Here is a 140,334-nt window from a genome sequence, read left to right as displayed (position 1 = left end):
CTACCTTTAATTATCTGATATATATCTTTCGAAGACGCCGTAGAGGAGGAGACCTTTAAACCATTACTGAAAGATTCGGACGCGGTTTATGCTGCAGCTAGGTAGCTTGAGGATGTTTATGTAGCCATATCGAGGCCTAAACCTATGCTGAAGTACCATCACAACTCCAGAGTCGATCCGATCTGGCTGAAGTTATTGAACTCAAGTTTTTATGATTGTCTGCTCTTGAATTAGTCTACTGCTTTCCCTTGTAAATATTCAAATTTCGCGAGGGATTTCTCGGAGAATGAGACGTACGGAAATATTCAAGTTCATATAAATCGAACAGTCGAAAGCTGCTGATAACCTAGAGAGTGTATGTCTGGTCTATGCGGCTATCAGTAAAGATGCCTTGAAATAATATATCTCAAGAATGCCCAACTTTGATTCTCGAATGCTTCAAAGCTCTTATAAAATGGATATAATTCCCTCCTACAGAAAACTCATCACGGACAACTACCAGCAGAGTATCACACAGATTACCATTACCAAAACAAAAAAAACTTACCAGTATCACTCAAAATGTCGAACAATAACGCCAACACCGGTAATACCAGCAATACCAGCAATACCAATAATTACAACAACCCAGCGGAAGAAGCAGGGCCACCCACCGGCTTCGTCTCATTCCGAATACCCACAACACACCCACTTAACGAGAGCGCAATGGCACTATTTCTCATCGGGGAAATCGCTGACGCCATGAACACACAGCCAGTACCCGAATTCGAGAGCTTCGACTTCGACGAGCCACACTCGGACCACGGCTCAGCCTCCAGCAAGTCCGACACCGACACCGACACCCCCGCCGAGCTCCTCTGCACCATCTGTGGCCGCCGGCGGGAGTGGATCCGTTACATCGTGTGCGGACACCATGCGTGCGCCAGCTGCACGAAGAAGCTGTGGTGGTCGAGGATCAACAGGCCGGATAGGGCGAGGGATCCGTGGCCGACTTCGATTCCGTGTCCGTTCTGCAGGGCAGAGGTGACGGCGGTGGTTGATGGGAGAGAGGATGCGGTGGGGGATGTGTATTCGGCGGTAAGTGTTCCGGGGGCGCCTGTTGTTAGTGGAGGTGCTACTGGAGCTGTTGCGGGTGATGGTGGTGCTGGGGTTGCGGCGGGTGGGGGTGGGCGGGGGATGCTTATTGTGGACTGGATGTTGATGAGGTCGAAGGATGCGTTGCGGAGGTTGCAGCTTGAGACTACGGAGCGTGTGGCGGCGGCCAGCGGCGATGGAGATGCAGATAATGGTGAGCGGGGATGGCATGATGTTGGGGATTTGGACTGGAATGAATTCTTCTTTGAATAGCTTAGGTGGCTAAGGTAAGTTTAGATTTGGGGTCATAGATGATAGATGATAGATGAGAGCATAGATGATAGATGAGAGCTAGAGAGATGTTGGTAGGAACAGACGTACGTTTAGGTATCGATGCGATGATTTGGTGCTATTTGGCTGGTTAGCGAGCTCGAGAGAAAATCCAGATGATAAAAAAGGGGGAGGGGGAGAGGGAAGAAGACTCATACTTGACTGCGGCCATTTCTCCGTTGAACATGCTGCCGCGTCCAACAGCTGGGAAACAGTCATTGTGGGCCTGTTCAGTAAGGGAAATGAACGATAGACAAGAGAAACAGAACACTGGGATGAACATGAGAAATCACTGCGAGCAACGTACACCAGTTAAAGCCACGGTACCCCCCGTTCCCGTTAGCTCAGCTATCAAGCGACACTAGCACCTAATGCTTAATGTGAAAAGTCTACTATTTTCTCCATCCGGCTAGTGCCACCGCGACCGGTCTCACTGCGTGTACATGTATCCAGCCGCACTAGTACTTTACACAACCCCACGCCGCCAATGCATGTACCGCCATAACTCGAAAAATTGGCCAGCTTCCAGAGATCAAAATTACTTGTATGGGAAACTTCTGATGCAGATCGATGCCATTCAACCAATCACTCGACTGATAATCCCTGGCCGGAGATAGCCAACTTTTCGAGTTTTGGCGGTATCTACATCTACCGTACAAGCTTTTTTATTTTTTTAAGGCCCTGCAGATCAGATCGCTCGGTCGGTATGACACGCATCTCTTTAGATACGTGTCGACGTTGACATTCTCAACGGTCGCGTTTTTTACCCCGGCCCCAGTTAACGCAAGGGTAAGGAGCTAAATATACACACACCGAGTACTGCGCTGCGGCGTTAATACAAAAGATCGCCCCGGTGAGCAAGACGTCGACGTCGCACACACACACACACGACAAAACAAGATTCTCGACAACTGCAAGCACGATTTCGAATTCTCGAAAGCCGATGGCACAACGTGGGGGGGACCAGGGTGAGATGTGTGCAAGGGGACGAAACAACCCCTGTACATACGTAGAAATATGGGGCATATAGGCGGACACGTGATCGGGGTTGTTCTGGAGCGTTGTGGTGTTACGGGTTGAGATTAAAGGACATCCCCGATTCTGGCAGGGAGGGAGGGAGGGAAGGCGGTCTCGCGACATCTGCAGATGGGAATAGAATAGGGGTGAGTGATGGGGTGTTCTTCATGGTATGTCACTCGTGGTTCGTCTGGCTAGCTCATGCAGGTACATACGAGGATCGGAATCATGCATGACCAGCATCGACGATACCATGCACGAAATAGACATCCAGATATCTTGCAGCAGTATACCCACCGGAGATCGCTGCTATAACTCCAGTGCTCTTCACCTACCTATCTAGCTCTGATCATGATATATAAGGCAACTCGCCCACTCGCAGCCAGGCTGAGCTGACCCACGCCGCACACCCACCCACCCACCCTCCCTCCCCTGTCAATCCTCTACGAGGGAGGGAGGGAGGAAGGGAAGAGGACCGGGCTACATACAGGGGTCCACAAGTCGTCACTCGGCCCCCCGCGACGACAGCTTGTTTCCAAGAAATTGACGAGGGAAAGTCCTGCTGGGATGGCCAATAAACGCGCCGTCTTCTTCTCCTGAGGCTTCTCTCTTTTGCTTTTGCAGCGGGAGACATCAACACCATCATCATTATCACGATTATCACCAACCACAACGATTCGCCTCAAATATCGTGTACCTGCCATACATTGCACTCGAGCTGGTGTCGTCAGGGCTTGATCAATCTCTACAAGGTCCACACAGACCACACAGACCACACAGACCACACAGACCACACAGACCATTGGCAAATCAGCAATCCTCCACCTAACGCCTCTACGAATCACACTCTCCACAAACTACAATCTCCACGAATCACAATCACAATCACAATCACAATCTCTACGAATAAAAACTACAATCCTCACAAAACCAAACCACCCCCACCTCAAACCACCATGCCACCCCCCCTCTCTCCCCGCCCCCCTCCTACCGCCCCATCCCCCCACCCCGCGACCACAATCCCAACATCGACAACGACAACGACAGCGACGACGCAAACCCCCCCGCCTACCCCACCCGCCTCTCCATCCTCCCCCCACCCTACGTCCGCGGCCCACAGCCACCCCTCCCACCCACCCCACCCCCCGCAGCAGACAAAGACCTGCCCTCCCTCCCCACGCAATGGGGCGCCCCGCTCGTCCCCGGCCCCAACGGCGCTCTTCCACCATCACCCGAAGACCCGCCCTCCCCGCTCTCAGCCGCATTCCCAACCACCGAGCGCCCGCTGCCGCCGCTGCCGTCTGGATCAGTCCTGGCGCGGGCCATCACGGATATGCGCCCGCTGCCGCCGCTGCCAGGGGGTGAGCGCATGCTTCCGGGAGGTGGGGGTGTGGATAGGACGCCGCTGCTGCCGCCGCTGCCGGGCGCGAGGGAGAGGGTGCCGGGGATGGTGGGGCAGGTGCGGGGGGGGCCGGCGGGGAGGAAGAGGTCGTGGCAGGGGGAGTTGGGGAGGGTGGGGGTGGGGTTGGGGTTGGGGTGTGGGTTTGGGACGGGGGGGAGGGGGAAGGGGAGGAGGGCTCTGAGTGGTGGGTGTTAGGGTGTGGAGGGTGGAAGGGGGGAGGAGGAAGAGGGGGTAATGAGGCTACAGTGCTGGCTGATATGGTTTAGTGCGTTGTGAGTGGGTTGATATATCTTTTTGTTTCTTTTTTTTTATCTCATTTACCATCGTTTTCTTATCCCCCCGCTATTAGGCTTTTTGACTGGTGTTTTGGCCGTGATATTTTGGTCTGCTTGGTCTGAGATGGGGTGTATCTACATCATTATGCGCGCGGGGGATTTTGTTTTCCACGTGCCACCAATACCACAGCCCAAGAGCTGTGATTCGCCCTACCTGTTACCCATTTTCATTTTTTACATCTTGTTTGTCTATCACCCCCTCCCCGCTTCTCTATCTTTTCTTCCCCTTGCGTTACGGCGTTTGATATGCATGGGCCAGCTGTATATAACTATCCACATCGAAATACCAACTCCAGCTAGCTAGCTAGCTGCACATACATACACACCTGATATCTATATATATACAGCGTTGTAGGAAACGAAGGGCTTGAGTGTGTGTTTTGATGGTTATATATGGATAGGCGGGCTAATTAATCCTCAATGTGCTTGTGCTGTGTTGTGGGTATTGTGGTTCGATTCTGATGTGGGTAGCGGGGCGCAGCCGAAATGGAATTTAGAATATCTACATGTAGGTATCTGCGGTATATATGGTCTGATCAAGTGGGTGATCTTTGTGAAGAGCTATTCTTGTGGCCATTGTGCATTCCGGCGCTTTGGTACATGAAAATCTACTGCAGTCAGGGATGGTGCAGACTCAATATAACAGATATTGATCTAGATCTGCGGACAGGCCGTTCGAAAGTAGAATCGGGGAAGGATCGACAGGGCCTCTAATATGCATTACTCTGACGATGAATTGAGTTTTTCTGAGCGACGGATATATATGTGGGGGGATATTTATATGGGTATTAAAGCTTGTAGCTTGCGTTTTTGGGTCGGGCTCTTATCGTGAACCTGAGGATCCTGGGAGTGAGTGGCGTTTCTTGCTTCCGGATTGCATGCGCATATGCACATAGTGAATTAATATAGCAATTGATCAATACAGTTAACGGGAAAGGTCTGGGGTGACACAGTTTTTTCGGTAGACGTGCTCTACAATAACACATGATGCAAGATGACACAACTCGATATGATCCGATTAAGCAGCTACAGACCGAACACATGTCCTTCATAGTACTTTTATGGAGGGTTAGGGGTCCTGTTTCATCTTGGCACACCGCCAAGCTAGCTCAAGTATCACGTACCCGCAGCGCAGCATCCACCATTAGCGAGTGGTCTGATGGTTATGTGGCTAGACTGCTCGTCGGGTTAGACACCGTGTGTTTGGACAACAAGGCCTTGAGTTCAAACCGGGGGTGGGGGTAGTATCGAACACTTATCACAAATAAGTCGATGCAGTATCTTTTGTTCTTTTTTTTTTTTTTTTTTTTTTTTTTTTTTTGCAGCGATATAAAAATTATGATTTTTTTTTAATTTCTCTGGGCTGCGAGGAAGGGGTAATCGGTGAGGTCGAGTATACATCCCATTTTGGATCATAGCGAACTGTGTGGCATTTTTGCAATCATGTGTTATTACAGATCAGCACTGAAATCTGTGTCATTTTAGACCTTTCCCTTACAATTAATGAATACACATACAAGTATTGTAGACTTATAAATTAAATTAACCGATCACTAGCACCCTCGTAAGACTCATGGCAATCACAACTGTCCTGCGAAGAAATATCACATCGAGACCGGACCTTCAAGGTCAAAAAGATAAGCCTATTCCTGGCAAGCATCTAACTCCATTTATGAGGGCAAGAATTACTCAATTGCTCTCCTAGTTGAATTATTCACCCGAGGTTGGGTTTGATGTAGTCGTGAGTGATCGGTTAATTTTATAACCCTACAATACATTATCAAACAACAATTGATCAATAATAATACTCATGAATTATCACTCGAACTGGCCTGTGGCTTGGCAAGCGGGAGCCATCCGTAACAACCAGCAATGTCTTCGCTGAACTATACAGGCTCGGCCATGTGCACACTTCCAAGCCACGTATAAGGACACCGGATAGCTCCGTCCTTTTCAACCTAGTCACAGTACAAGTGGTCAAGTTGACAATTGGGGGTTTTTAAAAGTTTTATTGATCAACAAAGGGAAAGAAGAAGAAGGAGCGACTTGAACAAAGAAAAACAGTACTCGTACAGTCATGGAGTCGTCAGATACCAACGCGACCAAACTTCCACAGGCATACCTAAAACAAAGATGTACGTGACCCTGATGAATGAACGAGTAGAGAGAGCGTGATAAGGAAAGAAAGAAAACCGACACAAGAACAACGTAAGGCATGGGGGACGAGTGCTATATCGAAACATGTCTCTGCCTACCGAAATCCTACTCTGCCTGACCATGTTCATAGTCTTCTTGAACCTTCTTGAACCTTCTTGAACATAAAAGAACTCTCCCCGCCGGAATACATGTGTTCGCCTTCCTCGGCAGATGTAACGTCGCTACCAACAGCTTCAGAGGGAGCTTCCGCCAGTTCGAATGTTCCTAGGCGTGGATCTTGTGGGAGCTTGTCGATGACGGTACGGGAAACCCCTCCTCCTTTGGCGAACCGGGTTGCAACGCGGGGGATGAATCTTTTGTGAACTTTCCGGATATGCTGGGTGAGGTTGTCTTTGCGGGGGAAGCCTTTCTCCTCCCCAAATCGTTTACAGCCTAGTACCGGACAACAATATCTATAGGTTTTGAAGTGGTCCTCGAGTTCTTCTCGAGTAGAGCATGTAAAGTTACACGCTAAGTGTTTTTTACATGTGACTTTACCAGTCTCATCGCAGCAGTGGGGCATGCTGTTAGGAGTTAATTAGATTTTGTGGGATGACCAGTTCGGGGAGAAGTACAGGAACTTACTTTTTAGAAGACGATCCGAGAGTGCACTTACCAACACCACCATATCCAGGATCGGGGAATCTAATTTTAGCACCCTTTGTACACAATGGGTTCCGCTTGATAGGAGGATATCTCCATGTGTAGCGGTCGCCATATATATCCAGGGCCGAGTCGGTCATAAGAATCGGTGTCTCTTCCATACTATTGGCTTTATCCAGATTCAGGGAGGCCGCATCGCGGTTGGCGTAATATCGGCGAATTTCACCAGTAGAAACAAAGGGCCATCCCTCGATCTTTTGGTGTTCACCATCAATATCCCAGAGGCGGTCATAGCAACCGCGTGTGCACGTATTATAAATTGCCGCGGTGTGGTGGTAGTTACTGACCCTGAAGGTATGCATTAGCGTCAAAAAAAATTACTCACCCGTCCTGCAGCTGTATGTCTCTGCAGATGCATGGGTCGGATTGGTTTTGAGACATGTCGGGCAAATTGCAAAGTCAGTGACGTATCAGATATAATTCAAAGATTGGATTGGTTGTTGGAGTAGGGCGTCAAGTAAAGGAGCAGAGGTTCGGTGTAGAAGATGGGGAAAAAGCTGTGAAGTGGGACGGGGGGTAGCTGGCTCTTTATATTTTCTCATCCGGGGCTCTCCTTCGATGTAGAGATGTCTATCTAGACTACATGTACTTACCCCTGCGAGGCGGACATCGCTGTCGCATCATTCATGATCAGGAACGCGCACGCAGAGTATTAATGCAGACATAGTCCTCCTCCTAATATCAATATATAGATACCATTCTCTGTATCTTTTCACCATCACCCCTTCATACCTGCAAGTACCCATAGTACAAAAAAAAGGGAGTGAAATCGCTACCTCAACAATTACAAGAACACCGCGTACCGTACAAATTCTGTATTGCCAGCGAAAATATCGTAGTGAACTTGCAGTATATAGTACTGTCTGTTAATTGGTGCTTTTCGTCTCTTCTCGTCTCTTGTCAAATCTGTACCTGATTCGTGAGAAGAAATGTTTCTTTTTCTACAGAGAGTACCCACATGCAGTGATCAAGGCTCGTACTCTACATAGAGTCCCTATGTAGAGTACCCACGCGAGACATGTGACACTTTACGCTAGAAGCACAGTGTACTTACTCGCGACCAGCAACAAGAACCCGAATATGCAGCTGCAAGTCTTTGGTGTATTTTTGACCTCTACTCCAATGGAAATTGCAGATTAGGACGTGCATTTTCGGGTTCTTGTTGCTGGTCGCGAGTACTGGTGGCCCTCGGCCAGCAATCACAGATCGTTATTTCACAATAACTACACTTTACTGACATACATGAACTGAAACCAAGCCACGGTCATTCTGGAGCCTGAGGGCATGCATGGAGTTTGATCATGGCATGCAGAGTGTCAGGATCGAGATTCCTTGGCATGAGGTTCTACAAAAATCTTGGCAAGATACAGTGGACTCAGCACTTCATGAACTATCACTCGTCACTGATTGGATAGCACACCTATATTGCGGGGATGTGTCGATCCAGAGCTATGTATTACGCAGTTTCTTTCAAACAGCTGCGAGAACAGCCCTTGGCACTCCATACATCTACGTAAACACAAAATCCCGTTAAGCAAAAAATCACAGCTGCAGGGGAAAAAAAAGCCCATATCGCAATTGCAATAAAACTGGTGCAGGTCTTGATTTCTTTGGTGAGCCATCTCGAAGGAGCCAATCCCAGGCTCAGAGGGCCAAAGTTAAGGAATAATCACTACCGAGTAGTATACCTACGCAGGCCCTTTCTGTATTGCTGGAGTATCGATAAACTTTCCTAAATGATTAAATTCAGGCGTACTGGCATGCTTGTGCATGTTGTAATGGATGATCGCATGAACGCTGCCGGAGAGCGAATCGAAAATCAAGTCCTGACATCACGTGGAAAATGATACCGGTATCAAAATTGTTGTCCGAGGGTATAGTTCGGAAACAATATATTCGGGCATTCAAATGCTCCTAAGATAGAGGGGAGAAGTCACGTATGTTCGCTACATGTAGACTTGACCGCATGTTCGTACGACTGTCCAGCCCTTCACGACATTTACCAACCTTCTACAAACTCACCACCAAAGCCCTATTGCAAGAAGGATATATAGACAACGTAGGACCAATCCCGAAACCAAAGCACGCAGATCGGAACAGATGCCACAAAAAATTTCAAATTCAATATTACATAGGAACAACACCTGCCAAGGTGGCCAAAAACAAAAACAAAAGAAAGAGAAACGAATGAGAAAGACATTCCAATGCAACCCCATACCCAATCCCCCACTTCAATACAAAAAGAAAAAACGAAAGTGCCACTCATATCCTCCTAGCTCGCCTCCTCAAAACAACGCGCTACTCCTGGGCAGGAATGTCTCGACCTCCAATGCTGTCTAACTACTCAGCAACGGCAACGTCCATGTTCCCATTCTGGGCGCCGTCTCTATTATTTTCCGCAGCCCGAGCGCGGGCTCTGACTCTGCTGCCAGGCGGTGCTGCCTTTCTGACTTCAATGATCTCTCCGTGAGCGCTCCTGCGGTGAGGTATAATGTTGTCGCGGCGAGCGAAGACGCTGCTGCAGCCCGGGAACGGACAGTGGTACAAGGTCTTATCATGGAGGTTTTTGTAGTGACGGTTGAAGTCACTCTTGCGTGGGAAAACTTTACCGCACGTGGTGCATAATATGGTGAGCTTTCTGCCGCTCCAAATACATTCGTGAGGGCCGCTGAGCGGGAGCATTAGATGTTTATCTCGATAGTAATAGGAAGAGTCTGTAAGGACATACTTAAAATTTCCGGCACAGCGGCCTGGAGGTGGACAACAGCGGTTGGGTTCTTCGGCTGGATGGGTGGCTACAGGAACAGCCGCAGGCACGTCCAGAGCTAGGACTGCTGTAGGATCTGCGGCAGGGGATGGTGGTCCAAGTGTGATGGGAGATAGAGGAAGGGGAAATTCTTGACCATGTGCACGAATAATATCATTAGTTGCTTGTCGGATCAGATGATCTTCCGGAGGTCCAAGGAGGCATATCATGAAGCGATCAAGGTCTATTCTTCAATGATTGGTCGCCCTTTGTTAGCGTCAAAAAAAAAAGTAATCACCTTGCATGATGCAGGTGATCATCAAAACTACAATCATTCGGCTGCTGAGACATGACTGCTAGGGTTTTCTGAATAATGCGTATATTATAGGTTAGATGCTTTTTTGGTTTGTTAGTAGAGCGATATAGGGGAGCAAAATATCGAAAAGGCTCTCAAAATTGATGGGGGGGGCGACTTTGAATATATACTCCTCCGTAGTATACGCCAAGACCTAAGCAGTACCTTCAAGTATTTACTACGTAGTATATATATGGATACATTCATCTGAGCTTATAATTAAGTACTTAACAGGCACATCTAGTGATCTCTACTCTAGCTATATGTGTGAAGCCTACAGGCAAGCTGTACGTATACATGCAGTAGTGATAACATCCACAGCAGTAGCTTTTAGTTGAGAACACATATTCACTACATGTACTTACCTTCAAGCTTACTTTTACCTGCTCCCCATAAATATTTACTAAGCTACATCTTACGTCAATGATTATTGAATCAGTGAAGCAGTCCAAAACGTTAACTATGTGAAAATAATGTTAATTGCATATATTAGTTAATTACATGTACATGTACATGTAGTTATCCCCGTCGGGCTAACGACATAATTGGACTAGTCTAAGAACCCATGAGTGCTGTTTCCTTATAGAAACCTACACGAGATATCGATATTGTTGTTGCTGTTACTTGTTCTACATACGTATACGTACTAGAGCCATGCCAAGACACACCAATCTCTTGTGATTGGCCAGCCAGTGTCGCAGGCTCGACCTTTGAAGACATCATCTTGGCACTACAGGCTCGACCTTTGTGATTACATGTGGAGTACGTGTCATACAAAACTGGACTAGCCTTCTCTAATGACAAGGCTGCAAACTTAAACCTCGAGCCTACAAGTACCGAGGGGGCCTACCAAACGAAGGTATGTGTTTCTGGAGGGAGGTGGTGGAAGCGACTTAACCATCATCGATGGTGTGCGTGTGCATGCGCACTCAGTTAACGTTATAACGCAAACTCCGCCTATCAACAGATCATTCTCGGGGGGCGATTATCTCGTTAGCCCAGATCTTTATTGGGATCGGGGTGCTGTGTTGGCTGACAGGGAGCCTAAGCCTGAGAAAAAGCCTGGCTGTTCTGCTTTTCTCTTTGTGGGGTCGGGTGGCGCGGCCCAGTGTCCACTAGCATCTAGAGTCCGTCAGTACCGGCTAATGAACGACTGTGCCCTACCTAACTCTCTACGAAAGAAAACGCGTCGGTAAATATGTGATCTCTACAGTACTTTGATATGTATGGAAAAGGCATCAATTAAAGCCTAGTCATTCCAGTGTGTGTCTATCACCACAGAGGGCTTTCGGGTCTGGAGTTTGATAAGTGAATTGATCAGTACTTGGTATTAAGCAGGAAACAACCAACCCCCAATAAAATATTAGCTTACTTAACTAACCAAGTACATATAAGTGGAGTTTACCGTACCATATGCCAAGGTCAGCTCACCCCAATTATAATATTGATATCCCACCTTCTATATCTACTAACAGCACCCGTTACAAAGTGTAATATTGTAATTCCGGAGTCCGGAAGAGCCGGATAGCATGTACCTATGTTTAAGCTTTCCCGGATACCGTCCCCACAGCGAGAAATTGATGCGTTTCATTCCCCCCAAAATCCGAACATGAGACTTTGTCTGCCGTGTGTAAACTCGAAAAGGATTTCAAAGTAGTTCAGTATGAGCTAATGTCAGCCTTAAGCTGCCCAAAGTTCGAGAGTTGATCTTAATATTTCGCTCCCTAGATAGACCTGGTGATAGACCTTGCCAAAAAGAATTCAGGACTTATCATTGTGCGAGTGAGCATTGGCTCTGTCGTCGGTGCTATTTGTGGCTGGGTATTTACCCCCGTCTTTCCCCATGAAAGTGGCTTTTTAAATTGTAAGGTCTCGTGAATGTTGGTGTGCGTGCGGCAGGTTGAGGGTTGAGGATCCGTCATCCAGGTCGTGGGAAAGAAGTAGAGAACCCAGAAACGTCTCCGTCTAGCTAGTACAGAGTCGGGTACTTGAAAGTGTCATCAACCACCGATATACGTATATCCACACTCCATCACTACAACAACATTCAACATCAAACCTTCAACCCTCCCTTTTCAACCCACCAAGACCATCACATCTCAACGTCATCTACACCTCATCTATATAACGCCCCCCTCTCGATATACCTCCGAACTCCGAATTCCCAAATCACCACTACAATCAACAACTACAATGCCATCAGCAACCACAATGAGAACCAGATATGCAACCTGGATCAACGGCGACACTACAGGCGCACGCTGGATGAGAGCTCCCGAGAGGTGGGCCGTACTTGGGTACCGCCGCGTTCGGAGGGCAATGCCGAGGCTGCTGGGCCCATGACTTGCAGTAGGAGGGTTTCCAGAGATCGTACTGTGGCTTGTGATTAGGGATGTGCTATTCAGGTCGGTAGTGATGCTAGTGATTGCGCTGGTGATGATGGCTTTTCTGCGCGCGTAAGGGCAGGTTGTGGCGGTATAGAGCGCTTTATGGGGGATTAAAAGGATGGCGGCTTCTTTTTTCAAATGGAAGAAAAGAAAAATAACGGTGGTATGGGGGTGCTAGAGCTTACGCTAGGTTTACACGGCTTGTCGGTTTGGCTTTTGTGCTGCATGGAGGTTGGTAAAGCGAGTGATTTGGTGTGATTTCGCTTTTTGTTTGTGTATTCAGAATACACTGACTGCTTTCTTACACCCCAATGGGGTTTTGCACGACTTGTTGATTCAGATTTCGTGATTGGTAAGCGAGTGATTCTCCGTGATTTGGGTGTTTGCTTGTGCAATCAGAAGATCTTTTCTCTTTTGCTGCACGTACACGAATGTGCCATTATATTTTTCTAAATCTTGAATCACTATCCTCGGCCTGGGTGATTCACATTATCGACTCTAGTTTATAAGATCAGTTGCGAGCTGGAACAGAATCGGGAAAGCGCTATATAGCTAGATATCCCCTGGAAGATGCCAGAGTTCTGATACTATATATATCTCACTAATCTCATTCTTGCAAGATATTCTTCAACACACGAACGTCATAAAGGAACACACACACCCTCTCGCTTCCACTACCCTCCCCAAACCTCTTTACCTTCCTCTCCACCAAAAAACAAACAACCAACAACCAACGTAACCAAAAAATCAAAAACCAATTCCTACAAACCCTCCATAATATAATGTGCTACTACCGCCTCGTCCAATTCTCCTGCCGCTGCCTCTGGGGCGCCGAATACGTCGTCCGCTGCGCAAAGCCAATGGAGGCGGAGGTGACCGCGCGGGGCTACACCGCCTGCCAGCTGCGGGGAATATACCCCGACATGCAGCGCATGTGGTTCGGGTGCTGGCACTGCCTGACAAAGGGCTACGAGCGGGAGGGGAAGGAAACGCCCATGAGCTTTTCGAGCTGGGGAGAGACGATCACGTATCTGCTGCTGTGCGAGACGGGGATGGTGTGGTCGTATCGGATGCATGTAATGAATAGGTGGTGGAGGGTGAGACATGTGAGGAGTGAGAGGATGGGGGTGTCGGTGGAGGAGGCGGAGGAGGTGAAGAGACGGACAGGGTATAGGGAGGTTGTGAAGGTCAACTGGTAGTGGCGGATTTGGGCTGGATAGCTGGGCTGTACGGGGTGTGTGTGGTTCTAACTGGGGTAGTGGAGTGCGGAGCTATGAATGCTTGTAAGTTGTCTGTATTCGGGGGCCGTATTTTCCTGGCTGACTTTGAGAGTAATGAGTCAAAGATTGCTCTAAATTATAAAGTCGTACGCTAGTCAGAGGGTTGTTTGTACCTGGTACGCAGTAGAATTCAATAGTTATATCCTGCTCGTAAGCTATATTGCCAAAGTAGTGTATACTGCGAGCCAGCCCATACGAACTAAACCAAACGTGCTAGCTGTAACAATGCTAGCTCCCAGGTGGAGACTCGTTCGCGAACCTTTTCGTTTTTTCGAGAAGACTAAAAATCTTAAGACCTAGTAAAGGAATAGCAAACATTGCATTCTGGGGATAACATTGCATGTTGCGTGCCGTCGTACTCATGCGAGTCTGATTCGTGCCTTAATTAGCGGGAATAGAGTGCATAGTTATACGTTACCTGAGGTAAAGGTGGACTCGCGGAGTGGTGGTAGTGATGGTGGTATATGCATAATTCAGCAGAGAGTGGTCTAGTATTGTCCTCGCCCTCTTTGACTGCTTGTAGTTCAAACCCCTGAGCGGCACTAAAAGATCAAGCTTTTAAGCGATATTTTTGTTGCCCAATAAGATTGGTGGCCGGGATCCGTACATGCAGGCGTGGTATAGGCTGGTGAGATAATAGGTCAGGTATGTGTGGTATAATGTCGTTCATTGTATCAGGTGCGAGGGGTTGTTTAATTCTCTCTTACCATCTTTTTCAGTAGTGGATGGCTAATAATGTTTATTATGTGATTTCAAAAGATCCTACCTACATGTAGTACATAGACTCTAGATCTGCACTCGATCGATAGTGCTTGCAGATGGAGATAAACCTAACACGCACAATAAATATGCTGCCTACCTCTTCTCATTATCTTTTCAATATCGCACATCCTGTAGCAGAAACCCCCCAGAAACCCCTACCTCTATCATATTGTCTGATTGAAATAAGTGAGTCAATATATTGCTGGTTTTATTGAATTTGATGCTCGAGTACCATCATAGATCTAGAGTGGAGATGGTTTTGCTCAATATAGACTTTTAGAAAATTCTCAATCTAGCAACATTTTGCCGGCCTAAAGAAGGTTCCCCTTGAGATTTTTTTTTTCATGATATATCACCAAAGTCGATTTTCGTTCTTTGCTCTGCTTTTGATATTTTGAAATCTCTGGCGCGAGATTTTCTCGATTTGGGGAGTGGTTGTGTTTTTATAAGAACGTCCATCAGGCCGGTAAGGAGTCTTCTTTGACTCAAAGGAGGGTCGAAGGGTGGATATAATGGTGATCCTTCGAGCCCCAAAGCATGCCCCCCCCCCCCCCCCCTGCGGATCCAATATATCCACGAACCCAGGCCCACGGCCCATAATGGAGCCTGATTGGCACCACAATCCAAAGTGTATGAAACCGATATCTCCCACAGCCAAAACGAGCAAAACCCATAAATAAAAAAATTGTAACACAGGATCAGGCAGTGAGCCCCCCCAAAGAAGCACAGTTTTATTATTAAAATTACCAGTTAACAGCTCTCTCTTCCCCTCCCTATCCTTCTTCCCTCCCTTCGGTTTTCGATGCCGATATATCCACCACTATGGAAAGCTCTCGGTCGTAGTTATGGTCCCCGCTTGTACTATAGCAGAGAACCAACCAACCGACTACTTCATTGGCGCAGCCATCGCGTCTTTATCGGCGTCTGGTAGCCTAGGGCATCGGGGCCTCATGAACAGCGGCAGCGCAGACCAGTAAGGAGCTGGCTTCCCAGGCATTGGTCTTGGGCCGAGAAGCTTTCTTCTGGGTGGTCGTATGAGGGCGGTCATTTCTGTGGTCCCCCTTTGTTCAACGGTTGGCTGGAGGTTTGAAGATTGATGTGGAGCCTTGAGATGTAGGCTTGAGTCGGGAAGTTTGGGTCTGTGGTTTCCAATGACAGACGGGCGTTATGAAGCCTTTGTAGTATACGTTGCGTTTGGTGGTGTTGAGAGGATGAGGCCGATGGTGGTCGTACTGGTGTTAATGAGATAAGGGAAAGCGGGGGAGACAGAACATAGGGAGAAGATAAGGTTCAATGGCTGTCTGAGTGTTGGGAGAGGTTGGAGTGGGTGGTATGGCGGGATGAGGAATGTAAACAAAAACGGAAAGGAATGGGTGTGTACTCTGCCCCGAAGAATAGTATGGAATGTGTGTATTTTCAATGTTAGAAAAGCGATACACCTACGGTTTATTTCCAGTCCAATCTAAGATACATAGCTGGTCTGACCAAACACCACACGCCAAAACACCTGATTTTTCGACCAGATGGACACATGTACTTTGTATCCAGCTAAGCATGGCCCATGGTCTCGTGCCCAGACCCGTGTTTAACCTTTTTGTATCTCCACAAGCGCGACAAGTCTGGGAACGAGACCACAACATGGCCCAATATCTTGGACAGACTTAAAACACCTCATGATTCAAGGTGCCCGCACGTTCCATAAATTTGAACCTCTGACTGACTCTTAGCAAAAGCTTAGCTTTTGGCCAAGCCCCGTACCAGACACGAGTGTGCCACGGCCTCGGGACCCCTTGATCTAAGTCAGTCAGAGGTTTTGGACCTTACAAGATCAGTAAAACACTCCAGAGATGATCTTACCTAGCTGTCACTTTTCTACGCGAGGTTGTCTTTGGGGGAGGGGGGGGGGTTCGCACTTACTCTACGATGGGCATGCGGTCGACGTCGTCACTGTCGAGGCACTTGACCCGGGCTGGTCCGGGCTACAGTCGGTTTACCACGGGAGAAGAGCGGGTAAGACAAGCTGCGGTCCCCGTCTCATAACTGTTGTCACTTGAGACAGTCTTGTTAAGAGCGAGAAGACAATTCCTGTGCTGATGGAAGCAAAGCCCAGGAATATTCTTTTGCAGCATGCGCAGTATGTGAGTAACCACCATGTACTGAGCGCGCGCCAAGATCCAGCCCCCCACTGAGTAAATAATTTCGAAGGAGAGAATTTGTTTGAATGTTTAGTCGGATTTAGTATCTTGCATCATTTTTTGTGATGCATACGGCAACAGCCGGTGTGTGGTACCATGATGAATGATTTGCAATTTTGTGTAAATTTTTAATTTAGCTTTTTTGTAAATATGTATCCCCAGAAACCAAATTAGCAGACATGAGAGAAAAAAACGATGAATGGGAATACGAAAAAGACAAAACGTAGAAAGAAAGGCACAATAATTAAGAAACCCTCCCAAGAGACTCCTAGGACGCTAATTCGGCGATACTCATTACTTTTCTTGGAGATGGTGACTGATCCGGCGACTCTTGTAATTGTGAATCATTCGCTAAAGAATGAATATTAGCCTCAAGTTCAAGGTTCATTATTGAGCGGGATGATATACTATGAGGAGGCGCTGCCATTATCTTTTGAGGTGATTTTGGTGTATCTGCAGAATAAGATTAGTTGATTGCTATGCCGACCTTAAGTGACTGTAGCCAAACTTACATGTTTGTTTGCCTTTCCCTGCCCAGTTAAGATTCCCGCGACTAGCCGCGAGCCAGTAATCATATATCCACTTAGAAAAAACCCAGTGATCCACAAAGTCGCTGGGGTGCAACTGCATAGACAGTGTAGGGTCACTTCTAATATCCGCAATCATCGCGTCAATCAGCGTAGCCCCGCACCTGATCCTAAACTCTGTCCATCTTCTATCTCGACTTTCCCCCTTATCAAGCGGGTCACAGGTCTTGACAGCCGCAGTCCATTCCTGATGGAATCGGGATGAAGGATTATTAAAAACTATCTATCTAGAGGTAAGATTCTAATTCTGATAAAGGGAGAGAGGGTCGACATTTGATAACAAATAAGTACTTACTTTGGCCAAATCAGCAACATCAGCGCCGACACAAGTTTCAATGTATTTAGCGGTGATTTTACTCGCTGCTATTTTACTACCACGCTCGCCCTTTGGCCACTCGTAAATCAGACGATCAGACATTTTCATGATAGAGCCCGGGAATACCGGGATACTTAACATCGAGTTCATGGTCGAGGAGGCAGTACTTATATCTAAGAATGCAATACCGCATTATATAAGCTGATCTCCTGCGAGTGTAGACCTTAAAATAGCCGTCCAATCAGTGTCTTTTAAAGGATTCTAAAACGGACTACATGTAAACAATGAACTAGCAGTATTTCGAATATTTACATGTAACAAATCTAGCGTCCAGCCTAAGGTCTGTTGAATAGTATACGTATACATACCGGCGCAGCTTCTCATGATTAGGCTTCTCCATCCGCAGTGGCTGGCTGTGGGATTTTATTCTGCTTAGATAAGATTGAGGAACCGGACTTATTGCCTTTGTAAAGGTGGATTCGAATGATTCACGATGTGGTGTGAAATCCATCCATCGCACATTAATATTGTGCCCAGATCCGAAGCCGTCTTATGCTAGACCTTCCCTACAAGGAACATATATCCGACCTTAGTTCTTTCGAGCAATCCATTCCTAGCACCGAACTGGTCTGCGACTAGGTTGATCTTCAGCTATCTCCAGATTTTGTGAAGAACTTTAAACAGGTATGTGCTCTCCTTATCCTTTTAATTTAACACATAGACCTCGATGTGGACGTATGGATAAATTAAAACGTTCCGGAGTTACTCTAGCGATGTCAATCCTTGCAGACTATCATCTACATGTATGTAGACTAAGTGACAGTGCCAGTGGCGTCCTCAGCTGTTGTCGCTTAGGCCTTGCCTTGAAGGATCAGACCAAAAGAAATAACTGATCACTTGCATTGTGATTCGCACAGGATACAGCATGTGCTGCTGGTTGAGTTGAGAGTGCTGAGTTGGCTGAGAACTAAATAGAGTAATGTACCTACATACATGTACTCATGTAGGTACTCTAGGGTACCTGCTCAGAGTCCTAGAATAGAGTGGTATTTACATGTAGCGTACCAGCTACATGTACATGTAGCTGATAACACCCATTTTGCTTACAGTACCTACTTTTTAAATACCTCAAATTAACATGAGCATGGCCAATAATCACCCAGGACCTAATATTTGCACTGCGTAAACCTGAGAAATTTGATGTATCACACTGCAAGCTGCAAGGGTTAGGTATCCTTATGCAGTCACGTCCCGATCAATCCCCCTCGATTGCGTGCTACTCTATTGCGCTTAGACAAATAAACAAAGTTGGATACCGCAGAATCTCAGGAATAACGAATCGAACTGGGCTGGAATACCACTTACCCATTGGTCAAGACGACCAAAAATTACTCTTTAGGTCTGTCGGATTGAGGCTCAACAAGCATTTGACCAATCCGAAGCACAATATTCCAGTCCAGTTCGATTCGTTATTCCTGAGATTTTGCGGTATGTACTAATTAACGTTACGGGAAAGGTCTATAAATAAAGATATCAATACCTACTAATATCATGGCAGTCCCTTTTATCACCGTGCGAGCCTTATTGTATCTTCCCCAAACGGGCAATCATAATTGTTTCTCTAAATCGGTAAACGTGCTTGTTCCCGCATTGATGATTGGGCCTCTGAAATTCGGTGAGTATACCGGGCGGTATTTCTTGAATCGCTCGGCCATTCATGGTTAATCACTCGCGCGATCGCATCAGTCGGCGCTGTGTTGTTTTCAATTAATACTAGAGCCTCAAAATTGATCGCCGCCTGGCGTGGAACCCGCGTGGGCTTGGCGGTGTAGGCAGACATCTTTCCCCGCTTTCCTGGATAATCCTTGTAGAGTACGCCTTCATTTAGTCAATCTCATGGCCAGATGATAGTGCACACGCAGATAGCCCCTTTGGGTATTGGCCACACACTAGTGGCATGTATTTCGTGCTGTCCGTGATGATCTGCGTACACATCCCGCTGTTATTCGCATCCTCAGCATCTTACCTACCCTCAGACCACAAGATGTCCCCTGCTGAACATCACGAGGTGCGCCTAGACTCTCGAGTCAGCTGCAGTAAAGTAGCTAGTAAAGTAGATACTTCACATGTAATCAAGGCCGCAAATGTCAACCTTAGATGGTCCATGAAGAAAACCGCGACCGAACATGCAGGGTGAATACCTACCTCTTGTTATCGGGCCAGTGAGTTATGTTCTCAATACTCTAGTCCGCGATCAAAGCCGTCGGAGATAAAGCTACTAGCATAGAGTATGTTCGTCCAGTCCGGAGTCAAGTGAAGCTACATGATGTGTGTATGTAGTATGTTGTTGACACGTTAATGTTTTGAGGCAAACTTGAAAGCTTTGGTCTAATTGGTTGGCCAACGTGCAACACCATGGCACTAGTCGAGTAATACCTCGTGGGCACATACCTACACAATTAATTAAGCCCAATCTAGAATATCTGAAGCCTCACGTGCACATTCCCCGAGATGATTTACCGCTTATAATCGGTCTGAAGTCGCTGATAGCGTGGACATTGTAGACTAAGGATCTCCGTATGCGGTTGTTCCCGCTGCGCGTGTGATTGAACTCGAGATCTCTGACAATTATTACAAGTTTTTTGTCGTCGTGGATATGAAGTTAGGATCGATACATTGTTTCATCGGATCAATATTAGAGTTGCGCCTCTATGACTAGAGGAGCGCCGCTAATTGCAACTCGACATGATATCGAATTATCTAAATAGGCCGCTGGGCCGCGGTTAGCACTAGGAAGGGAAACCCAAGTAGACCTATCAGCCGTATTCTTCACTACTTGCCTAAACATATCTGATCAATTCTATGATACATAACATGTAATTGGCTCTTATTATTCGATCTCCACAGCCAACCCACATGAGCTAGAGCTGAATCATGCAACATCAATTATCCAGGCAGCCGCATGAGCTAGTTTCATTACGTTCTTGGATCTCTGCAAAGGCCGACTCGTACGCTCGTGCTCATGATTTGCGTAGGCTGTCTGCACATCGTCCAACATGGACATGACATACTCCAGGTAGCACACTCCTATTTGATACCTTTAACATTTTAGGGCGAACATATTAGGTCTGGACCGTTTGAGCTCACTTGTTTCCTTTATGAAGAATATTTAAGTGAATATATATATGATAGAACCGGTTGCTAAGTAAGTTATGATCAGACATAAGATCAACAGGATATATCCGGGTTTCAAATCCTAGTTTCGTTAGCTAATCTGCTTATATTCTTTTCTTAACCAAAGGTCGTTCGACTGAGCTTAAACGCTCTATTGTGGAGTCATTTTAGCGACAGTTTTAACTTTATTGGCCGAGAGTTGCAGGGCCCTAGTAGAGGATCGATGGCGTCTTTCTCATCGAATTTAATTACGCAATCCCGTCGATAGCCCTCCGCACATGTCTGTGGTACATTGCCCTCGGAACTTGGCTCATGGCTTTCAGCCTTACGTCTCGTACACCCTGATGGGTACAGGTATGTACCATGTATGTATGAAACCAAGGCTTGAGTGGCAAAGGGGTTTTTTATTATTAGCAAAGCCAAAAACGTACGTATATTATCTGGCTTTGCATTTTTCGCTTCGAAATTAACGCTTGAGACGCTTGAGACGCTTGAGACGCTTTTTCTCTAATTATTAGGCCATTTGCGCAAACAGAGCTGGCTCCAAATTCTACTTGTATAATTGGTTGATGGGAGGGTCGACGCCAATCCGCAAAGGGCCTAATATTTCATTGCACCTACCCATTTGAACAAATAACTGCGTGGGGTATATAATATACATGCATAAGGAAACAGCTGCACAGTGTTTCTGATTAGATTCGAAACTTATTAATTGATTGGTGGTTTAGGTAAACCTCTAGACTTAGCGGGGCCTCTAGGAACAGCCTCGACTAGGCCGACCCCCAGGGTTGTCTCCACAAAATATCGTATGATAGATTCAAAAACTGCGATCTAGTGAAGAGATGTATGATTTTCTATTAGAGTTTAGAAGCCACGCAATGTAATCAAGAGCCAATCACAAACGGGCTGGGCACGAGACAGGGGGTTTAGGTCTCCAACGACACCTCTCACGGTTTCGTTGATATGGTCCCTTCCCGGCCTTATAGCGTTCAGCCACCGTGACACATCATCAGCCCAGTGACATATGTGTTTATATATTCCAATAAGTTCCATATCCAATATTCCTCCGCGATTGATATCGATCACTCAGAGTCATAGGATATCACTCGCACATACCAGATCTAGTGCTACACTGATTGAATGGTTTATCGATCGATTCATTAATGTGGTGCTATATTTCTGGGGTCTCCGCGTTGAAAAGGTTATCCTTTATTTCTTCGTCGGCGAAGGCAGCTGTATGACGCTTAGCGGAGCATATATATAAATGTACATGTACTTAGCTTCATCCACGTACACGTACACCTCAAATATACATACATACATCGTGTACTACCCGCCTCGCTTCGTCGCCTACTAATATTCACGAAATTAATGGCAACTTAGATTTCCAATAAAACGTACTTCCATGTTAAATGAATGACGGACGTCCGTGGCGATATCGACGGGGACTGATATGAATATGAGAGAGCCGGAAATCTTAGGAGGTAGGAAACATACTGAGCATAGGTGAGTTGGCAAATTGAGCTCATAAAGGCGGTAACCTCGCAATGAATATTTCATCAAACGAACCGGAAGGCTAATGCTGTCTGGCGAAGCAAATATTTGACGATAGCTGAGAAAAATAGATATCTAAAGATATCTGATGAGTTGCAAATATGACGAAATTGAGTTAACGCGAGTAACAGATATATGCTGGTATCCGACGTAATAAACGATACTCTACGAAACCTCAGGAGAAACGAAGCAAGAATAAAAAGCCTTAAACCATCATCTTCAATACCTTTGACCAAACCTTTCCCTTCGAAGGACTATCCTTCGGGATGATAACCTCCGAGACCACCCTTCTCTCATCCTTCTCCACCAGCCCGATAGGCGCCGAAATTATACTCTTAGAAATCACCTTCTTCCTCGCCTTCACCTCTTCCTGCTTTTCCTTCCAGACTGGATCCATATCTCCCGGTCTCATACCCCTAGCTACATCATGAAAGTACGGGCCCCTATCCATGCGGCCCTCGCCATCACGGGTATTGTTGGTTGCATAGGTGACTATGTCACTCCCTGGCGTAGAGCTCTCAAAGTGCCTGGTCTGAAGATTGAATCCTGGGTATGTCGAACCAGCGAAACCATCGGCGAGGTAGTTAAAGTTTTTTCTGTAAGGGTACTGGGGGTAGTTGCCGAGAGTCTCCGAAGAAGGAAAGGGCTGTGATATTCCCCGGATAAGGTGAGCCGGGGTTGAGAACTCTAGGTCGTGGGATGCAGCAAAGGAAGCCATAAAGAGACCTACGGGTGAGCTAGTAGACGATCTTCTGATTTCGGGGGATCCACGGTCGGCATTCATGGATGATGTAACTGTAGGTGTGTTCTGATCAGGGGACCTGATGATTGACTGGGCAGTAATCGAGATTAGATGAGGAGGTTTGGTCCTTGGTCGAGCAGACGCAGTCTCAATTTTTGCTAACTCAAGAGCTTGTGCAGTCCCGAGGTACGTACCATGATTCGTCGGGGTTGTATCCGCAAACGGTCCAACGATTCCAAACGGCATTGCTGTGGTTTGTGTAGCGGGAAGTCTGCTTTTTGTGCCACCAATATTAACAGTTGACTGATATTCCCCGCGGGCTTCTGGGCAGACTTATTGGAGTTCATGGGGCGGGGGGTCGTCTTTAACTCTTTGTAAATGGAACTTTCTTTGCCAGATACAGGGCTCCCCAGGTCCATTTCCGCCCCAAGCTTTGAGAGTTCAAGCTTCGGCCTCAGCTTCTTTTGATAGGCAACACTGTCAGCTTCCGATTCTTTGGTAACTCTTTCAGTTACTCTCTTCTCAGCGCGGGCACGTCTCGGAGGGTACCGCTCCGCCTTTTGCATTGAGGTGATTCTTTTTATTTCAGGCGGGACGTCATTTTCATCATAAAGGGAATATAGAGAACTGCACGACACTTGTCGGTAGCGTGCTAATGACTCTTTCTCGGAATCATCTATACACGCAGACTTCTTATGGTATGCCTGGCCTGGCATGATAACTATCGATTGTAGTGATGTTTGGCGATGTTGATTGCACTGGTGATAGAGGTGCGCATGCGGTAATTAGAGATTTTTTATTGGTATATGGTATGCTGGAAGAGATAGATGATCAATTAGATCGATTTGAGAAGTCATGATGGTTTTGTTCAACCTGAGATATATGCAATCGAGTATTCTTGATCAATTGAAACTGTCTACTAACAACGCTTGTTTGTTTCGGAAGAACCCCGTACTGATGAAACTTGAAATATTTGACTGAATAGGATCTGATATGTAGCGGAACGGCAACACTCGTGACCTTGAAAGATGGAGACGATACAACGAGAGAACGCTGGAAGATGAAAGGAGGGGACTAGCAGGGTAGACTGAGATATTATCTGCTCTTACGCAATTTTAGCCTCTACGAATTTAATTTTACACTAACATCCCGTTTCTAGTGTCCACTTTACTTGAGCCGCCTTGTCTTGATAAACTGACCAACCTCACCTGGCCGCTTCTGATTTTTGGGAATCCTTTGACTTTGAGCTAGGTAGCTTTTAGAAATACTTGATCTTACGCTAGAATATATGGTGAGTATCATTTTGAGAGATGAATAGAAAGCATCCCCTGTAATTTAGATCAACAAGGCGGGGCACTTAACACTTGATATCTATTGAACTTGCCCATTTTATCCCTGTTCAAAATATAGTCAACTACACTCAAGTTATCTATTCATGTTGGAATGTACTAGCTCCACATATAGTTTCCCTAAATTCTCAAACTATACTAGTACTTCAGTGTCAGCCATAACTACGATAAGTCAGTAGAAACCTCAAACTTCTTTACAACCTCGCCTCAACATCAAGATCCATCATAAATCATCAGAAACAAATCCTTTCTTTAGAATAAATCATACTTTACTCATATTCGAGATGATTGATAGGGCTCAAACTCCGAGCTATTCTACCCCGCCGTCAACTCCTGAGCCAACCAGCATTATAGATTCCTACTCAGTCGGCAGGAACAGACTCCGGTCTCAAACTACAAAGGGTATTAAAGCTGTTGTACAACACAACAACACTACAGCCTATTATCAGCCTTCTTACGGTCGAAATAGACCGCAAAGAACTATCCCCCCTCCGGGGTATATTACTGTCTGTTTGGAACCCAATGCCCACCATGTTAACGCAACCCCAAATCCATCGGAAAACCGAAAAGTTAGAAAGGCTCAAACTCAAACGCAAAGCACTGTCACTACGGCCTATTATCAGCCTTCTTACGGCCGTAATAGGCCGGAAAGAATAATTCCTCCACCGGTGTATACCGATACCGCTGGCCCGACGTCCACCAGACAGCTACAAAAGCCAAAACTTGCTATATCAAATGCTTCAAACACCTTCATTGCTGGCGCCGATATGAGGCCACAAGTTAGAAATGCATATTATCAGCCCTCATACGGCCGCAATAGGCCAGAGAGAACTGTAATGCCGCTCACACAGGGGAACAACACTGGTAACATCGGTCTATTTTCCAATACGCTTCGTACAGGGACGCGACCGCCATCCAGAGATGGCCCGTTGTCCGTACATAGTTCATCATCCAAAGATTTGTTGTCACCAGTTGGGTTCGGCCCATCACCATATTCAACAGATGGTCCAATGCATTCAAAGGACATCACACCACCACCAGGAGATGAGGAATCTCTAGAAAGTCAAATTGGTATGTCTCTCCCAGTCCTTCAGCGGGAGTGGACTTCGTTTCCACTTTCAAGAGAAGCCGATACAAAACGCCGGAGAGAAATCAGAGAGGCTCGCAAAATGGAAAATATCAGACGAGAGCAATTATTAGCGGAGAATTTGGAACCGACAGCTAATACCGCGACCCATGTGACTCCAGCTCCAACTTCATCTTTGATTCCCATCTCAGCCCAAGAATCGGTTACCGCACTGAGCCCAACTCCAATGTGGGCTCTAAATCAGATGCCAACTCGAGGCCGAGCTCAGGCCCTAGCTCCTGGCCTGGCTATAACTGCAGATCCGCCAACAAAGCTGCGTGCATATAAACGTGCTTTGGCTGGAGTTGTGGGCAGGTTTGAATCAAAAAATACTACAGAAAATTGATTGGCGAATCGAAATATTATGTCCAGATCCAGTGGTGGGTTGATTAATCGTGGTGTTCAGGCATTGGGGCGAAAGCTACTGATTCTGGTTAGTTGTTAAGTGCTAAGCTGTTATGTTTGGATTTAGCGGTGTATTATGGGTGTAGGGATTGGTTCATGAAGTGTGGTGAGAACAGTATTGATATGTGGCTGTTGCGGTAATTGGTGGAGAGTTATGACACATGATTTATAGATTACATATAGATATCCTCAAGCAGGTGCACAGAGTATTAATAAACAGATTTTCCATATTCTTAAATCACGACCGGGAGACTGTGGTTTATTAAGTTTCGAATTGTGCACCTTGAAGTGACTACGTCGAGCGTCCTAGTTGCATTCGAATTTCAGCTACCTATTGCGTATATTGATGGAAGAAAAGGGCTTTATTTTTCCAGAGCTTGGAACTGGTGGTACGTGGGCGCAAATTCTTAAAGTCCTATATATCATACAGCTATTAAACCATTCGAATTCAAGGCTTTTACACCCCCGGGCTCCAATTCCAGGAGCCGTGGCCTGGTGGTAATATGGAAGGTTTTTCGTGGTTAAACGAACCTGGTATGGATGCGAGACTAGGTTCCCGTGATTCAGCCACACGGTCGAATTCTCAGTATAACTCTGGTTTTTTTCCACCCTCCAGCCATAAACCAACGATTATATGCTGAACGAAAGATATTGCACCAGTCTGGGCAGAGTGGGACGATAAGAAGAATGCCTATATGGTCGACAAAGGGCAGAGCTCATATAAAACCTCAGACGGTACTAAAAAGAATTTACTCAGTACAACGTCGACTTATAGGCCTGGTATGACTATGGCTGGAGATGACAGGGAGGCAGCTGAAAAGACAGGTTCGTTTGTTTAAAATATATCTCATGTGTGCCATTAATCTCATGATTAACTGCTGACATGGTATTATGACTTCACATTAGAGTCAAAGACTGAGGTACCTTATAACTGCTTAATGTTTAAAGATGCCGGAGATCTCCAGCCAGCGTTTCCTAAAAATACAGGCACTGTTATCTCCGAGCTAGAAATAGAGGAACAGATCGTCAATCTAAAGCTAATGGTGTTATTTCCTCTGCGTCCGGAATACAAACCCGGGCTTGGTGACAATCTTCCCCCCTTGCCGGTTTCTCCGATAGAGCCCTTGCCAAGAGCTACAGTCGGCCGGAGGGAGCCCGCCGAAGATGAGGAGAGAAACATGATTGAAGCAAACACTATGAATAAGTATATATACTTGTCAAGGGCTTATGTATTTGAATATCAGAAGATATTTCCGCTAATGCATCAGAAAAACCTGGAGGACCTTGGTGAAAACTATGGCTGGATGGATTGTATGGAGCTGTATAGATATGCAGTAAAGAAGCGTGTGGCAAATATACCGGGGTTTATACCGGGATTAATGAGCCCCGAGTAGATGGGTAGTACATACAGACATCGTAGTGATATCTGTGGCTGTGGAAATTGGGATCAAGTTTGAGCTTCTTGGCCATGGCCGGCGCGGCTCAAGTACTGATTGATAATTGTACGGCTTCTCTTTTATAGTGACGGATAGAAGAGACCTTTTTCTTAAAAAAATTGGAGCTTAAATTGTAATTTAGTTTATCAGAGAAATTAATTAAGATTCTCCACACGTGCACGCGTTAACTTAGGCTCGGGACGTTAATTTAAGACGAATACCTCATGGGCTGGAATTAAACGGGTTGATATTTATTGGGTATATACACTCTAATAACACTCAAAGGGTCATCCGCTCGGGATCAGAGGAGGGATACATCATTAAAATTGCAATTAAAAGTATATTCGCTTCAGCTGATCAACCAACCCACACTATCAAAGAGATGATGATATTAATGAATTAAACAAAAAACAAAAAAAACAAAAGAGATGATGATTCTTGAGATACATGATCGAGTGATACCATATGATCTGCATATAAGAGAAACATTTAATTCTCTGCAGCTAGATCAACTATAGCTACATGTATGTATGCAATCATGAGTATAACTCCTTCCGTTCAAGCATATTTTACAATATACAGGCGAGGGATGTGATCTTAGAGGCTACACTAGTTGAAGAGCATCATACGTAATATGTGATGTCTACTATAGGGCTGGCGTGCGACGACTTGGGGATTAGATGACGTACAGCCAAAAACGTTCATACCTTCAGAGACCGGTGTAAACCCATGAGTCGAGGCTCATATAGATAGGCATACTTATATTTGCCCAAACCTTATTTTTAAGATTTTTATAAATACATCTAGGGCACAAAATTTCAAAACCCCTTACTCCACTGCACTAACTACGTGTTGATATGTACCTAAAACCCTGATTAGAGCAGCGTTAGCAAGATTAATTGGCCTTGATTGGTTTGTGGCTCTTTCTTATCACCCAGTATCGTCCAATTAAAGCTTAATCCACGCGCAAGAAAGAAAAAAGACTTTCAAAAAAAGACTTTCCAAGCGTGCGTGAAGTCGATCATTTCAAATATTGTAGGTGCCTGTGGCCAGCCGGGACGATTTTAAGATCTTAAAGGTCCAGGGGTCACATCAAAAAAGTCGAGCGGAAGTCCTGGCTCTAGAAATTAACTACACGTATGTATGTACATACTTACTTATGCACATTTATGTACGCTTATATATGAAGTACTCTACCTCTGTACTTCTGTATGTATTGTACATAGTTAAATAATTCATCCAACCAACTTAATCGATCAGTTTGTGTGGCAACTTGATCTTCAGCCCTCTAATCGGTGCCATACAGATATAAGATTATTATAGAACCAGGGGTCTAAAAACAGGGTTTGATTGGCGGGTTAGGCCAATAGGACTTTTCCCAGATTTCTACCTCTCATTGTATCAAGTGCATCTAGCTCCATGTAGTAGTAAATTATGTATGTGTGTAGGTACAGCGACCGGAATGATCTATGGAAAAACAGGGGGGTGGAATTGTATGGCGAAATATCTGTGCACCATATAACTGTTTTTTCCATAGATCATTCCTATCGCTGTACATGCGTGATGCATGATAATTGAATTTGGGGCCGGCTCATTATGGCCGCTTACGTGTAGTTAAGCACGTAGATACACGGACTCTCGAATATGGAGAACACAGCTGCAGAGAAAACAGTCAAATGTATAACCAGACGTGTACGTATATACTGGTGTAGAGGATATGTGTACAGTACTTATAACGCCTGTATTGTGGCCTTCGCTGTATCTACTATCTAGAAATACATGTATGTGAAATTTAAAAGTGGAGCTCATGAGCCGCATTAATTATGAGGCGGACGGTGATTTGGCCATTGGAGAACCGAAAACTCTGGTAGCAAAGTTAGTAAGTTCGCTTATGCAAGGCAGTCCCACCTGCTGAGCGCATGCGCGCAGAGACCCCTAATTCCATAATACTCGCCAATTACAGTAGCTCTTTAAATCATCCCACAACCCAAAGTTACACTGCGTTTGAACAGTCTGTCAAAATGCGCAGTCGGCAGGCTATATGTGAGATTACAGGATCACGAAATAGAATAACTCCGTTTCTTACCACCCTGATCCAGTCCAGAAGGCGATATCGATGATATCTATCAATATATACCGCAAACCCTGTAACCTTCTTTTTCACCCGCATCATTGGAACTCTGCTAGGAAATGCGAAGAGTCTGTACTTTCGGCCCCCTTGCGCACCGATCAAAAAGCTCTACCCAGGTACACACCCCAAAGGTAAGTAAAGCACCTAAAGCCCTAAATTAGCATCGGGGAACATAGGATGAGCTCTAATATTCTAACAGTAGAAGACTATTATTCATATATATCGTACAAAGCAATATTTGGCCGCAATGGTTCTTGATCTTTCAAACCTCTCCACCAACATAATTTCGGGTTTAGGCCCCCTGCTCGCCCTTTTTGGCGAACAAGTGGCCAAACAATTCATGTCTGAGTCCACAGGATTTTCCGACAACATCTTATTTGCCATGGCCCCTATCGGAATTATAACAGCATCTGTCGGCGCAATTCGGATTGGAGGACCGAACTGGATGAAGGCAGTCATCGGTCGTGCGAGAGAGAATAGGGCGATTGCCGAGATCGAATTAATGAGTAGCACGAGTCATGAGGTATGCGAGTTGTGGAACGGCCAGCAAATCGTCAGGATCATGGGGGCCCCGCCGATACGAGAACTCATATGTATTACACATAATGGGGGAATAGAAAAGTTATATACCCTTAAAGAGGCGAGGACTGAGGGGGATAATGCTGTGTTAAGGAAAAAAAGTGAGTTTTAAGATTGGGATATATATACATACAAGTACCTATATTCACCCACATATGTGCATATGCTAATTATATAACAAAAAATTAGCGGGCGACAAATTTCAACGTCTCAATGGAAGGATCGGTCATTGTGAGAACCTTTATAGATACTGTTAATGCGTGGCATCACTAACCCCCACTGTTTAGCCATATCCTCATTTCTGTTACTACTAGTTGGGCACCACGAGAAGGCCGCCCTTGCTAACCTCGAAGACGGACGGAAGCCTATTTCCCCACTCAATTCTCGCAATAAACGATTGACGAAGCCCCAAATATATCACTAAATGTTAATGCTCATGTCTCCCGCTGGGAGCTCTGATTTTTTGCTCTCGTAGCAACGGTATTTCAAGCATCGGTTTTAATTTACGCCCATTTCGCAGCCAATAATCAATCATTACGACTGGTCTTTGGAAGACTCGGAGAATATGATGAGAGTTCATGGGCTGTACATCTTATAATGATCGGTACCGTTGGAGTAGTGATAGGTATGCTCATCTGTGCATTTATCATTGAGCATTCCACCAAGGAAGAACAATATCATGCTTGTAAACCCGGAGATCGTGTTCATGTTATGTGGCTACAAAGGTCAGCTGCCATCTCCGATCAAGCCTTTGACTCTTATGCGATCCTCGGCGAAGAATCACGGCAAGTGATTACAACAAGTAGGAGGAATCAAAAGTTTAATAGCCCAGGTCATGATATCATGTTCAGTGTATTGACTATATTTGGGGTAGTTGCGGGTCTATTGGGATTTCTTATCCAAATGATTGGCTACCGGGGGATGCACTGGACCGTCTCTATTGCGCAACTTCTAGCAATAATATTTACTACAATAATACGTGCCTGGGTCCGGGGAGGGCTTTCGGTACCCACGCACGCAATCCCATTACGAGATCGACTGGTTAGCAACGAGGATAGCCCAAGATCTTTCTAAACTTCGGGGTCGGCAATTGTGGCGAAGTCACGACATGGGAGATAATCCGCAAGATTCAGAGTTTGAAGGACAGGGCTGCTACCAATGGGACATCATCACCGGCGCAAACTCGTCGGGATACGAAGAATTGAGTGTCCCTGAGGAACTTCGTTCTTCAACGCACAAAACAGCTCACGGGTTTGAGGCAGCTCGAACTAAAAACTCAACCGACGCCGGGGCGCCAACCCCATTGGACCAAAACATACAGCCCCAACCTACCCCAGAAAAATTCCCTTGGAAGCGAATGAGAATAACCGGGCCCAAATGGTGATAAATAGCCGCAAGGATTTAGGAAGGTTGACAAGGTGGTCTGGACCAGCGGCCGACAAAGCGACCTCTGTTGCAAAGGCCATAGAAATTGTTCTAAAAAATACCGAGTTTATATTCGTCACTGAAAAGATGGACATGACTGGCAAAGTTTTGAAGTGGAGGCTACATGCCCTCACGCGTAAAATAGAACCGATAAATCTGGAGATTAGACATGATGGCAAACAGTGGAAGGTCAACGTTGCAGACATCGAAGCTGTTTTATCACTCTGGTTATTTGCAGCGGCCGAGAAAGAAAGAACAGTAGCCATGGATGATAAGAGGGACGTCGATGCCTGGCTGCGGAGCGGGGAAGCCTCACGAGGGGATAGCATACGACTGTTGGGCAAGAGCAACGCCATTAGTCGAAGAGATATGAGATGGTGGGCTGGAAGTGGAAATAACAGGATCATTGAAGTATCTTCCCCTTCTGACGACAGGGAAATTATTGAATTGAGCTCCCATCGTGTTGTGGGGTATAGTGGCTACAAGAAGGGGGAAGACAAGAAAGACGAGCGCAAGAAAGACTGCAAATGTCAATATCAAATCCATACGGTCTCGGATGATAACAATAATATGCCCGAAAACGAGGTACTACCTGCAAATCATTATTGATATAAATTGGTTATAAGATTTAATGAGAAAAAGTTGTTTACTAGGCTCAAGATTTCAATTAATTCTATGAACGAAGCCGCGAAAAGACGCAACGGAATCAGCGAGGTATAAACTCACATTCATATATCTCACCTATATATAATCACAAATAACTACATATATCTAACCGTATGCATACATACACAGGGTACAAGTAGGCAACATGACTCTATGAAATCAGGCATTCGACCGGAATATCTTGGAGGAACCAACCAGGCTTCTACGACTAAGCCCAAGGTGATTCCCTCATGCACTCAACACCACTTAATACCTGAGCTGACCTAATAAAGCCAGATTAACGCAGTCTCGCCACAATGACCAATATACCACTCGAAGGACTTTTTGCCCTTGACATATTCTCTGCGTTCATGTGGGCGTACGCTCAAACTCCAGAATTCAAGCGGATCGCTAGGGATACCACAATTCAGCAATCGGAGCGCGTTATTTCCAGGGGGGGGTGATATATCATGGCAATCATTCACCCTCAAGAATTCAATACTCAGCAAAATTGCCGAAAATGTGAGCAGAACCGGACTGGCAAGTGTGGAGGAAGTGTATTTGACAATCATTCCACCACTTTCAAAATTCCGTCGTCTGCCAGATACAGGTGTGGCAATTGAATACGCAAGTCAGCAGGCAAAAATGTATGAGCTAAGCGCAGAATGGGATCGGGCTTCGCAGTCCCATCTTTAGGCATTGTCAATTTGTGAGTCATTTGATCGGAATGAAGAAGCCGCAATCTACGCCATTGCATCATTAACGGGATATCTCAAGTCACTCAAGGAAGTAGCCGACATAATGGCCGAGCATAAATACAGCTAGAAGGATATTCAGTGGTTCCGCAAGGGAAGAGAATCACTCGCCAAAACACTACGAAGTTTCAGCGATAGTTACACACGCCAAAAAATCCATGAGATCTATATTATACAAAATCGAATAGAAGGGAACGAAATTTGGAATTATCAAGAAAACACGGAGATGGAGGAGACCAACGAACCTAGCACCCCATTAAAGTTCAACAAAATCCACTTAGCCATTATATCTGATCCTAAAAGTTCGTCCTAGGCGGATATCGATAAGGACTTTCGAGAAAATCCGGAGGAGATTCGAAAACTGGCCAAAGAGAAGGATGTGTTAGGCTGGACGCCACTTCACTACGCGGTGATGAAAGAGAACTATCGGGCTATCACTAGTTTACTTAAATGGGTGCGGAATGGGGCGTACTCAATCTAGCAGAGTGGTCACCCTTACACCTTGCTGCCGGATCGAAACCGTCACGAAACATTTTAAAAACAGTCCGGACAATCAAGCTAGACGTGAACATACAGGGCCGAGGAGGACTTACACCGCTACATTTTGCGGTGCGAAGTAATAATGTTCCTATGGCAGAAGCGTTGATTGATAATGGAGCGAACATTCAAACCATCGATAATTTTCGCAGAACCTTATTGCATTGGGCGGCACACCGCGGATCTATTGATGTTGCCCACGTTCTACTTCAGAAAGGCACAAACATAGACTCAGTCGATGACCTTGGAAGAACTGCTCTCCACATAGCCGCTCTTCGTGGTCATAAAGAAATTTTAGAGGCCCTTTTGAATTTGGGCGCTGATATTGAGGCTTTGGATCGTGATGGAAAAACTCCTATTCGAGTAACGAATGACACTGCTATTCGCAACTTGCTAAAGGTTAAGGGAGCGAATATGAGCAAGAATCCCAACGAATACCGTAGCGCTCTACAAGAAGCTACAAGAGATATTGCCGGTGTCAAACTGCTTCTTGATGCGGGAGCTGATCCCAATTCGAGGTTTAGCTCTGCACTACATACAGCCATCAAGGTTGGCGAAAGAAGAATTATCGAAATGTTTATAGAGAATAAAGCAAATATGGATTTCACCAACAAGAAGGGCGAAACCGTCACTGCGCTTAAGGTGGCTATCGACGCGGGAAACCTGGAGGTCTTTGGCTTGTTGGTCTCCAAGGGCGCAAATAAAAAGGATTCAAATGCTCCCAGATCGGCAGCGAAAGCAGGGTACGAAGATATCGTCAAGCTTCTCATCAAGGAAGGAGCAGACCCAAATCTTGAGGATAAGAATGGCAGCACAACTCTTCACGCAGCGGCAGAAGCAGGACAATATGATATTATCAAATTTCTATTGTCCAAAGATATAAAATTGACAGCAAAAACCAAACACGGCGGCACCGCGCTCGAGATAGCAGCTAAGTTAGGACATTTCAAGATAATCGATCTACTAGTTTCTCGGATGCCGGGTTTGGTGAATATCCAAAAACAACTCCGGCGACACTGCTCTGCATGTTGGAGTTCGAGCGAGTAAAGAGATAGCAGTGCAACATCTTCTCAGGCAAGGAGCGAATGTTCACATTCAGAATAAATACGGACAGACAGCACTACATCTTTCCGCCCTGGTATCCAAAGAAAAAATAGTACAATTATTGCTCGATCATGGAGCGGATCCGACAATTAAGGACAAAAACGGCGAATTTGCCGCGCAGATAGCAAGGAAATCCGGCGTTAAAGCGATTGAAAACACCCTGATACTTCACGAAATTAACTCCAACAAAAATCACGAGGATCTCCATATTGCAGCAAGGGCCGGGAATAAGGCTGTAGTAAAGAATCTTTTAGACAAAGGAAGGCTTGTCGACTCCCTCGATACGAATGGCGGAACTGCATTACAGACCGCATCGAGTAAAGGACATCATGAGGTTGTGAAGCAATTACTAGAAGCCAATGCGAGCGTCGATCTCCAAGATCATGATGGTCGAACGGCACTACATGCGGCTTCAGAAGCCGGTCATCAGCCGGCCCTAGATCTCCTTCTCAAGCGCAATTTTCACATCGACATCAAATACAAGGGAGATAGAAACGCATTATTTCTAGCGGCTGCTGCTGGTGAGGATATAATTGTCCGGATGTTGGTACAGAAAGGGGCAGATATCATCACTCAAGATAAAAGTGAGCGTACACCGCTCTCCATGGCAATTAGAAAAGGTCATGAAGAAGTGCTAGGTGTTCTTTTAGAACGTAAACTTATAGATAAAAAGGACAGAGTTCATAGCACCAAACACAAACACCCCAAGATTACAGCTCTATCAGATGCGAATGGTGGAAAGCTTCTAGAAAAGGCGATCCTGGCTGGGAATGAAAAGATTGTTCAAATACTCCTGGACAACGGTGTCGACGCAAATGCCCCCGGGGAGAAACACGGCAGTTCTCTTCAAGCTGCTCTGTTTTCTGAAGACGTTGAATGGTTGCCTTCACTAGGATTATTAGAGCTTCTCTTCGAGCACGGGGCCGACATCAACGCTTACAGCGATGATCATTGCAGTGCGCGCTAAGTCAAGCCGCTGGTAACGGATCTGAAGGAGTTGTAAGCCTACTGTTAGAATGGGGTGCTGATGCGAATGCGGATGATGGGAAGGACGGATGTGCGTTGGTACAAGCAGTGAAGAATGGGTTTCTAGATGTTGTCAAGTTATTACTAGAGGGAGGAGCGGACGTAAATACTACTCTGGTCGAAGCTGTGAGGAATGGGTCACTTACTAATGCCCTAGATGAAAAGGGACACAAAGATTTGTTGGAACTATTGGAGAATAAATACCGGGAAAATGAGGATATAAACATGTAATAGCATATACATATAGTACTGGGAAAAAAGGGTTTTGGGAGATTACACCTTTTACAGCCAAGACACTCGTGTTTATTTTTGCAACTTAAACCAACCGCCCAGCATTGGAAAAAACGTCCTAGCTCTTCGGTTACAATTAGAAATTATTGCGGGACGAATCTCAAAGAACTCTAGAATTTCAGGTCCATTATTCAGGCTTATGTGATCCAACTTTAAGGTCGTGATTTAAATTTTGTGTTGCAGCGGCAGCCAAAAATTACCGAAACTTCTGTGCTTCGATTGTAGTTACTCTTTTATATATATGTACATTCAATGGATACATCGGTTTTCAACTGTTAATGGTAGAAGCGGTCTTCAATGCCAGCTGCACTCGATGGAATGGAAGGGAAAGTATCCAATTCCGTCGGAATATTCGATATCCGGCGGCATTCCCACTCACGGGGGGAGATATCCGGCCTACACATTATAAAGTACATGTAACTTGCATACATATATATCCGTCTACCACTAAGTACACCTAAGCTAACCCTCTCTCTCTCCCATCCTCACTTCTAATGGGATCGATCAAGCTTTGCCAATGGTACATATATATACCGAATTCGCCAGACCAATGTCCGATTAATCCCACCGCGGTACTACATTCTACATCAATAGACATATATATATGTATATATATACTTATTTAGTATGACATGTATAATACATGTATGTATTTATACATATACTTGTATGTATAATAGAAGCTACATGTATGTATATGTAGTAAATCACCGGAAGGCTTGACAAGGGTGGGTAGGATGAACATACCGAATTAATGCCAAAAAAGCTATGTATGTACAAGTATGTATAACGAACGAGTTTTGGTGACCCAAATCTAAATTTCACATATAGAAATCTACTATCCTAAATACTTGTATATACATCATAATATAATCTACATGTACTTTAGGGGATACCAATGCAGGTTCGTCGGATTCCACGCTAGTTAGATATTAGTTCGCGCTAATTACCAATTAGGGTACAGCACCCCTAGCCCTCAGCTCAGTGCACACAACAACACATTATGCGTAACCTCCAGCCAACCTCCTAGTAGCCTAGGCGTGAGACTAGCAATTAACCTCGTCTCGATTACATGTAGGCACACTAGACTATACAAGCGGAGTGCGGCCTTCGGCCGCCCAAATGTACTGAGGAAATGAGGTGCTGGCGGTACTGCAATAGTAATTTCTTAGATTATTGCTGTCATTCTGGATTATTGGGTCATCCAAACGTACAGGCATGCACTAAACCTCATCTCCATCTCTCCTTATATGTAATTTGTGATCGTGATATATTAGCTCTAGTATGCACTCTAAGTCATTCAATGAGTAGCGTTAGTATGTATAGTTCTAGGCCATAAATCATGGGGAGGCGCGGCGTAGCAACCTCCCGGGCCACCACGACTACCCACCCAGCAACCACAATTGATCCTTTGGAGAGCTGGTTTTTTGTATAGTTGTTAAATAGTAGCTAAATAAAAATAATTTGACATTTAATATCTTGTGTACCAATCCCTTGCCTTTATAACAGCTCTATTCTCCTAGGCATGCTCTCAACTAGCTACCAAATAAATCATCAGGTAACAGTTCCCAGCAATGAATTAGACCTTCCTCCACGAGGGGCTTTAATACTTAAGGTGATCTAGTACCATATGCCAAATGGGGGTACTGTTGATGGTAAAGCTTCTTGAGGTGTACCCAAACATGTTCAATGGGATGGAATAGGCAAGCCAGTCCTCCAGAACATCTACCCTATTCTCCTCCAACCAGAGCTATAAGACTGCGGTTTTTTGCCACAGCAGGGAGGCTGGTCATTCCCTCTTAGCTATCTGGCAGGGCACATGGTCTCTGGGCGCAATCGGTGGTGGTGAAAGATTTTGTGTTCAGGCGTTGCGACCTCGCGCCTTCCAATGACTTATGGCATGGCGCTGTACATGTAGTTAATTCATGATCAGGGAAATTCGACCTTCATATATAAAAATATAGCTGTAGTTCTGTCAGTGTTTGTTCTTTTATATCCATCAATTGCAATAGCTACACGTCCTTTAATGCCAGTTCCCTTCCATCTCGGGAGTAGTTCTTTGTCGAATCATGATATGCAATCAATATTAGAAATACATGTAGTGCGCTGTAACCAATAGGAGACGTTCCTGGTGACGATGAGGAAGACTATATAGTTTAGAAATGCATACTACAGTCTCTCGATATAAGGATACGGTCGGGACCGAAGATCTGTTCGCAAGAACGGGTAAAACGTATTTCGGGACCGCCAATTGCTATCCTCATAACACGACTTTGCAAGGACAGATAATGTCCACGAGAATTTTTTGGCCTTGCGCGCCGCAGAAAAACATTTCGGGACCGCTGGTAGCTATCCTCAAACGCAACATTGCAAGAATAGGTAATGAGTGCCCTCTGTCCTTCCCTCGTCTGCGTGGACGGTTGGCTGTTGTCCACATGATGGAAAGACTAGATATGGTATGTTTATATCCAGTTACACATCAGTTATCAGAGGTACAGTACCGTATACACGCTGGGAAATACTAATCCGAGTTTAAAAGGAACCAATTGTCACTTCTGCTATTCCCAGGCACATATATACATGTACATACACCGTACAGCTAGAAAAAAAAATACATCTATTATCAAACCCCGGGACATCAGATCCAACCAATTCATTCCGAATAGCTAAGCTATGTCCGCTTCAATAGTAGTGGTCTGCACTCGGTGTAACCCCAATATCCATAGGCCAAGAGTGAGAGTAATCACAGGTACATATAATCTTGCACAAACTTAATTGCAGACCATAACTACATGTAATCCATCACACCCTCTCAGGTCCGCAAAGCCATTTCCAGATTCGTTATCATCTGAGAAGCCTAGTTCTCTGCTTTTGGAAAAGAATCAGAAAGCATTGCACATTACCCCCTAGCGAGATGCTACTGGTATATAACGGATTTGAAGTATTGGGCAACAAATATGACTCCATGCCTATCCTTCTTCCTAGAATAGAGCTTTATGTTGTACTGATTTCAACTAGAATTATTACGATCACTGTCAGCTTCCCAAGCTTGAATATTCCAAGCCTAGCACTGGAGGTCAAATCATATAGCCCTTATTTGGAATGCTTTGATCAAATCAGAGAGTACAGTGGCCAGGTATATGCATCTAATAATCCTCTTTTGATGTCTTTCTACTCACTAATCTAAACAGCACAACCTCTACTTGAGGGACGATCAACAGAGAATAATTCTAGAGCATAGAAGCTTTGGTCTATATCTTATCTAAAATCGTTCCCAACTTACACATTCCATCTAGCCCAGGGGGTGGTTCTCGGCGATAGGGATATCCTACCTGAGACCTGGGCATTGTAAGAATGGACATATTTTGTGGGATGTCATGGAGCTTGTATTGAGTTTACAAGAACACATGTACTCATAGTATCAACAAAAGAACTTTTTTTTTTCTCTCTCAAAAATACATCCAGCGCGAGCAAAGGAGATGAGGTACATACATGTAGTTACGTGAAGTTACCTACATAGCTGAGATAGTCTTTGTGGAGAATGCTATACTGCCTGTTCTACCAGCAAACCAGCGTCTTATACTTGGGTGTTATAAACTAGCCATTCCCCTAACTCTAATAAATACATCATACTTGATTCTTAAATTTAAAAGGTTGATCAATTGATGTTTTTAATAAATGAAGTCGATATCGATAATACTGCACCCAACACTGCTAGCAATTAACCAAACTTGCACAACGTACATCCCCACCAAAGACAAACAAGAGCTTCGATTATACAAGGTCCAACCGGGTCTTCTTTTTCCCCCTGATAGAATCATCCCCCTCAAGAACAAGATGATAGATCTCCCTCCCTCTATCGAAATGTATTTCGTCCACATGAACAGCTATTGGTACCAATCCCTGGTCCAAATACACCGCATCGTTCTCTAATTCAGCTTTGCTATCATCACTTTCATAGCCTTCACCATACTCCTCCAGCCTAATTCTAGCGTGTTCCTTGGCCGAACCTTTGCACCTAATGAAGTCCTCAAGCGGCAAATGGAACACGACCTCTTCCCTCCCAAGCTTATCAAACGACCCCATAAACCAGTACCTCCACCGGTCCATCCCAATACTCCTCAACCCATGCCCCTCACTAATAATCTGCGCCACCAACGCCTTCCGCTCCCTCCTCAGCTTCCTCATATACGTCCTACAGTTCGCCGTCCAGGCGCGCAGCTTCTTCTGCATAACCATCGCCTCCTGGTAGTCCAGCACCAGGTGCTCCTGGGCCCGCTTCATCTCAGGGCTGCGCTCCACGGGGTCAAGGCTCTCGTCCTCGATGAGGACTATGGCGCGGAGTTGTTCGATCTCGTCGCAGACGGCCTCGACTTCGCCCTCCAGGATCCATCGCGCTTCGTCGTGGTACTCCCAGAGCTCCCACCAGAGGCGTGAGAAGGCGTGCGCCATCTCGATGAGCTTTTTAGAGGCGGGAGACCATGGTGGGTTGGACTCTTTGCGGATGCGGGCGAGGGGGCTGGTGTGGGCGCCGTTTTTGGGTGGCATTTTTTGGGGGGAGAGGATATCTGATATATAGAGTATGGGCTAGGTTTTTCTCTCACTCGGTTTGTTTTTGTGGTGGGAATCCTCGGAGGAGCGAAAATTACCAGTCAAGAATCAAGAGTATCTATGGCTGGGGAGGCGGGGGGGATATTCTTAATAAACTGAGATACTCAGTTTGCAATTGAAGAAAGGAAACCAGATATTACCCCATGCGCCGGTAATATAGCTGTCTTTGTATCCATTGGTGTGTGCGGCTTCTCTATCATATTGTTAAGAAGCATTGGGGGTCATTGTTCGTTCATGGATGGATGGATAGTTTCGATTAGCCTCTCAATTAGTAGCTGTGTTTCACAGTATCAAAAATGTCTTTGTTCGTGACAAAGGTGTGGTTTTGGCTGAAGGTTTAATTCCTATTGATCAAAGAGGTTTCCAGCTTGGCCGCAGTTTGTTCCCGAAGTCGACAACAGTCCGTACTCGGTGATGATATGCAACAAAACATAACGAGCACTTTACTATTGAGGAAGTAATACTTACCGCATATGTAGTAAAATATATATTATGAAATTAAAAAGAAGGCCTGGAGCAGATGCTCCAATGAATTGATGAATCAGCCGGGAATCGAACCCGGGTCGGGCGCAAACTATCTGAAGGGATGGCAAGCGCCCGTGATACCACTACACCACTGAATCACGATTACAAACATTTTATAAAACCTGGAAATACTAGCATTTGAAGATGGCCTAACGTCGCACGAGAAATTCTCCGATGCAACGGATGACATCGTGAATGGGAACCGCGGTGGTTTCAATTCAACAACTGCAGAGCGGAAAGAAACGTGAGAAGCGAATAACTAAACCCCATATAATCTGGCACATACGCATGGTGCTAACTCTGGATTCGATCAGAAGTATTCACTACCAAGCAAGGCCTTAGTAGGGATCTGTTCGCTTTTCAATCACTGTGCTCTTTGATAAACCATTCAACGAGAATCTAGGGTCGAGAAGCCCGGCCTGTTTAGCATTGATACCCCACCATATCAACCGAGTCCCTCCGGCATGTCAATCATTGTATGCTGCGTCTCTTGCCCATTTAATCTCCACTTGACGTTTATGCCTGATTGTGCTCGCCCAATCGTCTCCTTCTGATAGTGTATCCGTTGGGGATTCTTCCGCCGCATATCGTTTTCTATCGACTACGATTAGTTCTGTAAGCATTATGTTCTAGAGACAGTCGGTCGGGGGTGCGGTCAAGTGTATCTTGAATACGTTTGTCGCTAAGGCTGATATCAAAAATTCCGAGGGTCTAAGTTATACCGTAAACGGATGGTATTCGTACGTTATGGGAACCGGTGGGGTGTAAAGTGCGTAATGGCGTAAGGCACCAGCCAGATATGCACCTTGAGTGATAGTGTGTGCATAAACCCTAGCCCTGTGAACTGTCGGTCACGTGGCCAGAGGACTCACAAAAAATACATGTATGTCGCTATTGAACGTGGGAATCAGTATTTGTTGTGAGAGAGTATTGGATCACCTGAATAGAATCACCATCATCATTATCATCCTCTTCCTCTCGCTACTCAATCATCCATGATGCACTTTGAAGAACTTGGGCCGCATTCTATCTAGCTCTGCCTGAGCTATCATCGGTCGACTGACAGCTTTACACTGCTTCGAACAGAATAGAATTGCAGATTTGATAAGATTCCATGAAGAATATTCCTCGAGCACTCATTGGCTGGAGGACATGCAGCCGGAAAAAAAAACCCCTCTGTCTGAATCGGCATGTCGTCCTGTGGAAAGCAATCATAAGCTATCACTCGTGTATGTTAACCAACCCAAATCGCCATTGATTTCTACAAATTCGATAATTGCATATGAAGCTGACTCTATCGACCGGATACTCTACTCAATTCACCACCCGCTGTCGATAAAAGCTTCATCCAGCATGCAGCGCGCGGTGTTTCAAGTTATTGTTTATATCGCGGCATGCCGTCTCGTTACCTCGGTTACGCCCGGCGAAACCCAGCACATGTGTCTGTCTATCGCCGACAAAAACAGTTATCTCCCCCTTTCAACGCAAAAAGTCTTCAGCAACTCCCACGATTCACGAATATCCCAATAATCCTCACCAACACAATGTCCGCCCGCCGCCCCGCCGTTAAGGCCATTATCTTCGATGTCGGCGGAGTCTGCGTAAGCAACATCCCCCCATGCTCTACAACCCCCCCTCCCCCGGGCCGACACTACTAACACACAGCTCCAGGTTCTCTCCCCCATGCTCGCAATCCGCTCCTATGAGAAACGGCACCACATCCCCTCGGGCTACATCAACCACGCAATCGTACAAACCTCCCCCACCGGCGCCTGGCACAAGCTCGAACGTGGTGAGATCCCCCTCGACACCAACTTCTTCCTCCACTTCACCTCCGACCTCACCAACCCCAGCATCTGGGCGCACTTTCACACCACCCGCAACCTCAAACCAACCTCGCCGGCGCCCCCACCCATCGATGGCGAGTACCTCTTCTGGGAGATGATGAAGACGTCGCGCACGTTCGACCCCTACTTCATCACAGCCATCCAGCGCCTCAAGGAGACGGGCAGGTACAAGCTCGCGGCGCTCACAAACGACTATCAGTTCCCCAAGGACCACCCATACAGCGACAGCCGCGAGCTGCGCTCGCTGTTTGACGTCTATGTGTCGTCGAGCGAGAGCGGCATGCGCAAGCCCGAGCGCGGCATATACGAGCTGGTGCTGAAGAAGCTCGGGCTCGGGCCCGAGCAGGCCGGCAAGGCGGTGTTCCTCGACGATATCGGCATGAACTTGAAGGCGGCCAAAGCGGTGGGGCTGCGCACGATCAAGGTGGAGCTTGACGAGACTTGGCGCGCCGTCAGGGAGCTGGAGGATATGACGGGGGAGGGGTTGCTGCCGCCAGGGGACCCGCCGATTGTGGCGGCGTTGGGACAGGATAGGGCGAGGCTATAGTGTGCGGTTCTGCGGCTTGCTATGCGCGCACAAGTCTGAGTTTTGCTTTTTTGATTTTTTTTTGATAGAGCCGGTGTTTTTTGATTGTCGTTTGGTTTTTAAATTTTTGTGTCTTATTGCGGTAATAGTTTCTATATATGTAGTGTAACAGCGTAGAAGCAGTAACAACAACATCAGCACGTGTAGCTAACATGATCACCGCGTATATGTAGTTGTAGTATCATGTAGTGAAGGGGGGCCGGGGGGGGGGGGGGGGGGTTAAGCTTAAATGTTGACGAATTCATGCAGCAGTGGTGGGTAGATATTTACAGATACAGGAGAGTATCAGACAGACAGACAGACAGACCAGACCAGACAAGACAAGACAAGACAATGAAGCACCACCACAAACATCACATCCTCACGACAGCTCAAGCATCGATCTACACCATCACAAACAACAACGCCCATCACGTACGCTTCGTGATCGCTATGATCAGGTTGGATCACGCCCCTGCATAGGCCAAATTAAGTACCAAGTGCATGTATGTACCCAGATCTGTACGTCACTGCTTCAATCCCCCAATGCACGAGGCAAGGGCTGCCAGAGCAGAGATGTAGGTAGAGTACATGTGCCCAATCCAGCATTTTCATTTATTTCATGTCGTACCTATCCCCAAGCCACCAACAACGAGTCCAAAAAAAAACCATTCAACAACAGCTGCCCTATATAACATGTACAGCTAACGTTAACGTGCACCCGCAAAGTATTAAATGTTTGTGACGGACGGAGATTAGGTCCGCTGCTGCTACGTACCCTACATGTTCTGTATCTCATCTCGTACGTTGAGAGGCTGCACAGGCCTACGGTTAGTTAGTTGGGAATTGCAGTAATATTTAGAATATAATAGTATAAACAAGTCAACCTGGGGGGGGGGGGGTAGTAAATAGTAAACTGTTATTGTCGATCTTTACCCCCCTCAAAACAACCGTTTAATTCTACCACAACCACCCGGTCCTCGTCTCCAGACTTTCCACTCACCGCCGCGGGGCGTGGGCAAAATGAGGGAAGGGGTGGTGGTGGGATGGATAGGCTAGATAGAGTACTGGCCTGACCTGCCCTACCTATCTACGGAAAAGCAAAAGAAAAGAAGAGATCCCCCCCCCCCATCTCACCTCACCTCATACCTTTCCTCCCCGTCGAAGGATGAAGGATGAACTAGAAATCACACTCCACTATAGCCCCCCATGCCAAAGAAGGAGGGGGGGGAAAAGAAAGAAAAAAAGTGGGAATCGGTACCTGCATATCCACCCCCCCCCCCCCCATATCCCTTTGTCGTTATCAAAACAGCATCACCTCCCCCCCTGAGCGGTGAAAGATCCCCCCCGTCTCCTTCCTCTTCCTCTTCCCTCACTCACAACTAGAGTAGAGTACAACCCTCCCCCCACGGCTCGCTAAATACAGCAACCCTTGCACAAGCTCTGAAACGCAACCCCGGGGTCGGATCTCGGTTGGTACGCTGGTTGGTTGGTTTGGTTTTGGTTGTGCTGCCTGCCTGCCTGCTGATCAGGTACCGTTCGCCCATCATCCACATCCATCCATTATCCATATCCATATCCATATCCATATCCATACCTATCCATATGTACCGGCCCGCGCCGGTTGAAGTCACCGTACTGTCAGTCACCTCAGTGTTCGTTCCTTCGTTCCTTCCTTCCTCACCACTCAATCCCTCCACTTCTCTTCCCTTCCTTCCCCTTCCCTTCTTCTCTACAAGCTAGCTAGGAACAACTAGAGTCTACTGGGGTGGGGAAGGGAAGGGAAGGGGGGGGGGGGTGGATAAACACCGCGGCCACAAGCAGTTAGACGCAACCTGTCACTCGAGTTTCTACCTGCATCAATTGCTCGGCGGCGTCCCCCCTTCTCCCCTTGCCCTAGCTAGTAGCTACATGTAGGTACTATAGCTCCCGAAGTCCCATCCCGTACACAACTCCCGCACGCAAGAGCAAGAGCTAGAGCGCAGCGCGAAAAAAAAAAAGAGGAAAAAAACCACGTCGTCACTCGTCGGCGCGCGCGCGGTGACCAACCTTACTTACATATGCAGGTACCAACCGGCCGGGGAGCGTAGGGTAGGGGGTAGGGGGGGGGGGGGTGTATGCCAGTAGAATATGTACCTAGGCAGGAGAGAGAGAGGGAGAGAAAAATTTTTTTGCTGAAAACGCCTTGTTATATTTTTTTTCTTCTCCCCTGGTTATAGCTATAGCCGCCGCGCGCTAGCTAGCCAGTACTCACTCACAGTGATGTACTGTGATGCTGGATGGATGTAGATGTGGATGTAGAGTAGATGCGGGCATGATGTATGATGTATTATGTAGGTCAAGGTGGGTACTCTAGGGTTCACTACATACCATACTTGTTGTTTATGCACAATTGCACAATGGCACAATCTTGCACCTTGAGCTTTCTCGTTCACTCAGTCTCCCGCGCAGTACAGTAAGACTGGCTGCGGACTGACTAGGTGTCTATTCTTTTCGCGCGGCCGGTAGAGCACTCTCACTCCCTGAGCGCTCTGCTTGACCCTCCCTCGCTCCCTTCCTTCCTTTCTTCCTTCCCCCCTCCGCACATATCCCCGTAGTATGCTAGGCAGAGTAGAGTACTAACGACGATAGATAGCAAGAGCGCTCATTTCTCCATACTAGTATGTACTCGGGGGTCGTCGGTTCCTCACTAGCACAAGGCGTACGTGCGTGTTACTTAGGCACAAGTACGATATTGTAACTAAAGTGCAGTACGTATATCCATCCAGGTCAAGACATTCCTAATGAGTAAGCTTGTTGTTTTTTTTCCCTAGCTAGCTGTGCCACACAAACAACCCATCTAAATCCGAGCACACATATTGGGGGCCAAGTGCCAAGCAAGCCTGTTACTATTTTTCCCACTCTCGGAAAGAGGCCTATTATTACTATTCGTTTTGATCCAGCGGAGGTGTGGCCGTTGGGGAGGAGGGAGGGAGGGGTGTTTATATGTTACAACTGATGTATGTAGGTAAGTACTGATGTAGATACAGCCAAGGCAGGAGAGGAATATGTACAGAACAGTACGTGTCTGTGATAGGTTGAGGGGATTCGGTTCCTAGCCTTTAGAGTCTTTTTTTTTTTTTTTTTGGTTGGGGGGGGGGGGGGTGGAAGAGGGGAGGCAGGGCCGTTTTGATTCGGATTAGATTTGGATTTTCGTAGGTATCATCTTCATTATCAGTTTACATGACTATCATACTTAGGGTTGATATATGTCCTCCTCCCTCTCCTCTATGCTCTTCTTCTTCTTCCTATATCAGGCTAGGGCGTAAGGTAAGTGGTTCTACAAAAGAAAGAAACAGAAACAAAAGAAAAGTTACTAAAAGGGCCAAAAATAATAAACAAAAACAAAAAACAAATGCCAAATCATCATCATCAAACAAAAATAAACAATAATAAACAAAATAAAAAGTGTACAGACAACATACGTACTACTTAGAGTTTAAGAAGTAGTTGCTGAAACAGTGCAACAAGGCCCTAGGGTAAGCCGGCCGCCGTCAAACTTTCCATCCAAAAAAACAGCAGCAGCTGGAAAAACGAAACATGGCCTGTATCTTTCTGTCAATCAATCGATCGATAACGTGCATGCCATGCGCCTCTCTTTTCCTTCCCTTTTCTCTAGCCTCTTCGCAAGTGGCCCCCCCCCCCCCCCCAAGACGAAACAGCTTTCCAATGGGATAGCTTCTCTTTTTCTCTAAGCGCACTTTTTTTCCACAATGTACGCTGTAACCGTCGTGTAGAACATTTTTTTCGCGAATAAAACTGCTCGGATGCGAGGAAAGGAGTAACGCGCGAACCACGCCTGGGGTGGGCCATATGTGCCCACCATGCAATGTAATGCAATGAAACAAAACACCAAATCAGAAAAAAATAAAAGGAATTTGTAAAAAAAAGAAAAGAAAGAAGATAAGAAACCCGTGACCCATAAAACCAGACTAAACCCAATATTATGAAAATCGCCCATAAGTAACAAAAAAGCCAAAAAGAAATATGCAAGGCTCTCAAATAAAAAAATAATGTACAAAAAAAATTATTTAACGAAAGAAATCGAGCCAGAGGCGCTAAAAAAAATCAAAAACGTAACCGCCCAAAAAGAAAATCCAAAAATGCAATAGTGAACAATGCTAAATCATAGGTATCACAATACTGTACAAGTGAGTCGGAAACTGTAGTTGTAGGTGATATCGAGGGATGATATCATGGTAGCAGAAATGCTACCGATCACGAGCAAGTGATGACTTGTGAGTAAGCTGACTTAAGCTCATCGTTCTTTGTGTATCACCATTGCCCTGACCACCGGGAGAAGGAAACGCTGACATTGTTTCCCGGAAGATTCTGTCGCTGTCGCTGTCGTCGCCTATCATGCTTTCCCTATCCTCTGCCGGAGTCTCCCATATCTCATTATCATCAGCGTCAACGCCAATGAATAAGCTCTCATCATCATTTTCGTAGTCGCTTTCGTCAATTCCAGCTTCACTATCGAATCCGGTAAATAGATTCCCTGGAATTGCATGGTAATTGGTAGGACTTGTCCGTGGTGGAGTGAGATCTGGTGTTGGGACTTCGCTGCTTGTTTTGCGTCTGATACTTCCGAAACCGGATCTGAGTCTGTTGGAAGAATGAACCGTATCTGTCGGACTTGATGACAGAAGTTGTCGATGTAGAACCAAAGCCATTTGCTCCTGGAGATTTGAGATTTGAGCTTCGGCTTTTCGCCGTGCACGCTGCTCACGTTTCACCAGTGATAAAAGCCCAGTATACTGCGCAATACTGACAGTGGGCGTTGGTGTCACTGGTGAGGGTGACCTATCAGTGCTTTTTGGCGCCCTTATCGTTGATGAAGTATCCCGCTTATTCTTCGTATCCTCTCTATTACCCTCGAGTGCTTTAAGCGTTTCCTCCCGTTTCTGCGCTGAAGCCCGTGCCTTCAACGAGCCTTCAGGTCGCGGAGGCGCATTGAGATTTTTAGGGGTGCTCGGGAATTCAGAGCTGTCAACTTTATCTGATGATCCGGCGGAAGAGATTGATAAACTACGTAAAAACGATGGTACATCGAGACAATTGGGGTCTGATAGACTCCCAGGAACTGTAGAGAAGTTTCGTCGTAAAGGAATTGCACCGTTCTGTGTAATAAACTCCTTTAAAGTTTCAACTTCCTTCTCCAGCTCCTTTACTCTGGTCTCTAAGCTAACAGCTTCTGTAATTTTCATGCTGCTGTAGCCATTGAGCATCCCCGCGAAGCTCACAGGGCGGCCACGATCTGGAGCTTGGCTTGCTGGTCGCGGAGCATCTCCTCCACATGAATCAGCGTTAGAAACTCCACTAGCATCGCGGTGGTGTCGCGGGCCATCACTCCAATTTCTTTGCAAACTTGCAGGTCTGGGGAAAAGACCACCACCGGGGGTTCCAGGTGTACCATCTCCATTCATGAAGCCCTCCTCCTTGGGTATCACAGATTGGCTACTACCGGGCCTAGGTGAGGTAGACCAAACCGATGTCCGAGGGCGTTCCGGATCACGGGACATTGATGGATCAAATACGACACTTGCAACCGTTGCTCTTCGGGGCCTTCGCGTGTCTGCGGGCGGTTGTTTGGTGAGAACTTGCCGATTGTGGTTACGGGCAGTAAAGGCAAACTTAAACCCGGAAGACTTTTGTTGAGGACGAACTGTAGAAGGAGCTGATGATAATCTAGAACCAGCATTCGATCGATCGATAAAGTCAGGGTCCATTAGTGGCTCCTATTTCAGAAAACTTAGCACCACACCCAATTAATCCATCATCTTCAATCACTCACAATAAAAGGCTCTCGTTCATCAGTTGATTCGTATCGTTCCTCGACTGGATCTGCAAATGCTCTACGCAGATTGTTATTGCTCCTCCGCCTCAAAAGACTCAGTGCCATCTTCAGCTTCGCCCCCTTCGTTTTGCTCCTTGAAGATGGCGATGCAGCCTTCTTGTCATCTGTGCAGCTTTCTGTGTCTGTTTGTGTCTGCCTTGAGGGTGACAAGTCCCGTAAATCCATCCCAACTGTAATTGATCCTTCTCCAGTATCCGACTCTTCGCCTACGATAGACGTTGTCCCCCGCGTATTAATACCTTGCACAGCCCGACTGGGTCCAATCTCAAATACAGCTGGAAATTTGTGACGATGCGATATGGTGGGTTCAGTGTCTGCTCTACTTGGTGGACTCGCAGTTGTTGGCGAAACGTTCTCCTCGGTATAGGGCAAAGGATTGCTAATTGTTATTTCGTTTCGTCGTATGCTGCCAGAAGAATGTAATGAGCCTTTACTATTTCCTTTGAAGAAATTGAATGTCGAAGTTCTGAAGGATGATATTCGGCGATGACCCATCGGAGCCGCGGAACTCGTTGGTACCATCTTTTGCTTCCCCAGAAACCCCACTATGTGCTGCAGCTGGTCCAGAGGTTGATAGTAGTAGCTTATAGGGGGATAATGAAACAAAAACCAAATTAAAGGAATATAAAGAAAGATGTCGTAGAAAATTCTATTGCATAAACAGTTCGCTTTTTTCGTTTTCGTGTCCTTCGTTTTCCTCTTCCACCTCTATTTCCTCTCCACTGTAATGCTAGTAGGTTGCAGCCTGGCCTCCCAATAGCTGGTCGTTTAGTTTTTCCTTTCCTTCCTTCTTTTCTTCCACGCTGGCAGATTTGATAAAAATAAAGGAAAGAACAGCTCCCCTTGTCACCTTTTCACTCCGTTAGGGATCGTCCTGGACCAAAGCAACATGCAGGAGACAATGTGTCGATTGATGAACTCTTATGGAGGTCGTGAGGGAGGGGCCTGCCGAACCGCCGCGTTTAAACGGGGATGAAGGTGGGAGCAGAAGAAAGAGCACACGGACAGAGAAGCAAGGGACAGAGCTGGTCAACAACCACCAGATTAACGGGCCTTTTGCTTTTGCTAGTATTTTTTAGGGCTTTCTGTAAGGCCTCTGGAGGCTGGGACTCTGGTTGGCCGTGCGTATTATGGTCCGCACACAACGCTGATGTACGTCGTATACTCTATATGTATTAGGTACCGACAGGGCACTCTTTACTCTCTGCCCGAGCGAGCTGTCAAGAAAAATAATAATAAACGAGCGATCGGGGAAGGATACTGGATCCAGGTCTACACGAATAGGATACGCGTGATCCGGCACCGCGGTGAATGGTACGAAACGAGGAGAAGATACACTGACTAGTATCAGCCGCCGAATGGGGAAGACTCCAGCACGTCGTTCTTCCTTTTACTCCTCCTCACCCCTCCAAGAAATGTGACGACGGGACGGGAACTGCCTACTCTCTTTCGTGGGGTTCGGACGAGACGATAAGTAACCGGACAAGAAGTCCGTTTTTTTGCTTTCTACCAGTCACCATTTGATAGGTGCTCTTGTTCCTTTAAACAACTAATAAACAACTGATCTTTCCAAGGGCCAGGCACCATACGAGGGAAAACTGGCCCAATTACACTGAGAAAGCAAGGGCGTGACGGCGTAACATATAACAGCAGGGGAAATAAGAAACGCATAGCTTTTAAGAGGTGCAGAGTGACAGCAGATGACTCGCATCATCCGTCGGCCGTCTTTACCTGATCTCGGAGAGATTGAGGCTACAGACAAGGTAGTTCCCAGGCACGAGAAAACAATTCACTGAACATCTCCAGGTCCCACTTGAATACAAAGCTGGCAGCAACGATTTTGCCAAGGGAAGGACGACTTGCGGTGCATCTGCCCAGCCAACGAACCTGCCGTGTAACAAAGCTTGGGGCCTGCACCGTAGGTCTGGGGTCTCCGCTCAGTGGTCAAAGCGGGGCAGGGGAGGAAAGGGAAGGCGTTAAACTCATGCAGGTCAGGGAGACAGTTGGCATTCTGAGGAGCCAAACTCCAAAACGTATGGAGTATCTCGCTAGGTGGCGAATAACAGGCGGATTGAAAATGGGGTTTCTTCTCTGCGGCTTGGTCTTCTCAAGAACTCACAACTCACTGGTTGAGACACGTATGCGTGGCAATATATTATCGATGCTGTCAATCGCCGAGGAATTATCTAGAGTGCCTACTCTACCCTCTGCATACATACATACACATACATTCTACCTACATGCTCTACTCCAGATAGAAGGGAAAAGTCTGCTACACCCTGAGTGGAGGTGACTTTTTTCGGAGTCTCACCAATAGACCCGAGTGTGCGCTCTCTACGGTACCTACAGTAGAGTACTCTAGATATGTGAAGAACGCACATATATGCACTTGTACGGCTCGGCCCAAAGCCCTCTTTACTCTAGACTAGAGTAAACTCCCTCTTCAACATACACCACCGCTTCACATGATAAAATATAGGTTACAGTAAACGACCCCACACACATACGCGACAACCTCTCAAAACGGCACTCCTGGGATGTTTTAAGGCGACGTTTGGCTTTGCCTGGGATCAAAATAGTTCTCCCGGGTTTCAATTTACCGAAACCTTGGAGTACTTATCCGTTTGAATAAAACATTAATACCGACTAATTCTCGAACCGCTCGCTCCCGGGATCACAGCCGCGAGGAACAGCACTGATTTCTGAAAGAGGGAACTCGGGGAGGAGAAGGGAGAAATAAATTCCTTACCACTATTTCTACACGTCATTCTTAAATGAAGCATTTAACCTAGCATACCCGGACCAGGCACAAAGGGGATCTAATAACCATGTCTTCTAGAAGGATGGAGGATGGGCTCATGTATGCTTCGAGAATTTTTCCCGCCGTTCCGTCCTAGGCAACGAAACGCCATACCAAAGCATCCGTGTCAAAAAGGTACGGCTAACTGTATCAAATATTTCCAAGAGATGCATTCGCTACTCAATTTACATGACTCGTGTCAACGGAAGCGATCGTCTTGGAAACATGAGTTATGGGCTCGATAAATCGGGAACTGGCATGTCATGTGACAGCGCGGTTGGCGAATCGAAACTACCGTGATAGAAACATATGTGACTTAGGATGGTCTTACTAGGGCATCGGGCTGGCCCAAATGGAGTGGTCGCCGACTCAGTCCAAGGACATCGCCCCTCTCCGAAACATAGATTCCGATCGATAGAAATCGAGTTTTACCAAACAGAAAGGCGGCATGCCGAAGTGAAAGAAAATCGATTATCTAAACGGAATTCTAAGATCCTTTCTTCAAATCGCTACTAACTCAGATCAGTGCTTATTTTGTGCACGTTCCTGAGGGACACCCAGGATTATATGGGCTCGAGCCTCCCACCCAGGAACCACCCGACGCAGGTCCAACGCAAAGCCGATCCTGTTGGCCCAAGTGACTTCATCCTTTGTTCAGGATACCTCGGTACCGGTGTATTCAATTACAGCGTGTTCAGACCTCTATACTCCACACCGAAGAAGTCGGCAGTGTCTCCGTATCAATGGGTGATTAATTTTCGAGCTGAAGAGGGAAACTTTTAGATTAGATTAACGGCCTTGCCGTGTTCAATCCCGGGTTAGAAACATTTCCGGGACCCGCCCATGTTTTCACCAAATGAAACAAAACCAAATTTGGGCGGGATGAACGTGGGATATTGGCGTGGGTAGTTGCATGTTGGCATCGGCCAATGTGTGGATTTTACCGAGTCTGGAACATCTACGAATGTCTGTGTAATGCTAAATGTGGAGTACGTAGTACCTACCGTACATACTCTAGAGGCCCGCTCTGGTAACCCATGGACGATCGAACATTTGTTTTGAAATGGGATGAATTTCTTTCTCTTGGAAAAGAAAGAATAAAAGGTACGTAAGAATATCTCAACATCGACTCTCTTGGTTTATCGCCGGGAAATCGTTGGAAGTTGGTGCTAAGAAACTTTGTAGGATGAAAGATCATGGAGTGTCACTCGGAACTAGATAGCTATGTATCACATCAGAACTTTCATAAGCTTGAGAGTAAACATACAAAGCGTAAATAATGATCATATGACTGACTAGGTATTCAGCTATGGTATCTTCGCACGTCATTTCTGAGAACTCTACCCTATTCGCTACTAGGAGCCTATAACAAAAGTCATAACGGGGAGTCCCATATAGCAGGTAGTGTGGGTATGTGTACCACGGGCGGAAATCGTTCAGTCAAAGAGAGGTGGATTTTTAAAATAGGGTCTACCGCATCTAATTCCGCGTTTTTCCACCCGCCTATAGCAAAGGTCCGTCGCTGGTATCAGCGCACTGTCTCGGCCTGAATCATTCCCGTACCAATCACCGGTACCCTGAGTAAGGGTTAGTGATTCGGAGCTGCAATATCGTCCCTATCGGATTCTCTACCAATCGTTAGCCGTGGTCGTGAGGACGACTTCTAGAACGCCTCCGATTCAAACGGGCATGCCCAAAGCACTGAATGTACCTAAGTACCTCCCACGCGCACGGCCTCAAATCCGCCCCACGTTTGGGGGTTTGAGTAACAGTTCAGGGAAGGGTATAAACAGACACACAAGTCCTACGATGTATTCTGTGGCTGCAAGCTACTAATACAAACTCGGTGTTAACAATTGCTTTGGTCCAAGCCCCTATTCCGGTCAATAATAATAAGAGGCCTTGCCTGTGGGATCTGGTCATCCCCAAGTTTCCCAGAATCTTTTTAGTCGGAGCGTGGACATAGTTACCGCTAGAATACCCAGCGGAACATCGAGAAAGGTTGGGTCATCAATTCTCCCGCTCCTGCTCTACGTACATCCCTACCTCACTCTGGCCATAGCTACTGCATTACTAGCAAACAGTTTGCCTGTTGGTCAAAACAGTAACCAATTCATGCAGTGACAACCCACATTACCAGGACTGGGCCGCCGTTTTCCCTCTTTTCACGTTCTCGTCCAATATCTAGTATTGAACGACCCGTGCCTGACGTGGCAGTGCAGACTTATGATACTCTCAAGTGCATATACATACATACATATCTGTAGGGTGGAGTACTCTAGATGGCTTCTTTGTCGGGAATGAAACAGTCGCCAGTACCTTTACTTCTATCTGCACCTGCAATAAGTAGGTACATATAAAATTGTAGAGCAGAGTAGATTTATATTAGGCAGTTGTTGATTACATGTACCGTAGTATCTTCTGAACCACCAGAGCGGCTCGTTTGTACCTGATCTTTTTGCACGTTTGCTTTTTCCCCCCGTTCCTTTTCTGACCCATATTTTCTTTTTCGTTCCCCCCGATGGTCCATCTCGGAGATCCCCCGCAGAAGCTGGGCATGACCGATGAGAGGATACGTGTCAGGTCGGAGAACTCTAAAATGCACCCGCAGGAACCAACTAATCATGTAGCACGATCAAAGTCGAACATTTTTTTCACGTTCATTGCGCGGATTGTACTCCATCCAGTCGTAATGCTGTTTCTACACGTGTGTGTTTTCTTTTTTCTTTTCTTTTTTCTTCTTCCTTACTCTGGGGGCGGAGGGTGGAAGGGTGGAAGGACGGTGGTGGTTACATACGATACGAGGAGGACGAGGAGAACGTTTAACTCCCGAGAGACAAGAAATTGATCATAAGTAATGATAATATAAGCTTTTGATATGTATGTAGCTACTGTATCTACCCGGTCCCCATCGCGTACAGGAAAAAGAAAAGAAAGACGAAATCCGGTCCAGATCGTGATTCATGAACTATCACTCGATCATCTCTCACACACGTGTCCCGACAACCCTCTCAATAAAAAAACGCAAACAGGGTTTATCCTTCCATCCCCTCCAACCACTCCTCCTACTATACCCCCATCTTAGATGACTTTGCGGACATGTGATACATATTGGCAGGAGCAGAAGAGGTGAGATTTTGATTTAAACTCATCGGAAACCAATCTAATCAATCTATGGGAAACTCTTCCACTGCAGGCACATACATACATAACTAGTTTTTTTTGTTTGCAGCCCACACCCTTACTCCTCAGCTTAGCTGCTCTATAAAAGCTAGAGTAGAAGTCGGATGCGCAAGCAGCTAGGATCGAAATATCTGGTGGGGCTACCTGCACAGAGAAATGAATGAATGAGCATCGAGACCCGGGCCATGACATCATCCCAAACCTCCATATCTTGGAATGTCAAGCTCATCGGAAACTTTCTTAATTTTGCACACACGACGAAGACGTTTCATCGATAAATCCCCTCAATGTCAGCGCTGCGCGATGGTGGGGGGGTTACGTAACTAGCCATGGAGGGGCCGGGGAGACATGCGGTTTTTTCTGAATGCTACTTGAGATGAATATTGCGTGTAGGGAATGTAGGGGGCAAGGCTTTATGTCAGTCGGGATCCAGATGCTAAGGATGCTGTCTTGGCCTGGACTGGCTGGCCAGGAACGGATCTTCCCTCAATGTTCCTCCACGGAGTGCCTGGAGATCTATGAACGGTGGGTGTGTTGCGGGTAAATGGGCGGAACGTGGCGGTGCGGATACGGCCAGTAGAGGAGAGCATGAAGGCCACACAGCATGACGTCCGGCACCGCCACGTCTTAGCTATCTCACGCCTTAACGCCGTGATACATGTATCCATTACGGCGATTCTAGCTGGATACACAACGGATCTGGAGGACAAACACTTGTTACAACGGAGATATGGAGTCGGACCGGATAGGGCGGCCAGTGCTATGAAAGACCGTCTTAAGCTCGAAATTTGGTTACGCTGGAAGATAGAAATGGAGGGTAATCTTGAAATAGGACGCTCGACACGTTTCATAGTTCTGGAAGATTCTCATCATTTCATTATAGTATTTGTCATCGGCGTATGACTCACTTTCCTATTAGTCATCCTATTACTCACACGTCTATGACTCATTGTATTTCTTTTGTACTACCTTTCATTAGTATAAATACGGGGCATTCCCCCTTAGCTAGAACAAGAACACGATCAATTACTTTACTTCTCCTAAATACTTTCTCTAGGTTATGAGCCCGGAGACCACTCACGCTTATACACTCTTCACCATTTTTACCACAAAGTACACTTTCTCGTTTCACTTTCAATCATGTCTGAGAGGAGCATCAAAATTCCCGCACTCCCATGCAAGCTGGATGGTCAAGGCCATTACACTGTATGGAGGGACCTTGCTACCCGCATGTTGAAAGTTCACGATCTGTGGAACTTGGTCAATGGTTCGAGCAAGCGTCCCGTGTTGACAACCACCACCACTACTGTACCTACCACGGCACCACAAGCATCAGGAAGCACAGCTGAGGCTGAAGAAGACGAAGAAGAAACCTCTGACAATGCCGAAGAAATCAGCGATTGGGACAAAAAGGATAACCTCGCGGTCGTATTCCTCCAATCTAACATCGAATTTGAAGTTATTCTCACGCTGACACCGGCCGACACCGCTCACCACCTCTGGACTCAACTCGAGGACAGATTCGATCGGAAAACCGTCGCCTCCCTCCACTCGCTCCTCGCCAATGTCGTCACACTACAGTACACACCCGACAAGGGTATCAAGGAACATCTAACCCAGTTCAACACTCTTTGGTCATCTCTCCTCACTAGAACTAGTAACTCTACGGACAAGACCAAAGACCCACTCGGTTACCACCTTCACCAACTCGCATCTGTCTCAGAAGCGAAGGCATCCTTCCTACTCCTCTCACTCCGGCACGAATCCCTCGAATCAGTCGTTGACAACCTGCAAACCAAGCCCAACGTCACCTTCGATGACGTCTACGAAAAGCTGTTGGATCTGGACTCACGGCGCAACAACGATGGACAGGCGGCTGGAGAAGCCTACACAATCAGGCGAGGAAACCCAGGACATGGAAACAGCAACAGAGTCAGGAGGCCACGTAACAACGAAACAGGAAATCGGGACGTCACATGCACCTGGTGCACCAAGAATGGAGAATATGCAAAAGGCCACACGCACAAAAATTGCCGGAAACTCAAAGCTTTCAGAGACAAGGAGAAGTCCGCTGCATCTGGCAATCTCAACATCGCGTCCGGTACTGCATTTCACACAAAACTTGACCTCTCTTGGATCCCCGATCTTTCTGGCCTTCCCGCACTCGAAGAAACCGATGTATTCACAATGCCGGTTGACTTCGACTTCACCAACTTCTCAGATGACACCTCGGATATTACCATGGAAGATTACTTTGGCTTCATTGCAGGACCTTCCACCACCGATAACAAGGCATGGATCTTCGACCCTGGTGCAACCAACCACATGACCGGAACGCTGGTTACCGACCCGACTCCCCATACTGGAACAGTTACTGTTGGAGGAGGTCGCAAACTCCAGATAACCGGAATTGGCAACGTCACCATCAACGGATCACATGGCCTGATCACTCTGCAGAATGTATTCTTGATCCCCGAATTAGGCAATACCAACCTGATGTCTTGGTCTTGCATCGCTAAAAAGGGATTCACAACAATTGGGACGGAAGACGGCTTCACCATCTACAAACCGAATAGCAAGGAAATCATCGGGATCGCTAACGCAAATAGTACTGGTCTATATATTTTTGAAACCAAGGAACCCTGCGCACACCTCTCTGCCGCCACCAGCTTCTATGACTGGCACCAACGGCTCGGACATCTCCCCGCTTCCTCGCTCTCACGGCTTCGCACCATGGTCGCCGACCCCAAGTCTCTCCCCACATCTGGTCACATGGAAACATGCAATACATGTGAACTCGCTAAATCAACCAAGTCTCACCTCGCTCCCCTCACCGAACCACAATCCAAACAACCACTGGAACTAATACACTCAGATCTGAGCGGCAAGTTCTCGACTCCTTCTCTGGGCGGTTTCAGTTACTATATCACTTTCATCGACGATTACTCCAGGTACGCTCACCTCTACTTCCTCAAAAAGAAGTCAGATGCAGCAGCTGCCACAGAACGATACATCGCATACATGGAAAATCAATTGGACAAAACGGTTAAACGGTTTCGAAGCGACAACGGTGGCGAGTACATCTCCAATGACCTTCAACAATTTTTCGCCTCTAAAGGCATAAAGCATGAATTCACTGTACCTTACTCCCATGAGTCAAATGGAACAGCAGAACGCTTTAATAGAACTATAGCAACAATGGCACGATCCGCCTTGCTCGACCACAATCTCCCAAAAAATCTATGGGCAGAAGCGATCAACACCATGGTACACGTCAAAAATCGCCTCCCGCACAAATCACTCCCGAATATGACACCATACGAAGCACTTACCGGAAAGAAACCCTTTATTGGGCATCTCCGATCCTTAGGTGCCAGTGAAACCATGTTCATACACATACCCGTCGAAGCACGACCAGCTGGAACAAAACTGGATGCAAGGGCCATAACGGGACAATTCTGCGGATACGGAGACTCTGAAAAAATCTGTCGCGTCTACATACCATCACAAAGGAAAGTAGTTCTCTCTCGTCATTTTAGGTTTAAAGGTACATCCGTAGGGGAAGAAATCGAAGCCAAAACAAAAACCGATACACCCCCTAAACCAAAACAAATCGAGATCAAACAAGAACCACCCTCACGTCCGTCAACACCAAAACAACGTAGGACATACGACGACGACCCAAGCGACGACGACATGATCAACCAACAGATAATGCGCGAAACCATGGAACATTACTCCGACACTGATTCGGAAGACCACGCAAGTATAGTGGGGGCCGGCTATACGAGGCCCGCCACTGAACGTACCCCGCATGATGATAATGAAACAGATACTGATCAACCGAGACGTAACCCAGCACGGGAACGGAAACCTCCGGTCAGATACGGACACAACATTCAGCATGACACTACCCTAACAGAACCAACAAACTACCACCAAGCAATCAACAGTCCCGACTCCGAAAAATGGCAGAATGCCATGAAAGTTGAACTCGACTCACTCGCAAGGAATAACACATGGAATCTGGTCAACACACCGGATCACCGCAAACTGGTTGACTGCAAATGGGTATACAAAATCAAACTCGGGCCCGATGGCAACCCCATACGGTACAAAGCCCGACTAGTCGCAAAAGGCTTCTCACAGGTACCTGGTCAAGATTTCGATCAAACCTATGCCCCCGTCACCCGATACGAATCCATCAGACTACTCCTCGCTCGCTGCCTTCAAACCGGCGGTCAATGCGATCAGATGGACGTCACAAGCGCATTTCTATACGGCGAACTTAAGGAAGAAATCTACATGAAATCTCCTCCAGGCTACCCCACTCTCGGCAAAGCATGCAAACTAATCAAATGCATCTACGGCCTCAAACAATCATCAAGGGAATGGTATGCCCGCCTCTCAAAAGCGCTAATCAAAATCGGATTCAGAAAAGCAGACTTCGACCCTTGTGTCTTCATACACAAAACAGGGGAAGTTGTCATAGCAATATACGTAGACGATATCCTCATCTTCTACTGGTCCGTTGAACGCAAAAACCGCGTCAGCCTCCTCCTCCACTCTGAATTCGAAATGACGGAAACTGGCACAGCCAACTGGGCACTCGGAATCCACTTGATCCACACAAAAACAGGCATAATCCTATCACAGGAAGCCTATCTCAAGCGTGTACTTATCAAATACGGCTTCGACGAATCAAGACCTGTGGCAACACCTATCGACAACAACGTCCACCTCCAAAAAGGAACGGAAGCTGAAAAAATCGACGATCCAACAACTTATCAGTCGATAATTGGTTCACTCATGTACGCAGTCATCGGCACTAGACCCGACCTCGCCTACACCGTCACCATGCTCTCGCAATTTTCTTCCTGTCCCACTAAGGCTCATCTAGCTGCAGTCCATCGCGTCCTCCGTTATCTCAAAGGTACCCTCGATTGGTCACTCTTTTACGCCAAAACGCGACCAACTGCACTCATCGGCTATAGCGACGCAAGCTATGCCTCCGACATCGACGATCGCCGTTCATTCACCGGCCACTGCTTCATGCTAGGGGAAGCCCTCATCTCCTGGCGCTCTTATAAGCAACGATCTGTCGCCACTTCTACAACTGAAGCGGAATACATGGCCCTCTCGGACACCAGTCGACAACTGATCTGGTTAAGGAATGCAATCCACGAGCTGGAACGAAAACCAAATCTCTCTTTCATTCTTCGAGGCGATAACAACGGTTCTCTCTCCTTGGTTAAAAATCCTGTCTTTCATAAAAGGTCTAAACATATTGACGTACATTTTCATTTTGTTCGGGAACGGTTTGAGGATGAATTATTTGAACTGGAATATATTTCTACGAACGAGAACGTGGCGGATTTACTTACTAAAGGATTGGATAAAGGCAAACATGTTTTATTTTCTTCTACTATTCACTGTGGCTCACGAGGGGAAGTCTTGAAATAGGACGCTCGACACGTTTCATAGTTCTGGAAGATTCTCATCATTTCATTATAGTATTTGTCATCGGCGTATGACTCACTTTCCTATTAGTCATCCTATTACTCACACGTCTATGACTCATTGTATTTCTTTTGTACTACCTTTCATTAGTATAAATACGGGGCATTCCCCCTTAGCTAGAACAAGAACACGATCAATTACTTTACTTCTCCTACATACTTTCTCTAGGTAAGTCTGACGGGCAGCTAGCTAACTGGCGGTACGGTAACATCATAATATTTGGTTGTATGGTACCACCATCTATCGCCTTACTTACTTACGTACCACGTGCCTCTAGTACTCGACCCACCTGGTGAATTTATAAATGGCTTTTACACCTTGTTATCTACGACTAAAACGTGACCAGGAAGCTTTGGTTATACGAGAAATGTGTAAAGTGGAATCGGATACATATGAAAATGCACCGAATGCAGATCAGGGTATATCCTTGGATACAGAGCATCTGATGAAGAAAGTGAGTCCAGAATCTGCACCGTATAATACTTCCCAACGGGGTAATCTCTCACATCATGAAGAAGCTTCCGAGACGTGCTCGTTCCACTCAAAGACATATGGTTGACATACACCCCCGGTATCTCTTGGCGCACTGCGGCAGCTCCTCAAGTCTCATCTCCCGGCACTGTACCGCAACTCATCCAGCGGTAGAGGACTTGAGCTTGTTAACCGGTTAGACACCGCGTGTTTAGTCACCGGCAACGGAGAATCTACCGCTACAGTACTTTATTTTTGTTTTTCATCTATGTACGGCCGGGCGAACCGTTGGACCATGGCCGATTGATTGGGTTTTGTTTTTTTCACACATGAGAGGGAGTTGACTTCTGGGGGTGGAGAGGGGCGTTGAGGAATGATTGGGTGATCCATCTAGGCCGGGATCTGTCAGGGTTAGGTGAGGAAATGATTGGAATGCACCAAATCCTGATGCCAAGCCGTGTCAACACTTTGCGTCAAAATCTCTGGGGCTATTTATTGCACTTTAGATTGGTCGAATGGGCGTTGAGCCTCAACCCCCACTTAGCCAAGGGTCTCTCGAAGAGTGCAGCTTTGCAGTCTAGTTCTATTCGTTATCGATCCTGGGGTTTTGTGGTACTCTAGAGTACTCTACACACTGCATGCATATAAGCTGGTCAATATATCTAGAACATGTTAGAATAGGTCAAGTGCACTAAATTCAACCCTCAACAAGTGTCTTAAATAACTAGAATCTAATGGGCACGCAAGTGTAGTAATCATCTTTTATATGTGCATTAGTACATGTATGTACCCCACCGGCCCCCCCCCCGGTGATAAAATATACTAACCTATGAGAAAGCTTTATGCCTATAAAGAAGATTTAACAATTACTCACACAAGTATCGGCTCCGACCGCCTGCCGCAACTTGAAATAAAAAGAGACGGCAACCCCTTCTTAATGCCCAAAATAGAGATTTCGAAGATATCAGGTTGTATCTGGGTACAAAAAACCCCCCTCAAGATTATAACATAGTATCTATATGCCCGCTTAAATATACTAGGTCTCTTCCAAGCTCGGGAAAAGTTCCTCAATCATGATCCATCTTCTAGGCCTCCCTGATAGAGTACATAAATAAACCAATATGAATGTCCCCTGATAAGCACAGTAAGGAAAACCAAATACCCAAAAAATACAATTACGCTCCAAGGCAAGTTTTGTGGATCTATAACAGCTCTCTGGAATAGACTTATCCCTGCGCTTGAAATGCTTTAAATTTATTGGTAGGTACGTAAAATCATAAGATGTCACTCGGACTAGTCAGTTTTTTTTTTAATTGCATGCAACCTTTTTTTTTTTTTTTGTTTAATTCATTAATAATTACATGCAACCTTACAGTTATGGCAATTTGAACTAGTCAGTAGTTTCCAGAGCCATATTTATTTGATTGATTGATTGGTTAGTTGATTAATAATTGTGTGCAGCCCGGAGGCTATGATAATATCTGACATACTAAAATGCCGGATTCATTTAGTATGTATGCAGGCTTCTATCTATAACGTACACTAATGTCATGCATTTTGATTCGATCGATTGATTTACTGGGCCTTTCGCGAATGACATTAGATATAGGTAATAACGGGGAATTTGGATTTGAACATCACATTAGGACAAGGCTAAATTACAACAAAACCTAACATCCCTCTCTCATTGTTATTTTTAAGTACATGTAGTTTATAATTGCTTCCGCGGCTTGCACTAAGAGATACATGTATGTAAAGGATAATGAATAATGAGGTTCTGCTACATAGACGCTTTGTATAGGTGTTCGGTGAACCTAGACTAAAGATATATAGCGAAAACAAAATGCAAGTGGGTATATACAGAAGTAGGAAATAGAGATTTAGAGACTCATGTACTTGCTCATACTCCGTGATATACAGGTTCCTTTAACCTCTATAACGGCGATTACCGCGATAAGAGATAGGCTCTCGTTTTACACTACCGCTACTCTTCTGAAAAAGACTTAGTCTGGCACTTCCGCCGCAAATCTCTGCGGGATTGCCCTCACAAGGCATATTACAATCAGATTCTGGCTGGGCTTGCCTACCAGGGGCTGCGAAGTCGTTGGAGCAAAAGCATTGTCCGGCGTATTCGGTTCCAGCATATATGAATCCTTTCGAGTCACACCAATTGATGCAGCCAGATGTGGTAATTTTCTCACCCCAATACCCCCATGTTTCTAGAGCACGGGGGTTGACAGGATCAACCCAACATCCTTTTGAGACCCAACCAGTAAGGATCTCGGATGGAATAGCAGAGGGTAGGCTCGTAATCGTAGCTCCAGAGTCAGATGCTGTTCCGACAACAGATGTGGTAGTAGAAGATCGGTTGATAGTAGTAGTGGTAGATAACGCCTTCGAGACGGTGACGGTGTCCGTGAGACCAAATACAGCAAAGCTTAATGAAGTACTTGTAGGGGTTACTGTGGAGCTAGAGCTAGAAGTAATAAAACTGCTGGGCGGGCTGGAATTAGTGGTAGCGATGGTTGCGGATGAGCTGGACATGGCAGGGACGGATTGGACCCCTGAACCTGCAATGGGAGAGACGTTCTTTGTATATACCGACAACTTTGCAGCGTCACCACAAACTTGGGTGGAATTACCAGCGCATGGCATGCCACACTTAGCAAATCCCATACGATCCGCAGGAGGAGCATTGGTTCCACAGTAACATTCTTCTCCATACTGCGTACCAGCATAAATGGCACCTTTACTAACACAGTAATCAATACACATTTCATTGGTCATTGTACTGTTAGTTCCGCGGATGGGAAATGTGCGATTATCAAGATCATCCCTAGAGTTAAGAGTTAATTAGACAATGAATAAACTTTGTAAGGGTGGTGGGGTTGTATACATGACACAGTCGAGATAACTCCATCCTCTGCTTGATACATCTGTACCATAGGATTTAGGAGAGCCAATTTCAGTTGGGGCACCGCAGTCAGTTTGCGGGGTAGCGTTTTCAGGCCCCTCTTGTACTGGATTACAACCAGGGAGCTTTTGCAGTAATCCTTCTGTAGGTTCATCAATTCTTGGAGGGATGTAGCAGTTCTGGACCTTTACAGTGTCAAAGTACTTGAAATGAGGACATTCTTCTATGACTCCGCTCTCACTATTGCAATCATCGATAGCGCTTTGAAGAACATCAACATTCCAGCCGTTGACAAAATCACCATGAAGTCCTGGAGAATACGATTAGTGTGTGTTATTAGAGAACGCCTTCGTAGATAGATATCTCACCGTAACCAGTTGGATCACCGTTAGAAAGTACAAATGGTGCTGTGGAATCGTACCACTGGTCACTAAACTTATTGGTTTCGTATATAACTTCATAGAAAATTGAGATAAATCTTATGGGATGAGTAGGGGGACAAGTCCCGCCAGTAACGCCATCCGGGTAAGCCATGTGGGACTTGTGATCTGGGGAATCCAGGTTTTCCCCGTCCCAGCAACTAGGGAAAAAAACTTGAAGACGATATCCACTATTAAATCAGTATATAAAAAAGCCAAGGATAAAGGAAAGAAGGAAACGACATACTTAGCGCAGTTCCTCTGGGGGAAGCCTCCGGTTTCAGGCCCGCCACCGCCGGAATAATCCAAACAAGAATAGCTGATGGCTTGTTGTTCTGGAACATCTGTGTAGTTCCGGAGCATGGGGTTTCCAGCAAGCATACGAAAGCCTGGGGGGAAAGCAAAAAGCTTCTCACTGTCGTTTGCTCTGCGTTGCCTAAACATATATGAATTAGTATATAAAGTTGAATTGATACAATAAGGAAACAATTATTACATACAAGTAATAAATTGTGGCTCCTCCAATCTGCGAAACAGGGGTAAAAGTGCCGTTTTGAGCTCGACTAAAACAAATTTCATTAGCATTTGAAGCAGCACAGGTTGACTAAAACTTACTAGAAAAGTGAAGGAATCCAGTAGTTACTGAAATCATCGGTGACTGTACAAGAGGAGCATGTGGAGCCACGAGCAGTATCGTAATCCATTGTAAAATTAAATCCGTTTCCTCCCATGATGGTATGTAGATGACCAGCAACTCCCCCAGGATTTACGATAGGGTCAGCGCGTTCGATTACAAGTGGGTTAAGGCAGGGTAGGCGCCAAAAAGCAGACGTCCCCGGGACGAAGCATGAGATAGCGAGAAGGGCAGAGGTAGCCAGCGACACAGAAGATATTCCAGACATCATTTTGTTTCCGAGATAGAGTGTGTGTTTGATGTTTATGGAGTGAGGGAACTGGACTTTTAAGGGAGGTTTCCAACTCGAAAAAAAATAGAAAGAGTTATTTGCCCAGCAATTAGAAAGGAGTGTGGTGAATAAAACGAGATACAGTAAAGAGTGTGGTAGGCAGTAAAGAGCGTGGTAGACAGCTGATCAACTTTCAATCAACGACAACTGTCATGGAAAGAAGGTTTAGTTCACAGAACCGATGGTGGCGGGTTTATATAAGAGGATGAGGAAGAAGAAGAAGAAGAAGAAGAAGAAGAAGAAGAGGCATGGGTGTTGTTGATGATGCTGGTAGTAGTAGTAGTGGAAGAAATATTACCCTAAGGCTACATGTACTTACTATTAGAGGCCGGTTACATGATGAAACATGGAGTGGCTCCTCCCTGTCATATCGCTAGCTTTGTTTGTGAAGTACATGTACATGTACATGTATGTATCTGGCTAGAATTGTGGCTCTAGCTCTTGGGTTAACAAAATGAGAATATGTGGTGTTCCAATGTGGTTTAGGGTGAATTCACGAACCTTCAATATGCAATTCAATTGGCAAGAGGCCTGCAATTGAATCTCTTGCGTCCTATCTTATAAAACTTGTATATATGGGTATATGAACATAAAGAAATAAAGTCGCAATGCTACCATGCACATACATGTAATTAGAATGTATATGTATTGTTGCAGACTTCCCGTAAAGCTCCCTTGAAACGGATTTATGCAGGTACATCCAAGTACGCATTTTCAAGGCTGGGCTGCCATCGCGGAAGTATGCATTTTAGTTAAAGGTTTGGAGGTCATTTCTGAATTCGAAAAACACATAAGATGTCGAATATCTTTTGGACCATAACTACATGTACATATACGTACATGTAAGTATTTAGATCTCTCCACTCTAGATCTGGGTCTTAAAGAATGCATACTTAATTTTGCTGACTGTTTGGATCACATATATATAGAGAATAAAATCGATCGACAACGAATAATTAAAATCTAGGGCTGCGGCTTCACACGCGCTGGATACATGTACATACCCCTGTAAGGGCGAAACACATCTAGCTTTCTCATCCTTGTTCAGAGTAATGTCGCCAAAGTATAGTATGTGCCATTCAGGCTCTTAATTTACGCCACTGTAGCCCTTATCCTAGACTGTACGTAGTACAGGAAATCTTCCCATGCTTTGTCTCTGGTTTCGGATAACTTTAACTGGGCCTTGAAACATAGGACTCCCTATGTTTTTGAACCCCGCTTCCCGATAGGCCCTGCTCATTTCGTGCCAGATCCTACATACTCCTGGTCGACCGATAGGATGTACCTACTACTACATACAATATGTGGTTTCTCTACTACAGGAATCATAGGCCGGCCGCGGGGAAACTCGTCGAGCGCTTAATTATCGTCAATTCAAAGATCTTTACATGGATGACATCTTGAAGCTGCTGGTACCCTACTGTCGCCACCACTCACAAAGAAATATTAAATGTAGCTCGCACCGTCGCAGGGATACATGGTAATTTTTTACTGGGTATTGGAGTGCTATATCCGTACCTGAATTATCCTGATTTGGCGCGCGCTATACTGCTTCCAAGTACTACTTATTATGAAAGTGACTATAGCTAGAGTAGATGTATGTACATGTACTTATCATCAGCGCATCTATCCCTTCGGTCGTAATAAAGTTCCTACAACAACGGTGGAAATTCGAAATATCTCAACAGTCACGGACGCTATGCTTATTGCAGATGGCTCAAAAGAAAAGAGGCCTCCCCGAACGTCCCTGTGCAGTCGAATCTTTGTTGGAAGAGCTTGGCGCACCTCTAGGTGAAAAAGCCGGAAGAAAATATTGGTCCAAAAGGACCACAATATCGGCTGTTACGACCCAGGGGATAGCTCATGTATTTTAATGCGGAGGGCTCGAGTACAATATATTATAGGCTACCGGCAGAGCGCAAGACTAATTCGAGAAAGCTTAAAAACCTTGGATTAAAGTTGCACCTCGCTATGGCGGAACTCAATATGCCGGATCCCTTGCTGTCCCGTATGAAATTTCCTGAGAATTCTATTTTCTACTGCAAAATCAATTTGCTATCCAGAATTTCTTGGGAATATTTGCTATCCCGTACAAGTTTTGGTGGATCTTGGCCATCCGGCATAGCGAGGTGCGACTGTAATTGATTTCTTTGAGCACAGACAACTAATTTAAAACGGAAGATTAGATAATCAGTCTCATTACAGTGTTAAGAATCATAAGTTTGAGCCCTAGATGGGTATGGTTTAAAACAACATCATATGTACATGAATCATCTCACAACCAGGCAAATCAGTACTTTTGTTAATTGCATACTTAGTTGGTACTTGGGCACATCCCCCGGCAAAGTCTAGTACTATAGGACTGTAACTACAAAGATCTGGCGACAAATTACTAGCCCCATGCGCCAAACATTATTCCGAAACTCCCGCTTTACAGTAGGGAATAGGGTCCCGTGAAATATACAAGGGTAAGATACTGGGAGTAAGAAACAAGGTTATAAACCGGTTATAAACTCAGGTCCAGTTGAGAGGGAGTAAGATACTGTGGCAGGGTTAGGGTTATTTAGGCAATAACATAGGAAGAGGGCGAGAAACACAAGTCCGTTCCCACTGGCACATTTGCAGACAAGGGCATATACAACTTTCTAGTGGACTGTTGAAGAGACACCCGCATTTTTTGGCTTATGTCATCCGGAGTATCATGCAGTTATAAACACCAGTCGAGTATTTTGCCCTGTTTCAAACACGTTCTCGAGTATCTCACGGGACCCTGGTAGGGAAGGTACTTAAGCTTTTGTGTCGAACAAAGTACCGGGAACTCGCGTATCTGACTTGAGTACATTCCGGATTCCGTTTGTATTGATCCTTGGCAGCGGGTCTGGCCTCAGCCAGCGCAGCTAAATCTTATCCACAACAGGACCCTAGCTAGGAGTTATATAACTATGTGCACAAATAAGTAATTATTCTTCCCTATTCTCCAGATACTCCTTTTATCTTGCGTACCAGAAGCTGCCGATATGCGCACATGTACTCGCAGTGGCTTTGTAGGCACCAAGAGCTCATGGCCCCTCGCGCGCATCCCCAGTAGCGTGGTTACATGATCATTAGTAGCATGCTAGCTACATGTATCGACTTGATCCCTGTGTACTTCCTAGAACTTCCATTCCAATATCGGTACATCCTCGCGGGTTACACGAGACGCGCGCAAGGTTAAAGCAAGTGTATATGTGACCGTTCCATAAGATGATAAAGAACAGCGCTATCCCTCTTCGAAAGGCTATATTTTATAGTACCGTCTAAATCCATCCAGGTGATATAGTATTTTGGTTTGTGTGACACAATGTTTTGGCAGGGTACATAACTGAACCCTCAGGCCCAGATAAATTCATGATCGAGCTGTGTTCAGACAAGTAAGGTACCTCATAAAAGAGTGTATAGATTTCGCCCCATAGTATTCAAGATAATTCTTTGTTTATACTTCTAACTCTTTAACTTCCTCTGGCCGTTCTGTTAACTCGTATGATCATGCTCATGATCATGACCGGCAAGGGCCATGGCGTTTCCTTAACAGAATACCCCTTAGCGATACTCATTCTCGAGTTCTCAGTTCATAAAAGCTGCGAAAGGAAGGTGAAGATTATATCGAACCACTTCGGATTTGTAACTATCGAAAAGACTAATCTCAAAGTTGGAAACCAGGATATCGTGGTGTGTTATTTAATGCACCTATGTTCGGCGAAAACTTGGGAAATTGCTGTTATATCGCTAAGTACCATTTGAACCATGGTTTTGACTTGGCAGCATTAAGCATTGATTGGGCTGTGATTTAATGGTCTTGCATGATTAGAACGTGATGTCCTTAAGTTGAGGTCCGTTCGTTGTGCTAAGCGATTGGGGCAACGCCAAGCTACGGGAGAGGTGCGAGTGATTGGTGATGAATGTTAAGGCGTACTTGGTTGCTTGAATGAAGTGTTGAGAGACACACCATATGGCATGGTTAAAAAAGACATTTATTACATGTGTCTTCTGCCAATATCTAGTCAGGCTCGGTGAACAGCAAGAATCCGCATCAAATCATCGTTTTCAACGTATGTACCTCCCGACCATCACTACTAAGTACCGCAGTAATTCGTCTCAGCGGACACTCACATTGACGTTGAAATTACTTGTTCTAGTCATTTGTCCTGAAAACGCCCCCCCCTAATCTTCCTTCATACGCGCTGTAAAAGGCAACTTTGACGTCTGTGTAGCCGTCCGCTAAGAAGAATTACTGCGGTATGTATGTAGCGATGACTTGCGAGCACTGTATACTTGTAATCCTCGAAATCATCTTTCACGAGTCAACTTGACAAGTTCATTCGAATCAAATGTAACTCTTTAAATTGATTCTGCCGATTCTGATTCGTTAGCTATAACACAAAATTCGCAGGCCACTATGGATATATACGTTAGTAATGAGATTTTCATGACTGCTGATATATATATGCACTTGTGTGTATTATGGAAAGGCAAAATATTACCGTCGTTTCCACCCGAGAATGCTAATTAGAGCGCAAAATCAAAACCATCGTCCAGTTGTCAAATAAATACCATGGTAGCTACGTGGCCGTGGCTTCAGATCTCTTTCCTCCCAACACTCCAGAATCTAGGCCCAAATAGACTTTAGGATCATGTCCTATCAATATACACTCATGAATGCCAGATCTTTGGTGTAGAAAAAGACACATGCGGTCGAGTACGCAAAAAAGCCATGCTGCATATGTTTCTCCAGTGATGTGCAACCACAGCCGATAGTTTCCAGGGCGTAACTACATGCCGTCTCACAGGTTCGTTTATGCAGATACATGTAGTTCCCCTGACTTTAGTGCTCATAAATCGCGATTCCTACCATACTACATTAGAGACATGTCAACACCTGTAGTGGGGGTCTAGAGCATACTTGATTTGCTTCACTGATCATTGCTAAAGTAAGAATCCCAGATGCTCATGATCTCGCTAGAGTCAAGATTAATCCTCACTAAATGTAGCTGCTTGAGTCGACATTCGTTGCAGGTAGAAAGGAAGATCGAGATTTTAGAGTGTTCACGTGGTGCTGAGAAACTCTCCATACCTAATGACTTATTGGTAAGTTTACGAGGAGCTGGTAATCCCCGCTCATTCCTACATAGAAGAGGGGGCCCACGCCTCTTCACTGTCTTTACAGCCTTAAATCCATCGCCTCTGGAAATGCACTCGCCCGTTTAATTGCACAACTGCATAAAGAGACTTCAACAGTGCATTATGTGCTACATTTATGTTACACGCGAGTTTGTCTCTCGCTAAGTACATGTGTTTGTTGATGTACGTAGTTGCAAGTGAAGTAGAGTAAAGCCACGGCGTTAACAAACATTTGCATGGAAACATCGATGCCAGGAGCCTATAAATGGGGCAAGTTTCCGGGAAGAAAGAGGCATCTTGCATACAAGTATCTTACTAACTGTCAGCGTGTATTATGAGTACGGAAAGCGCCAGGTTTAAAGTAATTAAAACCACATCGTTTCAAATTTAAGGGTACGTTGTCAAACTCCGCCCGGCCTATTTAACTTGGCAGATCTTCAGATTGAGATCTACATAACTCTTATAATTATATTCCACACAAAGACGCATCACCGCCCCGGGTAATTACTACATGTGATCCTATTGTTAAATATATGTGTGGTAACAGTTCCATTCAAATTTGCATCTTTGTGTGTCTGTTTCGTTGGTTTAGGAAAATAAATTAGGGTTATGTGCATACTCGGGCAAGCATGCAAGAAGAACCTCTGCTTAGTGTGGTCGACGAGTCGAGCTGTCTCAAGTCCTCGCCTTAAGCTTTTCTCTCGAGCTCTACGAGCCCAGGTTGACCACGAGTCGAGTTGGCTCGAGCCCTATTGACGGCTCGACTTGAGATAGCTTGAGCTATTTGTATGTTTCTATTATTAGATATTCGGACCCAGTGGGATAGTTTTTGGGTAGATATTCTATCACTTATTTTTGTCCGGTCTTCGGTAGAGTTTTTAATATGTGCAGGAATACCTATAATCGAGCAGAAATGGGACCTATTTTTCACAAATACATTCATCATTTAGCTTGAGATTAGCTTAAGAGCTTGAGATTTTTCCCACGAGCACGAGCCTAACCTTCTACGAGTCGAGTTGGCTCGAGCCATGGCCAGGGCTCGACTTGAGCCGGCTCGTCGACCACACTACCTCTGCTTCGTGACTAGACCAAATTGAGCCCCTGCTTGCAGTCTGTATTTTCAGCTTCTTATTTCCTGCCCAATTATATAAATACATACACGCTGTATTGATTTATTGGTTTATTGGTTTACTTTTGTTGATTCATTATATAAATCATATATACGTGCTTTGCATGCAATTAATGAATTAAACAAAACAAAAAATATATACGTGCTACATAACCTAACCCTAGATAGTTTCGACATTCAGGTATGAATTTAATCCGTGCAAGAGATATTCATAATCACGTATATATAACTACAAATACTACACTAGAATTATACGAAATTGATCTGTCTTTTTATATCGGGATTATGGGAAATCTTTTCCTGACCGCTTAGTTTGATCCGTGCGTTTTGGAAGGAAATAGCAGCATGAAAAGCAGAAGATAGGTTTAGGGACCCGCGTGGCTACGGAACGGCTGATACTAGATAAGAAATTTTGAGGTGGAGACAGAAACATTACGGCGAATCGTAAACCATCAAAGGTACATGGATAGTCATAAAGAAACAAGAAACAAATAAAACACCAAATCGTCGACTATTACCACCAAGCACGCACATGAAAATCCCACCATCCATCCCGTTGCGTAGTTACTTCACCAGGTAGGAAGTGTGAATGAACACAAGAAATCTCTTTTTTTGTTCCACCCCAACCATCACTTTCTAACACAACCATACATGGAATAAGCACACGAACACGTTTTCGTATCAAATAATAAAAATCTACTGTGCCATCAATCTCAGGCCAGAAGCTGGTGCACCAATCTCAGTGACTTGGCTGACCCTGCAAAGCTCTCCCTTATATCTTGGATGATACTTCGCTCCTGTAAATGGATCCTGCACAAATGGCTGGCCACTATATATGGGTGTAAAGGATGCAGCACAAATGTCAAACTCTGCAAACTGATCGTACTCAATTTCAACAGCGTCACTGCCGCTACGTTCGGAGGCTGCTTTGATTTTGCGTGCCTATATGTATAATGGTCAGTTAAAAAATGAATCATAGAATATCACTCGATGATAACTACTCACGTTTTCCGCGTTCTTCCCCTGGCTATTATTCGCTAGAATTCTCGAAGCAAAGTGAGCAGCCAAAATATGATTTTTCTTCTGGTAGGCAAGTTTCATCGCAGACATGAGGGCGATTTGTCGATGCGGTAGTTCAAGTGTAGGTTTAGTAAAGTACGCGGCCAACTCGAGGTTGCGTTTGACCTGAGATTCATCGCTTGCAAGGCTCCTACGTTCCAGTTCAATTGACATGGCAATGATATATTCGGTCGCGGTCTGGATGATTTTTTTCGCGTCCTCTACCTCAGATTTGGATTGCACCGTAGTCAGGAGTAAAGTGTGCAGAACGTTCCGGAAAATTTGTACGCCCTCCTCGAGATTATTCGCCTTCATGGCGGAAAACCCTTTTTGCAAATCGGAAGTGCGAATGCTCTCAAGATCCCTAGGGATTATCGGCAAAATCTTCCGAGGATCGGTCTCATCCACAGTTCTTCGAACGTAATTGATTAAGGGAGGCAGGCCAGCGCTAGCTGGAAGGAAAGTTTTGCTTGCTTGATAGATTTCCAAGAATCTAGGCTTCAGTGGCGCGAAGTTGACAGCGCCTACCTGGCGGTTGAGAAGTTGCATTGCAGTCTCAAAAGATCCAGCAGCAACATGATCGGCCGCTATTGGGGAGTTCCTTGCCCACAACTCCGCCTCGCTCATTCCAACGCCTGCTATTTCGCTCTCGACATTGACAAACTCATCACCATGGTCCTCCAAACCAAGATCCTCGTCACCCATATCCCACCCACCGCCGTCTTCTTCAGTGTCGACGTCCATCAAATTACCGCTGAATTTCTTGCTTTCGTCGGCCTCATCCTCAAACCCGAAACCATTTGTACCAGATGTCACAGGTTCGTCTTCAAGAGTCATGGATTCAACCTGACCCAAAAGAGCCTTTTCGTAGAATGATTGTGAGGCAGCGCGTAGAGGCCAGTTCTTCTCGTGGGTAGAAACGATTGTCCTCGCAGGGGTAAGAGGTGCGCCAATTGCAGGGAGTTTAATTTGATCCTCAGTAAGACCGCTTGCTTCCAAAATAGCCTCGCATTCTTCTGTTAGGCCATGGGCTTTGGCCGTCACGTATGCAAGGGGGTCTATCCGACTTGAATAAGCATGTGAAGATAAGAGCTAATGATAAGAAACTTACATAAGTCAATCTCTTTGAACATCTGAATCCTAGTCTCCACATCTCCAAGATAAATGGCGTTCTGAAACATGGAGGTATAATCACTTCGATGCTGGGCAATCTTTGCCATTCTGTTAAGCTTGTCCTTGTCTCCAGTTACGAGATACAAAAAGGATAGCTTATCGAAGCTCCGAAGCTTTTGATAAGCCATTTCGACGACTTGATGATTTCCCTGACTGAGTGCCTCGGCGCCAAGTCTTCCCCAGAGTTTTGGGCGATCCAATTCCTTGGCCATTTCAACGGCAACTTCAAGGTTTCCACATTCGATCGCGAGCTCGAACCTTGTTTGAGGGTCTTGGACAAATTGCAGAGCAATCTAGGATTTGTCAGTCTACCTTCTTCCCATATGACACACAGATTGAAATAAATTACTTCTGGATAACCCTTCTTTTGAAGGTATGAAATGATACTTTGGCCGACGAGGTTAGAGTTTTTGATGATCTGTAGCATCTCATCGTAATTCCTCTTGACCAAGGCCATTTTGAACCGATACTCGGTCGGATCAATGGTAAGCACCTTCGGCTTTGCTTGTCGGTCAAGACAATACACACTCCTACCCTTGACCTTTGTAAGGTAAACAGTTTCATCCAGCGTGCGGATAATTCCGTTATCACTGTTTATATTAGTCATCCGCTATCTTGGTATTCTTCAAGGTGTATAAAACTTACCCGTTTAGAAGAGTATATTTGATGTGGTTTAGGGTAGAATAAAGTAGTACGCCAGCATCATCCCAAGTTGCACTCTTTATACGGATTGTCTCGTGTAGCGAGGATACTTGCTCCAAGGTCTTTGTCACAATTGTGACATTGTGCTTTGAGAGAAGCGCTGCATGAAGACCATCGTTTGACCAAATAACATATTTTACGCCCGCAACAGCTAACTCGGCGATCGTCTTTTTCTGCTGAATATCATAGAGAATGACAACTGCGGGAGAGCATAGGAGTAAGCAGCCAGTTCCACCAAAATAGATATCATTCACCGTTGTTGGTGTTTTGATCGACTTTGTTGTAGAATTTGACAAGTCCTTGATATCAATCGTCTGTGTCGACGTGTTGAAAACAGCAAACCTATTACGAGCAACGAATACGGCGGAATTCCCTGTCCCACGTCTGGTATCAGTAGGTTCCACAGCGCCAGAGGCATCCTTTGGCAAGTTGATAAGCTCGTATGTCCCCCCATCTGCAGGAGACGTGACCAAGATTGCACGCTCAGCAGGGTTGTAGGATAACGTCCTTGGTGGTACCCAAGCAGATCCTAATTTTTTTAAGGACAACATCGAAGGGCTCTCAGTGCTTGTATTAAAGTCGTAAGACCTGACATGCTTCTCCTTGTTGATGAAGAAAATTTGGTTTTGATGAACTGCATAAGCGGGTCGCTCCCGTTCCAACTTGAACACCATGACACCATTGTCATGACCTGCGGCAAAGAGATTGATTTCCGGGTGAGCTGCAATAACCCAAAACCTGTCATTCTCCCTCTTGAAAGATTGAACTGATGTCCTCTTGTTCAGATCCCAGACACGGATAGTTTTGTCTTCTCCAACTGACAGGATTAGGTCCTGGTGGGGGTGGAAAAGACATGCTGAGGAGTTTTGAAAATGTCCCCTACAAGTGTCTACTTCCCATGCCTTGGTTTCTACAAAGAGAAGCTGTTTAGCTCCCCAACTCTCAGCTTCAATGATTTTGCCAAATCACTCACCACTCATCCTCCAAAGCTTGACGTTTCTATCGTCACCTGCAGAGATAATCAAAGGCAACGTAGGGTGGAAAGAGACCCAGTTAACACCCCGATCGTGACCTTCCAAGACGAACTTTACTACTGCATCGGTATTTCCAAACATGTCCGCTTGGTTGTTGTTTGCACGAGCCATCTGGTCTTCAAAAGTCATTGAAGTTGGGGCCGAGTGTTTCTTCCGTAGACCTGAAATGTCCCATACCCGAACACTCTGATCCAAAGAAGCACTGACAACCAAATCTTCTTTGGGGTGAAATTGGGCACACATGGTGTAGTGATTGTGACCGGTCATGGTGCAAACTGTTTGGAGAAAAAGTATCAATATTCAACATTGACACAGACACAATATCCCTCAAACACGCAAGATGGAGTCTATACTCAATGACCGATTCTGCCAATTCCATATGCGAATTGTTTGATCATCCGAGGATGACAAGATCCATGGCAGTTCGTGGTGGAAGAAGACCGTTCGAACGTAGTCCAAATGACCATTCAAGGTAAATAGGCAGCGGCGAGTCTGGTATGACCAAACTTTGATTTTGTAATCGTCACCCCCGGAAACAAATAGCGGCTGAGTGCGATGAAAATCGATTCCCCGCACTGGACCGTCGTGCTCCTCAAATCTGTCTATCAGAGTTCCCATGCGGTAATCCCATAGCTGAATAGTCGAGGTGTGGAGTGAGACAAGAATCCATGGTCTGTATAGAGGACAATTTGATGCAAATTAGCAATCTAGTACTGTTACATCATAGTAATGATGAAAACTGAAGCTTAAATAGTAGGTGAGGAGTTCGAAGCTACCGTTTAGGATGGAAAGCGATGCCTTTAGCTCGTGATGATTTTGACTCGAACTATTCTATAGTTAGCGATTGAAGGCTCTCCGATAGCAAAGGTCAAAGTGGGGTGAAGGTCTCACCTTGGTAAGCATGGACTGCATCTTGAATTGAGATGCGGGGATCGAAGACTAAAGATTAGAAAGGGGTTGGGAAGGTCCAGAAAGAGAGAAGGAGACAAGCCGCGCAGATTGATTGATAGATATGTGCTCGAGCTGCGGGGGTCTGAGGAAGGAGGGTGTAGAGAAGAGGGGCAGAAACAACAGAGGGCGGGTGCGGCTGCGGCGGAAACGGCGGGGAAAGGAGAGGTGTTTAAGGGAAGCAGGGAGAACTCTGAGATGGGCGGCGGGATTTGGCTGGCGCTTTGGGTGTGTTCGAGGGTTCAATTCGCAAGAGTTGTCCTGAACTATGGCCAGGGTGTTCTCAAACCTGCGCCTAGGGAATTGTAACGGTTGTAGTCCTGATCACTCACATCAGCAAACCATTCCGCTTTTGACTTGGCGTCTCAGCTACATGAGGCTCAAGCTGTCAGACACAGCCACTACAACGGCCATGATGTCGTCAACCAACCTACAGCAATATTAAATAAAGCATAACTAGCATGCACCTAGTAGGAGTAGAAGTAGAGTACAAGTGGTGAAAATCTTGAGGAGCTCGCCAACACCAACCTCCAAACACCTGTCACGCCACATTGCTATTATTATGTAATATCTGCAGCTGGTCTTAACTCCAACATACAAATGCCCTCTTTTAATTTGTAGAACACTGTAAACTATTTCTTTGGATTCCCCACAGTGAAAGAAGAGTTCTATTAGAAGCTTACTTATCTGCACGGGTATTAGCAGAACTGGCCCCCTTCGTTTCACAAAAAAAATTTAAAGAGCCGACGCTCAATTGATCAATTCACGTCTTTTTTCAAAAAGATAGCTTACGTAGCTATATATTCAATAAATCGATTTGTCTATAAATTTAAGGAAAAAATAACTTCATCCCCGCGGATGTATCGTAACTAGTAAGAACAAATTCCGACCCGAATATCTCACGTATAAAACCTTACCCTACTACACTTTACATCAACATCATGACTGCCGCAATAGCAGCAATCATCTCATAGGTCTTAAACTCGAGGTGAGAACCCGCAGCCTTCTTGATGCTCTCCTCCTCATGACGCTTTACCAATGAGTAGAAATCCTCATCTAACTCCATCTCATCGAAATCTACATCTGCAACAACATTTGGAACCCCAGCTTCGATATCTCTCCTGGCTGTGTTTCCATTCGTATTGGTATTGGTGTTTGTATTTTGGTTTATGTTGGTATTTTGATTGTTATTTTCAGTACCTGGGCCACCAATTTCACCATTGGGAGGACTGCCTGGAAGAACACCAGGCCCATTGTCAGGACCAGCTCCTGGCCTGTTATCAGGATGACCGATGCCATTCTGGTTTGTGTTAATGTTCTGGTTGCTGTTAATGTTGGTATTGCTATTACTGTTGTCATTACCGCCTGGAAATCCGCCGTCAGGACGACCGTCGTCACCACCTGGGAATCCGTCGCCCGGGCGTCCGCCGTCTGGGAAGCCGTCACCAGGGCGTCCGTGGTCGGGGAAACCATCACCGGGGCGCCCGCCATCAGGACGGCCGCCGTCTTCAGGGTGCCCGCCTGGGAAGCCATCACCGGGCCGCCCACCACCAGGACCACCGTTGCCATTCTGGTTTACGTTGGAATTTTGGTTGTTGTTGATGTTGGTATTACTATTGATATTGTTGTTTCCATTCCCCGGTCGTCCTGGGGGTGGATCATCAGGGATGGCCCCACTCGGTGGGGGAGTGACATTTGTAGCAATTGGTGGGACTGCTGAAACGAGGGGAGGAGGCACATTCGTCGCAATTGGCGGGACCGCTGAAACAAGAGGAAGAGGTATATTCGTTGCAATTGGCGGGAAGTCAAGGGGCGGGATTGGGAATGGCAAACTACCGTCCTCGGGGTAACTGTATTGATTTCCTTGTGAGCCTCAATACTTCCTCTAGATTTGATAGGAATTAACTTACACAGTAGTTCTGCTAACACAAATGGCATTGAACAAATTAGAATTTGGTTGGTAGCCTATGTTTGGTTTACAGTGTAAGCCCTTATCCAGTAATACAAAATAATCGGAAGGGGAACCTACATCGACCTTCGGTACCGCTAGTAACCAAAGCATCAATACCTATTCACGATATCAGTCTGATTTCTGCTCAAAGAGGATGACATAATTATGATCTTACAGCTTCCAATTGATCCTTTGCCGTTGCTGCAACGAACAATGTATGGCGAAACCAAATTACCAATATAGTAACAGAAGTTACCGTTTGCAATAGGACACTGATAACTGATCAAAATATACTTGTTAATAACAACATGCTTTAACGATAGAAAAACAATGGACTGTGTATATCACTTACTCGGCCACGGCTCCTGAAAATGGGGGGAGAGCGATCGTCCCGTCAATAGGTTCTGGAAGTGTTGGTAGAACAGCAGGCTCCGGAAACCTAGGTTGGACCACGTCGACACTTTTCACAGTCTCTGGGACTGTAGCCTCCGGAACAACAGTCTCTGTAGGTTCGGTCTGTGGTTCACTGGATGCAGAAACGGCGGGTACCTCCACAGCGACCACAGCAGTACTAGAAGCCGGAACGGGTATGTCACCCTCAGCGATTCCAAGAGTGACGGTAGGTACAGGCAATTCTTCAGTAACGTCGCTAGGGGGAGACTCCTGCGGTACAGCAGAAACTTCAGGTACAGCGGAAGCTTCAGGTACAGCGGAAGCTTCAGGTACAGCAGCTGTAGATGCTTCAGGTACAGCAGAGACCTCGGGTACGACAGAAGCTACGGGTACACCAGAGGCTTCGGGTACAGCAGACACCTGAGGTTCAGTGGAGGCTTCAGGTGTGGTAGAAACTTGAGGTTCGGTGGAGACTTCAGGTAAAGCAGAGGCCTCGGGTCCGGTAGTGGATCCGAGCGTATCAGAAGCTTGGGGTACAACTAAAGCAATGGTGGATGAGGCTTGAGGGACAGAAACTTGCGGTACATTCGTAACACCGCTAGATGAGACTTGAGGTGCATCTTGGGTGAGCCCACTCGTTGTGGGGACTGGGGCGGCAGTATCTTGGGCTAGCCCAACAGCAGAGAGTACTAAAAGCTCAAATATAGGTACAAACATCATGCTTAGGACGTTTATATTTGGGTGATCCAGTATTGTCGATGGAACTCGCGGGGAGCTTTTACAATGATGGCTCTTATATTACTTGATTTCAGGGGGAAATCAACTATCAAAGGCGATACTAGTTCTAGGAAATATTTTATTCTCCTGCGATACGTGATATTTACGGAGGACATAAGATCTCAAGATCTGGAGCGGACTTGTCTCCAAGGGGTGTACCCCTACTCCGCAAATGAATACCTCGGACACATACTTGCTGTATGTATAAGCAGTAATAAAGAACTTGGAGTCAAGCTTTAAAAATTTCATATTGATCTTATTACGATCTGAGAGTTCTTTGGTTTGGCGTGAGCCAGAGAAGGTCGGCAGGTCAATCCCCGGGGCACCTGCTGTCGAAGATTATAGGTTAGAACGGACATCAGGTAGTGTTCTACATGGAGTCTTGGAGAAGATTATGGCTCTATGCGCGGCATTGGGCTACAGATAAAGATGTTTTACTACGAACGGGCCAAATGAAAACAGATATGGCGTGCTATGACCCCGACATGAAGGAACGGTATACTGAGGGGTGGCAAGTTCTCGTTTTCTTCCTACCCGCCCTCCAGTATCCCAGAAGTTAAGATGATCAAGTACGTGGGCACCTTATAATTTTTGTCACTAGGGCGGTCTTTTCACACCAAGTTGAGCTCTAGGCCTTATACAAATTTCTATGGGCTCTACACAAATTAATCAGCACCACGGGTGAAACTTTTAAGCCCCTATTCCGCTTTATTCTCAGCACGGCTTCATCGGCAAAAGCGGTTGTAATTGTCGATACTACATGCAGTACACCTAAGCCACTAGGATACAGATGTCAATGATATATAATACCCCTTTTTGGAGCTCTGGGTAACTCGGTTGGCATAATCAAGTAAATTAACTAAATTAACTACGAGTGCGAGCCCCGTGGCCAATCCGCCCTAACTCAAATATTCCCAAGGAAAATAAGGGAAAATATCCCATGGAGAATTCCATCGAAACATTCGGCTTGACACATATCGATCGATCGTTCTTCGGCTTACATGTAGATATACAGCTACATAGGGTTACATGGTTTCTAGATCGATTGTCTAGAACATTTGCAATTGGGTCGCCCTGGATTCGTTTTATTTCTTCTTGAGATATGGAGTCTCTTCAGACCAAAGTTACATGGGGTTTGACTCGACACTGAAGGTGGCAAGATACATCATCCATGCTAACTCATGTACTCGCCAAGCCTTCGCAGCTGGTTGTCGGTCGTTACGGTAGCAGCTAACTACATCTAAATAACTAAGCGAGTAAACTTAGCTTCTCAGATGTTAAGCGAGAGAGGTTATGACATAAACTCAAAATTTCCCCGGAGCTAGGAATATCGCTGGGGTTACTTCCGTGCTACATGCCATGAAACTTGATGTTCGAGGTTCGAGATTTGTACAGAGAACGGAAGTTCTCTTTTTCCAACTCTGGGGGATATCGGTTTGATTTTACCAACAGTTGCATGAGCCGGCTCAACCGGTAGAAAATAAAGAGGATAAGTGACACATCAGTACTTGGGTCTTTACGTACGACATTGGTCATATTTTTATTCCCTATACTCACGGCTACGCTGGGCTGCAATACCGAAAACCAGGGAATGGAATTAAGACTAGTACTATATATATATATGGTAGCTAGTAAGTAGCCTTAAAATCCGAAGTAGGTATTTGGCTTTGGGATGATCCGGTACAAAAGATTCTGAGTATATCTGAGACGCCCAAAGGTACATAGCTCAGTCCTATGATAGTCCTCGTCAGTACACAACGATAATAAGGTACGGGAAAGACCTTCGAAAGGCATGAACGCAGGTAGGACGGGTCCTATGGTGGTGTTATTGCCGAATCGTAAGTTTCAATGGTTGACCTACCTGCAATTCTTAATGTTTAGTGAACCAAACACAGAAAAAAGAGTACCACCCCCTCGCCTATAGCTACGATAGTTTTTCTTCATCCGGTCGACGCTCCGCTCTGGCTTATTCGCCGGTGGATAGGCCGCCAATAAGGCCTGTCTAAACGGCTTGACCCCCAGTGGGTCCCAAAAGTATATATCACCCCACTCTTAACGAAACGTTTTGACTCTTTGCGTATCACCCATATATAGTTCTTTGACTATATGTTATAAGCTATCCAGGAATATATTTTAGATGAGCAGGTTCGCACTTTAGTTGAAACATAATTAGCAGCAAATCTTATTGAGCCCGAGTGATATTTCATGATCTAATGACCTCTATTTATCTCTAGCTATTAATTGACGGATATCTCTAGTAATGGTGGGATGCAGGGGACTCAGTCAACAGAAATTTTTCGCCTTTATTCAAGACATGACTACTAACACTACCCATGGACAGACTTAGAGACAACGCCTACATTTATTTTTACCAATATCTAAGAGATGATGTGTACAGAAAACCTTGTTTAAATATTAAAATGTGGTTTTTTCTTTGTTCTCGCTTTGCTCAACGACAAGCCATCCAGATAGCTACATACGATCCTATTATCTCTGGAGTTTGAATTCCTCTTACCAATATATCATCATCCCTGGATCTCTTTACGATCGACGCCAATATAATTGGCTTTTAAATAGAACATCTACATACGTATTTATATCAAGTTTAACGTAAGAACCAAATTCGTTCCATGATTCATGTATCAAAAAAATATATTAACAAGAACCGATACCCGTGCTGTAACTTGATGATATTTTATTACTGGTGACCTCTAGGTCTTTTGAGGAGAGACACTTCTACCTACCATATATACATTCATCCTCGACTTGAGGGGGAGCAAGGAGGAGAAGATAAGTCCACATTTATCTCGCCTTACTTCTCCCTAACACTTGTGCCTGGGAAGCACGTTCTGCATATCCTCTCCTCATGAGCAACCAAGTTCGCATGCCCCTTCACCGCTCTCATCAGTCCCGCCTCGCCCTCATCCCACTCCGTCGCCAGCACCAGATGGGTATACCCAAACACAGCAGCGTCGAAGTACCCGGGCTCCTCCGCACCAAAAAACCACTCATCCTCACCTAGCACCGCCGACAGAGCCGAAACCGCGGACTCCGCATCAGCATAGATGTCATCCGGGTTGATGATACCGCCTGGGCGAGCCTTTAGAAGCTCCTTAGTCGCGGCGGCCTGCATCTGATGTGATAGGATCAGGTTTACGGCACTGACCGTGGTGGAGCGGTACTGCGGCGAGGTGATGGTGACAAAATTGGTGGGAGAGAGGTAGAGAGAGTGTAGCTGCGATTCTGTTTAGTGACACCTGACATGTTTATTGTAGGATGAAGACGAAAGTTGAACCCACCCACGCATCTCGTATCTGCGAATTCAGCATCGCCAGAAATGCCTGCACCCGTGGTTGTTCCTTCTCGGGGATCTCATTTGGCGCACTCCCATTTTCGGCAGCCCACTTTCTCAGCGCACCCACAGATATTGTTTTAGTGGCCGAAGAAGGGGCCGCAGCAGCAGAGATGAGGAACGGTAGCGCGCCGGAGGGCGAGGCATGGTTGCTTGAGGGAACGATCCTACAATCGATCCCGCAGAGTTTCAGATATGTCTACAACTCAACAACTACAGCCTCAGATAACGGTATATATAACGATTGGGTTTCGGTTTCGGGTGGAGGTTTGTACCCACCTGCCATTTTAGACAGCTTGGGTTGAAGCTCGGTTTTCCAGCTGCTGCGTCTGCAGGAGTGGTGAAGACGTACAGCAATGGCTTGTCTTTGCTGGGTTGGAGATATCCCGATGGTAGAGGATCATCGGGGAGTATGAGGAGTGGAAAGGAGTCAAAGACTCGCTTTAGCATAGGGGGGATGTTGAATGACGACATTTGGGAGGCTTTGAATTGGATGAGGTTATTTTTTCTTTGCTACAGACCCTCTTTGAGGTGAAGGTTTGAAGAGCCGCATGACTAATCGCGCTTGGATCATGAAATATCACTCACAGTACAGTGGTTATTGAATGGAATGCTGAATTAATTGCTTTTTCTTATTACTCGGCTCAAACCTCAACGGCATGACATGCCATGACCGTGAGAATATGCCCCTTAATATGCTTCTACAGCGTCGGTTCCTGTTTTGCAATGCGATCTTACTGTGTGCACAAATTAAAGTTTATCTTTCCAATTGATCTTGGTTGTACAATTGTGGCTATGTAATTAATCCTGGCCGTTGCCCTCCTTATCGCTCTGCCGAGAACAGCAAAAAAACGCACAACCCCTCTAGGCTATGTACAATCGCCAACAACGCCACGAGGTTTCAAATGCTTAAAAACGCCCACTCTGAAGGTATCTGTCTATATGGAGAAAATTCTCGGGGAATACAACCCGCACCCCACATCTCACCCACGTGGTCGAGCGTTATTGTAGATTGAAGCTTTTTTTTTTTTTTTTTTTTTTGATCATGCCATAGTTACACACAATCGGCTTGAAAGCCGTCCCCCTCTGGCTTTGCCTTGCCTCGAGACGCTACTAGCATTTGATCTTAGCACAACATATGTGCATTCTAACGGCGGGGCCAATCTTTCGTCAAAACTCGAGGCTTAGAGTACAGACACGAGGTTTAGAGTGCAGACACGAGGTATAGAGTGTTTTGTGCTGCCAATGAAGGATTAAGCTCATGGTAGGCGAATGCTTAATCCAAGGCTCTGGATCTTCGAATGGGGTTCGTCCAATACTATGGTGATCTAGGTAAGTTCTACGACCCCGCGTCAGCATTGTTCGGACGAAAGCATAAATATGTAATTGAATGATGAAGCAATTAGCTACACGATTCACCCCACGCGTATGTACCCCTAAGATCTGTCCTACCTCTAACTCTAATCTTCTAGATCATACAGTGTCGACCGAGGCACTCTCCTGATGTCAATACCAAGCCATAGGGCCGATGGTGTTGACATCGCAAGGCTGAAACTGTGGTACCGTACCTGCATCCTCAAGTACAGCGATAGGAATAATCTATGGAAAAACCAGTTATATGGTGTACAGATATTTCGCCATACAATTTCACCCCCCCCCCCCCCCCGTTTTTCCATAAATCATTCCGGTCGCTTTACTTCGGTATCAGGGGTAAGTGAGTAGAACGCGGCGGTTCATATTCGCGAGCAAAACAGCTTTAGCCACGCTGCCACGTTCTACTCACTTACCCTTGATACCGAAGTACTCTACCTGTTCTGCTCCCTGCCACATCTGTAAGCCACACCGGACGCATCATCCAATCAACGACAATAGGTATTCCAATTGACCTTCTTGGCTGTCTTCCCCTATATTTTGTTTTACCCTCTTTCTCCTGTAACTGAGGGGGAATGTTCGTTTATGTTGGCACATAAGATACATGTACCGGCAATAAAAAGAATAAGTACAGCATGTAGATAAAGTAGAGTAAGGGAGGGGCTAAATTTTTTGGAAAAAAATCAGATACCTAACCCTGTAACTTTGGACGTTTGGCGTGTAGGGATGTGAATGGTTACATGTTGCTGGAGAGCAAGCTGCAGAGAGCGATATATCACTAAACTACATGTAACGAACCCAAAAATAAAAACAGCTAACTTATAATTACTTTCGCAGATCCAACCCTTAAGAGGCAACTGGTAGCTCCTACGGTACCCGATCATGTATGTAGTTGATCTATTCAAGATAGATACCTTGTTTCGCAGTTATGTGTGCCAGAACAGTACCAGGTATCTAACTCCCTGGGCTAGTCATAGGACATCGACAAAGACAAAGGCGATAACCAAACTTCAATCTTCATTCTAGGGCTGTGCAACCCAAGACGGAGTTGTGCATATAACCTTTTCAAAATCCAGGTTACACGGTGACACATCCTATAAACCACCATTTTAACCGTGGCAAGGCAGAGATTGCGAAACCCTTCTCCAACAATTAACAGTAAATTTAGCTAATCAATTAGCCACGAAGATTTTTTTGGTAAGCGCTCGGGAAATTCGAAAATCAGCTACTTTACACCACATTAGCTACATGTATGTAGCTATTTTTTTTGGCAGTATTTACTCCAGATTATTCGTTGCACGTTTGTACAAAGAATACCGCAGTATGCTATTTGTAGATACAGTTGTTGGTGCATGAGTAACATACTATATTTCGTGATTTGATACTCCCCTTTTAATGCATTACTGTAATCGCCAGCCGCAGCCGGCCCTTGCACGTTGCAAACCAGAAAACAAACGCCTATCTACATAACTATTGATTCGAGCATTGCCTCTTCATAATATACAATACTAGTATGTATCTGGTAAGTTCCAAAGTCAGTGATTGAGTATAAACTTTAGCCTTTTCGTCTGTCGTATCCAACTGTCCCCCATACGCGGTATATACCGAGCCATATACAACGCACCACATAAACTAACCCCTTCAGCCCCCTGGGGAAATTACAAGCAATTCTGCACGAGGCGGGGGGGCGGGTGCCCTGACTTTAATCTAGGAACAGTAGGGCTCCCCAGGCCCGTATAAAGGAGATGTTTGGATAACCAGGTCGATGATATAATTGACACCCTTCGATCGACTTTTCACTTTTTGATTGTTCAAATTTCAGTGATACAGCAAACATGGTGGTCCTCAACAGATTCGCCATTTTCATGGCTACAATATCGATATCGCTCCTTGATACCTCATTAGCTACAGATCTTGAGGATCTTTGCAGTAGACGATGGAGCTCAAGTAATAGGTCTCCCTCTAGATAAAACATTCAAAAGGATGTATATACTAACGTTCCTAATCCATATAGCTACGGTTGTAGGGGATAGGCTTTACATCAACGGCGGCCAAAATCTTGTCAACAGCTCTACCAAGGAATACAAAGCATGCACGTCGTCTTAGCTCTACGTCTCTTTGGGCTGACCAAACACCCACGACTATGCTAACTTTGTGGGATAGTTGACAGCATCCAATACATCGACCTATCATCCTCCTGGAAAATCGATACACCCCCACTAAACACCCGTTCTAAACCAGACGATGTCACCAATGTTAACGAGGCCTGTGCCTGGAGCGACGGAAATAGCTTCTTCCAGTACGGCGGCTGGCAAACAGAGAAATCTCAGGAAACCTTCAGACTCTGGGAGCTTGATCCCAGCACCTCAGAAACATCGTGGAAGGAGGCCTCAAGTGATAGCAGTGTGAATCGACTCGCATCAGGCGGATCCACCAATGCTCCAAAAATAAAAAAGTCGTACGCGTTTGGAGGGTTTCAGGACCAGGCAACCACAAGTGATCCCTGGTATTATCCGCTAGGGAAGATACAGGGCGCCCCTGGAAGGCCCGATCTTATTGAGTTTGACTGGGAGACAAAAGTTACGCGAAATGTGACTTATGAGAATAAGTCGGATAAAAATCTGACTGTTGTGGATGACTCGTTGGTATATGTACCGGTCGGGGAATCGGGAATTCTGGTACCAATTAGTGGGCGACCAACCCTTCAGACCAGTAGCTCTACCGCTACCTATGAGAATATGGTAATATTGATTCGTCTTTATCCTGATATTACATTGGCTAATACATGGATCATCAGGCGAGCTTTGCTGAAATTCAATTCTTCGATATTGCCTCATCAACTTGGTACTCTCAGGCTGCCGTAGGCACTAATTCACAGGGAGATATCCCAAGCAATCGAGTGGAAGCTTGTTCAGTAGTTCAAGCCGCCCCCGACAAGTCCTCTTTCAACATCTACATATTTGGCGGATCCGTCGCCGACCAAGGATCGTCATCCTACAATGATCTCTGGATACTGTCGTTGCCTTCATTCAAATGGATCAAGGTCTACAACACTGCTGATTCGGATGACGATATTGCGGGAGCGCGTACATCCCATTCATGCCAAATTATCGGCAATAGACAAATGGCAGTAATTGGCGGCGCATTCAGCTCTTCCGCAATATCGCAATGCCAGACATCCCCGCTATTCGTCTTTGATACGTCCAGTTTATCTTGGAAATCCGAGTTCAATTCATCTGAGGCTGCATATGTTTTGCCCAAGGCCATTACAGATGTGATCGGCGGTGATGAGAGCGGGAACCCAGATAAGGACAAGAATAAGCCGAGCGCCTGGACCAACCCAGCTGTTGAGAAGATATTCTTCACTAGTGATGGTGTGTCAACGACAAGTCAAGATAGTCCAGCGTCATCATCCTCATCGTCCTCATCGTCCTCGAGCTCATCATCAGGCACTTCGGATTCGGCATCTTCGTCGGGATCTTCTGATGAAACCAAATCCTCGACGCCTGCTGTAGTGGGTGGTGTTGTCGGTGGATTGCTTGCCCTATTAGCCGGAGCAATCGGCTTCTTATTCATGCGCCGACGTCGCCGCCAAAAGGAAAAAGTCCAGATCGACCCCCCAATGTTTCTCGACCCCCCAATGTCTCCTGATCATATACAGGAGCTCGGGGCGGGAGGTGAATTGCACGAATTGGGGGGAAGAGATAGTAAAATGGGATATGGCCCTGGTGCCTTCTCAAGAAGCACTGAGTATCTACCGCCACCAGCAGAGAGAGTTGAGATGCCATAATCGAGGGCACAAAGTCCAGATCTCCCTTCGGGTTTCGGGTTTCGAAAAACTGGTGTCCAGATAATCCCTTCATCTGCTTAGCGGTTTTTTTTTTAATTATTTTTTTGCTGGAAATATGTATATGTAATTTCAAGGCGGGTTTTTTGGGGGCGTATAGAAAGAACTGTAATTTTCTATCATGTTTGTGATGAGCTGAGGTCTTCTGTATTCTATATGATTGATCAATTGATGAAACGATAGTTCAGGTTATTCATGTGGACAACGAATAAGGTTCCGGACCCCCCAAAACAATAAGTTATTAATCAATCAGTCAGGTCCAGACCTCAGCCGTCAGCGTACCCACTATAGACCACCTTAGGTAACTATTGCTGTTCACGAGGCCTTGTAAAAAGATTCTTTTGTAGTGTTAGTAATCGCCAGTACAGAAGACGCTGGGGTTGATACAAGTTGAATGAGAAAAGACATTAAGATGAAGTTTATGTGTCAATTTAATTTGATTCCTAAGCATGTCTTTTATTTGATCAAGGGCTGCCGAATAATCCATCGAAATAAGCATGTAACCACGCGCTTTCCAACGTTGTAACTCAACACCTCATCACCTCTATCTAAATTAAAAACTTATAACGCCCAAATCAAGGGACGAGTGATAATCCATGCTCCCAGAATCCAAAGCGAATAAGGCTAGGTGTGGGAAGCACTTGGTTATCAAGCGCTATATATGAACGCCACGTGGCTGCTTATAATACCTCTACAATGTAGGTGCATATATGCATAATTGGTAACACCAATCAAAAGCTTACACTTGAAAACATTTCATTGTATTGAAGGGAATGATAAAACAATTGTATAGGATTCAGGGGCATGTACTCACTTACTCGTAGTTTTTTGACGTTTCCGGACGCGACCACTATTGCATGCCATACAAAAGATAGCCTTGGCGATTTTTTTCTGTGTATGCAATAGCAGTTGCGTCCGGAAACGCTATGAAATTGCGAGTACATACTCGCGCGGCCGGTTTGAAGCCGCTCAACAACGACTAAGAGCTCACGTTTTTTGCAGTATTCAGATCAATTACCTTTTTTGTCTGAGCGGCTTCAATCCGGTCGCTAGAGTACTTAAGCATAAACTCTCCCATATAGCCCGAGATACAGTGATATTACTATGGTATATACTGATCTATTATCTGCCGTGATCTCTTCCTGCAGGTTTACTATATCCTGTCCCTTCATCCCACATTATGCACGTGACGTGAAACGTACAGGTACATATCTTTCTATGATATAATCTTAAGGGCAGTTTCAGCTCGACCGGCCAATTCGGTGGGCGAATTACTCACCATGCAATGTTAATATTTTTATGGGAGACTGCCTCAAGTCAATACAATATCTCCACAATATATAAATATCAGAAAGGGATTCGTTATGCAGCTAAACGTTGTTTCCGTCCCGTACTTAGGGTTTGAGATAGTCCGAATATAGAGCACTATGGGTTTACTCATATTTCAAGGCAAAAATCCCGACAGCAAATCATTACCCGAATTGTAGTGCTCAATTGCGGCTCAGGGGGGATCTCCCAAACCCCCCAAGCGCTCCCAAACCCCTCCAAACCAGCGTCACGATCCATCACTAGCTCCCGGATTGACAAATGTGAAGACCGGATCACCCCCACTCATGCAAAACTTGAGATACTTGCCACATCCTACATACTCAGAGATAAGTCCGGAAAGTTTTACCAACCAATTTGTTATTGCATCGAGATAACCCGGCCGGTCGATCCCACCCCCGTGTTCAAGAAGCGGGGCTCGATTGGATTCGATGGCGAAGTAAGATAAAGTATATCCGGGTCAACATATTAGAGACTCCATGATGAGAGTATTTCTATGTAAAAAGCAGCTGGAAACGAGTGTCAGAAATAAAAGATGAGCGATAACAGCGGATTCGACAAAAACGATTTATACCAAAGGCAGTAACGCCATACCCGCTGTTTTAGCAGTTCTGATACCCGATGAGACGGTGTACAGCACATAAGAAGCCCCGCATCTGATATCATTAAACGTTTAAACACCGACTGGCTAGGATGGCTAAAAGCGAATCAGTCCGCGACGTTGCAACGTTGCCGGCAAGCAAGAGTCGGCCACTCGAAAAGGCCACTGCTCGCCAGTATTCTTGGTCAGTAGTGCCTGCAGCTTTAAGGATCATGTACATAGTTAGCCTGGATACATACATTTTCACATGTATCTCTCTAGCTCTCGCTTTTCGTCTGTTCGTTCGTTTGCTGGCAGCCGATGCATACTGTACATTCCTAAAACACACAGCTGGGCAAAACACCTCACCATTCCGTCCTTGCATATGTACCTCGTACACATACCCGGTAATTTATCTAGTCGGTCAGTTGTTGATATCATTCACATATTCGGACCATGAATGTCGAAGCGCAAAGGTTGTAGATATGAATGAATGATTCACTATTTTTTTTCCTAGTTCCAATCCTTCCTTTTCCCAAGGTAGATTCATAGTGTACTTCTTTATAAGCACATAAACTCGGACAGTACAATAAAAATGAAACCCAATACGCCAGAATCCCATACCAGGAACAGGTAACTAAAATGAAATACAAAAATTCGCATCAACGTGAGAGGTTGTCTAATTCCACCTCGCCAAGGTCTTGAAGGTTGTAAAAAAAACACAAGGGCATATCGCTAAACCTCTTGAAAACAATATATCGATCTCTGTGATCCCACTGCAGATTTACTGGGAGGTGGCTGGCTCAGCACTTGATGAAGCGGTAGAATCCTTGGCCGCAGGCTCCTTGACGGAAAACGTCTCGGGCCAGAGATGTAGCTTGTCCTCTTTCGAAGCATTTCGGACAAAGCGAGGTACCGCCTTCTTCTTGATGGCTTTTCTCCAAAAGTTGGCGCGAGGCTTGGATTCAAAGTTAGAAAAAGTTACTCAAGTCTTTAGAGATAATTATACTCACGTTGTACTGGACAGGTTTTCCATAACCTTTGGTAACCTTCTGGTCCTCCCGGGTGATGTTGATAATCTCCTTCTGAATATCGGCAAAGGTATCGAAAGCAATATACGGGATCTTATTGTCCCTGCAGTACTCCTCAAGTCTCAATCCTCTTCTAGCAAAAAGGACGTCTGCTTCACGGGCCGCTGCAAGATCTGAAACGCCATCTCCGACAAAGATAATTAGAGGGCATGATCCGTCCTCACTTTCTGAGGAGGCGATAGTTCGGTATTCCTGGATTGAAGCTGCTTTATCGTGACCGAGTGGGGTATCATGGCGCCAGACTGGCTTCCACTGTGATCCATCTGCACTGATTGTGGCGTCGTTCGCGATAATATCGATGAATTTCGACTAAGGGGGGGAATCAAGAGTTAACCGGATGTAACAGTAAGGAATGGTGGATAGAGCTTACCTGTTTCTTTCCCAGGAACTCATCGAGAACGCGGCGAAGGATTGGCTTCAAGCCGGCCGAAATGACGTTGAATGGGATGTTGTTCTTGATACAAAAGTTGTGGAACTCGAGGAACGCAGGGTCGATCTCCAGAGCTCCCTTCATGACATCGAAGCCATCGTCGAACGGAACGTTCAAACTTCCCCACATCTCCTCGGAGACTTCACGGAATGACCTTACACCATTCTTAATCTCCTCGTCCAACTCCTCTCTCCTCTTGGCACCACAGCCATGGGCATCAAACAAGATATGTCCAGTGTCTTGCATGAAAATGGTGCCATCGAAATCTAGAAAGCTCGTTAACAAACATTCTCTAGCACGGGCTCTCACCCAAAAACAACACACCTGAGAAGATGATAATGTCTCTCTTCGGCCCAAGATCCCCATCTGCATATTCCAAGCTCTTTGTTGGTACTCTAAGGTCCTGGACCTTGATCTCTCCGGTATGGGGCTTGGCTCTTTCAAGCTCGGGGGCATTAATTGGCTGGGTGTTTACTACAGCAGGTGCCATATTGATTTTCTTTAGGTGATAGGTGGCTAAAGTTTATAAGGGAAAACTCAGGTACTCGAATAATGAGTTGGGCGAGAAGTAGAGAGATAAGGGTGAGGTGGTTGATAAAGTTTACAGATCTTACAACCCGTAGACTAAAAGGTGGATGGGTAAAGGTTGAGAGGTGACAGTAATGGGGGCGAGCGGGGGTTTTTATATCACCATTGACTGAGCCCCGGTTTTGTAAAAATACGTACAATAATAATATTAGTGGATCATGGCCATCGTAGCTACATGCTGATATGGGAACCCTTTCAACACCACCCCGCCTCCCAGAACAGCAAAGCAAAACCCTGCAACATATCGGGTGGAGCCAACGATAACTACACCACATGTATGTATCATGTACCCCCCTCTAAGATGCATTGGAAGCCCGCAGAAAATCGCACGAAACAGAAAGCACTAATTCTAACCCCTTCCTCGTGTATCTGTACCGGCAATTCCTTGAATGCAAAATGACGATACAAATTGGCCAGACCCTCAAAGCATACTAGCCAAGTTCCGTTGGACCCTGGAAAACTGAGGGTTTAACCTATTCTGTATGGAGCCGGTGGAGCTAGGATATGATTTCGTATCATTTTTTTCTGCTTCAACCTGCACGATATCGATGGCAACCTGAGATCTTTAATACATGCATGTAGCATCCAATGACACTTGTTCTCCGCTTGCCGTCTGCCAGATGAAATACAATTGGGGTATGAATAAAGTGTGGATTACCTACTTTCTGGCGTTGCTATGGATGTGCTTAGGTAGGTATCAAGGCACAATTATCTAGAAAAAGCAACACGTCGTTGATTCGGTTAGGAACTCTACTGTACTCTAGTTTGCACTTGCATCCGAGTGTATTTTTTGGCACCGTCGCCACTAATTCTTACTCCAGCCCTATCTGAACATCCTACCTAGTTGATATTGCAAAAACCTAGCTATAGTTGTGGCGCGTCGTAGCCCAACGTCAGAAATCGCTCGTCAACTTATCCCAGCTATTGGCAACTTATGTTATAGTGAACATGCCGCGGGGCCGCAGCAAAAAAAAAAAAAAAAAAAAAAAAAAAAATTGAGCCGGGCTTTGCATAAATAAATGTTGCAAGCGTCTCCGGAAGAATCAAATTGTTTCAAAGGGAAAAAACCGTGCCTGGAAAGGCTCATAAAAGACCGATGGTAGGCAGATTGAAAGATCCAACTGTAATCTTCCCTGATTGCTCATACATATAAATCCATCTCGGTTGGTTTGATACGGAACGAGCAAAAAGAGTGGACATCTTGCTGATCAGCCGTCGTCGGTACAGGCTGGGGAAGAGAGGGGAATCTATCGTCAAAGTTCCCTATCGATTGGGAAAAATAGCTACCCTGTCAGAAAAAAGAGGCTGTGTCAGATATAATCCTCATCTTTTACTTCTGAGGCACCTAAAATGCCGCATCAGCAATAAAGAGATGCTCGACCACCCGCTAAGCGCGAACGCACAATATAGAGTGATTCCCTGCAGTTATGTATGAGGGTTTTCTCCATAACGAACATACCTTTGTACAATCGCGAAATCCAGTTTGTGAAAGGGGCTGAGAAGGCCAGTGCACCTTGAAGAGGGTAATAACTCTGGTGATATTTGCCGCGGGATAGCGGAGGACTTTGAGTATTTTGAAGAACCTGTGTTCCGGCACGTCCCGTTAAATTCGCAGATCAGATTCTTATTGAGCTTGGTATCTTATCGGGGCCGGCCTGGCGCACGCCAATACCGAACGGGCTGAAGCGCCCCTGAAATGGTGCCAAGGTTCCGCCTGCAGGGAGTAGCTAGCGCGGTTTCAGTGACGTACAGCTATGACGTCAAACCGCCCCTGCCGTTCTTCGGCAGGCACCCGCACGTGGAGACACTGGGCACCAACGTAACCTTCCTAAAGACTTTTCGAAAACTTCACAAAAAAATACATCGTCACTATGCACATTCCTGCTGGAGAATATTGAAGCCGAACGATCACTACACTAGTACGTCTTCCATACAAATCGAGGCTGCACTAGACAACTGACCTGGAAATGTCGAAGTACAAGCTCCTCAGGAAAGCTTCTCTTGCAAGAATTAAGCCCTGCTACATGGTCACCAATGTGTCATGACAGTGACCAAGGAAGGGAACGCATGTATGCAGGTAGATTCTCTAGGTACTCCGGGTACTTGCCGGGTGGCTATTGCATACTAAGGGGGGTTCATGGGAGTGCATTACGAAGACAAAGGAAGACAGAATTTTAAATTATGTTGTCGTATACTGAACTCAATCCCAAGCTTGGGTAGAGTACATAACTTTGTGTGGGGTGAAGCTTAAGTTTAGGAATCAGTAATCGTCTTCCCTCGATGATCACCTAAGCTCACCCTCTACGGATCAACTCACTCAGGGATCTTGACAGGTACATTAACCATCCACCGGGATGTGAGGATGAAAATCGGTAACCATGTTCACCGGGTCCTTTTCCGCAGATCCGATTTTTTTTGGTTCCGGTAAATTCTAAAGAACATAACAGGAGCTCGCTCAGTTGGCGAACCACAAGTGGTTATGGTTATAATACGAGCAAACTCTATCGCCCAGGCATCGAGATTCCATTAAAACCATTCGCTACAAGGCTTAACTACTTCCTGCGAGGTGTTCGGATGAGATATGAGTCCACCACTTGGTTAGTATCAGCATAGCCTTACGGAATATATGTGTGGAGGTAAATGCTATCTATGGCGATAGATGCATGCAATGCCGACTTCTAAATTGCATTACAATAGCCCATACCCGGAGCCGGTTGGTAAAGTCCCATAGATGCTATGGGTTCATATCGAAAGAAAAGAAAAAATTCAAATTTTTTTTATCGTATCGGCCCCATCTACCAATCTCAAAATCTACACGCTGACCTTATGAAAGAAATACATGCATTGCCGTGCATGTTTCTCGGTTTTTTTTGGTCTCTTGGGGTTCTGTGTCCAATTAGAGCCTTTGACGTGCACCTGACGGATTCTAAGGTTTTCTTGTCTATAAGCTTAAGTATTCTTTGTAGATATACATAGTTTTCGCTAAACTTGATTTCGTTCCTGAAGGTATTTATTTTTAGCCATTTAGGCGTGTACTACACCAGTCCTTGGGATCTTCAAACCCCACGACATGTACCGCTCAGGATCTCTGGCTAGTGGAGCTTCGATCTTTGACATAAATCCACAAGCCTATCACCGATTACGAATAGTCATCAAGGCTTTAATCGAATAAGATAAGACCTCTCTTGATTGGCCAAGTATTTTATACATCCTCTCTACCAGTCATACCCCATTGGCTTGAACACTGCCATCGCTCATTTTGAAAAAGAAATTCTATGATTTAGCGAACCCATGTCCAGGCTCGAGTCTTGAACAATTGAATCGGCCATGGGAACCCCTCAAGATCGACCAGTAAAATACAAAAACTTCTGGTGTTCAACAAGATGCATCCGCTCAACTCTTCCTAGTGGTTTTAACCTATCATATATTTACATTACCTCATGCAGATAGCCCTTGGTACGACAACATCGAGGCTTACAACATACTAGAGCTGAATGACGAGGTATACTTCTATCTCTTAAGCTTTGAGTAGTAAGTAGGAGCCCTTGACTAGGTCTATATTATACGTATGTCAACTACTGGTACCAGAAAACCGCACAGGGCTATAGGTCAGAGTGGTTATCTTAATTTCAGACGGACATTATTAACGCTAGGTTTTTTAGTTCTGAATTGTACCAGGACAGGATTAGCAAATGGCCAGGGAGGGGACTCGACCGCTCATGTTGATAGTACACTGATTTGAATTAATGGCACCGCATGATATCTCCTTAATGAGGATTGGTGCTTGGTAAGGTATGATATTCATGGCCCCTGCTAGCCATAGTTATCAGATAAAATGACTGCATGTAAGTATTAATATTGCCACTTTCGAATACGCTGGTGTGATTTTACGAGAAAGATTGATATCGAATAACGATTAATGAATGTCGAATTTAACAGCATTCATAATCATGTTCGCATAAGTTAATCTCGTTATCGGGGCTTGTGACTATGACAAAGCCGGTTAAAATAAAACAACAGCTAGGATTTCCTAAATGTCTGAGTTAATGTTTAATGATCAAAACACCATAAGACCCTCTTTTGTCATGAGTTTACCCCGCTATTTTGTTTGTTTGTTTTGATCATAACTAATCAGTCCAGTTGCACCAATGCAAGTACCACTAGAGACAGACGAACGATGTGAGTAAATCAATCTGTCAGCTCTGCAGAAATTTTTGAAATGATCCTGCACGCAATCAGCATCGCAGTCGGTAGGTTTTCAGCCCTATAATTACGTCACGCGCGCGCCGACTCTACAAAGGGTCGAGAATTTTCAAATAACAAAGAACGGGCGAATTGGTATTGTACCTGGAGAAGTCACAAAAGGGGCGGAGATGTACCTTATAACCAAAATCGTTATGCTCCTTAACAAGTATATACAAACATGCGTAATCAGCGATCACACTCCAGTAAAGACATGTATCTATCAATCCAAAACCGGAACGTAATTATAAATGGTATCAGACGATGCAAAAGGTCACCCGTCGTCCCCTTTTGAGCGAGGTTTTCGAAAAGGGTAGAACCTTTCGGGTAAAAACTCCAATATCTACCGGATTTTCAATATCAAAACAATCCAAAACTCGATGTATCCCACACCCAGCCTCTCCCTTAATGTCACACCTGAGCTATGAGTGGTGGATATTCCGACGGCTAATATATAAAGGGTGAATGCGGTAAGAATGAAACAATTATTATAATTTTAGTTGGTAGCGGGGTGCTAGCAGCGAATAGAACAGGACGATTCGAAAGCTCGAGGTGTTTTGTGGACCTTAAGAAGGTTTAGACTGATCACCACAAGCATTAACCAGGCCGATCAGCAGTTGTCCTGGAAACGTGAACTGAGGCTCCGCCCCTTGATCTTGGCGCTTGTTGACACTGCAGCCCTCCGCTACTCATCTCACGCATCACGCACATAAGCACCTACAGCCTGCGCCCTACAGTAGCTCTATTCCTTTTCTCTCCATTCCCGAGTGAAAGCCCCCTATCATATTCCATACCCCCCCAACCTCATCCCCATCCCATCACATATCGTCCCATAGGATCGATTTATCTCACTCAGCTTCTTACATCCATCACACAAAATCGATCTACTCTGCTTAGCTACCCGCATAGCTGCTGCTGCCGCCACTTTACGCGTTTTGCTACACACGCATAAACCAACACCAAACAAAACAAAACCAACTTAATCCACCCCGAAACGTAGATCAATGGAGCATCTCCTGTCTACATCTTTTGACCTCCTATCCTCCTACGATCCGGTGCACATTCGCAAGGGACTACGATGCCTTGAAGGTTTTCTAGCGAAAATGTGCCTCGCAAACACTGGTGCTTCAAGTCACGGTGATAAACAGAGACCGAGTTCAAACCCTGCAGCTGCAGTTGGGAACCAACCTGTGGCCAGCAGGCCAAAGGATGTTGTATTTAAAGAGTTCATGAGATTACAGAACGGGTTTGAATATAATGGTGAGTTTTGTCGATGCGCAAACAAGGGAAATAAATAATAATAAGGAGGCTAATGCGGCTGCAGTCACGATACGCCTAATCTCATGCTTAGAACGTTTGCTTGGGAGAACGACTAGTAAATACACCCTTCAAATTCGCGTAGATCTAGACAATAACTGACGTTTGGAACATGCAGGTGGTCAAAATAATCTGTTGATTCTTTCTACCCTTGACTTGATTCAAGGGTTGTTACTGCTCCATCCTTCGTCGCGAAAGTTGTTCGCACGTGAAATTCATATGAATGTTAGTCCGCTGAATCCCCCACGACCTCAAACAGGTGGCATGCTGACGAACCGTTATCTGTAGGTTCTATTGGATCTCCTGGATACCGACAACAGTGGGCCTGTCCAATGCGCAACTCTGTTGACGCTTGTATGCGCGCTACTGGATAACCCTGCGAATACTCGAGTAAGTAACTCCATCCTCCCCCCAGTCACCACCTGCATGAACGTTTCAATACTGATTCCTTATCAGACATTCGAAGTCCTTGATGGCCTCGCAACTGTTACCTCACTCTTCAAGCGTCGCGACACTCCTAGAGAAGTCAAACTGAAGATACTGGAATTCCTGTACTTTTATCTCATGCCTGAGACGGCGCCAGGATCCACGGATAAATCTAGCACGCCATCGAAGCACAAGGTTGGCGAAAAGACTGCTGGTGACAGACAACCGTCCAGGACATCCAGGAGGAAGGATGACATCAGACTGGAGAAAACAACCGAAGAAAAGCAAAGGATGCTTGGGGAGTTCATGAGTAATGTTGAGGGTTTAGTGGCAGACCTGAGGGAAAGCCAGCCATTTGGCATGTAGATCTTTCGAGGGAGTAACAGGTTGGGTAGGCGATATTTGGCGTTTTTGACCTCGTTTTTTTCTTCTTTTTTTTCTTTCTTTCTTACAGCTGTGCTGGGGATGGGTGTTCAGGAAGCAATTGGTGTATATTACTTAGTAGTCTAGTTAATCGATAAGTGTTTTGTAAAACCCAGGCCCAAAAAGATAGAAAGAAGGAGAATTACCAATTCGATAGGGTGTAAGAGTCGGCGCTTAATTTTCTTATCTCTCAACTGATACCGCGATACCCGTGCTCGATAGCTCGTAGGTACTGAAACAACCGGTGCAGGGTTAGGGTTTCGATAAGTGAATTGTAGTTCTGAATCGAGCACAAAGTAGAATAGGCGTGCTTTTCAGAGTAATCAAATGTGCCTACATGCGTTTTCGCACAACATCATGTATAAACGATCTGTAATATCTATTCGTCTACACGCTTACTCCCCATTGTCACAGCTAGGGTTACCCTACTTTCTTCATCTTCAGTCGTGACTGCTGGTTCGCAGCCCTAGGCCCATTGACTAAGCACAACCCACACCCACACTATTTCGCCCCACTACAGCGATTTCCATGAGGCAAATATTCTAACTTCACAATCTCAACCCAACGACAACAATCAAATTCGACAACCGACCAGAAATAGTTCGAGATGTCCCATGTAAGTTGTTATTCTCATCTTCTCGAATTGGAGGTTTTAATGCTAACTTTGACTTTTTTTCAATAGAGAAAATTCGTATGTTCACCCACAACCCGCCGAAAATAAATCCTTGAAAAAGATCGACGGAATGGTTCAACAATGGATTTGGGAATGGATATTGATGGTGTTGTAGGAAGCTCCGAGACACGGTTCTCTTGCGTTCCTCCCCAGGAAGCGTGCCGCCCGTCACAGAGGAAAGGTTAAGGTAAGAAGTGCATAGAAGAGGTTGCTTTTAGCTAGGAGGGAAGGGAAGTTTGGTCACTAACATTACTTTTGTTTCCCATCTAGTCCTTCCCCAAGGATGACCAGAAGAAGCCTGTCCACCTCACCGCTGCCCTCGGATACAAGGCTGGTATGACCACCATTGTCCGTGATCTTGACCGACCCGGTGCCAAGATGCACAAGCGTGAGATTGTTGAGGCCGTCACTGTCATTGACACTCCTCCTGTATGTTTTCCAAGGGTTTGGTGGATTTTGGAGGGAGCTTTCAGACTGATGCGTTCTAGATGATCGCTGTCGGTGTTGTCGGATACATCGAGACTCCCCGTGGTCTCCGCTCTTTGACCACCGTCTGGGCTGAGCATCTCTCAGATGCCGTCCGCCGTCGTTTCTACAAGAACTGGTACAAGTCAAAGAAGAAGGCTTTCACCAAGTACGCCAAGAAGCACGCTGGTGAGGGTAAGGCCATTGCCCTTGAGCTTGAGCGTATCAAGAAGTACTGCACCGTCGTCCGTGTTCTCGCCCACTCCCAGGTCCGCCTCACTCCTCTCAAGCAGAAGAAGGCCCACCTTATGGAGATCCAAGTCAACGGTGGCACCGTTGACAAGAAGGTCGACTTCGCCCGCGACCTCTTCGAGAAGCCAATTGAGATCAGCGATGTTTTCGAGCAGGATGAGATGATCGACGTTATTGCCGTTACCAAGGGTCACGGTTTCTCCGGTGTTACATCAAGATGGGGCACCAAGAAGCTGCCAAGGAAGACACACAAGGGTCTGAGGAAGGTCGCTTGTATTGGAGCCTGGCATCCGGCTCACGTGCAATGGGTGCGTCAAATTTCCAGTTTGGAGAAATTTTGCCCAAAAATAATCCACTAACGATATTTGATAGACTGTTGCCCGTGCTGGTCAAGACGGTTACCACCACCGTACCTCCGTCAACCACAAGATCTACCGTATCGGAAAGGCTGGCGATGCTGGTAACGCCTCTACCGAGTTCGACGTCACCAAGAAGACTATCGTAAGTCCTCAAAACAGCACATTATCCTCAAAATAGTTGATATTGGAGCTAACAAACCCCTTAGACTCCTCTTGGTGGTTTCCCCCACTACGGTGAGGTCAAGAACGACTTTGTGATGATCAAGGGTTCATGCCCTGGTGTCAAGAAGAGAGTCATGACCCTCAGGAAATCCATGTTCATCCACACTTCTCGCCGATCCCTCGAGAAGGTCGACCTCAAATGGATCGACACCTCATCCAAGTTCGGTCACGGACAGTACCAGACCAAAGAGGAGAAGCACGCTTTCTTGGGAACCCTCAAGAAGGATATTGCCTCTGCTTAATTTTGTTTCTTGTGTACTTTTCTTGTTCTTGTTCTTGTTTCTTGTATGGTGGGGGTTCGGGGATCTATCAAAAAAAAATTTGAAATAAACGGGTTCCAAAAGCATTTTATTTTTTTGTTATGAAGCGAACGAATTTCATCAGGGTTTTGGCAAAACAAGATTGAGTGCAATAGTTGGAAAGGTGATACACCGCCCGAATATTCTCACACTCATGTCTTTTCACCGTTTACCCCCCCTACTCGTTTACTTACATCAATATCCATGACCACTGCTCAATTACTGAGAATTTCCTTAGTTACCAAATAAATAATGAGATGACCTAAATAACGTTATAGACGCACTTTAAACGCTATGCTTTATATTTGAAATACCGTGATCTTTTTTTATCTTTTTTTTTCTGTTCGAGAATTGCTCGACTATGTAGGTATTGCGAGTTTTCAAAATTAACCGGACACTGCGTTACAACCAAATATTGTAATGGGAATGTAACTTTAACACCACAACGCAACCACAGCTGGAAAAGCCAAGAGGTGTTATATCTGTGATTCTCTATGCTTGTACTATCTTAGGTTTTAATATGGGCTCGGTGGTAGGTATTTGATTGTGACCTATTTGGTTTGAGTGGCTGCAACAGAGCGTCCGGTTAATTTTAGAAACTCGCAATACTCTTGTATCGAAGTCAACAATTGCCACCTGTCATATTTTCGTCGAGTGATAATGTATGTCCGACCAATCAACATGCGCTTAGGCTCTGTCCTCATCGTCTCACTCGCATCATGCCATTCTTTATCTCACAGGGAATTATTGTATATCACAAGTTTCGCCGTGATACACCACTTGTGATTGTATTACACTATGTTTTTAGTGAACCAAGAGAAACTATAGGTAGTAACGAAGTTACTTCACTATTACCCGCTGCAGAATATAAAGATCAGCTCAAAAGTGAGGGACAGGAATGAGTACATTTATCTGCTCGTACAATTAGCAACTTTTCTCAGTGTGGAACCTCTCTAATCTATAGAAGTTGGGGTTGAATATACCAACACTCTACACTATACTACTCTACACAATATATAATTAGTGATTCATAGGTCAAGAGTCTCTTCCTCCTTTGTTTTAGTACCCCCGTTGATAAATAATACAGGCTTCCACTCGCCAAATGTCTAGAAACCACCGAACAAGACTATGCAGCAGCCGGAAACCATGTCGACTGCTTGATTGCCTGCGAACTATGGAGAAGCTTAACGTTCAGACGAGCCACAAGTCATCCGAATATCATAGTCTCGGGTTTGTTGCATATTAATTGGTGGGATATCCGCTAAAGTGCTCCTCATACGATTCGGTTGTACAATTGCTTTCTCAAAAACTCAACTTTCTGACTACTGTACGAAAAACTGTACCAATAGGCGTTCCTCATAGATACCCGACGGCAGTAACGGGCTAGTCGGGCTATGTCCTCCTGTCAATTCAAGAACGGGATGTTACCGCTCAACACAAGTTGTCGCTCAAAGCCAGAATACATGTTTTATGGAGAAGGTCATCTGTACACGAACCAACTAATTATAACATTATCAGTTCAGATTTAGGATTACATAGTGACCTCGATAAGCTTGCCATAGGCATTGCGAACCACTCATTATATATATATATATCCTCGAAGTTATGCCACCGAGGCAATTAAAGGCGCAGGGTCGTGATGGCATTCACTTGGATATCTGCAGTGGAAAGCTCGAGAACCTTCGATAGGATTTATACCTTTCTATGTTAGGATTTGCTAGTGTGTACTAGAAGTATATATATATAGTTCTAGGCCATAAATCATGGGGGGGCGCGGCGTAGCAACCTCCCGGGCCACCACGACTACCCACCCAGCAACCACAATTGATCCTTTGGAGAGCTGGTTTTTTGTATAGTTGTTAAATAGTAGCTAAATAAAAATAATTTGACATTTAATATCTTGTGTACCAACCCCTTGCCTTTATAACAGCTCTATTCTCCTAGGCATGCTCTCAACAAGCTACCAAATAAATCATCAGGTAACAGTTCCCAGCAATGAATTAGACCTTCCTCCACGAGGGGCTTTAATACTTAAGGTGATCTAGTACCATATGCCAAATGGGGGTACTGTTGATGGTAAAGCTTCTTGAGGTGTACCCAAACATGTTCAATGGGATGGAATAGGCAAGCCAGTCCTCCAGAACATCTACCCTATTCTCCTCCAACCAGAGTTGTAAGACTCCGGTCTTTTGCCACAGCCGGGAGGCTGGTCATTCCCTCCTAGCTGTCTGGCGGGGTACATGGTCTCTGGGCGCCATCGGTGGTGGTGAAAGATTTTGTGTTCAGGCGTTGCGACCTCGCGCCTTCCCATGACTTATGGCATGGCGCTGTACATGTAATTGGTCCTATTCTTCTCGATAACACCGGTTTTTTTTTTACTCAAGTTACAGCCACCTTTACAATGGAGGTCATGGTAGCAAAAAGGTTATGTATTATGAAATTTATGTTAGCCAAGTGGCTCTTCCTGGGCTCACTCTAGTAATAGATTAAATCAGAAACAAAATTACCCGGGAATTTTGCTTTGTTTCACGAAATCTCACTCGATTACAAATGCAGTACTGTGTAAGTCAGTAGGAACAAATACCAGAGGTATCTAAGCATACACACAGCAGATATAACATAAAGCATAAGACCTCTATAGCGTTGACTATAAGATTAAGGTCGGTTTGCCATCCATCCGGGCATATAGGCGTTCCTTGTAGGCGGGGATGTTGAGGGAACACATCGGTGTCCTAGTGCGCGTGCGCATGCGGGGTATTTGATAGTGTTAAATAGCAAGGCTACTAGCATCGATTTCAAGCTGCTAACGGGACTAAATCATGTAGTATCTATAGATATATACCTAAAATCTCTATCCGTGGAATTTCCCTAAGCCTCAACCATTTGTCAATCATCAAATCGCCGCAAGTTAAATGGTGGATTATATCAACGCCATTATTGGGCGGGAAGAGTCCGGAATGAAGGGCCTTATATTGGCGCGCTATTTAGGCCTGTCGTGAAGAAATTGCGCCCGAAGATTTCGTAATATTTTGTTTTGTTGCTCACCGATCCAACGCAAGTCTAGTTCCATAGACCCAAGTCATAGTTTCATCTGACCCAGCCTTAAGAACTACACAACTCTCCATACCAATGCCCCATAATGCACACTGAGCTGTACCTGTATGCACCAGAGAAGTAACTGCGTTGTTACGCACCTGGGTGTCAAGTCATACGACGCACCAGACTCAATATGATCGATAACCCTTGGAGTCACACTTCTCGCATTCTCAGTGATGTATGTCTCCGTACCCAGCCTTTTATCCCCAAGAGTGACGTCGCTTGAAGTTTACCGGGACACACGGCTTGATACGTGTGTATTTGACCATAGTGGTGGAGGCGATGCACCCGAACATAGCATAGGACAAGATAATGGGCGCAGCAACTTTTTTTTCACCCTAAGACTGGATCTAACGGCGAGCTACATAAAGTTATCCTTGTGCGATATACGCGTTATCGATAAGTAATCATAGGCCAAGAGGCTTGGGTTTTCTTGGTGGTATCACTGATCATGAAATATCACTCGGTCTACTAAGTTTTCGTTGGAAGCTTGGTCTCTAGTGGACACTGAGCACCACTATGTTTAGATCAAAGTAATCTATTTGTTATTTAACATATCTTACTTCGAGTTGAATAATACAGTATGCGGCTTACAGGCTGTTAAGGGCTACCCATGAGTGCCCCTGTTTCATACACGAGGCCTTCACCACCTGGTATGATAAAATGAATTCTTTAGCCCTCTTCAGCTCTCCTCAGTATCACGACATGTAATCGTTCCCCAAATCCTAAGGCTGAAATCATATTTTATGATTATACTAGTATAAGTTGGCTACCACATGTATTTCTAAATGTGCCTTTGAAGGAAATCAGCATCGACCATTAAAAACCATGTTCAAATTATATTACATACCAGTGTTCCGACTCGATCATGATTGATTGATGTGGTATATATTAGTCAATTAACCGATCGTTACGCGCGATTAAGGGCATTTAAAGTGCCCTAATAAAGCTTTCAATATCGATATATTCTGAGCTCTAGGAATTATGTCCCCTAGAATCTGGCTAGTGTTACAGAATAAACCCCAGCTCGACCTCTCAGGCTGCATATGTATGTAAATGCCCATAATTCATAAACACCACAGGCACTGACTGCCGTTCAAACCCCCAGGGTCCTCAGGGTCAGGGCTGAAATTGTTGTTACCCGGCCCAAACGCCCTTGCTCACGACCTTCGCGATCGGGACAGCTGTCAAACTGGAATCTGTGCCTCTTACCCTGCCGCAAGGCCGTTTCACCTCTGAAATCCTTTTCGATTTAGAACCTTAACTAGGGAACCGGTTTTGGAGGCTCAGACTGGTACAGTATCAGATTTTATACTCAGCGCCAAGAATAAGAATATGCCAAGCTATCAAGCTCAGGGTCCAGGGGTAGGATCTGGCACTAGGGATTTCCGTGAGATCTTGATAATCTTTGCAGTAGACGCCAATTAGACTTTAATTTGTGACCAAAGGAGCTCAGGAAGTTCTAGGGATTCGTTATGCAGTTGGCAGAGATGAAATCTAGAGTTATAATATTGCACGTGACAGCTCTGGGGGGTTGATTGATTATCCACAACTCAGTGTCACATGCATGGTGGGCCCCAAATTTAGAGACACTTCTCTATTTTTCATTCACGTAACCAAATTCAACAAAAAAAATAAAAACTGTAGTGCTGCGTGCCCCTGGTCAGCCCGGTCCGGTGTTGAAGATGCTCTGGTGTCCTTTTTTTACTGCACGATTAAGCCTCACTGCGACCAAAATAGGAAGTATGGACATTTTGTGATCCGTCATTTTAGAGCTTAGCCACAAGCGCTGTGAGGGGTGTTCCATGTTTACCCCGCTATAACATTTCAGCGGCGTCACACAAGGGAAACAGGGATCGTACAGTGTATCAAGCCCCGAGCGACGCACAAAATAGAATAAACCGGTCAGTGACAATTAAGGGCCGCGTTGATTCCTGATGTTCCTGATGGGTCTGCAAGATGTTATTTAAACGGCGTAGATCAATTCATTGTTTCCTGGGGAAAAAGGGCTTCCATTGATATTAATGTGACTGCGGGCATATTCATAACCACTCCGATTTTGTGCTACCCACAAGTTGCAGGTAAGGCACAGGGTGCAGGTTTCGATTTATCTTCCAGAAACAGAAATAACCGCTGCCTACCGCAGGATCAGCCGCACCTGCACAAAGAGGTTGGCGACCTTTAGATATCACGAATATTAGAACTTTGACTGTTGGGAGTTTATGTTGCCAACTAATTCTACCCTCGAAAGCCCATTTGGTAATTTTATGAATTTTTCTTGATGCCGTATTTTCCGTTCCTTGCGCGGCAAAGAAGACGACTTTTTTTTTCAGAGTAGGGCCAAAAGCTTAAGGACCAGGCTCGAAGTATTCAAAGATTGGACGGAAGTACATGTAGTATCTGAAGGATTCGGAATGAGCATCATACACACACCTTTAGGCTGTGACGTCGGTTGTGGTTGTGCCGGAAATTGATAAACCCTTCATGATCTTGCAGCATCCATCTCAGGAAGCTGGGTTAGCCAAAGTACTCTAAGAGGATGCTGTTTATTATGATGATAGATGATGCGACTTCTTGTGATTCCCTGGTAACTAGTGGCGATGATTCCTTCCGTTTTGTTACAGTCTCAAGAAAGTCGGGAGATCTTGGCTCGGGAAAGCCTCAGACCTTCGAAAACCTGGGGGTTATGTGAGCAAGTGGGTGGTGAGTCTCTGTCTCGGTCAACGTGCTTTCCGCTTTCCGGGACTGGGGAAAGGCCGGAGAAGACGGAACGTAGTGGTGCTGTAGTAGTGGTATCTAAGCAGTACGCGACAACGGGTCTTTATCCATTTGTAAAGACCTCAAAAGCCTGCTCTCTCTTCGCATCCTCCTACAGGGGCGTTAGGTGTAAGAGGTAGTATGTGATAGAATGCTCCGGAGTTGTTGTGGAACGTTTATTGTCAATATAAAAATTGATATTCCTGAGTGGAACACTGACAGTGTATTGCCCATGTACCTTACAATCACCACGCGATGGCATCTCGTGTTGTTGGTGGAGAGAGATTGGGGCTGAATGTGCCCTTATGCAGGATTGAAATGGCCCAACGCGCATGGCCCATGTTTGGATCAACTGGACTTTAGAAGATGATGCTATGAATATTCTGACTGGTGATCGTTGTAATATTGCTACCACCAAACTCCGATGCCCCTCTTCCTCACACCCCCAGTAGCTAGGTTCTGTACTTATGTAGACCCCTCCACCCCTGGTCAGACTATGGGAAAGGGGAAGCGGCTTAAGCTTGGCCGTCTGCGAGTCTGACGAAGTTAAAACGGCATATTTTGGGAATATATTCTCTTGCTATGATCTCAGCAAGTTGGACAAGCACCTAAACACGCTTGCTCTTTCTGCTGTTACCACCCTCGCACACCCCCAAGTCTTACAATAACTCAGTCTAGGTGAAGAAGTTCCAGCTTCACCATCCTCTTCTTGTTGCCCTTCTATCATTCATTTATTCACCTGTTGAACAGACGAATACCTGTGGTAGAAGAAGAAAAGAAAGAGAAAAAAAGAAAAGTAAGAAAGGAAATACACGATATTGTGTGCCTGCACGTCTCGATCACATTCAATCCAACTTCAATACTTTAAGTGGATTCTTCTGTGAGTTGTGCATCCGGTACTGCTACTGCTGTACACTACCCGGCCAGCAAATCAGCCTTGAGCTGCTCCTCGGCTCGCGCACAATCAGGTTTTACGTTTTTTGTTTGTACCTTCCCCTCAAACAAAATCGGGCACAGATTTTGGCAAGATGGTGCTCCTTAATCTTCCCTTCCCAACTCGAAAGAAGACAACCTCCAAACCTACATCTCCAGTACCGAGCCGATCAGGGTCACCGAAACTCATGAACGAAAGCTCCCTCGTCCTTAAGGCCACTGTACTCAGAGTATGGATCCAAAACCAGATCGGGTAGAAAATTGAAGGGTTCAACTACTGACTTTAGTACATCGTGCAGGGTCGAGATCTAGCTCCGAAGGATAAGAATGGCTTCAGCGATCCCGTAAGTCATCTTCATTCGCTACGCCCCACCATTTACCACCACCCGCAAGCTGACTCTTTTAATCGCCATCAGTATCTTGTCGTATCGTTAGGTGAGTATCGCTTCCAGACGGAAGCGATGCCCAAGACCCTCGACCCTGAATGGTTCGACAACTTTGAAATACCGCTCAGCGGAGCCAACTCATCTACGTTGGAATGCGTTTGTTGGGACAAGGACCGGTTTGGAAAGGTTTGGATTTACCCATGTACCTAGAGGATGGTTTTCGGATCGGGGAAAGGGGCGAACGATGATGCAGTAGAGCAATTCCTAGTTTCTGACATGTGAAGAGAGAAATATAGGACTACATGGGCGAGCTCACAGTTCATCTCGATGAGTTTTTCTCAAATGGACGAACCAGCCAAGAGGTCAGTCAGCACCTTAATTATCCTTATGTTGGGGCCCCTGCTAACCCAACAACTCTTCTTTCAGCCCCGATGGTTCCCATTGAAGTCTAGCCGCAAAAAGGCCACAATTTCCGGGGAGATACAACTTCAACTCTGTCTTCTGGACACGTCTGATGATGCTGCAACCCCCGAGCAAATCATGCAGAAATGGACGACATGGCTCAGCAATTTCAACGGAACCCCGAGTCCGAGCGCCTCTCCCAGTATCTATGAACAGGATGACCCTCTTTCGCGGGATCTGGGTGATACTGGTCTTTCTGACGACGAAGAAGATATGATGGAACCAGATGGAGCCCTAGGTCGTCCTAAATTTGATAGGATAGGAACTTCAGTCTCAATGACACTCTCGATTGCTCCCTCGATCACTCCTTCAACGATGAAGGGCAAGACAGGTGGCGACAAGAAGGGCCATCATTATGAGTTATCCAGGGAGTCAGATGTTGTTGGGGTTGTTTTTCTAGAGATCAACTCTATCACAGACTTGCCACCTGAAAAGAACAGTAAGTTGGACTTTCATGGTGTGCATGCTAACAAATTATGGCTTGCTAACGCGGAATAGTGACACGTACCGGTTTCGATATGGACCCTTTTGTTGTTGTCTCGCTGGGAAAGAAAACATACCGTACCAGGCATATTCGACACTGTTTGAATCCCGTATATGACGAGAAAATGGTGTTTCAAGTTCTACGGCATGAGCAGAGATATTCTTTGAATATTGCAGTCGTAGACCGCGATAAGTTCTCATCAAATGACTTTGTAGCACAGACAAACTTTGCGCTACAGGAGATTATCTCCACACAGCCCACCGCCGACCCAGTAACTGGGCTATATAATCTTCGAGAGCCATTGAAAGATGAAGTTCCACCTTCTCCCATGACTCCGTCTGGTACTGGGAAATCTCGTTTCCGTATACCACTACCTAGGTCGTCTTCCGGAACGAATCTCTCTGCTGGAAAAAAGGGCCGACCAGACCTTGAGCGGAGAACATCTGCAAACTCACTGAGAAGCGTGGCAAGCGCTTTCCAATCTGACGGGGCTTTAACTCCTGGTGATGAGAATGGTCCTACCCCACCAGGGAATAGGATGATACAAGTAAACAATGATTCTATGGATTATGATTTACAGCCGTACACATTGCCTCTTCCACTTAAAAATAAAGATCGATGGGAAGACAAACACAATCCTGAAATCAAGATTAAGGCTAAATATGTTCCGTACCCTGCACTCCGGCAGCAGTTCTGGCGAGTCATGCTCAGGCAGTATGATGCAGATGACAGTGGTGAAATCAGCCGTGTGGAACTTACCACTATGCTTGACACTCTGGGGTCCACACTGTCGGCCCATACCATTGATGGGTTTTTCGAGAGATTTAGAGAGGAGAACGGGGTTACGAACTTGGAAGATGTGGAATTGACTCTTGATCAGGCAGTTATCTGTCTAGAGAACCAGCTTTCGTCAACCACACCGAAGACACCGAGCCATACCCCCTCCGCGTCTGGAAGGGATGATTCGGGAAGGGATGACAGGTCTCAGAAGTCGGACGACAGCACCAGCTCAAACACTCCGGCCGACCCGAGGAGTAGAAGCATGGTATCTTTGCCGCCAACACAGAATATCAATGTCCTTGGTGCTGCGGGAGAGGAGGGTATGATGCTTGGTGAAAATGATCTTGCGGATGAGAAGGCAGAGGAGCATGTTATTCAGATCAAAGAGTGCCCACTGTGCCATCAGCCCCGCCTCAATAAAAGGTCGGAACAGGATATCGTGACGCACTTGGCGACATGTGCATCACAAGATTGGAGACAGGTAGATAAGCTTGTGATGGGGGGGTTTGTGACATCTAGTCAGGCTCAACGCAAATGGTACTCCAAGGTTATCTCAAAGATATCCTACGGAGGCTACAAGTTGGGCGCGAACTCGGCCAATATCTTGGTCCAGGACAGGATTACAGGGCAGATCCAGGAAGAACGTATGAGTGTTTACGTTCGTCTGGGTATTCGATTGCTTTATAAAGGGCTCAGCAGCAGCAGCATGGAGAATAAGAAGAGTATATCACCCCAAGATTAAGTGCTACATCGGGTCAGAAAGCTAACATCTACAGTCAAAAAACTGTTAAAATCACTTAGTGTCAAACAAGGAAAGAAGTTTGATAACCCTGCTTCCGCCAGGGATATCAAGGGATTTATTGCTTTCCATCAGCTCGATCTTTCTGAGGTTCTTCTACCAATAGATCAGTTCAAGACGTGAGTATACCCGGTTTTAGAAAACTTTCAAGGAATTTGTGCTAATTGAAATCGTAGATTCAACGAATTTTTCTACCGTGCTCTTAAGCCTGATGCACGCCCTTGCGCCTCACCAGAGGATCAAAGGGTTATTGTCTCCCCGGCAGATTGCAGATCAGTAGTATTCAACACTATCGATGAAGCAGCAACAATATGGATTAAGGGCCGAGAATTCACAATCAAGAGGCTTCTCGGTGATGCCTATCCGGAAGATGCCAAACGGTTCGCTGGGGGCGCACTAGGTATTTTTAGATTGGCGCCACAAGATTATCATAGATTTCACATTCCCGTTGATGGGCTCATGGGTGAGCCCAAGTTGATAAAGGGAGAGTATTATACCGTCAACCCAATGGCTATTCGATCTGCGTAAGTTCTCTTTGATTCAACGTGGGGGGTGAAGCCAGCGCTGATTTTGATAGACTTGATGTGTATGGTGAAAACGTCCGTATCTGTGTCCCTATAGATTCTGCAGAACACGGCAGGGTGATGGTCATCTGTGTTGGAGCCATGATGGTTGGTAGCACAGTCATCACAGCCAAGGCGGGATCACAGGTCAAGCGTACAGACGAGCTGGGCTATTTCCAGTTTGGTGGCAGTACCATCGTCTGTCTATTTGAACCTGGCAGGATGGTTTTCGATGAGGACCTTGTTGATAACTCGAGGACCGCGCTGGAGACTTTGATCCGTGTAGGAATGAGTATTGGCCACACACCAGAAACAGGTGCTGTAACCATGCGGAAAGAAAATGTGAGCCAGGAAGAGAAGATGGAGGCTCGCAGGAGGATCGAAGGCAGCCTTGCCCCGTAAGCTGTTTAGGTACGCAATCGTAAAATCCTGCCTACACGTCCCTCATGTATTGACATGACTACCAAGTAGATCTACATGACTATCAATACCAAAAAGTGGGTTTATGGATTTTTACGATTTAGAAGGCGTCTTTTTGTCAAACAAGACATCATTTTGGGGGGGAGAGATCTAAAAAAAAGGCCGTTCTGCGCTGTTGTGACAAGTTTGGCGGGGAGCTGTTTGGGACAGAATTGTAATCTCTTCTTTTTTTTCTTTCTCTTTCTCTATCCTTTATTTTAGCTTGTTGTTATTTTTAGTTTACTTTTTTCTCTTTCAGTTTCGGGTTCGGCACAACTGTTGGCCCATATACATATGGGTGACAAAGGTTTTTTTATTCAACATGGAAGCTAGGTCTACAGCAGCGGGAGCGGTGTGTTTTTTTTGTTCAGTTTGGTATTTTTTTTGTTGTTTGTATGCGGGTGTGAGGTTGTGAAGGGTGGCATTTTCAACAAGCAAGCAAGCAGGCAGGCATTGAGATATCGAAGAAAGGCAAGACGACGAGAGACAGCCGGGGAAGAGGGAAATGGATAGGAAGAGGAAGAGATGGGGAAGAGGAAGAGATGGGGAAGGATGGGTAGGTAGTAAGAGATATGTATTTCATCATGTAACGAGACGAATAAGGGGGACGAAGGCGACGAGTATTCGTTTACGAACAGCCACCGTGTAGTTATGTAGCTATTATCACACTATTATTACCACTCTACAATATTGTTTCTGCATGCAAGACTACAACTGCTTTCTGTTCCTGTCAGCGATCGATGTGATTGGTGAACCTTGACGTTGAGCTGTGGAATGCAAGGGCCGTGATGAGATCCACGCACACCAGCGTAAACAAGCCTTCTTCCTTCCCTTCCTTCCCTTCCTTCCCTTCCTGCGTTGTGGTTGACACGCCAAGACGCATGTGGACCGTCGTTGTTGAGTTTGATCAAAACAAGCAGAAGCGCAGGGCAGCAACAACGCGACACCCCGAGCCAGCCAGACAGACAGACAGACAGCCCAACCACAACCACACAACAACCATCCATCGTCTGTGGACCGACATCTGTCGCCCCATCCATCCAGCCACCCGTCTTTTCCTCCATCACCCGTCATCACTCCCTCTCCCTCTCCCTCTCTACTCCCCTCTCTACTCTCCCCACACCCACACCCACACCCACCCCGGGCCACCGCCTGCCCGCCGGCCAGCATATCACGAACACCCCTTACGATATCAGGTCACCACTAGCACTAATACAGACATTCATTGCCACCACCACCACCACCACCACTACTACGGGCAATTAGTTGGACGAGTGCACTATCGTATCACCATCATCATCATTGCCCAGTCAGCTAGCTCCATAACAAACGACAGCACTTACACGCGCTCACCCTCACCCCCCCCCCCCCCAAACACAACAGGTGTCGATAACCTCCCTCCCTACTGTCCCACCCAGCAAAGGGCACCAATTCGACGGTGCCACTACTATACCCCTACGGATCTGCGCCGGAATTGAGTTTGACGTTGACTTTCATGCCCGTACACGCGACCGCGACACGGCCGCTACAAACACTGACAGTAATGCCGACCAGCACACGGCCGAAGCGGAAAAGCGCCGCCGCGGGACTGGACGATGACAACAACAGCAGCAATGGGATCAATGGCGGGGTGAATGGGAAGGAGAAGGAGAATACGCCGGTGGAGCCGCTGAAAAAAAAGACTAAGAAGGGAAAGAAGGCGGCGGCGGAGAAGGAGGAGGATGGCGGGGATAAGGGGGAGGTGAAGGAGAAGCCGCCGAAGAAGGTTGGTTTTGTTTTTTCTTTGTTCTCTGGGCGATTGGTGGGCGGTTTGCTTCTTCTTCTGTTTGGGGGTATTATGATATACGGGGGTGTTTTTTTGTTTTTTTTCTTCCTTCGCCGGCTTGGGAATAGATATCTAGGATCGCAGAACCGCAACAGGATAGACCAGCGCCCTAATTCAAGGTTGATTTAAATACTAACAAACCACCTACACAGAAGCAAAAGCGCACCAAACCCGACATTCTCGAAGACGAAGGCTTCATCTTCCGCCCCCGACCACGCACCCGCGCCAGTCTTGCAGCTAATGAGGTCGTCCTGCCCACCGCTCCGCCGCCGCCTGTCGCTGTCGAACCCCCCAAGAAGAAGAAACCCACCACCACTTCCCGGAAGCGCGCCCACGACTCACCTCCGCCGATCGAGGAATCGGAGGTAAAGACTCGGAAGAAGATCTCCTTGGCCAATGCGGAAGAGGAGGAGGTAAAGGAAAAGAAGGCGCCAAAGAAGGCGGCCGCCAAAACCAAGGCAGCGGCGAAATCCAAGGTTCCTGTCGCCATAGCACCCGCACCCATACCCATGTCGCCGCCGCCGCGAATACCGCCCGGTGGCGGTAGCACAAAGATGGCGCTACCAGTATCGGATACGCCGATTATCAGGCGAAATCAGCAGATGCGGAAGGGTGGGCAGGGTGGGGGGAACCGCAGGAGTAGTGTTGGACTCAGAGGACGGAGGGCAAGCTCGCTGATGGATACGGGGGTTCTCGGTATGTTTTTGGGTGACTCTTAGTGGGGACATGGTGAAGTGGCTGATTACGGGGTGATTCTAGCTGAACCGCATCCGTCAATTGCGCACGAGGAATACTATAAGCACATTCACGACGAGCTTCTGGAACCACAGAGGATGAAGCAACTACTGGCGTGGTGTGGACGAAAAGCGCTCACGCCGAAAGATGGGAAAGTGGGGGACGCTACTGCGGCGGCTGTTGGTAGGTATTTTTTTTTTTTTTTTGAAATTTGTGGGGATGATGACGACTAGATCGGGCCGGAGGAGCCGGGGGGTAATTAGGAGGAGTGATGGGATATCAGACGAAAGCTAGGCTTTGAGATAGGGTTCGGCGGCTTCACCGGAACTCTTCTTACTCTGTTCTGATTATTCCCCCCTCCTCCGGAATATAGCCCCGCATTTGGGATATTGGAGGGTTTTAGCTGTCTAAGCTAGACAGTTATTCGTGACACGGAATCTGATGTGCAGATTCGTGCAGCGCAAAAGTTGTTGGATTCGTTGTCCAAATTCCCAACTTTTGGCCGCGTGACCGAACAGCTAAAGCTCTCCAATACACCGGAAAGGTGCTTCCGGACTTGAATTATGGCGAATTTATAATAGCGGCTTGATTACTGAGAAATATCAGAAGGCCCGGTATTATAGATTTAGCAACATAGTCGAGATTCCGGGCGCCTTCTGATTATCATTGGCCTCGAAATGTCAAAAACACTAGCTTTGTATACAAGTGCTGACTACTGTCTATCTTTATAGCACGAATAATCGAAGAAGAAGTATTATCAGACGTCCTATCAAACCCCGGACTCTCAAGCTGGTTCAATAGGGTAAGTACATCCACCCCCACATTTTCAGCTTCAGCCTTATGCACTCAGGCAGCCACAGATCCAGCAAGTAGTTAAGTTTGGAGCTGACAGTCCCATGCAGGAAGATTCTCAACCTTCTACAGTAATCAAAAAACCGAATCCCCGCAACATTGACAACCTTGCCAAGGTTGAAGCCATCGAAGCCAGCCTAAAAAAGTAGGTCACCACATTTTCCTGTCATATTGATCATTGACAACCGCTAACCATCTCCAGACTTTTAGCCGAAAAAGCAACATGGAGGTCGCTGCTCAAGACCGATGTCAAAGCAACGCTCTCTCTTGCCGGCGGGCCCGATATGAATAAGCTCTTGCAGCCGTCAGAGTCGGCATTCGCGTCCTCGTCGCGCTCCCAGGACCTGCTGGCGGAGGCAAGGAGCCTCGTCAAGCAGCACAGCGGCGAGATTGAGTTCCAGGTCGACCAGTTGGCCGATGGGATCCATAAACTGGACCACTATGGCAAGGCGGCGGATAGGCTGGCGGGCCGCATCCTGGAGGATGCGGAGGCGGCGCTAGCGGTGAGGGAGGCTAAGGTTAGGGTTGAGGCGGGCACGGGGAAGCTGCCGCTGATGGAGGTTCTGAGGTCACTGGCGAGACTGGAACGATGATTGCATAGCATTTTTATATATGGGTTTTTTTCTTTTTAACGTTCGTTTTTTTTCTTTTATTCTTGTTTTAAGTTTTTATTCTTTTTTTTTTTTTTTGAAAGTAGCATGGAAGTCCAGGTAGAATCGGATGGGTTGTACAGAACTGAGAGACTTCACTTTTTTTCTTTCTCTCTTTCATTTCGTTAATGTGCTGGCTGGCGGCCTCTGTTTGGTTATGAAAAATATCGGGCGGTGCGGTTTTTACAGTAGGAGTTAGTTGTGTGGCTTGTTGTTTGTTGTACTGTAGTACTAGTAGTGGCAGCAAAAATAACTGTCAGGGAAAGGGAGGGCGCGCGGGTCTCAGTATTAGTTGGCGTTTGGGTTTTTTCATTCTTTTTTCGTGGTGTTTCATTTTCTTCTGCCTCTACCTCTACTTTTTTTTTACTTACCTATGACTACTATTACTCCTACTACTACCGCTACTACTGCTACTAAACCGTGTGTTTCAAAGTACCTATTTTTCACTCTGGACACCCCCTACCTACTGTTGTCTTGCTCTTCAAGAGTAGGTGCTATTGGGCTAACAACCTCTCTCTACAATACAATACAATACATACCATGTCCATTTTCCAACCCACCCTATCATTACCACCGCACCACACACTCACACCCACAGCCACACCACACCACCACACACACCGGCGGCAACCCCGCCTATCTCAAGCTCTCCCTCCAAACCCTCCATTGTGAGATATGACCCAGGCCCAAAAATAGGGAAGGGGGGGGGCCCAACACTAGAGTAGGTACATACATACCCACCCATCGTGGGCGACGACATCGGAATCGATCGCACTCCGCATCGCATCGGAAGAATGGGGCCAATCACTGCTGCGGGGGCAGATCATCGCGAGGCGGGGGTGGGGGTGTTGGTGTGTATGTGCTGTGGATGGGGTGTGTGGATGGGGAGAGGGAGAGAGGAGGAGGAGGAGGAGGAGGAGGGATATTGAGGGGGGGAAAGAGGGTGAAATGGGAGGGATGGGGGGATGGGGGTAGAGGGAAGGCGGGGGGGGGAGATATATAACTCAACGCTTCATGTTCACCCGTTGAACTAGCTGGGCTAGCCAATCTACATAGCTTTGTACCTACAGTAGCGTAGGGAGCTGTGCTGTGACATGTTTTGTTTGTAGAGTAGAGGAAACTGGGCTACATGTGGGTTGTATCGTATCTACAGTAATTAATAACCCACCACTACATACCACCACGACTACCAACCCAACCCAACCCAACAACAACCCATCTGCGACAGACAGACAGACAGACAGAGGGCTGTGTAGAAGCACGAAAGGAACGATGGGATCGAGATTGTGTGCGTGCTTGCTCGCGCGCGCCGACCGATAGGGAACCACTATATCTAGAGACAGAATCAGAATCTACCGGGCGGGGGTGGGTGGGTGGGAGGGGAGCAGAACAGTTCATCCAGAAAAATATATATATATATATATATAAATCCCAGGGCGCTGGCCCAGATTCGAATCGGACGGGGTGAATAGTAATCGGGTCCGGGGGTGAGGAGGGAAGGGTCCAGACAAGCAAATAAAGTGGGCTAGATAGAGTATAGCTAGGTACAGGTACAGGTCAGATACAGATACAGATGGCCGTTACATCTATGTATGTAGGTGTGTAGGTCATGTAGAGTAGAGTAACGGCCGGTGCGTCATAGATATTCAACTGTCTTGTCTTGTCTTTTTTTTCTCCCCACGGGAGGTTTTGGGGGAAGGGGGGGGGGGGGGGTGGAGGTGAGGTGAGGGAGATAGATCTGATCATTACCAGACCCTCCTCCTCCTCCCGGTCCCCCCTTTCGTCCCATCTACTCTACTGATCTGGTAGGTATATGTCCTGTACTTGGTGATACTCCATGTGCAATATAGCTGTCTGTGGACGATCGATCCCCGGTTATGCTTACGGGAGTGACAGGACAGGAAGGGGAGACGGTGACAGATCTAGAGTGGGTTTAATTTGATTTGGAAGGCTACCTACCTGCCTTGCCTATGTTCATCTTACATCTGACTCCATAATTCCCCCCCTTTCCCGCGGGGGGAATCGAATTGGAAATTGGAGCTTCTTGTTCTGTATGCTGTTGTGCTGCTGCTGCTGTATCGACTGGTATGCTATATGCTGTTGTATGATGGTGATTAACAATTAAAAGCTGTCGTTGGAGGAAACGTCAATCACATCACATCACATCCACTCATTTCCCCTCCCCTCCCATCACACCCCCCCCCCCCCCCCTTCCATCCCATCCCTAACAGCCATCCATCCCATCCCATCCATGATCCGTCCCATCTATCTCTCTATCAGGAGCAATAAAAAAAAAAAAAAAAAAAAAAAAAAAAGCGGAGACAAAACGAAACAATTTAACCCTGAGCCTACATTACATATCACACACATACCCTATCTACTCTCCGTTATGTATGTACAACTAAATATACCTCCACCCTACATGTCCTACATCAGTCAGCAAACGCACAACCGCACCCGCGCGCGCGCGGAGATAAGCATTCCTTCATCATCGCCCATCAGTTAGCCACCAGCGACCACCACCACGCCCAGAGTAGCCTAGCGCCCCCCCCCCCCCCCAATCCCACCCATCAGATTCCACTGTGTCGGGTGTATCGGGTCTTTCGCTCTCTCCTTCTCTCTCCCCTCCGTCGCCTCTCGTCTCGTATCCCACGGTTCCCACCCAGGGAGAAGGAAGGAGCAAGAGAGGGCTATCTTGCTTTGTGTGTGGTCTTGTCGCTTAGGCCTCCCTCTCCTTGGAAAGAAAAAAAAAAAATTGTGGTCTGATCTGAGATCCGGCTCCTCTTACCTTCCCTCCCCCCCTCCGTGCTTGCGAACAGACTGCGGGTTTTCCGATTCGATCAAGACATGGATGGCTAGCTAGGGGTGGTAGGGAGCGGAGGAGAAAAGAGAGATTTGGGATCTAGGGGTGGCTGCTGTGACCTGCTTTGCCGAGATTGGGGTAGTTGCGAGTGGCGGAAGAGAGGGGACGATCGGGCATGGCATGGCATGGCATGGCATGGCGTGGAGTTGTCTCTTGGGGGAGGCGATGGGGGGAGGGGGATGTACCTGGTGTGGAGAGAGGAGTTACCAGGTAAAGGAAAGGGCCATGTATGTAGAGTCATGGCAAGGACATCATGACGATGATGGAAGAGGAGAGAGGAGAGAGAGAGAGGAAAGTAGAAGAGGAGGGGTTTAGAGATGCTTACTTGCTCTATTGACGTTGATTACTTACTGACTACATGTAGATAGATGATGACGGGCGTGATCAGAATCTCTGATATTGATTTGTATCTTACGAGTGCCTACAGTTACACATTCAGGCCCATATAAATATAAACAATTAAACCCCCCCTAACCATCACCACCACCTAGAGTACACCCATCTACTGACTGAACCACCAACAACAACAACAGTTGTCAGTCATCTCAGACCTTCAGTCATTCAGTCGAACTGTCGAACTGTCGAGCATGTGTATCATCTCCCTCCCCTACAGACAGACAGACATGGCCCTAGGTTAAGTGTCTATCCCGGCACATCCTACCCCGGAAGCCTTGTCTGCCGGTTATCTGAAATCTCGGATCTGGAGGGTGATCGAGTTGGGTGTGTGGGTTGTGGTGTGTGTGTGGGCAACTTGACCCGGGGTGTGGGGCGCTCGCGCGACGATGGGATGTTCCGCAACCATAACCGCAACCGCACCTTTGTCAAGTATGAGCTGTTGACAGGCGGGAATCCGTCATGATGAAACTTCTTTTTTGGTTTTAGTTAGTGTTAGTGACAAGGAGATCTGGGAAGGGTTCGGAAGAAGCTCTTTGAGCGATATTCCCTACCAGCTTTCGCTCTAGAGTGCCCTACGCGAACTACTAGCTGGGTACCTGTGTAACGTCTGGTAAAAGAGATCTCGAAAAGACAAGAGCGAGAGGAAAAAGAAAGAAAAAAACTCCTCCCTCCCCTGCACGCACGCGCCGCCCCATCATTGGCTTCGGATTGGGGAGGAGGGGAGGGGGGCCGTATGGCGTTCGACGATGGGAGATCGTCGCCAACAACAGAAGCAAAAGAAAGTGTAAAAACAGATGAAGAGAATTTCCTTTCTTTTCTTTTTGCGATAGTCGAAAGGAGGTTGGAGCGCTCGAGCGCGCTAGAAGAGAAGGATCTCTGGGAGAATTGAGTCTCTCATCTCTACTGATCTAGAAGTACCGAAGCAGAGAACCTAGCTAGCCCAACGACTCATCAGTAGGTACCACTTTTTCTGGTGTCCATTATCTAATAGACGTAACTCTCTCTCTCTCCCACTCTTCAAAAAAAGAAAACATATGTGCACAAAAATCGCCCGCATAAGGGGGTGGGTGAGTGAGGTGAGGTGAGGAAGATTGAGATTGAGATTGAGATTGACGGACACGCCATGCCTATCCATGCCATGCCTATCCATGCCAGCCAGTCAGTCCCAGATGAAATTACTGGTGTTTTTTCTTTTCAAGCAAATTGATGTGGCAGTTTCTGTTTCTCACCATGGTCTCTCATTTTTTTTTACCTTCTTGCTTTTTTGCTTTTTTGCATTTTAAGTCTAAGTCCTGACTGACCAATTTCCTGGGTTTTCGCGTGGCTGGCTGATGTGATAGAAGCTTCGATTAGATGGGGGAGAAACTTCAGATCTGGGTTATTTTTTTTCGGGGGGGGGGGTGGCCCTTCCTCTCTCTTTTTTTTTTGCGCTTTTGTTGGGCCGGATAGGATCTCATGCCAGTGCTCTGGACGGCGCTCCCCGTACTTCTGTATCATGATCTGAGCTGGATTTTGACAGATGAGATAGATAGCCAGCCAGACAAGGCAGTCCTTGGATAAATGAAAAAAACGTTTTATTTTTTCCTTTGCTTTCCTTTGCTTTGCTTTGCTCCCTCTCTTCCCTCTCCCGCGGTCCCTTCCCCCACAGCCGCCTCCGCCGAGCTAGCTGATCGGAAGTGAGTTTATGCCTTACGACCCAGCTGGTCTGTGTTTCGCGCGGAGGATGCCAGATAGCTGGGTCGACTAGAGTAGACGTACAGGAGCAGCAGCAGCAGCAGCAGCAGCAGGAACTGCCAATTCTCGTATTTGAGGACGCCCCTTTCATTTCGGTTTTCCTTTTCGTTCTAACATTACTGTACTGTACCTACCAACTCACTCCCCTTCTTACTCATGTAGAGCATATACGTATGTAGAGTAGTTTTTAGTTAGTTGCAGCACCCGGTAGAGAGAAAAAGCTGTAGTGAATGAGGTAGGAGACATAGGTTTACCGGGTCATAATTGATTCTTTTTTTCTTTTTTTCTCCCACCACTCGAGCAGCATTATGAGATATCAATCTCCTCGCTCGCAACGCAATCTCCAATTGGCCAACAAGAAGCCAAGCAAGCAAGCGGAAGGGGGGGGGGGCGCCGGGTGAATCCGAAAGGGCGATTTGCGAGCTTTTTTGATCAAGCGAAGAGACACGAGATCTTGGGAAAGGTCCATCACCAGTTTTTTTCCCTTTTGACCAGAAAAAGGAAAGAAAGAACAAAAAAAGCAATTTCCCTCACGGGCTATGGGTCACAGATGATCACACACATCCACACACACCACAGGGTATATTTGTAGAACCCAGCTGAATGGATGGACCTGGACCTGGAGGACCTGGGTGTGAATAGATAGATGGGTGGATGGGTTGGTGAGCTGCAGATGCGTCAACGCATCTGCTTTTGGTCCATTCCCGGCGGGTCGAAACCGCTTGTCGATGAAATCGATCACGGTTGCGCGTGGAGTGGATGGTGGAGGTTACATGTAGGGGCACTAGCGTGTTTAGCGTAATGTAACGCCTTTTTTTGCGAGGTGGGAGTGCTAGGCTGGGCTGGGCTGCTGCTGGGCTGCTGCTGGGCTGGCAGCTAACCCCCATCCATCCACCCATCCATCCATCTGCTGCTATCCTCACCCCCAGGGTCTTCAATCAACGATTATTTCTCTCCGCACTATTGTGGCCGCCGCCGAAGGGACTAGAGATGTAGACTATATTTACGGGAGCCGCTAAAGCCGGTAAGGAGACGAGAGGGATTTGGGGGGAGGGGGGGTGGAAGGGTCATATGAAAGTGTGAATTGTGCATTGCGGCGCTCAAGAAGTGGACATGTATGGTGGGTTTATTTTTATTTTATTTTTTTCTCTCTGTCTTCATGCTCTCTTGCCTTTCCTTTCTTTTTTGTGGTACTGGGGTGTGTTTTCCTTCTTCTTTTTCTTTCCTTTTTGTGTGTGAAGCAGTTCCACCAATTGCAATCCAATTGATATTCCTATTCTAGCCGCCTTGAGGAGGAGGAGGAGGAGGAGGAGGAGGAGGAAGGGTAGGTAGGAAGGCCGGTGGACGTAGATATAAAACAGCTGCGCAAATAATAATGATAATAATAATAGACATCCCCCCCCCCCCTCCCACTCCCTTTACCGGCTTAGCTACTAACTACATAACCTACCTCATGATCTCCGCCGGCGGCGGGTTTATCATAAACTACAGGAATTTTTTCTCTTTCTTTGCCTGCGCGTGGGAGAGAGATCGGCGCAACTGTTTAAACAGGAATTAAAGTAGCTGGTAGGGGTGTGGGAAGGGGGTAGGGAGGGGAGAGTCAAATCGTCGATGTAGGCCCGTTTGATCCCCGGCCCTGGTATACCCTGTTGCCTTGAACGGTTTCTGCTGCGTTTTTGTTTTGGCGCCTGGGTTACTCTACGTTTGGGGGGGGGGGGGGGGGCGTGAGGTAGGTACCGTAGCCTAGGTACATACATTTAGTTAGATATTGTGATATTGTGATGTAGGGCGGAGGAGGTTCATACCAGTAGATGTATGTACCTATGATATGTAGGTAGAAGGGAAGGAAGAGAAGCAGAGGGGAAGGTTGACACTGTAACTGGATCCATCATCATGTCAGCTCCATCGTGTTGGCTGGATGGATGTCATGTTCTGTTTTAAACCTTTGGCCGTTTCTGCTCAGGTGTCAAAAAGGAAGCACATACCTACATGTACCCAGCTGCTCATGCTGCTGCTTCTGCTGCTACATTACTAGCCGCTAATATGTATCTGGAATTGGGTTATTGGGTTGCTATCTGTTCGTCATTCTGACTTGCCCATTTGACCCTGTCTGTACCGTGTGGCGGCTGTGTGGCTACGGATCTTTGAGTCAAGTTTGAGGTTTTTGTCTTTTGTGAGGTGGTTGTAGCAATTGGAGAGAGGGAACGAATTCAAAGAGGGCGAGAGATTTTCTGCTCCTACTATTACTACTCCTACTACTACTGCTACTACTACAACTCCTTCTTCACCTCTTTCCATCTCTGCGCGCGCAACATATTTTTGTCTCTAGCTATATACATTACCCTTTGAGATTAATCTCGATTTCCACCTCCACTTCATATCTCGGTTCCTCGCGAAACACCCTGCATTAGCTAGTGTTAGTTATATCTCCATCTAGCACTTCCACTTGCTTCCCCGTTTTGCGCAGATCTGCTTGTTGCTTGGTTTTCTTGAAAGCAGCTCTGCTCCCGGGAGGTTTCTATTTATTGCCTGGTTTCGTAGTAGTTTCCCAGGCGGGATCCTCCTCTCATTTTTTTTTTTGTGTGTGCTTTCTTTTTCTTCTCTTTTCCTCCTTTGGCCTCATCTGAAGAAAAGAAGGGAAGGGAAAGACAGAAAGAAGAAGCTGTGTACCGTACATCTACATACGCCCAGTGACCATCATTTCAATACTTTACTTATCCACCCATCCACATCCATATCCATCCACCCATCCACCTTAAAGCAGAACTTGGACCCCAAGAAAAGAAAGTCGCTGTCATCATCTCGATCTAATAATCCCAGCCCGCCCCGTCCGCGTCCTCCCATTGTTCGCTGTTCTGTTCTGACCAGCCATCATCATCACATCTTCCCTCACTCACAGCTTCTCTGTCTGTCTCTCTGCGCTGCTGCTTCTGCTGCTTCTGCTTCTTCATACATACATCCCACACTCCACTCCCACCCCCGTTCCATACCAATACGTACATATTCGTACATACACACACATTTCGTGCGTACATACACTACAGACAGTCTACAGACAGACCGTCTGGACAGAAGACTGAACGACAGACCAGACCAGACACACCCACTCACTCACAAACACCCACACCCTCGACTCCACTCACACACACAAATACTCACTCACCGTACCGTACCTACCGTACTTTCCCTTCTGGTCATTTCCAGTCTCACATACATACATTACTACTTCTTGCGCTCGCACTTTCCCTCTATCTACTCTTTTCTCTCCACACCCTCCACACTCGCCCAGATCAAGAACACTACCACCCCAAATCCGTCAATTACTTCTTCTGCCGTCCCGGGTGTCTCCCTCTGCCTGTTGGTCCGACCATCCCCTCGCTTCAATCTTCCTACATACTGCCGCGCTCCTGCTCGTTGATTTCCTGAGTGAGTGTAAAAGTAAGTCTACATAATATTCCTCACCTCACAACCACCCATCTTTATATCACATCCAGACAGAAGCCTCCCCGGTGCCGCTGTTAGATCGTTGGATCGATCTCTAGTCTCGCTAGGCTCAACCCACCACCACTACATACATACATACATACATACATACATACCACACACCCTAACTTAACCCAACCCTTCCCACCTCTTACCACTGCCACCCCCCCCCCCCGCAAAAAGCTTCATATGCTCACAAAAGTCCCCCCCTTACCAGGACGGACATAGATAGAAGCAACAGAAGAGCGAGCTTCCGCCACCTGTTCGCATAACATAATACCTACTTATCCCCAGGTCCTCCCATCTGTCGTCGCAGACATTCGTTTGTTGCTCCTACATCCGATCAACTACATAACACCCACCTATCCCAACGTCACGCCTGGCCTTCTTTACAATCAGCCAGGAACCAAGATAATAGAACACATCAGGGTTGTGTTTTTGTTGTTATATTATTATTAGTGTAGTAGTTCGATTCACTTACTCACCGGAACCCGGTATCTACCCTTTACCTACATACTTATTACAACTACAACTACTACTACCACTACTACCTTCGTCAACTCTTGCTGGTCTATTGCTGCGTTGGTAACTAGCCCTGGGAAACTTTGCGACGGCTGAAGTTTCATTATCCTCAAGGAACAATAGAAATACTAAAACTCCAATCTTTTTTATCGCAGATTGCATCAATTCGCCTGCCTGCAGTTGTGTCCGCGGTAAATCTTAAGGCTGAGTCGTTGTGATTAGCCTTTCGTCGCTGTCGTTCGTTCGTTGTCGTTGTCGTCGACCACGACCATCCACCACTACCCACGGTCCAGCCCTTTAGCTCCAGTAACACACTAGTCTCAGCTACCGGCGGCTCGCCTCCCGCCTTATTCAAGAAAGTTACCTCCATCTCGAGATAAGCCTTCAACATTCTTCACTCCGCGATCCTGTTATCACCTCCTTTGTCTCCCGCCACAGGCATGGAGTCATCGGAAAATAGAAGGCAGAGGTATGTAAAGAATAGCCACACACTTACCCAATAACCTTTCTTCACTACCTACCTCACTCCACCACCTTCTTACACCCCCCCTTTTCAAACTCTCTACCTTATTATCCGCTACATTCATACCTCTCTGTATGCTTTACCTCTTTACTCCTCAATAGGTAGAGACGACGTAATGAATACGCTTTTTCAAGGGTTTCAACTACACAAGACTCAAGGATACCTTTAAATATTAAACAGACCTGAGCCTAATCTTAGCCTTTTAGTGATACTCTGCCATCGATGTCCACTTACATGGGGGGATTCGAGGGGGTAGCGGGGGAGAGTACTCGATACCACCAGCAAAATTCGTCTATAAATCGCACAAGCATATCGACAGCCTCGCCCATCAGTCCAACAACCACATTTGGCCCAACGCCACCACTGTCGTTTCCACCTCCAGCACCATCGCACAGCGGCTACAACACACCACCCGACTCGCGAAAAACATCGAGGAATGAGGATTGCAGGCAGACTCTGCCGCCGCTGGCGGAGGGACGGCAGTCGTTACCGTCATTGTCGGAGGCTCTGTGTAGGGATGACCGATTTCCAGCTCCATCACCAATGCAGACACCGCCTCTAGGCCAAGGTTCATTCTCGGGGCCTTCAGGACCGCACCCAGATTCGATGCCGAGGAGTCAACCGGAGACGCTGCCAAGTGTGCAGACGCTACCACTGTCGGGCTCGACAACTTCGAGCTCGTTATACTCACATTCAACGCCGTTACCTCCTCCCCCACCGGCGCCGCAGAGCTCAGCAGGTCCTAGCCCGATGCACAGCCACGAATCATATAACCGACGAAACAGCCAAGAGCATTCAAGGACGTTACCGCCTAACCCTTATGCAGCTGCACCTCCCCAACCTGTCATTCCTGCGATTCGACCCAGCGACCCGTACCCAGCACCACCAACCAACGGCCACTCCTCGTATCAGCCATCACACCCTTACCCTCCGCCCCCACCGCACCATATCACATCACCGCAATACCCACCGACACCGTCGTATAGTAACGGCAGTAGTACATCACAACAGTATCCGTTCCCACAGCATTCAAGTGCTCCGCCACCCCAGTCAGCATATCAGCCACACCCTCAACCTCCGCATTCAACTTCGTCGTACTCATATCCTCCGCGAGATGCATATCCGCATGACCCACCACAAACGTCGCCTGGTTCAGGGGGAGGGATGAAGAGGAATTATGGATCTACAATAGAGAGGGCGCTTTCTATCTCGACATTGCGAAGGGACTTTGATTTGGTAAGGATTTAAGGATTATATTGGAAGAAACTTGAAATTCTAACTTTTTTTATTTTTTTTTACAGACCAAAGAAAATTCGGCGAAAATCTACTACATTGTACAAAGCTGCCAAGATGTTGCTAAAAACTTACAACCGAACCTTTTGGACCATTGTTTGAGGGAATTGTCGGACGCGATTGATTGTTCGACTCGGAATACGGAGGCTCTGAGAAGCTGCCAACAGGTATTTCAGGAATTATGTGCAAAGGAATATGCGGAGCAGAATGCTGCACAGAGAGTGAGCACCAACCACTCGTCGGAATATGGGGGCGACGACAATCATGGGTATGCGGATGATACCAGGTCAAATGGATCGGCACAACCCGATGCCAAGAAAATCCGGAGAGGCGTGAGTGCTCTTGTGTGCCCAAAGTGGTTTTCGTAGTTTTCATCCCCGCTGACTTGAAACAGCGGGCTGCACCACCTGGGCGCTGTCATAGCTGCCACCGGGCCGAGACACCTGAGTGGAGAAGAGGACCTGATGGCGCGAGAACGCTCTGTAACGCCTGTGGACTACGTATGTCACATGCACTCTGGTTTTTTTTCTTCTCGAGGGGTGGATAGGGGGACAGCTATACTGATTAAGATTGAAATTGAAACAGATTACGCTAAGCTCACCAGGAAGTTGAGCAAATCCAACATGAACACGAACGGAAGCGGACAAATCGCGGGAAGGAACGCACCAAATTCGCCCCTACCATAGCGAGCGCAGAGTGAGAAAAACCAGCCACATTTTTCTTTATGTTTACTTTTTCTTATTGCCGATGGTTTATCTTTTTCCCTTTTTTGCATTTGATGACGGTGTGTGGTGCCATGCTACCCAATAAACCCCTGGCTAGGCCAGGTTAGTTTTTTGTTTTCCATTCATGGGGGTCTTGGGGCGTTCTTCATGATCATGATTTTTCTTGTAGCGGTGTTATATTTTCTTTTCCGTTTTGATCTTTTGAGCCTGTTTTTATTGACAATTGTTTCTTCTTTCTTCACATCTGCGATTTGTTCTGTCGTATCAGCGCTCTATTTAAACGGATCTCACCTTTTCCCTCTTCTTTTTTCTTTTGTACGGACGTTTTTCACCACCATATCAAATTCCACTCGTCGGCGAACGGGGAATCCACCTTTTCATCTTCTTTCTTCTCCCACTGCAATTGATCTAATCCACAGAAAAACTGGGGTTGAGTATTTGTGCGTGTAACTTCTTTTTTGGGGGCCTTATTCTTATTTCCTTTGTCAAAACTTTTATTTTTTCTTTTTCTCTACAGGTAACTAAAGCTTCTTTTTTTTTGGCATCGACACATCAAATGTATATCGCATTTTATTCTGGGTTAGGAAATAGGAAACTAGGGTATTCAAGAAGTCAAAAAATAAATAAAAAAAGAAGTAAGCTTCATGGAAGAATCCGCCGGTCCGTACACCTGGTGTCCTTATTTTTTTTGCCTGATCGATCCATCTCACTACCACGGTTATATATATTATTATTATTATGTCCCTTTTTTTTCCTGTCGACCGGCCAGCTTAGGTAAATCAGGGGATATCTCATTAATTTCCCACCTACCACCTAGGGCCTGCCTACATCCACAACCACACTACCGTCACAATTGCCAGTACTTGCCAGTCTCACTCTTCACACTGTTTTTCTCGCCGTCATCCGCCATCCGCCATCCGCAATGGAAAAGATGATTAGTAGTACATCATATTGTGTAGTTCTCATTTTTCCACGATGTGAGACCTCCCAAACAAGCCCCCTCAAAAAAAGGAAAGAAAAAAGTAAAATGGGGGGAAGATGAGGGAGGAGGGGGGTGTTGGGTGGGGAACGAATATAGTAACCTACCCGTAGTGGGGGAGCGTCCGTCGCCTAGACCACTCTCAGGGCTGCCACGCGAGCGAGAGGACCGCCGCCAGTTTTGGCTTGGCGTGGTGGAAGGAAAAATGGGAACAAAAGCTTAGCGGAGACTAAGCTGGAGTTGTACTAGAAAGATGTTCCCTCACCCCCACCCCCCCCCCCCCCCAGTAGCGGCGGGTACGGGAAGGAACGAGGGAAATGAGAAAAAAACAGGGTGGATGTGATCTCTAATGACATTGTCAATGCTGATGTGGGTTAGGGCTGGGTTGGTTAAGTTAGTATGGATCGTTGATGGAATGAATCTGCCGGAGAGATAGGAGGGGAGATTCGACCTGGGTGCTGTTAATTGACAACTGTACATGGGAGCTAGTTCGGAACGTTTTTCTGTTTTATGCGCCCTGTGGTTTTTCTTTCTTTTTTCTTGTGCTCTACTGCCGGCCTGACTGTTCGAATGACTATTCTGAAAGCGCACATAGCCGGCTGGGCGGTAGTAGTAGTAGAGTGTAGTTATGGTGGTGGTAAGTGGTGGTGGTGGTAGTTCTTCGTGGTTGTGGTTGTTGTAGTAATAATTGCAAATAGTTAACTTAGTAAGGGTGTAATAAGATTAGGCTAGCCTCCCTGTAGGTAACTGTTTTCTTACTATTTATTGATTGCTCCGCGGGACAACGCACGATATGCGATTCGCAAGGAGGATGTGTATCTGGAGTCAGGGAGATCAATTTCCCCGGTCAGTAGGTATATAGTAGTTCATGTAGGGATTAATTAATACCAAAAAATAAATGAAATACATAATTCATGGGAAAAAGAAGGCGCGGTAGTACAGTTTGAGGAACAGTGTGTGAGATGTGATATGAAGGAAAGGGTGGGTTTTGATTGAGTACTGCACCAGGAAAGATTTGCACGATCGGTTCGGTTCTCTCGGCGCGCGGGGAGAAGGGTATATACGTTTATTCTATGGGAAGTTTTGATCGGTTTGGGGAAAATCACCGTTTAAACAACTTCAGTCAGAGTGAAGGAACCAGATGAGCATCTAGCTAAAGGAAACAAACGACAAATCTACTAACATGTGAGAGAAGTGGCTTCTCTCCTAGCGAAGCCTCTGAGTGGTCTATCTAACTTTGCAATGCATGATGGGGGGGGAGAGCGAGGAAGATAGAGTGGCCCACGTTGGAATTCCCGATTTTCCTTCCCAGGATTACAACCTTCCGACGGCGCTTTTTCAAGTTTGGCTCGATCCTTCATCGTGGGCGGCTGGCTGTCCTAGGAAAGGTGCGTGGCTCGTCATAGAGCGCTGTGGAATGGCTGGACCAGCTAATCAGCACCGGCGAGGGCTTGCCTGTTCATTGGGGGATCCATGTGTTTGGTATCCGGTGGACAGGCAAGGTTTATCTTGGTTGGTTGGTTAATTATGGGGTGTTCAATAATGGGGTGCTCATATGAGAGAAAACGAGACGGCATAATTCGTGCCCGCTTTCTATGCACAAGCTGCATCGGCTCGGTAATCTTGCTTATGGGGGAGGGGGGTGTCTTCCTCAAACTCGGTGCGGGATTATTCGTATGGTTTAATACTGGGAATGTGTAACGAAGAAGAAGAGCGGTCAGTCAGTCACTGTGCAGTTTTACACTAGAGGATTTTACCGTAGAGCACTTGCCTGTGTGATCATGGATGATAGGTTACTCATGGATGCTTCATGGAGCGGTGAGGAGGCGAGTGTTATTCACACCGTTTGATATCTGGACCGCCCACAAGTAGAAGCCATTCCCTAGCGCAGGATAATCTTGCAGCATTATGCAAGGATGCCCTTGGGGGTTGAGCGAGAGGAGGAAGAAGTCAATAGAAGATAGATGAACAGACGGTTAGACACCGAGTTTAAGGGCGGTTGTTCCTGAGATTAGGTAGATGATGTGCATATGTTGTAGACATACCCACACTCACAAGTATTAGTTATCTGGCCAGAGGCTGTGGCTGATGGGTGATTCCGTACCAAAAAGAAAACGGAAGCTAGCCCAACTTGTTATCTGCAGAAGGCAAAAGGAAAACAACGCACAGCCAATTAGAGGCTAGTGAGAAGAATAACGAGGACCTTCTGGGAGAAATTTCAGCATCCAATTCTTTTGTTCTTTTCCTGCTGTCTTACTACAGCTTCAGCATATTCCATGTATCTACATGTATCCATACCACTAAAGCCACTTACTGTCTTACTACAGCTTCACACAGTACAGCCTAGAAGCTCTTAGCTCTACAACCAAAGCTATGTACATGCTTTGTGTCTCATCTTCGTCCCGACTTCACAGCAGTAGCAGCAGCCTTACCTACAACCAGGTTTCGTTGACGTCATTGGATCTACTCCCCCCAAATTAAAAAAGCCAGGGCCCTGAGCTTAAAATACCAACCCTAACCCTACATGGATCTCGAAAATCTGAGACCTGGAAAAACAGGAATCCAAAATTGAGAAATCCCTTGATCGCTCAACGGCCACGTACTACTGAATCCCGGAAGCAGCTCTCATGTGGGGTGCATCAGTGCATCAGTGCTCAGTTCACATCTTAGACACCTACGTTGCGGTGTATGTGTGAAACATGTGAATCGATCTTGAATTGCTTCGATCTGAGATGGAAGTATATGTACATGGCGATCTGAGACCTTTTTTTATGTGTAGGTATTTCCTTTTTTTTCTTGGGGTAGAGCCCCAACCACAACAACACCCCTCCCCCCTACCGAAAGCCGTTGAAGGTCGCTTCTCTTGACTAGAGTGGGTTTAGGTGAATGGGCAATGTGAGATTGTATATGGGAAATTCCTGTTCCCGTGCCCTGTGAGCTAGGCATCAGCACACTCGTAATGCCACCGAGTCAGACATCTGCGGCGCGGTATTTTGGCCTTGCCAGATTTAATTACAGAACAGTAGTGAGTTGATAAATGCGCTCATTCCCTAAACTGGGTAAATTAGCGGGCCTTGCAGTAGTGAATCGTCTCATATCGGTGGCCGCTTGTTCTAGATCTCGGGATTTTACTAGACTGTAGGATCTGTGTCTGACTAGGGACAGAGATCAACGATGCAGGTAGGATATGTGTCAATGATTCACTCTTCCAAGTGGACTTGAGGACCCAGGACCTAGCTTACCCCCCCTCCCTCCTTTTCTTCCTTCCTCTCCAGCCAAGTCTGAAACCTTGCCATGGCTAGGTCAGGACTCTGCTAAAATGTTACAGAACCTCAAAGGACCTGCAGTATCAAACCAGGTTTCTTTCTCGTAGACTTGGATTTTTGGTCATTTTTTGGAAACCAGGATGAACACGTCTTCAAATTCGCTGTGAGACCATTCACTTCCTTCGCGCCCACCACTCAACGACCACATAACAACCGACCCAAGACGCACATGCGTACTCTGGCTCCATAGGGATTCTTTTTGGAGAGCGACTGGCATGATCCCTGGGCATCCTGCATGATCATAAGATCTAAGCCTTATTACTCGTGAATCGTGCCAATTAGAGCAGGAGTGTGGCAAGATTAGACAGATAGGCGAGGATAGATCGTAAAAAAGCAAGCCCGCAACCCCGGCATCTCTCGCATCGCAGCCGTGCCTTTCCCCTGGGTGTGATGTACCGAGAGTCTTGAATAAGGCAGTCCAGGGGCAATGATTGAATTCCACAAATAAGGCAGGCAAAGCAAAAGCCCTTTTGATTCTGGTCCGTTGGATTAAAATTCAGGCGTTGTCCTCATGTTCTGTTGACCAACCTACTCAGCTTACTTATTTGCCTCCAAGGTCTTTTTTTTTCGGTGGCAAAGCTGAGCCCTTGTTTCTTGAGCTTGAGCGGCTTTCATTGGTGTTAAGCCCAAGACGCAATACAACCTCAGGAGATATAACTATCCAGTGGAAAGTATCCTAAGAAAATATCCTAAGAAAGTTTTATTCAGCATTGGCTAATTAAGCATAACAATGAACACTTAGCTATAAGTAAGAGGTATGAGGTTCGCTTTGATTACTTAAATCTTATCTTTACCCCAAAATAAACGGATACAAGCATGCCAGGAACTTCATTCGTTCAGCTAATGACTTTATAGATCTTCATTTGAATTTTAGAATACATACGACGATGGTCCTAATACCAAAGCCCATCACTGGAGTCCTATGTGGATGTTGAAGTTGACGTCGTAAGGTCTCAGTGTGACGGTTTGGGATACATTGGCAACGTCGACGTTCAATTAAGGTGTGGCGACCAATCATCTGCATGGTTGGCAAGATAAGCATCTGCCTACCTGCTACTAGAGTATGTACATGTATTCTTCTATTAGTTATGCAGGGACCATTGCCTACATATACATACCAAGTAAACTTTACCTACCTCGCAGCACTAACTAATAATTACTGCTTTAGTGAAATGAAACATTTAGCGCCATATTGCCATGTGAGGCGTCGGGACCACGAATAAACATAATACATATCAACATATCAGATCGGACCCTTCCCCGACATCCAGATCGGAACTTCATCGAAGATGGGACAATTTACCCCGACGGGCTTCTACGCGGCGAGGAGTCGGGAGTGGGTGGGGGAGAAATTTCGAAACGATCGTTTTTTTCTTTCTTTCTTTTACCGGCAATCTTCTGGGCGAACCGAGACCGCTGCTGCAGCTGGTTTGAATGAAGATCTATCTTGTATCTTGTATGACAAGCCTTGGGGGGTAACACCTATCTAGAGTCCATGCACTCGACATATCTCTTCTGCATACATACTCCCGCGGCATGGAAGACTCAACTCGGATCGGCCAGATTACCGACAGGGGCGATTATTACTTTGACAGGCGATTTCTGGGATTGGGTTCTAAATACGACCAGTGATGGGTTGTATTTGTGTACGGCACATGCAAATTGCTCTTCTTATGGTGGTCTACCTGGATTATCTGTGTGACTTTACAGGGTGAATCAGAGCCCCGGCTTACGATGCTATATAACTCGTTAGAAATGCAATCAATTTACGGATACAACATTTTATTTTGTCTAATTCTCTGGTTCTTTTCGAAACGAAAACCACGTGGGAGGTGAGGAAGGCAGCAGTTGGTGCTAAATGGTGGTGGTTACTGTTTTATAATCACACCTCTTTTTTCTGTGTCGTTACTCTACGATAAATTGGCACATTCCGATCCATATACCCGACATGAACAAGATTCTGCCACCCCCCTCCCCCCACAAACAGCTTCAGGGACCTACGTCAGCCAGGCGCTGTGGAAATGTTTGTTTTCCCAGCGGCGGAATTCACTCAAAACCTGAGGTAAATAGCACAACAAGCAGCAAGTCCGATCCAGCCCCCCAGGATAATCGTTTCAGATGGGGAGACAGGGGGAGGACAAGAGGAGGGATGTCAGATCGTGCAGCTAACGGAGGGCGGATCTATATGTGAGGCTCTTATCCTGTATTGGGCCGTTAACATTACTATACCTAGAGGCCTACATATGCTCTATGATACTATTTCACATACCCTCTCTCTCTCCGGGTGCAATGCAGAAACGAAACGGGCAATTTCGGACGCAGGGTGTTTTGCGAGGATAAGCACGGCGATAAGGCCTAGGGCGGGCGTACCGGAATATGCATCGTGTCGATTTTCCGAATTTATGACCTGATGAGTGAAAGGGAGTAATCACGCAAGCCAGCCATTGTGGTAGTGGCTGTAGTGGTGGTGGTGGTGGAGGGAAGGGAAAGGGGCGAGCACTCAGAAAGCCTTTACACTTTGTACAGGTGGCAATTAAGTGGATGTGGGTGCATCACCGTCCAACGGACACATTGCTGTTGGACACCTCGTGGCCATCATCCTTTTTGGAGGAGAGGGCAGCATTTGTTGCTGTTGTTGAAAAAGCAACGCTGCTTGCTGATGCATCGGGATTTGCTTTGAACGACCTAAGCCGAGATGATGAATGATGACCTATCTGGTCTACATTATACATTATTATACATGGAGGTTTACAAAGTGTCGGTAAATTTTGTGTTTGGCCCCATCCATTACCGCCAGTAGGTGGGTTCCCAGGCAATGGGGATATGTACCGCAAGGCTACGAAAGGAAGGGGAAGGAGGGGGATACGGGTACCTGCACAGCATCTGCAGTTACCAGATAGAGTGCCTCTGTCTGATAGGCATATCGAGATGAACGTCGATATCGATAAATCACATTTAACTGGGGAAGGGGTCACATTTGCAGCTGGTCAGGGCACCAAAAAAGAGGTAGGGATTTGCTAACATGTATGTATATAGTAACTCTTTGAGTCACTCCGCTCCCGTAAGAAGAGATAGTACCTATCTTACAAATTAGTTTCACGAAAGAGAACAGCGTCGAAGGGTTCGAATTGGTAATCTTCCCCGCCCCACATTTTCCTGCTGTATGTACATACATAGAGCACATAAATAGGGACTTTTTATTTTATTTTGGGAGGGGAATGTATTTACACACCTGCATGGTGGGTGGATGTATGTATGTATGTACATGTACCTATTTCCTTCCATTCTCCGCCGTACACCACCTCCACACACAGTCTCCCTCTCTCTCCGGTCCCACTCTCTCCGGTCCCACTCTCTCCGGTCCCACTCTCTCCGGTCCCACAACTAGCTCTTTACCCTCCCCGAGACCTGCGTTTCGTTTGTCCGTGTCTCAAACCGCTGTCTGCTGCTTGTGATCGGGCACTAGGACGGACCTCACTGGTCGTAATTCCAGTAGCCAAGTTAGTAATCCTCGGGAACTGGAGCCTGCTCCAGGGATTAGTTGATTGGGTTTTTGATTGATTTGATCTATGATGGCGGGATCGGGAGAGCTTGTCTAAATCCTCATTGACCAGGTACATCACCACTTTCTAGGTCTAGGCACATATACATACATAGAGTACCTACACTCCATTACTCCACATTCGATTACTGCATCTGTATCTGTTCCAAAGGGAACACGGGCGTTTGAAACCGATAAATAAATAGCTTTTAGTGTTAGTGCAGCGCCCGCAAATCTTATCGCCGAAACACAAACGATAAGCAGCGCAGCATCAAGGGTCCTGAAAGGAAGAAAAAATTCCTTTCGTTAATCCCGGGGTCGGCTTGCAAATCAATTAACCCCGCGCCCACCGCAAATAGTGTAAGCAATTGCAAGCCCCCAACGTCGCATCATTACCACCCACTACCAACCAAAAACTCAATCCACCACGGCTGCCCGCAAATTCGAATTGTTACTGCTGCCAGCCAGTCCCCAATCAATCACTTGCAAATCAATCTGCCTGCTAGCCGCTGCCGCTGCCGCATACACATCGCCGTGCCCGCTCCCTCCACCCCCACCCCCTCACAAGTAAATGGGTCTACTGTATGTGTCTTATTTACCCCGCCGCCGCCCTGGGGAAAAGAAGGAGCTCTGCTGATTAAGCCACCCCTCCCCAATTAGAGCTCTTGGAACCCCGCTGGAATGGGAGGATGCAAAGCACCACGCCGATGAGGTTCGGAAGCTGGGGATACAGGTATGCGAGATGTTACAGCCGGCCCTATGCACCAATGCAGGGGGTGGTTTCTTTATTTATTTTTAGTTGGATCTTTTTTTTTTTTTTTTTTTTTTTTTGAGGATGAGCAATTGCTGACGGATCATTGTTGGTTCTGGTGTAGCAATTACTGGAGATTTGGAAAAATTATAGAGGGAACGAGAGGGATGTGTTGCTGTGGGGAGATGAGGTGCGTCGATTCTTACGGGAAGAGGAGTGGACTATATGAGAGCTTCTTATATGTTTCACTACTACCTCTACTACTACGTACTTGCGGTCTGCTAACAATAATAATGAACTGTACTGCTTTAGCTTGAGTATCTTGTTGTCTCCTATGACGAGGGGGGAAGGCGTGCTCTGCTTTCGCTTCGGCAAGCCGAAATTCTCGAGGAGCTTGCCAATGACGAAAAATTGCGAAAGGCAGGGGGCGGTGTCCCAGAGATCAGTAAACCAGAAGAGTCAGTATTTGCTAGTTGCAGTTACAGTTTCATTATAATTAGGGGGAGAAATGTCTAATAAGCTTCTTCTATGCAGCGTCTGTGGGCCCATGCCAACTTTCCACCCCGAATACGGGCGTTTCCAGATCGAATCGACCCCTGGTGCGCCCTTCAACCTGACCTGGAAAGATTTGCTGTCTGTGGAGAAAGACATGAAGCGCAGGTGCGTCGTCTTTGTCTTTCGTTAGTTGGCTCCGCTTTTGGCCAGATAGCTAGAGCACACTCCACTCCACTGCTATGCTATTGAGTATTGGGGCCAAAAACCGGTTTTTTTATATTTACTTTTTGCCTTTGCAGGAGAGTCATTGCAAAGCAGCACATGGCCAAAAACGAGGCGGTCATCACGCTGCCAAACTTCCCGCTACTGGGCTCAAAGGACGTGTTTACTCATCCGCCGGTCGTCGCAGATGGGTCAAGGTCACGGAGCCAGTTCCTCTCCGACGTTGTGATAAACCCGCACATCCGTTTCCCCACGCTGTCGGCCAACATACGGTCACGGCGCGGCAAGAAGGTGGCCATCAATATGCCCATCTTCTACGACGAGAAGACGCCCCGACCATTCCGTGACCCCACAATAGACTACGATCGACACCTATTTCCCGAGGACGACGATGTGCGGAATGGTGCAGCACAGGAGGGTCACATCTATATGGACGCTATGGGTTTTGGGATGGGCTGCTGCTGCCTGCAGATCACGCTGCAGGCGAAGAATATCGTCGAGGCGAGAATGCTGTATGATCAGTTATGCCCATTGGGTCCGATAATGTTGGCCCTGACGGCGGCTACCCCGATTTTTAAGGGCTTTTTGGCAGATGTGGATGTAAGGTGGAATGTCATCTCCCAGGCTGTGGACGATCGTACCGATGAAGAAAAGGGATTGAAGGTCAACCACCTCCCCCCCTTTCCCCTACCTTCTAATCATTACCACACAACACTCCCCCTTGAAATGATTCAATTGTTGGCGGAATGGATCTCGTGGTGGATGTAAGATGCTGATACGGAAATTGCAGCCGCTCAAGAATAACCGTTTCGTGATACCGAAATCAAGATACGATTCGGTATCTGCGTACATCTCGCAGGACCCCCGTTTTAGGCCAGAGTACAATGATACGGATCTTGTAATCGACAAGGACATTAAAAAAACACTTATGGATGATGGTCTGATTGGCCCCCACCCTTCTATCTTTAAAAATCATTTTTATCGATTTTATCATAATTATCATATTATCGGGATGACGCGTGACTGACTTTTTCTTCTTTTTTTCTTTACTTTTTTTTTGCAAACTACAGGTATGGACGAGAACCTGGCAGCTCATTTTGCCCACTTGTTCATCCGGGACCCGTTGGTTATCTTCCAGGAGACCTTAGATGAGTCTCCAGAGGGTAAGGCGGACCATTTTGAGGTGAGACCAGCCCGGGAGAGCGCGATAGTGTGAAGCAATTGCTGACCATGCCTCCTTACTTGGGAGGGTTTAAGAACCTCCAATCGACGAATTGGCAACATATGCGGTTTAAGCCTCCTCCACCAGGTGGTAATATTGGCTGGAGGGTAGAGTTCCGTAGCATGGAGATCCAATTAACTGACAATGAGAATGCTGCATTCGCCATATTCATCGTACTTCTCACGAGGGCGATCTTGTCTTACGGATTGAACTTCTATATCCCGATATCCAAGGTTAGTCTTAGTAGCTTTTTTCTGCCACACGTAGCCAGGGCCAGCACACATGGACTTGGTTACTACGTTGGTCAGATATAGTATTTTCTCATCTTGTGTCCCTGGCTGACCCTGGGTCCACCACCAGGTCGATGAGAACATGGCAACGGCACACCGCCGCGGTGCAGTCCTGACCGAAAAGTTCTGGTTCCGCAAGAACCTTTTCCCACCGCGCAAGCCCACCAACGGGGGCACCCCAGCACCATCACGCCCCGCCTCCCCCGGTCCCGTCGAGAGGGAGTACTGCCTCATGACAATCGACGAGATCATGAACGGCAGCAAGACCAATGAGTTTGTGGGGCTGATCCCCCTGATTGAGAACTACCTCGACACGGTCAACGTCGACGTTGTGACCCGCTGCGAGTTGGCTGGATATTTGAGCTTGGTCTCGAAGCGCGCAAGCGGGGAGCTGCAGACGGGTGCCGCGTGGATCAGGGAGTTTGTTCGCGCCCATCCCGACTATAGGGGTGATAGCGTCGTGAGCCAAAGCATCAACTATGACTTGATCAAGGCGTTGGATAGGTTAGGGAACGGTGACGGCGTGCTGGATGAGCAGTTGTGCGGGAGGCTGCTGGGGGGGTCACGGGCGTGAGAGTAATTGGTGTGCGGTGAGGGAGAGAAGTGCGTCCCGGCACTCGATAAAAAATTTGTTACTTGGGGTTGATATACCCGCCTGCGTTAAATTTATTCCTTTTTATTCTTTTTTTATATCTCGTCTCTTGTGGTGACCTGACCCGACCTGACTCGACCTGAGAACTATTATTGATGTCTTGATACCAGCCTGGGAACCCGTTGTATGTCTCTGTCTCCATCTCTCATTCTGGCCTGCTGGGTTATTTCCGGACTTGTGGTAGCAGCGGTCACTTCCATTGGTAAGTAGCGGGCGGCGGTTGTTGAGGTTGTTGTGGTTGAGTTGTGGTTGTGGGTTGTCGTCTGTACTCTACTGTGCTGCTGAGTACTTTGCATACAGCGACCTGCATATCAAGCAACATCCCACGCAGCAGTAATAATAATAATTCCTTCCCGCAATCACAGGTCCGTCCCAACGAAGGCAGTACAGTAGAGTACAGCTGCACAGTACATCCAATACCTAACTACACCACAGTACTCTACATATACACACATCCAGTACAACCAACCCACCCACAATTAAGCATCCCCCCCAATTGCAGTCCCCCAATCCCTTCCCTCGCCTCCTTCCCTCCCACAACCCATTCGTCCACCCTAATCACGATCCCAATGTCATGCCATGCACACCGCCCACGTTTTTTTCCCTCAGCAGTAGAGTAAGTGGTATGTAGAATACGGATATACATAGAAGTAGAGTACATGTACCGGGTGTTGAGGGTAAGTGATCAGAATCTGATAAGTGAATGTTGCGGTGAATACGTGTATTTGTCTTATCAGATTCTGATCACTTTTCGCTACACCCTAGTACACACACACCAAGGGAAGGGAACTCCCGCATCACATCACATCAATCTCACGCTACACCCAAGATTCCCTCCTCGATAGCAAATCTTCGGGACCACCCTCCCCACCACCCGCCGCCGGTGGCTCTGGAAACGTGGGGACGCACTGTGAAAAAAAGTACAGGGTGCATTGTTCTTTTTCGTTTTTTTATGGAGGGGGAGGGGAAAGTGCCGGGTACTGGATGTGCGTGTGTGCTGAGAGGCTACCTGCTTGATGGTAGGTGTAGAGGCAGTAGTAGGTTGTGTACATACATGTACATTATTATGTACTCTGGAATAGTAAGATGTAGGTACATGTACCTATCACCTAGGTTGCTGACCCGGCAGAGGGTCACTTAGTTTTTTTCCTTTTTTGGTTTATGTAGGTAGGTGAGGTGTGGTCACTTGAGTCGAAATACTCTCTTCTGTCGAAATACTCACTTTCCTCACATTATCTTCAGCACCACCCGGGTTCTCAATTCCTCCTTTTCTTCCCTAGCTTAATTAGCTATACACATAGCCAACAGCT

The 140,334-nt window shown here is 46.2% G+C and overlaps 31 protein-coding genes across 31 annotated transcripts; 18 read left to right on the top strand and 13 right to left on the bottom strand.

Annotated features, from left to right (window-relative positions):
- Nucleotides 1-561: 561 nt before the first annotated feature.
- On the top strand, nt 562-1,347 carry LAJ45_08436 (uncharacterized protein; the record flags this gene model as incomplete). The annotated part of the gene is made up of 1 exon (XM_046117986.1): nt 562-1,347. One exon carries the CDS (start codon nt 562-564, stop codon nt 1,345-1,347), a length of 786 nt encoding a protein of 261 aa, XP_045968912.1.
- Nucleotides 1,348-3,522: 2,175 nt separating this feature from the next.
- On the bottom strand, nt 3,523-4,329 carry LAJ45_08435 (uncharacterized protein; the record flags this gene model as incomplete). Its single annotated transcript, XM_046117985.1, has 2 exons — nt 3,523-4,000; nt 4,313-4,329. The coding sequence occupies 2 exons, from the start codon at nt 4,327-4,329 to the stop codon at nt 3,523-3,525; spliced, it is 495 nt and encodes a 164-aa protein (XP_045968911.1).
- Nucleotides 4,330-6,439: 2,110 nt separating this feature from the next.
- LAJ45_08434 (uncharacterized protein) lies at nt 6,440-7,319 on the bottom strand (the record flags this gene model as incomplete). Its single annotated transcript, XM_046117984.1, has 2 exons — nt 6,440-6,878; nt 6,940-7,319. 2 exons carry the CDS (start codon nt 7,317-7,319, stop codon nt 6,440-6,442), a joined length of 819 nt encoding a protein of 272 aa, XP_045968910.1.
- A 2,038-nt stretch (nt 7,320-9,357) lies between these two features.
- LAJ45_08433 (uncharacterized protein) lies at nt 9,358-9,993 on the bottom strand (the record flags this gene model as incomplete). The annotated part of the gene is made up of 2 exons (XM_046117983.1): nt 9,358-9,685; nt 9,746-9,993. 2 exons carry the CDS (start codon nt 9,991-9,993, stop codon nt 9,358-9,360), a joined length of 576 nt encoding a protein of 191 aa, XP_045968909.1.
- A 3,294-nt stretch (nt 9,994-13,287) lies between these two features.
- On the top strand, nt 13,288-13,704 carry LAJ45_08432 (uncharacterized protein; the record flags this gene model as incomplete). Its single annotated transcript, XM_046117982.1, has 1 exon — nt 13,288-13,704. The coding sequence occupies one exon, from the start codon at nt 13,288-13,290 to the stop codon at nt 13,702-13,704; it is 417 nt and encodes a 138-aa protein (XP_045968908.1).
- Nucleotides 13,705-13,751: 47 nt separating this feature from the next.
- On the bottom strand, nt 13,752-14,103 carry LAJ45_08431 (uncharacterized protein; the record flags this gene model as incomplete). Its single annotated transcript, XM_046117981.1, has 3 exons — nt 13,752-13,828; nt 13,899-13,984; nt 14,045-14,103. The coding sequence occupies 3 exons, from the start codon at nt 14,101-14,103 to the stop codon at nt 13,752-13,754; spliced, it is 222 nt and encodes a 73-aa protein (XP_045968907.1).
- A 2,907-nt stretch (nt 14,104-17,010) lies between these two features.
- LAJ45_08430 (uncharacterized protein) lies at nt 17,011-18,029 on the bottom strand (the record flags this gene model as incomplete). The annotated part of the gene is made up of 8 exons (XM_046117980.1): nt 17,011-17,093; nt 17,151-17,195; nt 17,255-17,295; nt 17,349-17,366; nt 17,434-17,552; nt 17,625-17,714; nt 17,834-17,868; nt 18,014-18,029. 8 exons carry the CDS (start codon nt 18,027-18,029, stop codon nt 17,011-17,013), a joined length of 447 nt encoding a protein of 148 aa, XP_045968906.1.
- A 4,549-nt stretch (nt 18,030-22,578) lies between these two features.
- On the bottom strand, nt 22,579-23,157 carry LAJ45_08429 (uncharacterized protein; the record flags this gene model as incomplete). The annotated part of the gene is made up of 2 exons (XM_046117979.1): nt 22,579-23,019; nt 23,104-23,157. The coding sequence occupies 2 exons, from the start codon at nt 23,155-23,157 to the stop codon at nt 22,579-22,581; spliced, it is 495 nt and encodes a 164-aa protein (XP_045968905.1).
- A 1,591-nt stretch (nt 23,158-24,748) lies between these two features.
- Nucleotides 24,749-26,042, top strand: LAJ45_08428 (uncharacterized protein; the record flags this gene model as incomplete). The annotated part of the gene is made up of 4 exons (XM_046117978.1): nt 24,749-25,535; nt 25,713-25,905; nt 25,963-25,970; nt 26,029-26,042. 4 exons carry the CDS (start codon nt 24,749-24,751, stop codon nt 26,040-26,042), a joined length of 1,002 nt encoding a protein of 333 aa, XP_045968904.1.
- Nucleotides 26,043-26,783: 741 nt separating this feature from the next.
- On the top strand, nt 26,784-27,389 carry LAJ45_08427 (uncharacterized protein; the record flags this gene model as incomplete). The annotated part of the gene is made up of 2 exons (XM_046117977.1): nt 26,784-26,820; nt 26,902-27,389. The coding sequence occupies 2 exons, from the start codon at nt 26,784-26,786 to the stop codon at nt 27,387-27,389; spliced, it is 525 nt and encodes a 174-aa protein (XP_045968903.1).
- Nucleotides 27,390-29,809: 2,420 nt separating this feature from the next.
- Nucleotides 29,810-30,565, top strand: LAJ45_08426 (uncharacterized protein; the record flags this gene model as incomplete). Its single annotated transcript, XM_046117976.1, has 3 exons — nt 29,810-30,242; nt 30,331-30,372; nt 30,429-30,565. 3 exons carry the CDS (start codon nt 29,810-29,812, stop codon nt 30,563-30,565), a joined length of 612 nt encoding a protein of 203 aa, XP_045968902.1.
- A 684-nt stretch (nt 30,566-31,249) lies between these two features.
- Nucleotides 31,250-32,513, top strand: LAJ45_08425 (uncharacterized protein; the record flags this gene model as incomplete). Its single annotated transcript, XM_046117975.1, has 5 exons — nt 31,250-31,392; nt 31,533-32,151; nt 32,209-32,280; nt 32,362-32,451; nt 32,505-32,513. The coding sequence occupies 5 exons, from the start codon at nt 31,250-31,252 to the stop codon at nt 32,511-32,513; spliced, it is 933 nt and encodes a 310-aa protein (XP_045968901.1).
- A 903-nt stretch (nt 32,514-33,416) lies between these two features.
- LAJ45_08424 (uncharacterized protein) lies at nt 33,417-35,574 on the top strand (the record flags this gene model as incomplete). The annotated part of the gene is made up of 2 exons (XM_046117974.1): nt 33,417-34,485; nt 34,553-35,574. 2 exons carry the CDS (start codon nt 33,417-33,419, stop codon nt 35,572-35,574), a joined length of 2,091 nt encoding a protein of 696 aa, XP_045968900.1.
- A 4,124-nt stretch (nt 35,575-39,698) lies between these two features.
- Nucleotides 39,699-40,472, bottom strand: LAJ45_08423 (uncharacterized protein; the record flags this gene model as incomplete). The annotated part of the gene is made up of 1 exon (XM_046117973.1): nt 39,699-40,472. One exon carries the CDS (start codon nt 40,470-40,472, stop codon nt 39,699-39,701), a length of 774 nt encoding a protein of 257 aa, XP_045968899.1.
- Nucleotides 40,473-42,604: 2,132 nt separating this feature from the next.
- On the top strand, nt 42,605-43,454 carry LAJ45_08422 (uncharacterized protein; the record flags this gene model as incomplete). Its single annotated transcript, XM_046117972.1, has 2 exons — nt 42,605-42,661; nt 42,732-43,454. 2 exons carry the CDS (start codon nt 42,605-42,607, stop codon nt 43,452-43,454), a joined length of 780 nt encoding a protein of 259 aa, XP_045968898.1.
- Nucleotides 43,455-47,722: 4,268 nt separating this feature from the next.
- Nucleotides 47,723-49,890, bottom strand: LAJ45_08421 (uncharacterized protein; the record flags this gene model as incomplete). The annotated part of the gene is made up of 2 exons (XM_046117971.1): nt 47,723-49,249; nt 49,306-49,890. The coding sequence occupies 2 exons, from the start codon at nt 49,888-49,890 to the stop codon at nt 47,723-47,725; spliced, it is 2,112 nt and encodes a 703-aa protein (XP_045968897.1).
- Nucleotides 49,891-61,238: 11,348 nt separating this feature from the next.
- Nucleotides 61,239-61,542, top strand: LAJ45_08420 (uncharacterized protein; the record flags this gene model as incomplete). Its single annotated transcript, XM_046117970.1, has 2 exons — nt 61,239-61,325; nt 61,387-61,542. The coding sequence occupies 2 exons, from the start codon at nt 61,239-61,241 to the stop codon at nt 61,540-61,542; spliced, it is 243 nt and encodes an 80-aa protein (XP_045968896.1).
- Nucleotides 61,543-63,326: 1,784 nt separating this feature from the next.
- On the bottom strand, nt 63,327-65,379 carry LAJ45_08419 (uncharacterized protein; the record flags this gene model as incomplete). The annotated part of the gene is made up of 7 exons (XM_046117969.1): nt 63,327-63,334; nt 63,430-64,178; nt 64,239-64,566; nt 64,625-64,866; nt 64,923-65,111; nt 65,176-65,238; nt 65,291-65,379. The coding sequence occupies 7 exons, from the start codon at nt 65,377-65,379 to the stop codon at nt 63,327-63,329; spliced, it is 1,668 nt and encodes a 555-aa protein (XP_045968895.1).
- A 7,243-nt stretch (nt 65,380-72,622) lies between these two features.
- On the bottom strand, nt 72,623-76,806 carry LAJ45_08418 (uncharacterized protein; the record flags this gene model as incomplete). Its single annotated transcript, XM_046117968.1, has 9 exons — nt 72,623-72,868; nt 72,932-74,043; nt 74,097-74,451; nt 74,508-74,748; nt 74,804-75,770; nt 75,834-76,169; nt 76,248-76,567; nt 76,671-76,720; nt 76,786-76,806. 9 exons carry the CDS (start codon nt 76,804-76,806, stop codon nt 72,623-72,625), a joined length of 3,648 nt encoding a protein of 1,215 aa, XP_045968894.1.
- Nucleotides 76,807-77,770: 964 nt separating this feature from the next.
- LAJ45_08417 (uncharacterized protein) lies at nt 77,771-79,906 on the bottom strand (the record flags this gene model as incomplete). The annotated part of the gene is made up of 2 exons (XM_046117967.1): nt 77,771-78,692; nt 79,146-79,906. 2 exons carry the CDS (start codon nt 79,904-79,906, stop codon nt 77,771-77,773), a joined length of 1,683 nt encoding a protein of 560 aa, XP_045968893.1.
- A 2,869-nt stretch (nt 79,907-82,775) lies between these two features.
- Nucleotides 82,776-83,789, bottom strand: LAJ45_08416 (uncharacterized protein; the record flags this gene model as incomplete). Its single annotated transcript, XM_046117966.1, has 3 exons — nt 82,776-83,198; nt 83,263-83,514; nt 83,595-83,789. 3 exons carry the CDS (start codon nt 83,787-83,789, stop codon nt 82,776-82,778), a joined length of 870 nt encoding a protein of 289 aa, XP_045968892.1.
- A 2,732-nt stretch (nt 83,790-86,521) lies between these two features.
- LAJ45_08415 (uncharacterized protein) lies at nt 86,522-88,476 on the top strand (the record flags this gene model as incomplete). Its single annotated transcript, XM_046117965.1, has 4 exons — nt 86,522-86,633; nt 86,701-86,778; nt 86,850-87,427; nt 87,484-88,476. 4 exons carry the CDS (start codon nt 86,522-86,524, stop codon nt 88,474-88,476), a joined length of 1,761 nt encoding a protein of 586 aa, XP_045968891.1.
- Nucleotides 88,477-91,223: 2,747 nt separating this feature from the next.
- Nucleotides 91,224-92,450, bottom strand: LAJ45_08414 (uncharacterized protein; the record flags this gene model as incomplete). Its single annotated transcript, XM_046117964.1, has 4 exons — nt 91,224-91,397; nt 91,453-91,839; nt 91,901-92,226; nt 92,285-92,450. The coding sequence occupies 4 exons, from the start codon at nt 92,448-92,450 to the stop codon at nt 91,224-91,226; spliced, it is 1,053 nt and encodes a 350-aa protein (XP_045968890.1).
- A 1,794-nt stretch (nt 92,451-94,244) lies between these two features.
- Nucleotides 94,245-94,562, top strand: LAJ45_08413 (uncharacterized protein; the record flags this gene model as incomplete). Its single annotated transcript, XM_046117963.1, has 2 exons — nt 94,245-94,467; nt 94,531-94,562. The coding sequence occupies 2 exons, from the start codon at nt 94,245-94,247 to the stop codon at nt 94,560-94,562; spliced, it is 255 nt and encodes an 84-aa protein (XP_045968889.1).
- A 3,331-nt stretch (nt 94,563-97,893) lies between these two features.
- On the top strand, nt 97,894-98,899 carry LAJ45_08412 (uncharacterized protein; the record flags this gene model as incomplete). Its single annotated transcript, XM_046117962.1, has 5 exons — nt 97,894-98,050; nt 98,115-98,165; nt 98,226-98,332; nt 98,396-98,497; nt 98,564-98,899. The coding sequence occupies 5 exons, from the start codon at nt 97,894-97,896 to the stop codon at nt 98,897-98,899; spliced, it is 753 nt and encodes a 250-aa protein (XP_045968888.1).
- Nucleotides 98,900-99,563: 664 nt separating this feature from the next.
- Nucleotides 99,564-101,169, top strand: LAJ45_08411 (uncharacterized protein; the record flags this gene model as incomplete). The annotated part of the gene is made up of 7 exons (XM_046117961.1): nt 99,564-99,572; nt 99,639-99,647; nt 99,745-99,816; nt 99,900-100,058; nt 100,118-100,654; nt 100,719-100,847; nt 100,912-101,169. The coding sequence occupies 7 exons, from the start codon at nt 99,564-99,566 to the stop codon at nt 101,167-101,169; spliced, it is 1,173 nt and encodes a 390-aa protein (XP_045968887.1).
- Nucleotides 101,170-108,107: 6,938 nt separating this feature from the next.
- Nucleotides 108,108-111,967, top strand: LAJ45_08410 (uncharacterized protein; the record flags this gene model as incomplete). The annotated part of the gene is made up of 11 exons (XM_046117960.1): nt 108,108-108,242; nt 108,312-108,356; nt 108,429-108,554; nt 108,695-108,760; nt 108,825-109,299; nt 109,359-110,846; nt 110,901-111,042; nt 111,100-111,447; nt 111,501-111,828; nt 111,890-111,897; nt 111,958-111,967. The coding sequence occupies 11 exons, from the start codon at nt 108,108-108,110 to the stop codon at nt 111,965-111,967; spliced, it is 3,171 nt and encodes a 1,056-aa protein (XP_045968886.1).
- Nucleotides 111,968-113,488: 1,521 nt separating this feature from the next.
- On the top strand, nt 113,489-115,950 carry LAJ45_08409 (uncharacterized protein; the record flags this gene model as incomplete). Its single annotated transcript, XM_046117959.1, has 6 exons — nt 113,489-113,710; nt 113,923-114,466; nt 114,530-114,688; nt 115,237-115,307; nt 115,408-115,502; nt 115,560-115,950. 6 exons carry the CDS (start codon nt 113,489-113,491, stop codon nt 115,948-115,950), a joined length of 1,482 nt encoding a protein of 493 aa, XP_045968885.1.
- An 8,722-nt stretch (nt 115,951-124,672) lies between these two features.
- LAJ45_08407 (uncharacterized protein) lies at nt 124,673-125,223 on the top strand (the record flags this gene model as incomplete). The annotated part of the gene is made up of 3 exons (XM_046117958.1): nt 124,673-124,684; nt 124,943-125,068; nt 125,161-125,223. The coding sequence occupies 3 exons, from the start codon at nt 124,673-124,675 to the stop codon at nt 125,221-125,223; spliced, it is 201 nt and encodes a 66-aa protein (XP_045968884.1).
- A 222-nt stretch (nt 125,224-125,445) lies between these two features.
- On the top strand, nt 125,446-127,507 carry LAJ45_08406 (uncharacterized protein; the record flags this gene model as incomplete). Its single annotated transcript, XM_046117957.1, has 5 exons — nt 125,446-125,474; nt 125,735-126,764; nt 126,830-127,153; nt 127,216-127,321; nt 127,407-127,507. The coding sequence occupies 5 exons, from the start codon at nt 125,446-125,448 to the stop codon at nt 127,505-127,507; spliced, it is 1,590 nt and encodes a 529-aa protein (XP_045968883.1).
- Nucleotides 127,508-135,963: 8,456 nt separating this feature from the next.
- On the top strand, nt 135,964-138,946 carry LAJ45_08405 (uncharacterized protein; the record flags this gene model as incomplete). Its single annotated transcript, XM_046117956.1, has 10 exons — nt 135,964-135,974; nt 136,053-136,125; nt 136,268-136,333; nt 136,456-136,601; nt 136,678-136,803; nt 136,938-137,523; nt 137,651-137,798; nt 137,931-138,043; nt 138,118-138,315; nt 138,443-138,946. 10 exons carry the CDS (start codon nt 135,964-135,966, stop codon nt 138,944-138,946), a joined length of 1,971 nt encoding a protein of 656 aa, XP_045968882.1.
- Nucleotides 138,947-140,334: the final 1,388 nt, after the last annotated feature.

The sequence above is a fragment of the Morchella importuna genome, assembly GCF_003444635.1.
Source record: "Morchella importuna strain M04M26 chromosome Unknown Morimp01GS029, whole genome shotgun sequence".
NCBI lineage: Eukaryota > Fungi > Ascomycota > Pezizomycetes > Pezizales > Morchellaceae > Morchella > Morchella importuna.
This window is presented reverse-complemented; position numbering and strand designations above follow the sequence as displayed.